Genomic DNA, 120,399 nt, shown 5'->3' with positions numbered 1-120,399 from the left:
TTCTCAGTTAATTATTTGCAAACAAAAAATATAGTTAATGAGTTTGAACATCAGATATCTTGTCTTTGTAGCATATTCAACTGAATATGGGTTGAAAATGATTTGCAAATCATTGTATTCTGTTTTTATTTACATCTAACACAATTTCCCAACTCATATGGAAATAGGGTTTGTATCTTTTGGCAGTTTTGTCCTTTCTGTACATCTTTTCCTCTATCTTGACTTGTCTCTCCGTTTCTGCCGCTGAAAACATCCCTACAGCATGATGCTGCCAACTCCATGCTTCACTTTAGGGATGGTATTGACCTGGTGATGAGCGGTGCCTGGTTTCCTCCAAACATGATGCCTGGCATTCATGCAAAATAGTTCAATCTTTGTCTCATCAGACCAGAGAATTATGTCGAATGGTGTGGGGATAGGTTGATTGGCAACACTAAAGTGTCCTAAGTGTGTGAATGTGAGTGTGAATGTTGTCTATCTATCTCTGTTGGCCCTGTGATGAGGTGGCGACTTGTCCAGGGTGTACACAGCCTCCCGCCCGATTTCGGCTGAGATAGGCTGCAGTACCCCCTGCGACCCCCAACGGGACTAGCGGTAAAAAAAATGGATGGATGGATGGTGTAAGAGTCTTTTCAGGTGCATTTTGGCAAAATTCTTACCAAGAAACTGATTCCGTTTGGTCACTATATCATACAGGCCTGATTGCTGCAGAGATGGTTGTCCTTCTGGAAGGTTATCTTTCCAGAGAGGAATGCTGTAGCTCTGGCAGAGTGACTATCGGGTTTTTGGTCACCTCCCTAAGTAGACTAAAATGAATACAGCAATGTACAGAGACATCCATCCATCCATCCATCTTCTTTCGCTTATCCGAGGTCAGGTCGCGGGGGCAGCAGCCTAAGCAGGGAAGCCTCTACTTCCCTCTCCCCAGCCACTTCGTCCAGCTCTTCCCGGGGAATCCCGAGGCGTTCCCATGCCAGCCGGGAGACATAGTCTTCCCAACGTGTCCTGGGTCTTCCCCGTGGCCTCCTACCGGCCGGACATGCCCGAAACTCCTCCCGAGGGAGGCGTTCGGGTGGCATCCTGACCAGATGCCCGAACCACCTCATCTGGCTTTTCTGGACGTACAGAGACATCCTGGATAAAAACAATGCTTCCTTTCCAATCTGGTGGAGCTTGAGAGGTGATGCAAAGAAAAAGGGGCTGAACTGCCTAAAAGAAAAGTGTGCCAAGCTGGTATTTAACAGAGTATTTAAATACTACAAAGTACATGTGATTTATTTGTTTTTATTTTTAATGCATTTGAAAAAAACTAAAAATATATATTTTTTTTTATGGGGAGTTTACCTGTAGAATTTTTTAAGGTAAAAAATAAATGTATTCCATTTTGGAATAATGTTGTAATATAACAAAATGTGAAGCACTGTGAGTACTTTGCAGATCCACTGAAGGCAGCACACACGCAGTGCACTGAGTGTAGAAAGCAGCAGAATGGCTTTGTAGTGCAATGAAAGGGGTCAATATTTGTTTACACACAGTTGGACTAAATGCCAGAAATCAAAAGTGCATTTTCTGTTTGTCAATTTTGTTTTGTTAGCATCTCATTCGTTTGTACAAGTTTAAAACGATCTCAATGCTAATTTCCGTTAGCCTGTCAATGGGTTCGTCCAATTTTATGTTCGCATTAAGCAAATGGCTAAAAAGATAAACTTTACCCTGTATGGTTGTATTACTTTTTTCCAGTTTATACCAAGCTGTATTGTTGATTTGACTTGAGCACTTCATGCGTATAATAATGTACTTTTCCTGTGTGTCTTTGGTTTTACAGTACCTTCATTGTGGATATCCTCAATAAAACAACCTTAAGTTGAGTGTTTCGTCTCTAATTTAAAGGACTGTTTACCTAGTATATACAGTGGGGCAAAAAAGTATTTAGTCAGCCACCGATTGTGCAAGTTCTCCCACTTAAAATGATGACAGAGGTCTGTAATTTTCATCATAGGTACACTTCAACTGTGAGAGACAGAATGTGAAAAAAAATCCAGGAATTCACATTGTAGGAATTTTAAAGAATTTATTTGTAAATTTTTGGAACATAAGTATTTGTTCAACCATTCAAAGCTCTCACTGATGGAAGGAGGTTTTGGCTCAAAATCTCACGATACATGGCCCCATTCATTCTTTCCTTAACACGGATCAATCGTCCTGTCCCCTTAGCAGAAAAACACCCCCTAGACATTAGGTTTCCACCCCCATGCTTCACAGTAGGTATGGTGTTCTTGGGATGCAACTCAGTATTCTTCTTCCTCCAAACACGACGAGTTGAGTTTATACCAAAAAGTTCTATTTTGGTTTCATCTGACCACATGACATTCTCCCAATCCTCTGCTGTATCATCCATGTATCCATTTTGGTGTAAACTCAACTCGTCGTGTTTGGAGGAAGAAGAATACTGAGTTGCATCCCAAGAACACCAGACCTACTGTGGAGCATGGGGGTGGAAACATCATGCTTTGGGGCTGTTTTTCTGCTAAGGGGACAGGACGATTGATCCGTGTTAAGGAAAGAATGAATTGGACCATGTATCGTGAGATTTTGAGCCAAAACCTCCTTCCATCATTGAGAGATTTGAATGGTTGACCCAACACTTATTTTCCACCCTAATTTACCCAAAAAATATTTTAAATTCCTAAAATGTGAATTCCTGGATTTTTTTTCACATTCTGTCTCTCCCAGTCGAAGTGTACCGATGATGAAAATTACAGACCTCTGTCATCATTTTAAGAGGGAGAACTTGCACAATCGGTGGCTGTCTATATACTTTTTGCCCCACTGTTACAAACTAGATTTCAACATTGAAGGAGAGCAGAATCCCATGTAAATGTACCAGTGATGTTACATTGTAGATTAAAAATGAAGCAACATTTTAAAAATACAGCCAAACAATAATGTAACAAAAAATGATATGCTGATGGTAATAACAAAATAACACATATTTGTCTTTGTCCCCGAGAGGGACATGTTGTAGAAAATGGATTGATGGATGGACACGCATAGTCAAGTATGCAAGTTACACAGTGATGTCAATCTGTGGGAAACACAATTTTTTTAAATTTCTTTGGAACACAATATGATTTTTAAACCCTCAAAGGCATTGTTAGAGGCCTACTGAAATGAGATTTTCTTATTCAAACGGGGATAGCAGTTCCATTCTATATGTCATACTTGATCGTTTCGCGATATTGCCATATTTTTGCTGAAAGGATTTAGTAGAGAACATCCACGATAAAGTTTGCAACTTTTGGTCGCTAATAAAAAAGCCTTGCCTTTACCGGAAGTAGCAGACGATATGCACGTGACGTCACGGGTTGTAGGGCTCCTCACATCCTCAGGTTTTTTATAATCATAGCCACCAGCAGCAAGAGTCATTCGGACCGAGAAAGTGACAGTTTCCCCATTAAGTTGAGCGAGGATGAAAGATTCGTGGATGAGGAAAGTTAGAGTAAAGCACTAGAAAAAAAAGAAAGAAAAAAAGGCGACTGCAATGGAAGTGATTCAGATGTTATTAGACACATTTACTAGGATAATTCTGGAAAATCCCTTATCTGCTTATTGTGTTAATAGTGTTTTAGTGAGATTATAAAGTCAGACCTGAAAGTCGGAGGGCTGAAAGAAGCCAAAGGAAGAGCCAAGATCACAGCTGCCTTTTTGACAGCTGCTGCAGAAGGACGCTAACTCCGCTCAAGTCTCTGGTAAGAAACGACTTAATATCACAATTTTCTCATCCAAAAACTTGCTGGTTGACATGTGGTAGAGAAACATGTTCGCTAAAGCTTCACAACAAACAAAGAAACACCGGCTGTGTTTCGGTTGCTAAAGGCAGCTGCAATCCACCGCTTTCCACCAACAGCATTCTTCTTTATAGTCTCCATTATTAATTAAACAAATTGCAAACAATTCAGCAACACAGATGTCCAGAATACTGTGTAACTATGCGATAAAAACAGACAACTTTTAGCCGTTAGTGGTGCTGGGAGAACATGTTTGCTCCAACCAATAACGTCACAAGCACGCGTCAAGATAAGCGTCATCATTCCGCGACGTTTTCAACAGGATACCTCGCGGGAAATTTAAAATTGCAATTTAGTAAACTAAAAAGGCCGTATTGGCATGTGTTGCAATGTTAATATTTCATCATTGATATATAAACTATCAGACTGCGTGGTCGGTAGTAGTGGTATTTGCTTGTTATTTAAAGGCCTACTGAAATGAGATTTTCTTATTTAAACGGGGATAGCAGGTCCATTCTATGTGTCATACTTGATCATTTCGCGATATTGCCATATTTTTGCTGAAAAGATTTAGTAGAGAACATCCACCATAATGTTCGTAACTGGAGAAAAGCCCTGCTTCTACCGGAAGTCGCAGACGATGATGTCACGTGTGGGGGCTCCACACATATTCACATTGTTCTTAAAGGGAGCCTCCAACAAAAAGTGCTATTCGAACCGAGAAAACGACAATTTCCCCATTAATTTGAGCGAGGATGAAAGATTCGTGTTTGAGGATATTGATAGCGACGGACTAGAAAAAAAAAAAAAAGCGCGATTGCAATCGCGTTGCATTTAGATGGTTTCATATGTTTTTAGAGACATTTACTAGGATAATTCTGGAAAATCACTTATCTTTCTATTGTGTTGTTAGTGTCTTAGTGAGTTTAACAGACCTGATAGACGGAAGTGTACGTCCACAGCCGGGTGTTGACGCACAGTGTCTCGGGGAAGTCGACGGCAGCTGTACGGGAGGCGCAGGCTCAGCTGATATCCGGTAAGTGGCAACTTTTTAACCACAATTTTCTCACCGAAACCTGCTGGTTGTCAAGTGGTCAACCAGCAGGTTGACCACGTATCAACCTGCAAGACATAGATTTCCTATGTCTTCTGTGATCCATAGGAAAGTTTCAACTCTGTGAATTTTAAACAAGGAATCACCGTGTGTTTGTGAGGCTAAAGGCTAAAGCTTCCCAACTCCATCTTTCTACTATGACTTCTCCAATATTAATTGAACAAATTGCAAAAGATTCAGCAACACAGATGTCCAAAATACTGTGTAATTATGCGGTTAAAGCAGACGACTTTTTGCTGTGTGTGTGCGTAGCGCTCATACTTCCTAAAAACCTGTGACGTCTTGCGTACACGTCATCATTACACAACGTTTTCAAAACGAAACTCCCGGGAAATTTAAAATTGCAATTTAGTAAACTAAAAAGGCCGTATTGGCATGTGTTGCAATGTTAATATTTCATATAAACTATCAGACTGCGTGGTCGGTACAGTAGTAGTGGGTTTCAGTAGGCCTTTAAGTCTTTATGAGAAAAGCTGCTGTTGTCCCAATTAGATCCCTTTGTTTAAACTTTGCTCAAATGTTTGTTTGTTTTTTGCAGGTGAGATGAGATTTGAAACATTCAAACATCAGTGCTCTGTACTGTTCCATCTTCATGGGCTGCTGTGGTAACAATGACGTCAGTACTTTGGCCTTAGCTGCGCTTGTCTGTCAATGACTTGTTGACGTCAATGTTGTGTGATCGCGTCCCGCTACAAGTGACGTAAATGTTGTTCTCTTCCAATTTCAGACCATAGCGTTCAGACAGAATATGTGTCTGGGGTTTGGATCCGTTTTGTAAAAATTAGATTTCATGTGATGCTGTTCGGGCTTGATAACATCAAGCTTGATGCAAGCTGGCTGGATGTTCAAAGGTAGTGTGAGCAAGGCTAAGGGTGTCCCATACATTTCCAGTCTAAAGACTGAAAGAACTTTCTCATTTTATTGATAGGCAGGTAGTTTATGGTTATTGTTCCTACTTCCAACCACACCTATGATTTTTGTGATACTTTCCTTAGAACCAGCATCCTGTGCAGTGGTCTTTGGTCAGAGTTACACATTTAGGAAAAAAAAGCCCTGCTATGCAAAACAAACGTCCACTGCAGTGGACACTGGTTCTCAGGAGAATATGCTTCTTGTATTCAGCTTGATTTTAAGAAGCATGAACAGCAAAAATCCTATAAAGCTGTGGTTCTTAACCTTGTTGGAGGTACCGAACCCCGTTTGTTTCATATGCACATTCACCGAACCCTTCTTAGTGAAAAATAAAATGCCTTTTTTTTTTAATTCAAGACGAAGTTATGTGTTTTTGGTGAGACTTTAGTTTGGAGAACATATTCTAATGGACAAAGACTTAATTTAGAGGTTTTTGGACACTAGGGGAACATATTCTAAGTAACAAAGACTTAATTTGGAGTTATTTGGTTATGGTTAGAGGGGTCACGCCGAATAAGGCATTAATAAGTACTTAATAATGACTAGTTAAGAGCCAATATGTTACCAATCTTCATGTTAATAAGCAACTAATTGATGGTGGATATGTTCCCCATACAAAAGTGTTACTATGTTTTTTTATTGGTGCACTAAATGAACCGTGCATGAACATCACCTTGTTCTAAGACACTAAACTCACACTAGACTGCATAAACTCACAACAAATTACACACCTGCAAATCAGCGTGACTTCTGCTGTTGACGTATCCGTAATACGTCGATAGGGAGAAGTTTTTATTGAGAAGATGAGTAGGGTGTGTTTTGACCTCTGCCGAACCCCTGAGGCGGACTAACTAAACCCCTAGTGTTCGATCGAACCCAGGTTAAGAACCACTGCTATAAAGTCAAAGGATCCAAACCTTACAAGGAAGTGGCTTACTTTGCAATTTAAAACAGATTTCCACATACACAGCTTCTATCTTGCTGCGGGACACACACACACACACCTTACAGCAGGGGTGTCCAAAGTGCGGCCCGGGGGCCATTTGCGGCCCGCAGGTAGTTTTTAAACGGCCCCACGGCACATTTTAAAAACACGATTGGAAAAACTTTAAAAAAGTAAAAAGTGATATAAAGGAGCAAACGGGTGAAATGTTACAAGAAAATGTTGCAATGTTTACTCTAATAACACAAAGCTGCCATGCAGGCTGTTTCTTTCTTTGAAAAATAATGAATCAATATCAATGTCATTATGAATTATTGACCTATTCAAGGCTCCAATTACGTCACGTTAAATTTTCCACTTTGAAATATTTTTTGGGGGAAAATGTGGCATATTTTGTTTGCCGTATAAAAAGCGGAGCTGTTTTTTTTTAAAGAAGGGCCTAAAATGAACAAACAAAAAACATAAACAACAATAAAACTTATAATTGACGGATGGATCTGAAGTTGATCTAGAGATTATTGTGTTTAAAGTAAACAGGAAAAACATTTATAATTTATTTTTTAATACTTTAAGGAGTAAGGACCTTTTTGGATCCCCAATAATTTTAGTGTGATTTGTTTTTAAGTGTCATTGCTCAAAAAATAATAATGAATTAAAATCTATGGTGTTATTAGTTATTGACTTTTTTAAGGCTCCACTTATTATATAATCTCAAATATTCCACTTAAGGCCTACTGAAATTAGATTTTCTTATTTGAACGGGGATAGCAGGTCCATTCTATGTGTCATACTTGATCATTTCGCAATATGGCCATATTTTTGCTGAAAGGATTTAGTAGAGAACATCGACGATAAAGTTCACAACTTTTAGTCACTAATAAAAAAGCTTTGCCTGTACCGGAAGTAGCAGACGATGTGCGCGTGACGTCATGGGTTGTAGAGCTCCTCACATCCTCACATTGTTTATAATCATCCAGCAGCAAGAGCTATTTGGACCGAGAAAGCGCCAATTTCCCCATTAATTTGAGCGAGGATGAAAGATTAGTGGATGAGGAAAGTGAGAGTGAAGGACTAGAAAAAAAAAAGGCAAGGGCAGTGGGAGCGATTCAGATGTTGTTAGACACATTTACTAGGATAATTCTGGAAAATCCCTCATCTGCTTATTGTGTTACTAGTGTTTTAGTGAGATGACATGGTACCTGAAAGTCGGAGGGGTGTGGCCAGGGGTTTGGTGACCGCCAGTGTCTCTGAAGGAAGCCACGCAGCTGCAGGAGGACGCAAGCTCCGCTCATAACTACGGTAAGAGACGACTTATTACCACAATTTTCTCACCGAAACCTGCCGGTTGACGTGGTCGGGAACCATGTTCGCTTGACCGCTCTGTTCCTTAGTAAATCTTCACCTTTGGGAGTTGTAAACAAGGAAACACCGGCTGTGTTTGTGTTGTTAAAGGCAGCTGCAATACACCGCTTCCCACCTACATCTTTCTACTTTGACTTCTCCATTATTAATTGAACAAATTGCTAAATTGGCCCTAGTGTGTGAATGTGAGTGTGAATGTTGTCTATCTGTGTTGGCCCTGCGATGAGGCGGCGACTTGTTCGGGGTGTACCCCGCCTTCCGCCCGATTGTAGCTGAGATAGGCGCCAGCGCCCCTAGCAACCCCAAAAGGGAATAAGCGGTAGAAAATGGATGGGGGTAAATTGCAAAAGATTCAGCAACACAGATGTCTAGAATACTGTGTAATTATGCGATTAAAGCAGACTACTTATAGCTTAGATCGGGCTGGAAAAAAATGTCCGCTACAACCGGTGACGTCAAACGCACGCGTCATCATACCACAACCATTTCAACAGGATACTTTGCGCGAAATTTAAAATTGCAATTTAGTAAACTAAAAAGGCCGTATTGGCATGTGTTGCAATGTTAATATTTCATCATTGATATATAAACTATCAGACTGTGTGGTCGGTAGTAGTGGGTTTCAGTAGGCCTTTAAAAAAATATTGGGTGAAAATATTGCTTATTTTGTGATTTTTTTTTCCATCAAAAAACAGGGTTGTCTTTGACAAAAAAGAGCATACAACTTAAATCATATTGAATTATATTGACAGATGGACCTAATTTTGATCTGGAGATTTAAAACTTGAATAATAATAAAACAAAATAATACTGAATAATGACACATAAGCTTGAGTGGAAGCCTAAATGTATATTGGTTATAAATATATTGAATTGGTTTTTAAAAAAAAAAAAAAAAATGGCCCCCGCTTGCTTTGATTTTTCAGTCTGCTTTCCTATGTGGAAAAAGTTTGGACACCCCTGCCTTACAGTCAACATTAAGATGAAGGGTAGGGGTAAAGCTTTTGGTATACTATCAGTGATTTAAAAACAATTTTGATGACAATGTGGAAGACAAAACACCACAAGCAGTTTTATACCTACAGTCTTTTGCATTCTGCTTCGCTAACATCTGCATCACTACAATAGCAACTCATGATGGTACAGTAAAAAAACAAAAGTAGAAAAAAAGACTAATACAGTGGTCCCCTAACTTTTTGATTTGGAGGCCGTATTGGGTTAAAAAAAAATTAGGCCTGGGGACGCGCTGTGTGTGTGTGTGTGTGTGTGTGTGTGTGTGTGTGTCTGTGTGTGTGTGTGTGTGTGTGTGTGTGTGTGTGTGTGTGTGTGTGTATATATATATATATATATATACATATTAGGGCTTTGAATCTTTGGGTGTGCCACGATTCGATTCAATATCGATTCTTGGGGTCACGATTCGATAATATATCGATTGTTTTCGATTCGATTCGATTCTCGATTCAAAAAGGATATTTTTTCGATTCAAAACAATTTTGTATTCATTCAATACATAGGATTTCTGCAGGATCTACCCCAGTCAGCTGACATGCTAGCAGAGTAGTAGATTTAAAAAAAAAAAAAAGCTTTTATAATTGTAAAGGACAATGTTTCATCAACTGATTGCAATAATGTAAATTTGTTTTAACTATTAAACAAACCAAAAATATGACTTATTTTATCTTTGTGAAAATATTGGACACGTTGTGTTGTCAAGCTTATGAGATGCGATGCAAGTGTAAGCCACTGTGACACTTTTTAAAATTGTTATAAATGTCTAATGATAATGTCAATGAGGGATTTTTAATCACTGCTATGCTGATATTATAACTAAGATTGATACTGTTGTTGATAATATTCATTTTTGTTTCACTACTTTTGGTTTGTTCTGTGTCGTGTTTGTGTCTCCTCTCAATTGCTCTGTTTATTGCAGTTCTGAGTGTTGCTGGGTCAGGTTTGGTTTTGGAATTGGATTGCAGTGTTATGGTATTGCTGCGCAGTGGTTTGTTGGATTGATTAAAAAAATAAATAAATCGATTTTTCAAAATTTAAAATCGATTCTGCGTTGCACAACATAAACGATTCGATTCGTATTTGAATCGATTTTTTCCCACACCCCTAATATATATATATATATATATGTATATATATATGTATATACATATGTATATATATATGTATATATATATATATATATATATATACACACACACATCACGTTATTGATGAGAAAATGCATTTTTAGGCAATATGATTTGCCTGAGCGGCTAGGAGACCTCGAGAGTATCAAGTGGTAGAAAATAGATTAGGAAGGACATATAATATAAAAAAAAACATCAGACTTCTCGCCGGCCGGATTTTGGACATTGGCGGGCTGAATTTTGGGGACCGCTGAACTAATTGAATATTTACTTACAAAAGTAAAGGAATTACTTTTTCCAAAATTTCTAGTTAAAAGTGCATCACATTTACAAAAAACAACCAATTCACTAAATTGTAGAGATGGGATTTATGGTTTTTAGAAGGGAACTGGATCTTGAAGAGCCCTTCCTTTCAAAGAGCTGTTCAAAAGACTGATTTCTTATCTAGTTATTTTTTTTATAGTTTTTTTCATGAAGGAATAAAATCACTTAGCAGTTATAAGATGTGCATCATACGGTGGTGTCATATTGCCATGCTTTGACAGTGACACCACTATATTAATTTTCTTTTTTTAACTGTACCGCAAGAGCATTTTAACAACACGGAAACAAACAAATAAGATGTATATATGTGTACATAAAAAGTGTAAATAAATGTAAAATGGCATTTGGGACCTGGTAAAAATGTGAATACAAAAGTGTACTACACTTGGTGTGTGTATGCTTGAACTATTTTACAATTATTTATCAAACAGTAAACATTTGACTAATCACTCACTTAAAAGAGGATTTGTTCTCAAATTTCACATCTATGCCCTATAAACAAAATATATCAAAGGGTCCCTACCCACATTTCCAACTTTACAGACTTGTGTATATGTTGAAAATATATTTTTGTGCTATGGGATTGTGCCATGTCATGAGGTCACCCCTGATTTTATTTTTATGCAACTACTAAATCTCAGAACAGTCTGATACAAGAACATCACAAGATTTACCTGAAATTTCTATAGTAGCAGTGTCAACCATTACTCAGAACAATTTATTATTGTTTTTTTTAATAGGCAGCCAGATTTTTCCGAATTTAGCTGCTGGTGACATATTTTAGTTACATCATCTTCTAAAAATATTATTAATCTACTTGCTACTTTACTTTGATGTGGATCCATATACACTTGTTCGGCTACTTTACACTAGTTTTGGGCGATACTACAAATATATCGATCCATCTGATACAGAATAGTTACAGGGGCTGTATTGATCATACCGTTGTTCATTCTTAAAAATGTTCAGGATCATTACTAAATAACTTCAATAGTGCAAAGACACTGAAAAGAAAAAAAATTAACTTTTATATAAACGTATAAGAATTTTATTTCCAGTATTTCTAAATAATGACAAACGATTCTAATACTATACGTCAGGGGTCACCAACGCGGTGCCCGCGGCACCAGGTAGCCCGTAAGGACCAGATGAGTCGCCCGCTGGCCTGCTCTAAAAATAGCTCAAATAGCAGCACTTACCAGTGAGCTGCCTCTATTTTTTTTTATTTACTAGCAAGCTGGTCTGGCTTTGCTCTACATTTTTTATTCTTAGAGAGACAACACTCAAATAGAATTTGAAAATCCAAGAAAATATTTTAAAAACTTGGTCTTGTTTAAATACATTCATTTATTTATTTTTTTACTTTGCTTCTTATAACTTTCAGAAAGACAATTTTAGACAAAAAATACAACCTTAAAAATGATTTTAGGATTTTTAAACACATATACCTTTTTACATTTTAAATTCCTTACTCTTCTTTCCTGACAATTTAAATCAATGTTCAAGTATTTTTTTTTTTTATTGTAAAGAATAATAGATACATTTTAATTTAATTCCTCATTTTAGCTTCTGTTTTTTCGACAAAGAATATTTGTGAAATATTTCTTCAAACTTATTATGACTAAAATTCAAAAAAAATATTCTGGCAAATCTAGAAAATCTGTTGAATCAAATTTTTATTCTGTAAATCTAGAATAAATAATGATTTGTCTTTGTTAGACATAGCTCGGTCCAATTTGTTATATATTCTAACAAAGTGCCGATTCGATTTTAACCTATTTAAAACATGTCATCAAAGTTCTAAAATTAATTTTAATCAGGAAAAATTACTAATGATGTTCCATAAATTCTTTTTTAAATTTTTTCAAAAAGATTCGAATTAGCTAGTTTTTCTCTTCATATTTTTCGGTTGAATTTTGAATTTTAAAGAGTCCAAATTGAAGATAAACTATGTTTCAAAATTTAATCTTCATTTTTTTCATGTTTTCTCCTCTTTTAAATCGTTCAATTAAGTGTTTTTTTCATATCGGTGACAATAATGACCCAGTGGGACGTCGGTGACAATGATGACTATGAGAACCTTAGAGAGAAGGAAAGCAATGGATGTCGAGCGGGTCTAACATGATACTGTGAAAGTTCAATCCACAATGGATCCAACACAGTCGCGAGAGTCCAGTCCAAAGCGGATCCAACACAGCAGCGAGAGTCCTGTTCACAGCGGAGCCAGCAGGAAACCATCCCAAGCGGAGGCGGATCAGCAGCGCAGAGATGTCCCCAGCCGATACACAGGCAAGCAGTACATGGCCACCGGACCGGACCGGACCCCCTCCACAAGGGAGAGTGGGACATATAAGAAAAAGAAAAGAAACAGCAGTTCAACTGGTCTAAAAAGGGCATTATTGTCACCGACGTCCCACTGGGTCATTATTGTCACCGATGTCCCACTGGGTGTGAGTTTTCCTTGCCCTTATGTGGGCCTACCGAGGATGTCGTGGTGGTTTGTGCAGCCCTTTGAGACACTAGTGATTTAGGGCTATATAAGTAAACATTGATTGATTGATTGATCATTTATTCTCTACAAATTACCTTCCATAAAAGGAAAAAAAATGTACGACGGAATGACGGACAGAAATACCCATTTTTTTTATATATATAGATTTATTTATTATAGGTAAATGTAGCAAATTGGCTATTTCTGGCAATTTATTTAAATGTGTATGAAACTGGTAGCCCTTCGCATTAATCAGTACCCAAGAAGTAGCTCTTGGTTTCAAAAAGGTTGGGGACCACTGCTATACGTGGTATCGATACTATTGGTATTTGTTTGGTTCCACCCACACCTGTTCACATTCAAGAGCTTTAGCTTAGCGATTGGCAAAGCTTTTTGAATCCTCTTTCGGTCTGTAGTGTACCTTGTTTACCTGTTTCTCATTCTCTATTCCTCCAGTTATAATACCGTATTTTTCGGACTATAAGTCACAGTTTTTTCATAGTTTGGCCGGGGGTGCGACTTAACTCAGGAGCGACTTATGTGTAAAATTAACACATTACCGTAAAACATCAAATAATAATATTTAGCTCATTCACGTAAGAGACTAGACGTATAAGATTTCATCGGATTTAGCAATTAAGAGTGAAAGATAGTTTGGTAAAGGTATAGCATGTTCTATATGTTATAGTTATTTGAATGACTCTTACCATAATATGTTAGGTTAACATACCAGACACCTTCTCAGTTGGTTATTTATGCGTCATATAACGTACACTTATTCAGCCTGTTGTTCACTATTCTTTATTTATTTTAAATTGCCTTTCAAATGTCTATTCTTGGTGTTGGGTTTTATCAAATAAATTTCCATAAAAAAGGCTACTTCTACTCCAGTGCGACTTATATGTTTTTTCCCTTCTTTATTATGCATTTTCGGCACGTGCGACTTATACTCCGAAAAATACGGTACCTGTTAGAGACATGTTTTTTGCCACCAGGAGACGAGGATTAGTGATTTAGAAGCTGCCTTGTGAAGGGACAGTAGCCGCTTGCAAGGACGCCACGTTGAATTTTTCGCGTTTTGCTGTCAAATTTGTGGCACGTAGCTATAATGTGTCAAACATGCATTTTTACGAAATAACAATAACGTTGTCCAAATGTACATAATTTAAATTGCGCAGCTAGACTCTTAAACTATTCATTTGTTTATTTTGAGCCATTCGTCGGTGGATTTACTGGAATGTTTTGAATCATTGTCACGTTGCAAGACCCACCTTCACTTTAGCTTAAATTTTTAAAAAGAGGGTCTCATGTTTTTTTCAAGCAACCTCTCAAACACCTAAGAATTCAGAGTGGATTCTCTGATGGCAAGCTGGCCAGGCTCTGCTGCAGCAAAGCAAACTATGACATGTTCATCCCTATGCTTCATTGTTGGTATGAAAATATTTCTTGGGTTTATGCCATGTGTCCACCTCTGTCACTGTGTCCAAATAATTCAATTTGTCCCAAAAGTCCTGGTCTTTGTCAGCATATTTTTGGGGGGATGGTTAGTGGTGGTGTTTTTCATTCCATGTGGCTGCTGTATCCTTTTACCATGGCCAAGTCATCTTCAGGGCTGCGTCGTGTGCATTTTGTGGTTTCTTCTCTATGACGAGGGTGAGTCCATAACACTAAATGGCTGGCTGAATGTTTGTGTGAGTGTGATTTGATTTAATTGAAACAATTTCATTAGTCCCTATTGACCCAATCGGCGAATTAATTGGTCTGTGTGACAAATCAAAATTTATTGGCGGCATGTAAAGCTCTTCAACTCGAACAAATCCATAAATTAGCCGCAGAATTGTAGAAAGCGCAGGGATCAACGTGTGGGGGAAAAAATAGCAGCTTAAAATATACTATTTAAAAATGCTCCTTTATTGGATTGACAAAAGGTGCGAATGTTTAATGCATACAAAAAAAACAGATGAAGCTCTTAAGTATGGCCTGTGTAGTTATCCAAGGGTATGTGACACGTTAAAGGAAAACTGGCTTTGCCCAGCAACTCCACTTTCACACTGCTGTGGAAGCAACATATCTGTAAAAAACACTTTTGAAAATGTGGCCTGTGACAGGTCTCCAGCCGTATTAGTGCGGGTTACATGGACCATCGATGCAAGACGCATTGTAGCAGGTTTGACTCTTTTTAATTGTTTCAATAAACATGCTTTGGTTCCAGCCGATCGCGCCAATTTCTAGCACTACTTCCTTTCCTGCTCGTCTCGGCGCGCCTTTCGGTGGCCGGTGGCTGCGTCTTCCGCGGGGGCTCATCTCTCTCCGGGTCGCTCTCGTCGTCTTCGTCGGCGGTTTTTCCTTCTCCTACTTCTGCCACGATTGCTCCTCCTTCTCCCCTTTTATGCTGCAGCAGAAGATGCTGGGATTGAGAGCAGGTGTGTTGTTTACGCACCTGACTCGGATTGCTGCAGCGTCGCTCCAAGTGCGCCCCCCCTCTCCGCTTTGCTGCATGCTCCGCCTCCTGGCAGCCATCTCGGGTAGGACCGCTGTCTGTCCTATCCTGCTGTCGGCTTGTCTGCTCCGTCTCTCCACATGGCCTTAATAGTTTAATTTAAAACAATGTTTTTGTTTTTTCATTTATTAAAGTTAAAAAAAAATCTACATAACATTAAAATAAATCATGAATGAAAGAAAGCAAAAAGAAGTACAAATGTATATGTGGCCTGTATTCACACAATTGCATTTGTTCAACTCAGGATATGAATAGGCAAATTTTTGTTCTTCATAACATACATATTTCATACCAAACCAAAAAATATGGAAACAAAAATTTACTCCAAATTCTATCTTTTCATCATGAATTTAGACTTTTTTAAACATAGAAGATTTACATTGTTTTGATCCACTGTCAAGATTGTTCATTTAACTAAAACCTGCGCTTGAAATGCTTCTTGCCATTGTCCCTGTTCTATATCTTGATTTAATAAATACCTCAATTCCTTTCAGATTATAATAACTTTCTCTTTTACCACATCTCTTTTGAAGGTTGTTTGATGTAATCGTTGTCTATGCTTTGTTACTTACCATGAATTGATTAACGTGGACCCCGACTTAAACAAGTTGAAAAAATTATTTGTGTGTTACCATTTAGTGGTCAATCGTACGGAATATGTACTATACTGTGCAATCTACGAATAAAAGCTTCAATCAATCAATCAATTGTACATGACATACTTTCATTGTTAAATACAACATAACCAGACCTCCTTTAAACAATGAGAATGATTAACAAAAACATCTTGAGGGAGTTTGAGAACATGACGGACAAAACAAATATTCTGATTCTGAAATATAATTATATTGATATTTAGATGTGGTTGGTACAAACCCCGTTTCCATATGAGTTGGGAAATTGTGTTAGATGTAAATACAAACGCTCCTCTCTGAGCTGCAACCTTATCGTGGTAGAGGAGTTTGTGTGTCCCAATGATCCTAGGAGCTATGTTGTCCGGGGGCATAAAGCCCCCTGGTAGGGTCTCCCAAGGCAAACAGGTTCTAGGTGAGGGATCAGACAAAGAGCAGCTCGAAGACCTTTATGAAGAAGAAACATCATGGACCCAGATTTCCCTCGCCCGGACGCGGGTCACCGGGGCCCCCCTCTGGAGCCAGGCCCGGAGGTGGGGCACGATGGCGAGCGCCTGGTGGCCGGGCCTGTTCCCATGGGGCCCGGCCGGGCACAGCCCGAAGAGGCAACGTGGGTCACCCCTCCAATGGGCTCACCACCCATAGCAGGGGCCATAGAGGTCGGGTGCATTGTGAGCTGGGCGACAGCCGAAGGCAGGGCACTTGGCGGTCCGATCCTCGGCTACAGAAGCTAGCTCTTGGGACGTGGAACGTCACGTCACTGGGGGGGAAAGAGCCTGAGCTAGTGCGCGAAGTCGAGAAATTCCGGCTGGATATAGTCGGACTCACTTCGACGCACAGCAAGGGCTCTGGAACCACTTCTCTCGAGAGGGATTGGACCCTCTTCCACTCTGGCGTTGCCGGCAGTGAGAGGCGACGGGCTGGGGTGGCAATTCTTGTTTCCCCCCGGCTCAAAGCCTGTACGTTGGAGTTCAACCCGGTGGACGAAAGGGTAGCCTCCCTCCGCCTTCGGGTGGGGGGACGGGTCCTGACTGTTGTTTGTGCTTATGCACCAAACAGCAGTTCAGAGTACCAACCCTTTTTGGGAACGCTCGAGGGAGTACTGGAAAGTGCTCCCCCGGGTGATTCCCTTGTCCTACTGGGAGACTTCAACGCTCACGTTGGCAACGACAGTGAAACCTGGAGAGGCGTGATTGGGAAGAATGGCCGCCCGGATCTGAACCCGAGTGGTGTTTTGTTATTGGACTTTTGTGCTCGTCACAGTTTGTCCATAACAAACACCATGTTCAAACATAAGGGTGTCCATATGTGCACTTGGCACCAGGACACCCTAGGCCGCAGTTCCATGATCGACTTTGTAGTTGTGTCATCGGATTTGCGGCCTCATGTTATGGACACTCGGGTGAAGAGAGGGGCGGAGCTTTCTACCGATCACCACCTGGTGGTGAGTTGGCTGCGATGGTGGGGGAGGATGCCGGACAGACCTGGGAGGCCCAAACGCATTGTGAGGGTCTGCTGGGAACGTCTGGCAGAGTCTCCTGTCAGACAAAGTTTCAATTCCCACCTCCGGAAGAACTTTGAACATGTCACGAGGGAGGTGCTGGACATTGAGTCCGAGTGGACCATGTTCCACACCTCTATTGTCGAGGCGGCAGATCGGAGCTGTGGCCGCAAGGTAGTTGGTGCCTGTCGGGGCGGCAATCCTAAAACCCCTTGGTGGACACCAGCGGTGAGGGATGCCGTCAAGCTGAAGAAGGAGTCCTATCGGGTCCTTTTGGCTCATAGGACTCCGGAGGCAGTGGACAGGTACCGACAGGCCAAGCGGTGTCCAGCTTCAGCGGTCGCGGAGGCAAAAACTCGGACATGGGAAGAGTTCGGGGAAGCTATGGAAAACGACTTCCGGACGGCTTCGAAGCGATTCTGGACCACCGTCCGCCGCCTCAGGAAGGGGAAGCAGTGCACTATCAACACCGTGTATGGTGCGGATGGTGTTCTGCTGACCTCGACTGCGGATGTTGTGGACAGGTGGAAGGAATACTTCGAAGACCTCCTCAATCCCACCAACACGTCTTCCTATGAGGAAGCAGTGCCTGGGGAATCTGTGGTGGACTCTCCTATTTCTGGGGCTGAGGTCGCTGAGGTAGTTAAAAAGCTCTTCGGTGGCAAGGCCCCAGGGGTGGACGAGATCCGCCCGGAGTTCCTTAAGGCTCTGGATGCTGTGGGGCTGTCTTGGTTGACAAGACTTTGCAGCATCGCGTGGACATCGGGGGCGGTACCTCTGGATTGGCAGACCGGGGTGGTGGTTCCTCTCTTTAGGAAGGGGGACCGGAGGGTGTGTTCCAACTATCGTGGGATCACACTCCTCAGCCTTCCCGGTAAGGTTTATTCAGGTGTACTGGAGAGGAGGCTACGTTAGATAGTCGAACCTCGGATTCAGGAGGAACAGTGTGGTTTTCGTCCTGGTCGTGGAACTGTGGACCAGCTCTATACTCTCGGCAGGGTTCTTGAGGGTGCATGGGAGTTTGCCCAACCAGTCTACATGTGCTTTGTGGACTTGGAGAAGGCATTCGACCGTGTCCCTCGGGAAGTCCTGTGGGGAGTGCTCAGAGAGTATTGGGTATCGGACTGTCTTATTGTGGCGGTCCGTTCCCTGTACGATCAGTGCCAGAGCTTGGTCCGCATTGTGAGGGTTGGACTCCGCCAAGACTGTCCTTTGTCACCGATTCTGTTCATAACTTTTATGGACAGAATTTCTAGGCGCAGTCAAGGCGTTGAGGGGTTCCGGTTTGGTAACCGCAGGATTAGGTCTCTGCTTTTTGCAGATGATGTGGTGCTGATGGCTTCATCTGACCGGGATCTTCAGCTCTCGCTGGATCGGTTCGCAGCCGAGTGTGAAGCTACCGGAATGAGAATCTGCACCTCCAAGTCCGAGTCCATGGTTCTCGCCCGGAAAAGGGTGGAGTGCCATCTCCGGGTTGGGGAGGAGACCCTGCCCCAAGTGGAGGAGTTCAAGTACCTAGGAGTCTTGTTCACGAGTGAGGGAAGAGTGGATCGTGAAATCAACAGGCGGATCGGTGCGGCGTCTTCAGTAATGCGGACGTTGCACCGGTCCGTTGTGGTGAAGAAGGAGCTGAGCCGGAAGGCAAAGCTCTCAATTTACCGGTCGATCTACGTTCCCATCCTCACCTATGGTCATGAGCTTTGGGTCATGACCGAAAGGATAAGATCACGGGTACAAGCGGCCGAAATGAGTTTCCTCCGCCGTGTGGCGGGGCTCTCCCTTAGAGATAGGGTGAGAAGCTCTGCCATCCGGGAGGAACTCAAAGTAAAGCCGCTGCTCCTTCAAATCGAGAGGAGCCAGAGGAGGTGGTTCGGGCATCTGGTCAGGATGCCACCCGAACGCCTCCCTAGGGAGGTGTTTAGGGCACGTCCAACCGGTAGGAGGCCACGGGGAAGACCCAGGACACGTTGGGAAGACTATGTCTCCCGGCTGGCCTGGGAACGCCTCGGGATCCCCCGGGAAGAGCTAGACGAAGTGGCTGGGGAGAGGGAAGTCTGGGTTTCCCTGCTTAGGCTGTTGCCCCCGCGACCCGACCTCGGATAAGCGGAAGATGATGGATGGATGGATGGTAAATATAAACGGAATACAATGATTTGCAAATCATTTTCAACCCATATTCAGTTTGATGTTCAAACTCATAAACAATTTTTTTTTTTGCAAATAATCATTAACTTTAGTATCTGATGCCAGCAACATTTGACAAAGAAGGTGGGAAAGGTGGCAATAAATACTGATAAAGTTGAGGAATGCTCATCAAACACTTATTTGGAACATCCCACAGGTGTGCAGGCTAATTGGGAACAGGTGGGTGCCATGATTGGGTATAAAAACAGCTTCATAAAAAATGCTCAGTCTTTCACAAGAAAGGATGGGGCAAGGTGCACCCCTTTGTCCACAACTGCGTGAGCAAATAGTCAAATAGTTTAAGAACAACATTTCTCAAAGTGCAATTGCAAAAAATGTAGGGATGTCAACATCCACGGTCCATAACATAATCAAAAGGTTCAGAAAATCTGGAGAAATCACTCCACGTAAGCGGCATGGTCGGAAACCAACATTGAATGACCGTGACTTTCGATCCCTCAGACGGCACTGTATCAAAAATCGACATCAATTTCTAAAGGATATCACCACAAGGGCTCAGGAACACTTCTGAAAACCACTGTCACTAAATACAGTTTGTTACATCTGTAAGTGCAAGTTAAAGCTCTACTAAGCAAAGCGAAAGCCATTTATCAACAAGATTCAGAAATGCCGCAGGCTTCTCTGGGCCCGAGATCATCTAAGATGGACTGATGCAAAGTGGAAAAGTGTTCTGTGGTCTGACGAGTCCACATTTCAAATTGTTTTTGGAAATATTCGACATCGTGTCATCCGGACCAAAGGGGAAGCGAACCATCCAGACTGTTATCGATGCAAAGTTCAAAAGCCAGCATCTGTGATGGCATGGGGGTACATTAGTGCCCAAGGCATGGGTAACTTACACATCTTTGAAGGCACCATTAATGCTGAAAGGTACATACAGCTTTTGGAACAACATATGCTGCCATCTAAGCACCGTCTTTTTCATGGACGCCCCTGCTTATTTCAGCAAGACAATGCCAAGCTACATTCAGCACGTGTTACAACAGCGTGGCTCCGTAAAAAAAAGAGTGTGAGTACTTTCCTGGACCGCCTGCAGTCCAGACCTGTCTCCCATCGAAAATGTGTGGCGCATTATTAAGCGTAAAAAATACGACAGCGGAGACCCCCTGACTGTTGAACGACTGAAGCTCTACATAAAACAAGAATGGGAAAGAATTCCACTTTCAAAGCTTAGTTTCCTCAGTTCCCAAACGTTTATTGAGTGTTGTTAAAAGAAAAGGTGATGTAACACAGTGGTGAACATGCCCTTTCCCAATTACTTTGGCACGTGTTGCAGCCATGAAATTCTAAGTTAATTATTTTTTGCAAAAAAAAAAAAAAAAAGTTTGAATATCAAATATCTCTTCTTTGTAGTGCATTCAATTGAATGTGGGTTGAAAAGGATTTCCAAATCATTGTACTTTGTAATATTTACATCTAACACAATTTCCCAACTCATATGGAAACGGGGTTTGTACACACATTTGGACCCCAGTGTTCTATGTTTGAGAGCAAGGTTAAAATGTCAATGCAAATATCTGCCAATGTATTTACAGTGGTCCAAGTTCCTTTATACAACGGGAGCACTGTAGTGATTTTAGGAATTTGCTGCAAAAATGTTTCTACCAAATTTTGAACTGAACTTGGGTGTCATTCCCTTTGGCCCCTGGGCGGGCAGTTAATTAGCTCTATCTGAGACAGTAAAAAAGTAAATAACCAAGGCAGTTTAAAAAAGGAAGCCATTATGTTGAACTGAATTTAGGCTAAATGATAAATAACAGACAATATTGCAGTCCATATAATAAGCAATGTCACATTTTTAGTAATCGTCTGACTTTTATGCAATATGTAGACAACTTCTTGGACATACAAAACAAGTGTGCTCTGTAAATAATGTAATTGTATAAAATGGTGACCATTAGATAATTAAGTTGTTATTGTGAAACAATGCTGAAGACCTACAGTATCTGTGCAGGCATATTCCGAAACAATGGCAGCTCCTAGCTGATAGATTTATTAGTTCATTTTTATGACGCTTTTCAGTCAGCTGCTGCATCGTTAAATAAAAGGTCAGTAAATTAATAGAAATGGATCATGAAATATATAAAATGGTCACGCAATGAATACATAAAGGAGTTGCTCATGACTTAAGTATGTCATACTTGTCTCTATAGAAATAAGTAATGAATAATCTAATATTTTACTTTTTATCTGTGGTATATTTTTAATTGTGTATTTTGATGCACCCACACACACAAAAATTGATACATAAAATTGAACATGGAAACATGTACAGTATTTTAACACATAAGAACAGGATGGATAAAGTAACTCAATCAGCAGGAGAGCAGCAATGTGTTTTTTCTGTTTTTTTCATAGCTGTTCTGTGACCCTAAACACTGTTTGTTTGTCTAATCAAATCAATCAGTCAATCAACAAAGTTGTGTTGTACTTGGGCAATAACAATACTTACCTACCTACATAATTATGCTGGTAATCACAGTGTCAAAATATCCGCTTTCTACCGCACCTGTTCAAGAAGTCGCATTCATGATAAGAAGTATTTGATTAATTATTGGTTAGCTTCAGAATAACAATGTCATTAAAAAGAATAAGAGACCTACAATACTCTAAAAATGTTGGTCTTACTAAAAAAATGCAGGCATTTAGTTACATTCACTGTTAAAAACTATTATATGGCTCTCACGGAAATACATTTTAAAATATTTGACTTTCATGGCTCTCTCAGCCAAAAAGGTTCCCGACCCCTGGTCTAACCTGTCTTGGTCAACAAACTTAGCAAGCTCTTGTCCACCAAGTCCTAATTGCTAAAAGAAAAAAAATGCCCGCTTTAGTCGGTATAAGTCAACATACGTGGTCAAGCTCTTTTGTCGACAGAAAAGTTGATACCAAAAATGGGTCATTTCTGAATTTCGTTTATGTCAATGTTGTCAGGACTAGGACTATGAGGTGGATTGTTTCTCCGTTGGCACGAGCAAGGTGTGAATGAAGGTACATATTTATTTCTTTACTAACAAACTACAAAAAAAGGCAAACAAAAGGCGCGCACAGTGACGGTACAAAACTAGACTATGAATAAAGACAAAGCACAATGGCAGAACTAAAACAAACCAAATACGTACGTGGCATGGACAGAATGTTTAAACAGCATGGCTTGGCATGAATGGAGTTGAGGTATAAAGTCGCCAGGCTGACTTTGTGGCAACTTCCGGTTTAAATAATAGACATGATAATTGCAAACAGGTGTGAGACATGAGAATAAGGTGAAAACTAATGAGTTGCTAAGGTAATAAAACAAACAAGGAAGTTTAGGAACAAGAACTGAATGTCCAAAAAACAAAACCGAACATGACCAAAACAAAACATGATCCCATAGACGTGACAAATGTGTCGCAGTGTTTTTACAAAAGTAGATTTGCGGTTGTATCATAAATAGTAAACATAACAGATTAATCACTGGACGGCTGTGGATTAATCATGATTAAAAATCAATTTTCAATCAGGATTGTGTTTCATTTGGCACGAGTAAGGAGACTTAGAGAAGAAGTGACTATACAGTGGGTACGGAAAGTATTCAGATCCCTTTAAATTTTTGTCATTGCAGCCATTTGTTTAGATCAGGTGTCGGCAACCCGTGGCTCCGGAGCCGCATGCGGCTCTTTTATCACTAGGATGTGGCTCAGCTGCTAAATTGCCGAACCCAACGGTTATTCCGGGAGGTTTCCGAATTTTAGTGCATCTCTCAGAAATCACCCGGGGATAACATTCTCTAATTTTCACCTGGACTTCAATATTGAGGGTGTGCAGTGATGGCAATGCCTTTGACCCCCTCTACAACATGTCGTTGCGCCCGCTTTTACACCATGCGATCTGCGTGCCGACTGGAGATATTTTATATTCAGCCCCTGTTAATACACGTAAGTGACTGCAACGCATACTTAGTCAACAGCCATACAGGTTACACTGAGGGTTGTAGTATAAACAACTTTAACACTGTTACTAATATGCGCCACACTGTGAACCCACATCAAATAAGAATGACAAACACATTTCGGGAGAACATCGGCATTGTAACACAACAGAACAAATACCCAGATCCCATGCATCCCTAACTCTGCCGGGCTACATTATACACCCATGCTAGCACCAAACCCCGCCCCCACCCCCAACCCCGCCCACCTAAACAGACGCACGAAGGGGGTGGAGTTATTTGGTGCTAGCGGCGGTGTATAATGTAGCCCGGAAGAGTAGGGATGCATGGCATTCTGGGTATTTGTTCTTTTGTGTTTATGTTGTGTTACAGTGCCAATGTTCTCCCGAAATGTGTTTGTCATTCTTGTTTGGTGTGGGTTCACAGTGTGGCGCATATTAGTAACAGTCTTAAAGTTGTTTAAAGGGGCACCCTCAGTGTGACCTGTATGGCTGTTAAACAAGTATGCCTTGCAATCGTTAGAGTGTGTTTGCAGAAGCCTCATACGACATGTGACAGGGCTGACAAGCTAATTGAGCGTGTTGTAGAGGGCGCCAAAGGCAGCGCCTTCATAGCACGCCATTATTGTTGTTCGAGGGAAAGTCAGTAATCATTCGTGAGAATAGTTGATCTGACATTCGGTAGTTTCTCGGAATATTAGGGAGTGTTGGCAAGTGTGATGCTGTCAAGCGGCATTCATATAAAACTTGCGGGCCCCACTATCATTACATTTTCATATTGAGGTGCGGGCCGCGTGTCTGAGACCCCTTGTTTATACACAGCACGAAGTAAAAGAAACTCTGTATGCAGTGTTATTTCATTTGAAATATCTAAATAGTTTTGTGTCTCCCATTGTTTTCTTTATTTTGTGAAACGGGTCAAAATGTCTCTTTGAGTGGTAAAGTTTGCCGAACCCTGGTTTAGATCAACAGTTAATTTTTGTCACATTAATGTACACTCAGCACCCCATCTTGACAGAAAAAAAACAAATGTTTTGCAAATTTGTTGAAGAAAAAAACTGATCACATGGTCAGAAGTATTCAGACCTTTTGCTGTAAAAGTCCTTTAACTCACATGCTGTCCATTTCTGGTCCTCCTTGATGGTTCTGCTCCTTAATTGTAGTCCAGCTGTGTTTAATTAAACTGATTGGACTTGATTAGGAAAGACACACACCTATCTATATAAGACCTTACATAGTAAATGAGAATCATGGGGTCGAAGGAACTGCCCAGGGAGCTCAATGTTCCTAAGAGCAGAATCCTTAACTGAAGGGTTCACACAAAAAGAACAGTACAGTTTTTCCAAACACACGTGTCCTTATTGGTATGCCTTTTTTATTATTGTCCTAATATGCAAAACTACCTTTTCTTATATGTTTTTGTGTATTTGGGATCCCTATATATCCTGAGAATGTGAAATCAAACCATAGAGGCATTGCAAATATATTTATAAAACAATGGAGGCATTGCGGATATATTTACTAAACTATCTTGCCTTCTTTCAGACTTGCTTGAAACTTTTTTCCCTCCATCCTGGAGCGTTTTGTGTTTGTTAATAATTTTGTAAATTTAGTACTCTGGTTACGTCTCTTTCTATAGCCTGTTTTGTTTCTCCCGTTTTTGGATCCCTTCTGTGACGCTTGGAGGGCATAGCGATGCCGCATTTGTTCTTCCAAGGATCCGTTGGGCAAGAACACAGCGTAAGGTAAGCAACAAATAATTTATTTAACTAATAAAACAGACTAGAACAAAAACACTGGTGATAGGCAGAATAGGCAAACAGATGGCGGTAGCATGGGAGCTAGGGAAACGAACAGAAACACTATACTTGGCACAAAGGCACAAAAAGGGAAAAACAAAAACTACTTGCATGAAAGCTAAGGAAAAATATAGCGTAGCGCGAAAGCTAGTGAGAAGAGAAGGGAAAGCAGTCATCTGTTGCGTGAAAGCAGAAGAACGAAAAGGGGCAGGCTTAAATAAGGCAGTGATCAGTAGAAACAGGTGTGTGTTGAAAGCAAGGGGCAGGTGAACTAATAAGCTACCATGGTGACAGAACAAAACAGGAACTAAGGACATCAAACAACAGAGTGTGATACCAAAATGGAACAAAAACAAGAATATGGAATGATCCGGGTATCTGATCATAACACCTTCCCTTGTCTAAATAAAGAACTGCTTTTGATATCCCGCGTCTGTGTTAAGAGTCCAATTCTGGTCGTGACAGTACACTCTGGCACAGGACAGAAGGGGGACGAGACGTTTAAGCCTAGGGGACCAGGTGAAATCAATCAGGACAAACGACGCATGAGGAAGAGCAAGCTGGAACCAGACAAGACTTCACCCAGGTATGACAGCAACTTTCAGCTTTTCATTCTCGCAAGGGTAAAGATTAGTTTTCCAGAAATGTGTTGTCAGAGACCATTCAAGGATTTTGAGTCAGTCTGCTCAAAAAATAGGTTATTTGTGTTGGAAATTTTAATCAAAATATTAATGATGATGGATTAATTTGCGGGCAGCATGGTGTAACAGGGGTTAGTTCATGTGCCTCACAATATGAAGGTCCCGAGTAGTCCTGAGTTCAATCTCAGGCTCGGGATCTTTCTTTCTGTGTGGAGTTTACATGTTCTTCCTGTGACTGCGTGGGTTCCGTCACAGTACTCCGGCTTCCTCCCACTTCCAAAGACATGCACCTGGGGATAAGTTGATTGGTAACACTAAATTGGCCCTAGTGTGTGAATGTCAGTGTTGTCTTTCTGTGTGTTGGCCCTGCGATGAGGTGGCGACTTGTCCAGAGTGTACCCCGCCTTCCGCCCGAATGCAGCTGAGATAGGCTCCAGCACCCCCCGCCACCCCAAAAGCGACAAGCGGTAGGAAATGGATGGATGGATGGATTAATCTGCTTTAAATCTGTCATTTTGACAGCCGTGGTCATCTATCCATCCATCAATTTTTTACCGCTTATTCCCTTTTGGGGTCACGGGGGGCGCTGGCGCCTATCTCAGCTACAATCGGGCGGAAGGCGGGGTACGCCCTGGACAAGTCGCCATCTCATCGCAGGGCCAACACAGATAGACAACATTCACACTCACATTCACACACTAGGGCCAATTTAGTGTTGCCAATCAACCTATCCCCAGGTGCATGTTTTTGGAAGTGGGAGGAAGCCGGAGTACCTGGAGGGAACCCACACATTCACGGGGAGAACATGCAAACTCCACACAGAAATATCCCGAGCCTGGATTTGAACCCAGGACTGCAGGAACTTCGTATTGTGAGGCAGACGCACTAACCCTTCAGCCACCGTGAAGCCCCGTGGTCATCTAATCAAATCAAATCAACTTTATTTCTAGAGCTCACTTAAAATTTACCACAGGGGTAGCCAAAGTGTTGTTTAATGGGCGGGTTAAAAGATAATTCGAGAACCGAGCAAACAACACAAAAAGAACATGATAAAAAATAAATAAAACATAAAAACAGGTTCAGAGCAGGTGTAAAATGTGACGCCAATGCAGGATGGATATCACAGTGTTAAAAGCCAAGGAATAAAAGTATGTTTTTAAGAAGAGATTTAAAAACAGGGAGGGAGGAGGCTTGTCAAACACTCAGATGACAAAATCAGAAACAAAAAGAAACTGCAAAAGAAAAGTCCGAAGCCGTGCTTTTATCCCTCTGTAAATGTTAACAAACAAATCCATAATTATTGCAAATTCTCTGGTAAAAGTAAATTTGCCAGCAATGGCAATATTTTAGTTTTTTTGTGGGATAATTCAGACAAGCTGAGGGATGTGGGCTTAAACCGGTTCCTCTGTAATAGTAATGTACCGTACATACACACACATTTCAACGTCATTTTGTCTGTACTGCTCTCTGTTTGTGTGTGTTTGTGTCAGTGTGTGCACGTGGTTTTGGAGGATGGGCCTGGTCGGACAGACGCACACATAACCTTATTATGGGGAGGGGAGTAATGTCGTTGCAGGCCAATTAGCAGCATGTGTGCTGAATGAAGCAGAGAGATGCAACGGCTGTGATTTGTAGTCACATAAACTGAGGAGGAAGGTTTTTGGGGAAATCGCGTCTGGCAATGGTTTTGTTTGCGTGAATCTATGACGCTTCTCGTTTATGCTTTTGACCCAGAAAGAAGGGGAGGAGTACTGATTAACATTTGTTGCTGTTTTCTGTCATTTTGATATGTATATTTATTTTCTATATAGCTTGTCCTCGTTAAGGTTGTGGGCGAGCTGGAGTTTTTCCCAGCTGACCCTGGCAGCAGAGTGTAGTTTCATCCTGGACTGGTCACCTATCAGTCACCGGGTTTGTATTGACAAACAACCATTCAGCACCTTTTGACCATTTCCAGTTTGGTCAACATAGTTGCCTTTTTCTGGCAACTATGGGGACGGCGTGGGGAGAGTGGCTGTGCCAGCAACCTGAGGGTTCCTGGTTCAATCCCCACCTTCTACCATCCTCGTCACGTCCGTTGTGTCCCTAAGCAAGACACTTCACCCTAGGGCTGGGCGACATGGCCTTTTTTTAATATTTCGATATTTTTAAGCCATATCGCGATACACGATATATATCTCGATATTTTGCCTTAGCCTTGAATGAACACTTGATACATATAATCACAGCAGTATAATGATTCTATGTGTGGTACAGCTCACACTACTGCCAACGCCGCTCATCCGTCTGTGCGCACCTCAGGACACATCCACACATCCACGGACGAGCCGCGCGCGTCTCCGCCCTGCAGCAGCCACCAGCTGCAATCAATCACTGGCAATCTTCACACTGACGGCAATGACGGAGCTGCCTTCATAAGCCTGGACAACCTGGCATGCCGGGCCGGATTATAATGAACTTTACCTTCCCTGTGTGGAACCCTGAGTCAAGCTGTGCGTCTTGTGCTCCCGGATCTTCCCTGTCTCCGCCGCGCTTCTTGTTTTTTTTCGACTGCCTCCCTCGTTCCTCGACTCCTCGCTCGCACCACGACTCAGACGCCTCTCTCTTGCCCCGGATCCCCTGCATGCCCCATGGACTGCCTCGTTCCTTCGCTATTCATTCAACATTTACGGTAACACTTGACAGCTAATCTACACATAGTCACACACGTACACTGTTGGATTGTGTCACTCACCATTCTATTGTTTATTAGTATTGTAAATTATTATCATTAAATATATATATGTTTACTATATATATAATAAATCATTGAACACTACTGCTCTCTGGTGTTCGTTTGCCGTCACTTTCCTTGCAATCCATAACAATGTGTCTACATTAAAACATTCTTGTTCATACTGCATTAATATATGCTCATTTTAAACTTTCATGCAGAGAAGGAAATCACAACTAAGTAAATTGACCAAAACCGTATTTATTAAACAGTTAGTAGCAGGTGACTTTTTAAATGATGCTACATATTAGCAGTAATGCTACTTTTGGTAGCAACGCTTGTGCCCCACACTTGACAAATTAAAGTTGTCTATTCGACATCTTCCAGCTTGAAGCCGAACCACCGCTGCTGTTTTTCTTTCGGAATTAATTCTTCTTTCATTTGTTACCAGATTCGCCCCTTCTTTCTCTCGTATTACCACTCGCACGGCTCCGCTAGCATCACAGCTAACATTACCTATGCTGCTACCTCTCTGCTCCGGAGGGCCTATACGTATGTGACGTATGACGTGACAGTATGTGACATATTTAAGAAGGTGCGCTTGTTTTACGTCTCCGTGAGAATGAGAGACAAGAAAGTGTGAAGAAGAGCCTGTAGTGTAATGACCGCAGCTAAAAGCAACTGCGTGAGAACGTATACTTGAATATCACGATATAGTCATTTTTTTTTCGCGCAGAGACAAACCCGCGATATATCGCGTATATCGATGTATCCCCCACCCCTACTTCATTCTTGCTTCTGATAGGTCCTGTTTAGCGCCTTGCATGGCATCTCCCGCCATCAGTGTGTGAATGTGAATGGGTGAATGTGGAAATAGTGACAAAGCGCTTTGAGTTCCGTAAAAAAAAGGTAGCAAAGCGCTATACAAGTATAACCCATTTACTATTTCTATGATGTGTTTTACAAACCCCGTTTCCATATGAGTTGGGAAATTGTGTTAGATGTAAATATAAATGGAATACAATGATTTGCAAATCCTTTTCAACCCATATTCAATTGAATGCACTACAAAGACAAGATATTTGATGTTCAAACGCATAAACTTATTTTTTTTTGCAAATAATAATTAACTTGTAATTTCATGGCTGCAATGCATGCCAAAGTAGTTGGGAAAGGGCATGTTCACCACTGTGTTACATCACCTTTTCTTTTAACAACACTCAATAAACATTTGGGAACAGAGGAAACTAATTGTTGCAAATGGCGTAGCTTCAGGACAGGTTTTATGTGACTAATGGAGGAGGTTCTAATAATGACCCAGGCAGCGGAGTTTTGAACAAGTTGTAGTTTATGGATGGACTTCTCAGGTCAACCAAAGAGTAGAGCATTATAGTAGTCCAAACGGGATGTGAACAGAGAGGGAACCAGAATTTCAGCGCTGTTGAGGAAAAGAGACGGGCGTAGGCGAGAGATATTGCGAAGATGGAAGTGCACTGACCAAGTGACATTATTGATATGGGACTTGAATGATAAGGTGCTACCCAGGATGACACCCAGACTCTTTGGTTCTTATGATGTTCACCCCATGGTCTTGCATGTTTACTTTGGGTATTTAGGTGTTCTCCAACCAGCATTAAAACCGATGATGAGTTAATTGGAATATAAAAAAAAAATGGATGGCAAGTGTGAGTTTCACACTGTAGATGTATTTCCGTCAGAGCCATATAATATATTTTTAACACTGAATATAACTAAATGCATGCATTTTTAAGTAAGACCAATGTTTTTAGTAGGGATGTCCAATAATATCGGATTGCCGATATCATTGGCCAATAAATGCTTTAAAATGTAATATTGGAAATGATCGGTTTCAAAAAGTAAAATTTATAACTTTTTAAAACACCACTGTGTACACGGACGTAGGGAGAAGTACAGAGCGCTAATAAACCTTAAAGGCACTTCCTTTGCATGCCGGCCCAATCACATAATATTTACGGCTTTTCACACACACAAGTGAATGCAAGCCATAATTGGTCAACAGCCATACAGGTCACAATGAGGGTGGCAGTATAAACAACTTCAACACTGTTACAAATATGCGCCACACTGTGAATCCACACCAAACAAGAATGACAAACACATTTCGGAAGAATGTCCGCACCGTAACACATCATAAACACGACTGAACAAATACCCAGAACCCCTTGCAGCACTAACTCTTCCAGGATGCTACGATATACACCCCTTCTACTCCTAGCCATAGATTCCCTACCCCTGCCATAGAGTTTACAACAGGTTTAATGTTTTTCAACACCACCATCAAATAATCTGCTTTCTTTTTGGACTTTCCATTCTCTCTCCCAACTTCATCCTCTTCGTGCACCCGGCCGCTCACTGTTAAAGACAACAGATGATTAGTTGAACACGTTCCACCTGTGCAATCTAATCATCTGCCCGCTATGTCTCTCCGTCAGCATATGCCACGCCCACATCTGACGGCGCTCTGTTTCAGGACCATGGACAGAGGCGTTGACCTTTATTCCTGCAGCGCGCTGATCACAATCCATTTCCACACACACTATCAGCTGAGCATTGCGACATGGAAAGGTAAATAAAGCTTTTGCATGCTAATTATTCAAATTACAGTGGAACCTTGATTTACAAACGTAATTAGCCCTTGACCAAGGTTTGTAAATACAAATGTCTCGAAGCAAATAAGAAACAATGTAAACATGGATACTTGGTTCCAGCCTGTACAAAAGTCCATATTTTAGTAAAAAGTTTTCACACTATACTCACACAACATAAAGTCATTTACATAAACAAACATAACTGTGACGCTTAGCTGGCTTAATGGTGTGTGTTTGCGTTCTCTCGTGGATGCAAGCGGAATGGAACACAGCGTGATGGTAAGAATGATGATTTATTTATACTAAAGAACATACTACGAACAAAAAAGCTTGCACGAAGGCACTAACAAAAACCAACAGAACTAGCATATGAGCTAGAAGGAACAAAAGGTGCTAGCATGTGAACTAGGGACAATCAAACAAAAGAATACCCACCAATTCTGGGTATTCAACAAATACCCAGAATCCTTTGCATCCATATTTGTTGTGTTGCGTTTATGTTGTGTTACTGTGAGGATGTTCTCCCGAAATGTGTTTGTCATTCTTGTTTGGTGTGGGTTTTACAGTGTGGTGCATATTAGTAAGAGTGTTAAAGTTGTTTATATCACAACCTTCAGTGTAACCTGTATCACCCAGTATGCCTTGCAGTCGTGTACATGTATCTGCGGAAACCACATACAACATGTTGCTGTACTGGCAAGCAGTTTGCACATGTTGTAGGAGGCGTCAAAGGCAATGGTTTCATAGCACGCCCTTATTATTGTTATCTGGGTGACTACCAGCAGATATTCGCAAGAATGGTTGCGGCTCCCATTGTCTTCTTTATTTTGTGAAACGGGTCAAAATGGCTCTTTGAGTGGTAAAGGTTGCCGACCCCTGACGTAGAGAAACATGTTCGCTTGACCGCTCTGTGTTAAAGCTTCACAACAAACAAAGAAACACCGGCTGTGTTTCGGTGCTAAAGGCAGCTGCAATCCACCGCTTTCCACCAACAGCATTCTTATTTATAGTCTCCGTTATTAATTGAACAAATTGCAAAAGATTCAGCAACACAGATGTCCAAATTACTGTGTAATTATGCAATGAAAAGAGACGACTTTTAGCCGTGTGTGGTGCTGGGCTAATATGTCCGCTACAACCGGAGACGTCACAAACACGCGTCATCATTCCGCGATGTTTTCAACAAGAAACTCCGCGGGAAATTTAAAATTGTAATTTAGTAAACTAAACCGGCCGTATTGTAATGTTTTGCAATGTTAAGATTTAATCATCGATATATAAACTATCAGACTGCGTGGTCGGTAGTGGTGGGTTTCAGTAGGCCTTTAAAAGGCGTTATTAGGTCAAGAATGACACATCTGGGGTCCCTTTTCATCAAGTATACAGTGTGTACCTGTTCTCCCTCCTGCATGCATATGTTGTTTGCCAGCAGCATCCAGCTACAGCTGAGCCCCCTTCCTAGGTTAATACGCAATCGCACACCCTGACACTTCCATTAAAGTATATTTACGGCAGGCGCAAATAATCGATATGCAGATATGACGGGCTGTCGGCGTACACTGAATAGTCTTTTGGTTCAGCTGTGTGATGCATCACACTGCAGTGCACGGTCACAGTCGACGCCGTCATTCCAATTCCACCTCCTGCTCTCCAGAACGGTCATAATTATTGTAAGGAATATACCCGACAGAATTCATAGGACAACAATTACAATGCAAGTGCGACAGTGTAGTAATGGTGTTAAATTAACACCTAATGTGATCATTTTGCCCAGCTAAAGTGGTCATGTTTCAGCCCAAGGTTGTTTACACGCTTGTCACAGTCCTGTTGTATATTTGAAGTTTTATAGGCACATGCATTGATTGATTGATTTTTATAGGCACATGCAGCAGGAGAATTATGCAGTATGTATATGAACTACGTATGGATGGGTACTTTTCACATTTGAATCAGTCGTGGGGCGGTGTAGCTCGGTTGGTAGAGTGGCTGTGCCAGCAATTCGAGGGTTCCATGTTCGATCCCCGCTTCGGCCATCCTAGTCACCGCCGTTGTGTCCTTGGGCAAGGCACTTTACCTACTTACCCCCAGTGCCACCCACCCTGGTTTAAATATAATTTAGTTTAGTGGTTCTCAAATGGGGGTACGCATAGCCCTGGGGGTACTTGAAGGTATGCCAAAGGGTACGTGAGATTTTTAAAAAATATTCTAAAAATAGCAACAATTCAAAAATACTTTATAAATATATTTATTCAATCCAATCCAATCCACTTTATTTATATAACACATTTAAACAATAACGTTTCCAAAGTGCTGCACAGCCATGTTAAAAACAATTGTAAAAAAAAAAAATAATAAATAAATAAAATTAAATTAAAAAAAAGTATATATATATTTATATTATGCTCCACCAATGACTGAATAAAAACAAAAAATAAATGAATATAAAACCAATAAAAACAATATAAAAACAAATATGATTAATACTTGTATAATACAAGTATGAATAATACTTCAACAAAATATGAATGTAAGTTCATAAACTGTGAAAAGAAATACAACAATGCAATATTCAGTGTTGACAGCTAGATTTTTTGTGGATATGTTCCATAAATATTGATGTTAAACATTTCTGTTTTTGTGAAGAAATGTTTAGAACTAAGTTCATGAATCTCTATTACAATCCCCAAAGAGGGCACTTTAAGTTGATGATTACTTCTATGTGTAAAAATCTTTATTTATAATTGAATCACTTGTTTATTTTTCAACAAGTTTTTAGTTATTTTTTATGTCTTTTTTTTCCAAATAGTTTAAGAAAGACCACTACAAATGAGCATTTTTTTGCACTGTTATACAATTTAATAAATCAGAAACTGATGACATAGTGCTGTATTTTACTTTTTTGTTTCTTTTTTCAACCTAAAATGCATTGCTCTTATTTGGGGGTACTTAAATAAAAAAAATGTCCACAGGGGGTACATAACTGAAAAATGGTTGAGAACCACTGACTTAAATATTGGGTTTTCACTATGTAAAGCGCTTTGAGTCACTCGAGAAAAGCGCTATATAAATATAATTCACTTCACAATATGGTAACAATTCCTGCTACCTGAGAATTCATCAATCTTCATTACAGACCATAAGATCCATAAACATACAAACACGAGACAAAGCATTAAAAACAAAACATCCGTCCATCCATTACCTACCGCTTGTCCCTTTTTGGGGTCACGGGGGGTCGTTGGAGCCTATCCCAGCTGCATTCGGGCGGAAGGCAGTGTACACCCTGGACAAGTCGCCACCTCATCGCAGAAAAACAAAACAATAAAAAATAAAGCCCAAATGTCAGTTTCTGACATACAAACATGTGTGCCAATGGTTCCTCAGTCCAGATGAGTACCTAACAGAACTGCAGCTAGGGTTCGTTATCACAGTGAAGATGTCATTTTCAGACTCAGATGCCCTACACATAAACTTATACATAAGGTTGCGTAGAGAGTGGGCACTCCAACACTAACAAACATCTGGCTTGCACTGGAGCTTCTTGGAATTCCCATGGGAAGCCTTGTACAATCATTACGCTTTGTGTATTATTCTAATGACCCTTTTTTGAAGTTTAATTATTGGGTGTATGTTTGTTTTATAAACATTTCCCCAAACTTAAACACAGTATGTTAGATATGGAAAAATAAAAGAACATACAGTACAACACATACAGACATTCCTTATTCAGCATGTTTTTTTGTTACTTTATAAAGAATAGCAATGGATTAGGATATTTTTCCCGTTATATATTCAATATGCGTTTCCAACATAATTTATGATCAATTATTATCATACTTGCCAACCCTACCGATTTTTCCGGGAGACTCTCGAATTTCAGTGCCCCTTCCCGAAAATCTCCCGGGGCACCCATTCTCCCGGATGTATCGCAATTTCCACCCGGACAACAATATTGGGGTCGTGCCTTAAAGGCACTGCATTTGGCGTCCTCTACAACTTGTTGTCTCGCCCCCTTCTCCTACCTACAGACATCGTGCCGGCCCAGTTACGTAACATATGCGGCTTTTACACACACACAAGTGAATGCATCGCATACTTGTTCAACAGCCATACAGGTCACACTGAGGGTGGCCGTATAAACAACTTAAACACTGTTACAAATATGCGCCACATTGTGAACCCACACCAAACAAGAATGACAAACACATTTCGGGAGAACATACGCACCGTAACACAACATAAACACAACAGAACGAATACTCAGAACCCCTTGCAGCACTAACTCTTCTGGTACGCTACATTATACACCCCCGCTACCACCAAACCCCGCCTCCCCTAACCCCGCCCACCTCCAACCGCCCTTCACCCACATCTCCGGAATACGGAGGTTTCATGGTTGGCAGGTATGATTATAATTCCCATGGGGCCAAAGAACATTGCGAATACCAGCTATGTTAAACGTAAGTGATGTTCATTTATCCATTTGATTTGTCATTTCTGCATGTAAATCTATAATTATTCTCTATAAAATGTGATTAGTGTCAATATTTGGGTTATTTGGAACAGACTCGTTGGATTTCATTTAGTTCTTATGGGAAACATTATGGGCAGCATGGTGGAACATGGGGTTAGAGCATGTGCCTCACAATACGAAGGTCCTGAGTAGTCCTGGGTTCAATCCCGGGCTCGGGATCTTTCTGTGTGGAGTTTGCATGTTCTCCCCGTGACTGCGTGGGTTCTTTCCGGGTACTCCGGCTTCCTCCCACTTCCAAAGACATGCACCTGGGGATAGGTTAATTGACAACACTAAAAATTGGCCCTAGTGTGTGAATGTGAGTGTCTGTCTATCTGTGTTGGCCCTGCGATGAGGTGGCGACTTGTCCAGGGTGTACCCCGCCTTCCGCCCGGTTGTAGCTGAGCTAGGCTCCAGCGCCCCCCGCAACCCTGAAAGGAATAAGTGGTAGAAAATGGATGGATGGATGGATGGGAAACATTGCACCAGTTTTCGCACGATTCTGCCTTTGTCTCACATTTTGGAACGGCTTACTCACGAAAACCAAGAATCACCGTATGGCAGTGTGCTTATCCATCCATCCGTCCATTTTCTACCGCTTGTCCAGTTTAGTGTAATATTTGTATGTGTGTGTTTACACCACTCTACCTATTCCGTACACAAACAGCCACCCAGTTGTATTGCATTTCATTAGATTATGGCGATATTGCTCATGTTGTGCCTGGCGAGTGTACAGCGTTCAGAGTCATTCAATAGAACGTACTTTTGGTTGATTGCTGTCCCCCCTGGTGCATGACTATATAGGATTCTCGCTCCAAAGGCCGTGCATCATATCAGGCCTGCCCAGGCGTGCAGCTGTTCTTATAGAAAGTGGCAGACACACTGAGCAGCATTGTCCGTGCCTACAGAACCACAGAGGACTATGGAAGCCTCTCAACATGTGTTAAACAGATACATTTTGTAGAATGCCGGGGGCTGTATAGAATTCTCTATGGAGAACTCACAGCCGTCCAGCTTTAGTGCCTGCGGGATTTGGTTTTAGTAATGCCATCAATGCTGTAAACCACTGCAACATCATTAAACTGCAGACCGTCTCAGATATGTCCACAGCCAGAAAGTTTATTTTATCAACATTCACTAGACTCACTGCTTCACTACTCTCACTTTTTCATTTTTATTTTTTTTCCTGAGTAAAATTTTAAGTCTACTGACAGATATAAGTTAGAACATTATTCTATATTTTATTGGAAATGGCAACGGCAAAGGATTTTAGCATCAGAATCAGAAATACTTTAATAATCCCCGAGGGGAAAGAGAAACTAGGCAGTAGTGACCAATTTCTCTTGTTATATTCTTATTTTACTGTTATATTTTTATTCCCATTTTTATTTTTATTCCTTATTGTAATATTTTTCTTTTTTTTTTTTTGCATTTATACCCCCATTGTTTACTTTTTAAATTGATCTCAACTCTATACACTGCTGCTGGAATTTTTTTTTCCTGAAGGACTCAATAAACTATCTATCTATCTATCTATCTATCTATCTATCTATCTATCTATCTATCTATCTATCTATCTATCTATCTATCTATCTATCTATCTATCTATCTATCTATCTATCTATCTATCTATCTATCTATATATCCATCCATCCATCCATCCATCCATCTATTAATGTGCATGTACGAGCCAGTCTGCCCCTCAACAAGAGGATAGAGTAAAAGAAGGAGCTTATTGATTACAACTGAATAAAAATGGCAAATTTGTGGAAGGCTCTTTGGCTTTGGCTTATTTAGAACAAGTTTGGAAGAAGGCAAGATTGTTTGATAAATATCTCCGCCATGCTTCCACGGTTTGAGTTCAAATTTCCTGGACTTACGGGGATCCTAAATACACACAAAAAAAAGCTACCATTAGAGAAGAAAAGTTTTTGCATAACATGAACCCTTTAAGTCACAAGCGTGTGGGACTCTTTGTTTCGGCACTTGATTCCACGGAAGGATACGCGGGGAATAGTTTGTTGCACACAATGTTTAGGTCTTAAATAATCCATAATGCTATCCAAAAACCGGGCAAAAACCTTGGCCAATAAATGTCAAAAGTGGGGCTTATAAAAACTCAGGTACCACTGTGTGACAGTCACTTGCCGTTGTCGTGCGGGTTCCACTGACCACCAAGGAAGGACATTGCTTTTGCAGGTTTGACTCGCTTTATTTTTCAATACGCTTGTCTGCCGGTCGAGTCGCTTTTCAGCTTCCGTCGCGCTCTCGCTGCTCGCTCCCCCGTGTCCTTCAGTTGGCCGCATCGTCGTCTCTCGTGCGCTGCTGGTACTGCGTGTTCTCCGACTCCTTCTGCCCCGATCTCTCCTCCTTCTCCCCTTTTATACATCATGAGGAGAAATGTTAATTGTGTACCGGTGCGCGATCCACGCACCTGAACTTGACTGCGGCGCCGCTCCCGGCACGCCCCTCCTCGCCGCTCGCTCGCATCTTCCGGCTCCTTGCCACCATCTTGGGCCGGGCTCTAGTGTGCCCTCCCGCTCCGTTGGACCGTCGGCTCCGCGTCTCCACACACATTGATTTGAAAAAAAATTATTATCGCAAACGTGAATAATGTACAGTTATCCCTGGTTTATTGCTGTTATTTGGATACATTTTCGCAAAGAAGAAATAAAAAATTATGTATCAAAATTATCCGACTGATTGTGGCGGTCCACACCCTGTATGATCAGTGTCAGACCTTGGTCCGCATTTCCGGCAGTAAGTCCGACACGTTTCCAATGAGGGTTGGACTCCGCAAAGGCTGCCCTCTGACAGAATTTCTAGTCGCAGTCAAGGTTTGGTGGCTGCAGGATTAGGTGTCTGCTTTTTGCAGATGATGTGGTCCTGATGGCTTCAACTGGCCGGGATCTTTAGCTCTCACTGGATCTGTTCGCAACCGAGTGTAAAGCGACTGGGTTGAGAATCAGCACCCCCAAGTCTAAATCCATGGTTCTCGCCCGAAAAAGGTTGGAGTACCATCTCCGGGTTGGGGAGGAGACCCCGCCCCAAGTGGAGGAGTTCAAGTAACTCGGAGTCTTGTTCACGAGTGGGGGAAGAGTGGATCGTGAGATCGACAGGCGGATCGGTGCGGGGTCTTCAGTAATGCGGATGCTGTATTGATCCGTTGTGGTGAAGAAGGAGATGAGCCGGAAGGCAAAGCTCTCAATTTACAGGTCGATCTACGTTCCCATCCTCACCTATGGTCATGAGCTTTGGGTTATGACGGAAAGGACAAGATCACGGGTACAAACGACCAAACTGAGTTTCCTCCGAGATAGGCTGAGAAGCTCTCCCATTCGGCAGGAGCTCAAAGTAAAGCCGCTGCTCCTCCACATCGAGAGGAGCCAGATGAGTTGGTTCGGGAATCTGGTCAGGATGCCACCCGAACGCCTCTCTAGGGAGGTGTTTAGGGCACGTCCGACCGGTAGGAGGCCACGGGGAAGACCCAGGACCCGTTGGGAGACTATGTCTCCCGGGTGGCCTTGGAACGCCTCGGAATCCCCCGGGAAGAGCTGGACGAAGTGGCTGGTGAGAGGAAAGTCTGGGCTTCCCTGCTTAGGCTGCTGCCCCCTCGACCCGACCTTGGATATGTGGAAGAAGATGGATGGATGACAATTTTTCATAGCTTGAGCATAATAAAACTGTTCACAACCTTCTTCATAACTTTTTCAACATTGTGAAAGCCCTCAAGACATTAAATAACACCCTTTAGTCCCTTTTACGCTCTTTTAATCCAATGTAGTAATGCTGCTGGAGGCTGAGCCAATCAGTGGCCACGATGCTGAACCGCATGCTATAATTGGTTAAGTCTCCTCCAGTGGCCAATATTACTGTAGTGTTGATATTTTTCGTTCATTTAGGCATTTTTATTTGGAACATGCTTTTAATGAGATAATCCTGATACCCATTACAATTTTGGGAAATACTATACTTTGACTTTCGCAAAGGGCATAATTTTTTTATTTTTTTTTATACATGCCTCAAAACAACAGCTACAAAAACATTGAAGACACACAGCTTCAGTCCAGAGTGTACTAGAACATACATGCCAACCTTGAGACTTCCGAAATCGGGAGATGGGAGGCGGGGCCGGGCGGGGTTGAGGTAGGTGTGGTTGGGGGGGGGTGGGGTTTGGTGGTAGCAGGGGTGTATATTGTAGCGTCCTGGAAGAGTTAGTGCTGCAATGGGTTCTGGGTATTTGTTCTGTTGTGTTTATGTTGTGTTACGGTGCAGATGTTCTCCCAAAATGTGCTTGTCATCCTTTTTTTGTGTGGGTTCATAGTGTGGCACGTATTTGTAACATTTTTAAAGTTGTTTATACGGCAACCCTCAGTGTGACCTGTGTGGCTGTTGACCAAGTATGCCTTTCATTCACTCATGTGTGTGTAAAAACCGCATATACTATGTGACAGGGCTGGCACGCTGTTAGTTTGAAGAAAAAATGGACGTGACGACAGGTTTTAGAGGACGCTAAAGGCAGTGTCTTTAAGGAACACCCCCAATATTGTTGTCGGGGTGGAAATCGGGACAGATTTTTGGGAGGGGCACTGAAATTTGGGAGTTTCCCAGGAAAATCGAAACCGATAATTTCCGATATTACATTTTAAAACATTTATCGACATCTCTAATTACAAAAGATTAATTTAGGACCAAAAAATGTGGACTCTGCTTTAAAAATGTGCCCCAAAATATCTGAGATGTGGTGAAGTTGCACTATTTGAAGTACGATGTATATAGTACTCATACTGTATCTATACCATCCCTCTCTGTTGTGTCCTTAATCGTCCTTAATTTGTGAGTGTGTTTTAAGGCCCATGTTGTTTAGTCAGCCAGGTCCTCAGGTCGATATGTTGCTTGTAACAGTAAGTAGATGAAAAGAGCAGTGATTGAGAGCAAATCCATTACTGTAGCTCAGCGGTCTGTGTTTAGGACGGGGGTGGGTTTGTCTTACTGTCACATGGATTCTTTGAGTCACCACTCACAGCTCATTGCATCTGCAAAAATGGCTTATACTGTACAGAATAAAAACCCACATGACCATATCGTGTAATTGTGTGTCCTTTAGGCATCCCCGTGAAGCAGATTTGTCCCTAGATGGACGTAGTCTTGGAAAGGGTTTCATATGGCACCATTCGTCACGGTTGGCCTGACACATGAAATGTGACAAATCGGGTATCTAATATCTTAAAGTGTGTTTTATAGCAATTCCAACTTTGACCACAGTGTCAGTTGCTATGTTGAGTGGCACTTTCCATTATTTTCAGCAGAAATGCTTATTTTTTCAGGAAATTCCCATTAAAATGAAGTGTACATTTTTCTAAATTCCCACATTTTTCATCTAAATGAAACAATTCCAACTTCAAAATATTTAGCCTGTTGAGGAATTTTGTGGAAAAAAAAATGTCCGGATTTCCCAGAATTACATTTTTTTTCTAGTCCTTCGCTATCAATATCATCATTCACTAATCTTTTATCCTCGCTCAAATTAATGGGGAAATTGTCGTTTTCTCGGTCCGAATAGCTCTTGCTGCTGGAGGCTCCCATTATAAACAATGTGAGGATGTGAGGAGCCCTCACCCTTGTGACGTCAGCGTCTGCGACTTCCGGTAAAGGCAAGGCTTTTTTATCAGCACCAAAAGTTGCAAACTTTATCCTGGATGTTCTCTACTAAATCCTTTCTGTAAAAATATGGCAATATCACGAAATGATCAAGTATGACACATAGAATGGACCTGCTATCCCTGTTTAAATAAGAAAATCTCATTTCAGTAGGCGTTTAATACAAATTCTTGTTTTATTTGTATGTCACATTTTTATATCTATAAATTTTATTTGTATGTATTTTCAAATCTCAACGATATATTTACAAATACGCGTTTATTTATATAAATTATTTATGTATTTGTATATCACATTTGTATTTGTATATTTAAAGGCCTACTGAAACCCACTACTACCCACCACGTAGTCTGATAGTTTATATATCAATGATGAAATATTAACATTGCAACACATGCCAATACGGCCTTTTTAGTTTACTAAATTGCAATTTTAAAATTCCCGGGAGTTTCTTGTTGAAAACGTCATGTAATGATGATGTGTACGCAAGATGTCACAGGTTTTTAGGAAATATGAGCGCTGCACACACACACAGCTAAAAGTCGTCTGCTTTAACTGCATAATTATACAGTTTTTTGGACATCTGTGTTGCTGAATGTTTTGCAATTTGTTCAATTAATATTGGAGAAGTCACAGAAGAAAGATGGAGTTGGGAAGCTTTAGCCTTTAGCCACACAAACACACGGTGATTCCTTGTTTAAAATTCCTGGAGGTGAAACTTTCCTATGGATCAGAACGCGGTCAAGCCAACATGGATCCCGACCAAATGTCAACCAGCAGGTTTCTGTGAGAATATTGTGGTTAAAAAGTCAGTTCTTACCCGAGAAAAGCTGAGCTTGTGCCGTCCATAGCTGCTGTCGACTCCCCTGAGACACTGTGTGTCAAGACACCCGTGGAGACACCCTTCCGACTATCAGGTACTATTTAACTCACTAAAACACTAGCAACACAATAGAAAGATAAGGCATTTCCCCGAATTAACCTAGTAAATGTGTCTAAAAACATCGGAATCCGTCCCAATGCAACCGCGTTTTTTTTAAATTTAACTTTATTTTTTATTTTTTTTCTAGTCCGTCGCTATCAATATTCTCAAACACAAATCTTTCATCCTCGCTCAAATTAATGGGGAAATTTTCGTTTTCTCTGTCCGAATAGCACTTTTTGTTGGAGGCTCCCATTTAAATCAATGAGAATATGTGAGGAGCCCCCACCCTTGTGACGTCATCGTCTGCGACTTCCAGTAGAGGCAGGGCATTTCTCTTAGCACCGAAAGTTGCGAACTTTATCGTGGATGTTCTCTACTAAATCCTTTGAGCAAAAATATGGCAATATCGCAAAATGATCAAGTATGACACATAGAATGGACCTGCTATCCCCGTTTGAATGAGAAAATCTCATTTTAGTAGGCCTTTAAAGGCCTACTGAAACCCACTACTACCGACCACGCAGTCTGATAGTTTATATATCAATGATGAAATATTAACATTGCTACACATGCCAATACGGCCTTTTTAGTTTACTTAATTGCAATTTTAAATTTCCCGCGCAGTTTCTTGTTGAAAACGTCGCGGTATGATGACGCGCGTTTGACGTCACCGGTTGTAGCGGACATTCTTTTCCAGCCCGATCCAAGCTATAAGTAGTCTGCTTTAATTGCATAATTACACAGTATTCTGGACATCTGTGTTGCTGAATCTTTTGCAATTTGTTCAATTTATTAATGGAGAAGTCAAAGTAGAAAGATGCAGGTGGGAAGCTTTTAGCCTTTAGCCACACAAACACAGCCGGTGTTTCCTTGTTTAAAATTCCCACAGATGAAGCTTTACTATGGATCAGAGCAGTCAAGCGAACATGGATCCCAACTACATGTCAACCGGCAGTTTTCGGTGAGAAAATTGTAGTAATAATTCGCCTCTTACCGGAGACATCAGCGGAGCTTCCGTCCTGCCTCAGCTGTCGTGACTTCCCTCAGAGACTCTGGCGTCAACACACCCGTGGCCACACCCCTCCGACTTTCAGGTACTATTTAATCTCACTAAAACAATAGCAACACAATAGGCAAATAAGGGATTTTCCAGAATTATCCTAGTAAATGTGTCTTAATAACATCTGAATCGCTCCCACTACAATCCTTTTTATTTTCTTTTTTTTTTCCTAGTCCTCCACTCTAAATTTCCTCATCCACAAATCTTTCATCCTCGCCCAAATTAATGTCGAAATTGACGCTTTCTCGGTCCAAATAGCTCTAGCTGCTGGCTATGATTGTAAACAATGTGAGGATGTGAGGAGCTCTACAACCCATGACGTCCCGCGCACATCGTCTGCTACTTCCGGTAAAGGCAAGGCTTTTTTATTAGTGACCAAAAGTTGCGAACTTTATCGTCGATGTTCTCCACTAAATCCTTTCAACAAAAATATGGCAATATCGTGACATGTTTAAGTATGACACATAGAATGGACCTGCTATCCCCGTTTAAAAAAGAAAATCTCATTTCAGTAAGCCTTTAATAATATATGCTTATGTATTAATATCATATTGATATAGGTTGATGTGAGACAATTCTATTTCCATATTTATCAGATTAATAATGATGGTGGATTAATGTGCATTAACGCACTAAATTCGACGGCCCTTTCTTTGAACAACACCACAAAAAGGAACTATGCTTGAAAAATATACACTAGTATCAGTCCGATACTGCTCCCACGGCCCTTGGTATCCATTAGATCGATAGTGGGGTGGACCTACCACCCACCCCTCCCGTAGTCTCTCCACTTCGCCGCCTTCGACGTTGCTTTCATGTTTTTTTTTTTTTCTCCAAGCTTCCTCATCCTCTCGGGAGTCGGGAGAAGTGTGCGTAAAAAGCGAATCCTCGTCTCCTCCTCTTGGTTCTGTCCTCTCTTCAGTGCGCCGTGGCCATGTTTGATTCTTTATTTCCTGCCAGCACTTTCGCGCCCTGACCTTTAGTTCGCTTTTCGGAGCAGATTATATTTGTTTGGCTTGTCTGCAACCTGACTGAGATCCGCGCGTCATGTAACCAACTCAGGTATGTTTGTTCCTCTAAAAGACTACATCGCTTATTTGTTGTGATTACATATGAACATGTGCCTACATTTGTTATGATTCTTACATTTAATAACTGGTGGTTTGCATGTTGTCCCTCTTAAACTGTTCTCTTGCACTAGATTACAATGGGTTGGTGTACCTAATGAAGTGTCTAGTGCAGTGATGCCCAAAGTGGGGCCCGTGGGCCAAATTTGGCTCGGCGTGTCATTTCATTTGGTCCGCCAAAGGGTGGCTACCAATTAGTTTACACATTCATACCGACCTCTTTCAAGCCAAATACTCATTGATGGCATGTTCGCAAGGTTACACTGTTAAGGAAAAGAGTCAGATTTGACTGTAAAACCTGGCAGCTCAGTTGCCAGAAATTTAGCATTAAGTCATCAGTGGTACCTTTTTTCAATTTACAGTTATGGAAACGTAAAAGTGTTAACATGTGCTCAATGTTTCCTTACCATTCATCCATCCATTTTATACTGCTTGTCCCTTTTGGGGTCGCGGGGGGTTACTGGAGCCTATCTCAGCTGCATTCGGGTGGAAGGCGGGGTACACCCTGGACAAGTCGCCACCTCATCGCAGTGTTTCCTTACCATTGTTGCTACGTTGTCTATTACCATTGTTGGAATATTCATTCTTCCTACATTGTTGATACAAATTGTTGATAACATGTAGGGCTGGGCGATATGGCCTTTTTTAAATATCTCAATATTTTTGGGCCATGTCACGTTACACGATATATATCTCGATATTTTGCCTTACCCTTGAATGAACACTTGATGCATATAATCACACCAGTATGACGATTCTATGTGTCTACATTAAAACATTCTTGTTCATACGGCAATAATATATGCTCATATGAGGTGGCGACTTGTCCAGGGTGTACCCCGCTTTCCGCCCGAATGCAGCTGAGATAGGCACCAGCAACCCCAAAAAGGGACAAGCGGTAGTAAATGGATGGATTGATATATGCTCATTTTAAACATTTACGCAGAGGGAAATCACAGCTCAGTCAATTAACCAAAACTGTATTTATTTATGTCATTTCCAAAAGAGAAAGTGCAAGATTGTCAGAGACATTTTAAAACAAGCAATGAGTACACTTTTGTGCTTGATGTCACTAAGATGACATATCAAAACAACACTAAATTGAAGTGCACTTTTTGTACAGAACGCCACTACAATAGTTTAAAACAAATAAAGTGCACTTTTGTGCATGATGTCACACAAGATATTTCATCCATCCATCCATTTTCTACCGCTTATTCCCTTTCGGGGTCGCGGGGGGCGCTGGCGCCTATCTCAGCTACAATCGGGCGGAAGGCAGGGTACACCCTGGACAAGTCGCCACCTCATCGCAGCAACACAGATAGACAGACAACATTCACACACTAGGGCCAATTTAGTGTTGCCAATCAACCTATCCCCAGGTGCATGTCTTTGGAAGTGGGAGGAAGCCGGAGTACCCGGAGGGAACCCACGCATTCACGGGGAGAACATGCAAACTCCACACAGAAAGATCCCGAGCCTGGATTTGAACCCAGGACGCACTAACCCCTCTGCCACCGTGAAGCCCCAAGATATTTCAATAACTGTCAAATAAGAATGAGCTGCTTAATATGAAATCAAATAGTGTATGTCCTTCGCTATGTGGTCGGTTACTGCGAACGTTATCTCCTTCTGTTGTTGACTATTTTTTTCATACGGTGTTGATGTGGAAATAGTTGCTTCGGCATTTTGTTGGTGTGGCACTGAACGGAGATGTTGACATGCAGAGTTTCAAGCACTCTTCATTTTCTATCGGATGACTTTTCAAATGATGCTATAAATTAGCAGTGGTGCTACTTTTTGTAGCAACGCTTTTTCTGCATACTTGTTCGACATCTTCCTGCTTGAAGCTAAACCACCGTCAGATGATGGAGCCAGTGCTGTTTTTGTTGGGAGTTAATTCTTCCTTCATTTGTTACCAGATTCGCACCTTTTCTCGCTCGTATTATCACCCGCACCGCACCGTTAGCATCACAGCTAACGTTACCATGTCGCTACCTCTCTGCCCCGCGAGGGCGTGTGACGTTGCACACGTGACGTATGTAAGAATGTGCGCTTGTTTTAAGTCTCTGTGAGAAGGAGAGACAAGAAAGAGGGAGAAACTCTTGCAGTTTAATGCCCGCAGCTAAAAGCAACTGCGTGAGAACGTGTACTCGAATATCACGATATAGTTATTTTCTATATCGTACAGAGACAAACCCGCGATATATCGAGTATTTCGATATATCGTCCAGCCCTACTCCCATATTATTTTTTGAAGATGTTTTAATGTAATTGTTAACAGAAATGTATTCTCTAAAAGTCCACGCTATTTTTTTAATTATTTTTTAATAATCTCTCAGCTTTACATTATAGAAGTTGATGTTTTAAAAATATGTTGTAGGTTGTACTTTCAAATATGCATGGGAATATCATGTGGAATATCATTTAGGATATCTGAATGTATTTCCTTATTTTGTATTATTTGCAATTAAAGCAGGAAATGAATCACAAGATCTGTAGTTTCAGCACATTATTTTTTAATTTATACAAGTCAAAATAATACTCGACAATAGAATACAATAAGACATGAGTCCACCTATTTAGGTCTAAATATAGAAATAAAGATATTGTTAGGGTCTTGGTCAAAGGGTGGGGGGAATAACCCCAGGATTCAGAGATGGGAGACAAGGTGGAATTACAAAAATGAAAAAATTTAATTTAAACAAAAAGGGATAACTAAGGGCGATGGGGCAGAAGCGCACACCATGTAACCTGGACAAAAGGTTCCTCAGAGGTCGGCACGGGGAAAAAGGCCAGGGCACACTGAGCAGGGCAAGAGTCCAACAAAATAATCCCCTTTACCTGAGGGGGTCAGGAAGCAAACACAGAAGAGGTTAGAGAATTCAGAACTAGGTAGCGACAACGTACCAGGTCTGGTGAGGTGAAGCAGGCGCATGCACGAGCGAGGTTCAGGATTCATTAACCGGCAGGGGCAAGCTGTCAGTGACGAGCCTAAATACTGGCGGGCTAATCGCGAGCAGTCGTGCCTCTGGGTCCGCCCCTAGCTGAGGACAAATCCCTGAATACACAGGTGCAGACATAAAGGAGAAAGCAGGATAAAGATAAATCACAACAGATAGATCAGATGTAAGGCTTTACTTCCAAATGCTGAAAAAAAAACTGTGCATTAAGTTTTGTACACAGCCTGGATATGAGGCTTTCTCTTTAGGAAACAAGAGGAATAACCGCCGGAGGTTGCTCAACATTACGATTGTTGAACTCTTGTATTCTAACACAAATTTAGATCACTCATGTCACACCAAGCTATACATGTATGTTGTTAAATGATTTAAATTAATAAATACAGCGATATTTTTACATTTTAACTTCGCTCTTTTCTCTCCTTGTGGAAATGTAACAAAGTATTGCTACATACGGAGTTTCACCAACATGGTTATATCGAGACAAACACTTAAACTCGATTTAGAGCCCCTTGGCCCTCCGGTCTTCTTCTACGGGGTTTTACCTGCTTCCGTTTAAACTTGTTGTAAGCTCCGCCTACAGGCACCTGCTCCCCCACGTCAAATTACTGCCGTTAGTTTGAAATTGTAAAAAAAATAAAGAAAACCGTAAAAATGAGACGCGAATGTGGAAAAAAAGTTGATCATAAAAACCTTTGAAACACATAAAAACAAAAATGTTGCAAATATATGAATTTGGCATCAAAAACATGTCATAATTCAAGAAAATATCCACCAAATGTATTGTATTTTTTAAAAGTTTGTATTTATTTGTTGCCAAAACTTGTTTTGCGGAAAATGTTTTCGACACCAAATCTTACAGGCAGTGTTTTGGCTCCATTTGCTGGTAACTCAAATTTTTGTTTGCAACTTAAAGCATAATAATTAGCTGAGCGACAACTCTTATCTCAAAACACGCCTAAGTAGGTGTGGTGTTCATGGGATGCAAATCGGTATTCTTCTTCCTCCAAACACGACGAGTTGAGTTTATACCAAAATGGATACATGAATGATACAGCACAGGATTGGGAGAATGTCATGTGGTCGGATGAAACCAAGATAGAACTTTTTGGTATAAACTCAACTCGTCGTGTTTGGAGGAAGAAGAATAGTGAGTTGCATCCCAAGAACACCACACCTACTGTGAAGCATGGGAGTGGAAACATCATGCTTTGGGGCTGTTTTTCTGCTAAGGGGACAGGACGACTGATCCATGTTAAGGAAAGAATGAATGGGGCCATGTATCGTGAGATTTTGAGCCAAAACCTCCTTCTATCAGTGAGAGCTTTGAATGGTTGACCAAATACTTATTTTCCACCATCATTTACAAATAAATTCTTTAAAATTCCTAAAATGTGAATTCCTGGATTTTTTTATTCACATTCTGTCTATCACAGTTAAAGTGTACCTATGATGAAAATTACAGACCTCTGTCATCATTTTAAGTGGGAGAACTTGCACAATAGGTGGCTGACTAAATACTTTTTTGCCCCACTGTATACCGTTGTATAGAATAATCTTGGCTTCCTTTATACTCCCTCCAAACGAGCCGTTTGAAATGCGTTCTGTTGTGTGAAGTATTCTGTCCTATCTTGTCAGCGGATATCTCCATGTATGGTAAAGTTTTACCCAGGGTGCTTAGTGCGAGTTCGCAATTGTAGTCTGCACTGTAGTCCACACTGTAGTCAATAAGTTCCTTGTTTATTTACAAGTTAGAATGAATAAAAAAAAAAATACATCTGTTGTAGGTGACGATAGGCGAAATTTCCCCCAAAATTGCAGTTCCCTTTTAAATTGAGGCACTACTGAAGGTTGCTATAGATTTCTGGATTTGAGCGTCCTTGGGTTGTACAGTATACCAGTACTAATATGTACCTTGTTACTAATGAATTAAAAAAGTACTATACTGCCATTGAAAAACACTGGTATTTTTTTTCATGGACATGATGTTCACATTGCTACTCGTATGAGCTGAGGCACATGTTGCAAATCAACACACGCACCTAGCACCTGCAAGCGGAAACAATGTGGAGACAGAGTAAGAATAAACATATGTTGACTTAAAAAATAACAATAAAACTAAATCTCTAAACATTGAAACGTAAAACATAGCAAGCTAAGAGCTGACGTCCGTCCAGAGTGTTTTTGCTACTTCTAAATCACTAGTCCACGCCTCCATGGCGACGGATAAACTACAGTTCTGACAAATTATCACTGCAGGATGAGAAATAGCTAAATATGCTTCACTACACACCGTAGCTAACCGCTTACAGCAAACTAGCACTCCTGAATGTAAACAGATGGGTGGAGCTAAACAAATAAGGACTGTCGATGGTCGATACTGCAATGATTACATCGATATTTTTTTATCACCAAAAAATACAGTATTTTGTAATTTTTGTTATTGTGTATAAACTACGGGTGTAACGGTACACAAAAATTTCGGTTCGGTACGTACCTCGGTTTGGAGGTCATGGTTCGGTTCATTTTCGGTAGAGTAAGAAAACAACAAAATATACATTTTTTGGTTATTTATTTACCAAATTTGTAAACAATGGCTTTATCCTTTTAACATTGGGAACACTATAATAATTCTGCCCACGTTAATCCACATTAAACTGCCTCAAGTTGTTGCTTTGATTAAATAAAATGACAAAACCTTTCTTCTACGTATAAAAAGTGCAACATTAAACAGTTTCAAGTAAACTCCATCCATTTTCTACCGCTTATTCCCTCTTGGGGTGACGGGGGGCGCTGGCGCCTATCTCAGCTACAATCGGGCGGAAGGCAGGGTACACCCTGGACAAGTCGCCACCTCATCGCAGGGCCAACACAGATAGACAGACAACATTCACACTCACATTCACACACTAGGGCCAATTTAGTGTTCCCAATCAACCTATCCCCAGGTGAATGTCTTTGGAAGTGGGAGGAAGCCGGAGTACCCGGAGGGAACCCACGCATTCACGGGGAGGACATGCAAACTCCACACAGAAAGATTCCGAGCCTGGATTTGAACCCAGGACTGCAGGACCTTCGTATTGTGAGGCAGACGGACTAACCCCTCTTCCACCGTGAAGCCCTTCAAGTCAACTCATCATGCTTAATTTATTACAGCATTTAGGAAGCCTTTAGTTGACTTTTGTTATGTAAATGTTATATTTGTATCAACATGTGATAGCATGGACCCTGCCATTCAAAACTAGGCTGCTACAATACTAATGATTCATCTAACTATAGCTGACAAAATAGTAATATAGCAACACAATGGAGTTCAATGAAATAACAGACAGGGCTTTGCTGCCCCTAACACACACACACACGCGCACACACACACTCACACGCACACACACACATGCACGCACCTACTCGCACACACACACACACACACACACCGCAAAATGAGTTAACGTTACGCTAAAAGCTAATTAGCCTTCACCTCAAGCCAGAACTGCGAGCGAGCTGAGCTGCAGTTTAAGTTTCTAGAAGGTCAACGGGCTCATAGTGATGTTTGTAATAGTTGTGACTGGGAAGTGTTTTTTATGATTTGGGGAGAGTCCGCTGCTCCCCTGCTAAACGAATATCTGATCGATGCTGAAGAATTGACTACAACACACTGAATACGCCCAGCTGATTGCCTGTTACATCGCTCTGAATACGCACTGCTGATTGGCTTTGTATGTAACCAATCAGATGGTTGCGTGGGCGGGACAATGGTTGCTGCTCAGACAGAGGCAGAAAGCAGAGCAACTTGTGAAGACTTATTCTTACAAACTCGTTCGGTATGCCTGCGTGCCGAACCGAAACCCCCGTACCGAAACGGTTCAATACAAATACACGTACCGTTACACTCCTAGTATAAACTCAGAAAATACTGTATGTCTCTGGACACAGGATAACTTTAATTATGACCAATGTATGACCATGTAACTACTTGGTATTGCATCAATACCAAAATTAGTAGTATCACCCAAAACTTACGTAAAATATCCAAACAACAGAAGAATAAGTGCTTATTACATCTTAACAGAAGTGTAGGTAGAAGATGTTAAAACAGAAAAGAACAATATATTAACCGTATATAAACAAGTAGATTAATAATCCAACCATCCATTTTCTACTGCATGTCCCTCATAATTTTGACAGAAATGACAATATGTTACTGCATATGTCAGCAGCCAAATTAGGAGCCATTGTAGCTCTTGTTCTTACTTGCTACTAAAAGAGAAGTTGTCCAGTATATTCAATGTTATGTAATGTTGTTGTTTTTTTGTTTTTTTACAATTATTTACATTTTGACAATTCCACATGAATATATATTTTAATTTTTAATGCAGGTTTATTGATATTTAAATGCACCAGAAAATAAGCCATTTTGTACACTGTTGATTCAATGCCCAGTCGTGAGTAAACGTGTTCCTGTATAGTATTTTTCCAGCAATGGTCATGTGGCGACAACAATTACGGTATTTTGAGATGTAATCATTGAAGTCGGACATCACTGAAGGCCTAGGTGGGAAACGCACAGAGCCCACCACTGGGTTTAATACTTATTAATTTAGCTTTGTTTTTAATAAAGATCCCATTTAACATGCCTAATAAAAGACTTCTTAAAGTCAGGCCAAAGAGACACATTTTTTTTTGTCATTCAATATATTTTACATGTACATGATGTGAATGTTGTCTGTCTATCTGTGTTGGCCCTGTGATGAGGTGGCGACTTGTCCAGGGTGTACCCTGCCTTCCGCCCGATTGTAGCTGAGATAAGCGCCAGCGCCCCCCGCGACCCCGAAAGGGAATAAGCGGTAGAAAATGGATGGATGGATGATAAAATCCTTCACGGTGGCAGAGGGGTTAGTGCGTCTGGCTCACAATACAAAGGTCCTGCAGTCCTGGGTTCAAATCCAGGCTCGGGATCTTTCTGTGTGGAGTTTGCATGTTCTCTCCATGAATGCGTGGGTTCCCTCCGGGTACTCCAGCTTCCTCCCACTTCCAAAGACATGCACCTGGGGATAGGTTGATTGGCAACACTAAATTGGCCCTAGTGTGTGAATGTGAGTGTGAATGTTGTCTGTCTATCTGTGTTGGCCCTGCGATGAGGAGGCGACTTGTCCAGGGTGTACCCCGCCTTCCGCCCGATTGTAGCTGAGATAGGCGCCAGCGCCCCCCGCGACCCAGAAAGGGAATAAGCGGTAGAAATGGATGGATGGATGGATGGATGATAAAATACAAAATGGTCATGGTTTATTATTTCCTTCCTACATTTTTACAGGGCCACCCATCAGTAGAGCTCCATCACAGAACCAATTAACTACTTTACATGCATTTAAAGTCTCCATAAACCCTTCATAGTGTAAAACGTAGGTCATTTCAACATTAGTAAAGGCTTAGTGGCCACTTGCGTGGACAGCATGTTTTAGCTCTTATTTCCAAAATTCTGTACACTACTGAATTGGGGTCTTATGGCCACTTATGTGGACACTTATACTGCCATCTGGTGGTGTCAGAAGAGTATAACTTACAATGGAATTTGGGAAAAAAAAGTGTAAAAATAAGAATTAGCATGTTACTAAATATGAAGTATGGACTAAGTACATCATATCAAAAGGTGATTCTTAGTTTTTATCGTAATTAAGGTCTAATAAGCCCAAATTGTGAAGCTTGGGCCTTAAGAGGTTAATGCCAAAATTGTTCTTTGATCGCAATAAGAAACATGGGTTTAATGTATCATAATTTTCTGTTAAAATAAAGCCAATAATGACATTTTTGTGGTCCCCTTTATTTTTGAAAAGTATCGAAATACATTTTGGAACTGGTACCAAAATATTGGTATTGGGTCAACACTAGAGAGTACACCATTTTTTAGTAGGAAATCCACACAAGTCTTACAACATGGGTTCCCAGGTGTATTTGAGGCCAGTCAATGCGGCGTTACAATGCATGCATACAACCACCTTTGAGACAGAGTTGTAATGGCAAGCTACATTCATAAACAGTACCATCATAATGTGGTACTGTGGACTAGACTCTCACATTATCGTGTATAAATTAATAACTGTACCCACTTGGCTTCCACTTTAGCCGGTCACCCAGAAGGAGGGTGTCCCCACAGCTGTGGCCCCTTCCCAAGATTTCTTCTTTTATCCCATGTTGGGCTTTTTGAGTTTTTCCTTACTTTGATGTGGATTCAGAACAGGGGATGTCATCGTGGTTTGTGCAGCCCTTAGCACTTGTAATTAAGGGCTATACAAATAAACTTTGATTGCTTGATTTATTAATTGAATGTGTTTATGAGCGAGGGCGAACAGACAATTTAAATGTATTTGTTGCAGGTAGGCCTTTTTTTAATATCTCAATATTTTTAGGGTATATCGCGTTACGTAATATATATCTCGATATTTTGCCTTGGCCTTGAATGAACACTTGATACATATAATCACAGCAGTATGACGATTCCATGGACTACATTAAAACATTCTTGTTCATACTGCATTAATATATGCTCATTTTAAACTTTCATGCAAAGAAGGAAGCCTTTGTTGTCTGGTGCCACACGAACGTCTTGCAGCTCAATCCGTCAAAGACCAAGGAGCTGGTCATTGACTTTGGGAGGTCGAGTCCATGGTCACAACCTATTGTGATCGAGGGAGTTGAGGTACAGACCGTGGACTCATTCAAGTACCTCGGGGTTTGGGTGGACAATAAGCTGGACTGGACTGTTAACACGGACCACCAGTACAAGAAAGGACAGAGCAGGCTGTACTTCCTCAGGAGACAGCACTCCTTCAACATTTGTAGAAAACTCCTGTGGATGTACTACCAGTCTGTGGTTGCCAGTGTTCTGTTCTACATGGTAGTGTGCTGGGGGGGCAGTACATCTAAGAAGGACAGCTCCAGACTTGAGAAACTGATCAGGCGGGCCGGTTCTACAATCGGAATGAAACTGGACTCACTGGTGACGGTGGCAGAGAAGAGGACTGTGGACAAACTAGTGAGCATCCTGGATGATGCCAGTCACCCTCTGCATAGCGTTATCAGTAGCCAGAGGAGCCTGTTCAGTGCTAGACTGCTTCATCCCAAGTGCAGGACTAATAGACTCAAAAACTCCTTTGTCCCACACGCCATTAGACTGTGCAACTCCTCTCCGGGACGGGGGGTATTAGGATGACAGGGGATGCAAAACATTAACAGTGCAATACGTTTTCATAACATGGTCACTACTGCCTACTTTGTCTTGTTATATTCTTATTTTACTGTTATATTGTTATTCCCATCGTTTTTATTCTTTTTGTAATATTTCTCTATTTTGTTTCCTTTTAAACACCCATTATTTACTTTTTACTTTTTATTTTTTATTTTTTATTTTTATTTTTTTAATTGATCTCAACTCTGTACACTGCTGCTGGAATTTTAATTTTCCTGAAGGAACTCTCCTGAAGGAATCAATAAAGTACTATCTATCTATCTAACTAAGTCAATTGACCAAAACAGTTTTTATTAAACAGTTATTAAGCAAGGGCACAAACATTTATGTAATTTCCAAAACAGAAAGTGCAAGATTGTCAGAGACATTTTAAGTGTCAAATAAAAATGAGCTGCATAATAGGAAATCAAATAAAGTATGTCCTTCGCTATGTGGTAGGTTGCTACGGACGTTATTAAATTCTGTTGTTGACTATTTTTTTCATACGGTGTTGATCTGGAAATGTTTGCGTCGGCATTTTGATGGTGTGGGCGTGTAGCACCGAACGGAGATGTTGACATGCGGAGTAAGCACTCTTCATTCTCTAGCAGGTGACTTTTGAAATGATGCTACATATTAGCAGTAATGCTACATTTTATAGCAACGCTTTTGCCGCCTACTTGACTTATTTCGATTGTCTGTTCGACATATTCCCCCTCCAAGCCAAACCACCGCCAGACGATGGACCCCCTGCTGTTTTTCTTGGGAATTACTTCTTCCTTCATTCACACTTTCTCTGTATTACCACTCTCACGGCTCTGCTAGGATCACAGCTAACGTTACACATGCTGCTACCTCTCTGCTCCGCGAGGGCGTATACGTAAGTGACGTATGACGTGACAGTAAGTGACGTATGTGTGCTTGCTGTCTGTGAGAAGGAGAGACAGGAAAGAGCGAGAAGAGCCTGTAATGTTCCTCCCACCTCCAAAAACATGCACCTGGGGATAGGTTGATTGGCAACACTAAATTGTCCCTAGTGTGTGAATGTGAGTGTGAATGGTGTCTGTCTATCTGTGTTGGCCCTGTGATGAGTTGGCAACATGTCCAGGGTGTGCACCGCCTTCCGCCCGAATGCAGCTGAGATAGGCTCCAGCACCCCCCGCGACCCCAAAAGGGACGAACGGTAGAAAATGGATTGATGGATAGAGACCATTGTTGTTAGCACGGGTCCTTCTCTCCTTAGTAACGGATGCTTGTGCTTTGTATGCCAAAACAAAACTAAAAAATACACTATATATCAATATCTCAATACGTTAGTCATTTGTTTGCATGGCAGCACTGTCATCGGTCATCAATTCACGCAGATTCAATGTTTGTCATTTGCACGTGTGTGTTTAAAGTTTAGGTGAGCGGGTCTAAAACAAGCTGGAGAAGTGCAACGTAAATTATTGAGGAGCCTTCAGGGTTGCTGGATCTGTGTTTTCTTGCCACACGGCTGCACGTCAACTGCTGTAGTCGCACAATAAATGTGTCATGTCCGAACCACACTGCAGCTGGAGGACAGGAAGGTAAAACTCCAGTGTCTTGCTGTGGCTTCACTCAGACAGCCTCACCTTGATCTTGAATATACAAAGTCAGCTGGGATAGGCTGCAGCTCACTCGTGACCCTGAGCAGTTACACCACAATTCTTGTAGTGTGCAGCCACATGTGTAATACCACTGAACAGTCATAGTGCAGACCAATGTTTCACAACCTTTATTGAGCCAAGGCACACATTTTACATGAGAAAGCAACTTATTATAAAAGGGACAGTCAGTAGAAAATGAATGGATGGATGGAATGACTACCGGTTAATTATGTACCTGCTGCCATCTAGTGGCACTGATCAGCAACGGACGATTTACGGGGGAAAGTGTGTGATCGCCATTGCTGTTTAAAGTCGATCGCAAACGCAGATCCCTTCTTACTGATGCTGTATTTATTTGTAATTTCCTGGCTGACAAGCAAGCAGCTAATTATGTATCTACATACACAGTGTGTAGCTGTTTCCCTAAGTCAATAACAATATCCTCTATTTGGTCAAATAAACTCAATTTCTTTGTGTGTTTAGTTTCATTACCACTGGATTATGAGGCCAAATATGTTAGACAACGAGAGCGAGCCAAGAGTAGGCATGTTAATATCCAAGCGAACTGCTAAGCTCGCTTGAAACAACACCAAAAAGAAGGTGCTTAGTAAAGTTTAAGAAGTGTAGAAGGAAATACGTTACAGCAGAAAGTAAGCAGTTATTAAGGGGAAATAACCAAGTCGATTAATAAGGTTTGGAGAGAAGATAATATGACTGTTGGTGTGTCAGCGTCATCACAGTGCTGTTTTGCGCAAACAATGGTATGTTCAAAAAGAGAATAAGGAACTCATTGAAATATGTTATTATCGTTAAACTGTCAATAACATTTACCATGAATACATTTTAAAATGGGTGGATGATGAGAATTGGTAGCATTGCAGTATAATTGCATTTGCTCTCTATTTTATGCTGCAGCTGTTACATACAGGGTTTTCCACACATTCATTTATTTGTGGCGGCCGCCACGAAAGAATTACGCCCGCCACAAATTAAAAAAAAAAAAAAAAATATATATATATATATATATATATATATTTATTTTATTTTTTTCCGGCTTTTGACTTGCTTGACGCTCATAAAAGCAATAGGACTCTGTCTGTGAATGGAGCTTGTAGTTACATATTATATAAATATGTAAATATTATACAAATATGTATATAAAGTGTTGTAATTATATTCCAACGCCACGTTCTTATTGGTCATCATATAATGAAATAATACTGCATACAGAGTTTTTTTTTTGCTTTGTGCTATGTATAAACCAGGGATCTCAGACACGCGGCCAGCACCTAAATAGGAAAATTTAATGTTAGTGCGGCCCGCAAGTTTTATATGAATGCCGCTTGTCAGCGTCACACCTGCCAACCGTCACAGTTTTCCCGGGAGACTCCTGACTTTTAGAGTAATTAATCTCTCAAATGTACGCTGGTGTTCACCTAATAAACAATAATAAGGGCGTACAATGATGTCACTACCCCCTTCTCCCCCTCCGCGCGTCGGTTGAGGTGGGCGAGGTTGGGGGGGGTTGGATTGGTGGTAGCTGGGTGTATAATGGAGCCCGGAAGAGTCAGGATACATGGGATTATGGGTATTTGTTCTGTCGTGTTTGTGTGTTGTAGTGCGGATGTTCTCCTGAAATGTGTTTGTCATTCTTGTTTGGTGTGGGTTCACAGTGTGGCTCATATTAGTAAGAGTATTAAAGTTGTTTATATCACAACCCTCAGTGGGACCTGTATGGCTGTTGAACAAGTATGCCTTGCAGTTGCGTATGCGTTCAGATAGAGGTCGCATCCAAAATGTGACCGGACGGCCGGCACTCAGATAGCATGGTGAAAATCCTGGCGCGATGACATGTAGAAAGGGAGTTAGAGGCCTTGTCATCACGGCACGCCGTCAAAGTTAATGTCTGGGTGAAAATCGAAAAATGTTTACCCGGGACATTTCTGATAGAGACATTAAAATTGGAAATCTACCGGACTTGTCCGGGCGGTCGGCAAGTATGCAGCTGAGCCACATCTGAGCGGCATGCGGCTCCAGAGCCGCGGGTTGCCGACCCCTGATCTAAGCTAACTGCTAAGCTCACTTGAAACAACACCAAAAAGAAGTTGCTTAGTAAAGTTCAAGAAGTGTAGATGGAACCATGTTACAGCAGAAAGTACTGTAAGCAGTTATTAAGGGGAAATTACCAAGTAGATTAATATGGTTTGGAGAGAAGATAATAGGACTGTTGGTGTGTCAGCGTCGTCACAGTGCTGTTTTGCTCAAACAATGGTATGTTCAAAAAGAGAATAAGGAACTCATTGAAATATGTTGATATTGTTAAACTTTCAATAACATTTACCATATACAATTTAAAATGGGTGGATGATGAGAATTGGTAGCATAAAACTCTGATCAGAACATCTTGACACGAGTGCAAATTGAGTCAGCGCGCATGGATTTTGACCCATATAGAGCTTTGTGTTCCATTTTCCATATATACTTTTTCATAACATGGTCACTACTGCCTAGTTTCTCTTGTTATATTCTTATTTTACTGTTATATTTTTATTCCCATCGTTGCTTTTTATTTTTATTGTTATTGTAATATTTTCAAATTTGTTTCCATTTATACCCCCATTAACTACATTTTACTTTTTAAATTGATCTCAACTTTGTACACTGGTGCTGGAATTTTAATTTTCCTGAAGGAACTCTCCTAATGGAATCAATAAAGTACTATCTATCTATCTATCTATCTATCTATCTATCTATCCATCCATCTATCTATCTATCTATCTATCTATCTATCTATCTATCTATCTATCTATCTATCTATCTATCTATCTATCTATCTATCTATCTATCTATCTATCTATCTATCTATCTATCTATCTATCTGCATTGAGCATCCTCTCATACTAGGGCTGGGCGACATGGCCTTTTATTAATATGTCAATATTTTTGGGCCATGTCACGAAACACGATATATATTGCAATATTTTGCCTTAGCCTTGAATGAACACTTGATGCATATAATCACAGCAGTAAGATGATTCTATGTGTATACATTAAAACATTCTTGTTCATACTGCATTAATATATACTCTTTTTAAACTTTCATGCAGAGAGGGAAATCACATCTAAGTCAATTTAGCAAAACTGTATTTATTAAACAGTTATTAAGCAATGGCACAAACATCCATGTCATTTCCAAAAGAGAAAGTGCAAGATTGTCGGAGACCTTATAAAACAAACTACATTGCACTTTTGTGAACGATGTCATTAAGATGTAATATCAAAACAACACTAAATTAAAAGTGCACTTTTTGTACAGAACACCATTACAATAGTTTAAAACTAATAAAGTGCACTTTTGTGCATGATGTCACACAAGATATTTCAAAAACTGTCAAATAAAATAGGAAATCAAATAGAGTATGTCCTATCGTTCTGTTGTAGGTTCCTGCGGACGTTATCTCCTGTTGATTTTTGATGTGGAAATTGTTGCTTCGGCATTTTGTGGGTGTGGCACTGAACGGAGATATTGAAATGCAGTTTCAAGCACTCTTCATTTGTCTAGCGACTGACTTTTCAAATGATGCTACATATTAGCAGTGCTGCTGCTTTTTGTTGCAACGCTTTTGCCGCATAATTGTTCAGCAAATTTCTGCTTGAAGCCAAACCACTGCCTAGACAATGCACTTGTGCGGTTTTTCTTGGGAAATAATTCTTCCTCCATTTGTTACCAGATTCGCACCTTCTTTTTCTCGTATTACCACTCGCAGCGCTCCGTTTGCATCACAGCTAATGTTACCATGTCGCTACCTCTCTGCTCGGGGAGGGCGTGTGACGTTGCACGTGTGACCGTATGTGATGAATGTACGAAGGTGCGCTTGTTTTAAGTTTCTGTGAGAAGTAGAGACAAGAAAGTGGGAAATGTATGCAGTGTAATGCCCGCAGCTAAAGGCAACTGTATCACGATGTAGTCATTTTCTATATCTCACAGAGACAAACCCGCGATATATCGCCCAGCCCTACTTCATACTCAAGAGTATTATCAGCATTCTGTGGATGTGAGCGTTGATTTGAAGTCCAAGTGAGGGTGAGGATGAGGTCAGTCAGAGAAAGGACTTTTGGCATTGCTGAAGGCCTTTGGAGCTCACATTAAGAAGCTTCAATGCAGCAGGCTTCTGTATTACACTTAGGCGGAATACCAGATCTCCCTCTAAACCAGGGGTCCTCAAGTACAAATCTTGAAGGTCCACAAATGTTATTTTGAAACAGGCTGGGTCCGTTTGTTATCGGTCAAGCTTATATAGGAGCAGGAGGTAGATAGTAGTTTAACATTTTTTTAAAATTAACAAAAATAAAATAAATATCCAATTGCTTTAATAATCCTTGAGGGGAAATTAAGATTTTCAGCACAATGCCATTCAAGAGCAGATAAACATTACAGGGAGACAGAACAGGATCAAACATTACAGGGAGACAGAACAGGATCGCTGACGGGTCGGCCAACTTCTGGCACACCTTACAATAAAGGTGAGAAACAGGTAAACTCTGGAGGGGTTGACAAAAAAAAAACAAAAAAATTACACTTCAGTCTAAGCCTGGGCCCCTGGAGAGGGAGTTCCAGACTGAGGCCAAGGAAAAAAACCTCACACATCAAAGAACGCAAAGGGCTCTAAAGACATTAAAAAGAGCAGAGCTGAGGCAACCAGCCACTTCTACACACAGCTACAAAGGTAAAACAACAAACACACAAAATATGTACACTATGGTGGCCTCTGCAGTATTCCATGCCATTTTGACATATTTACGTCTGTATTTCTAAAACGATCGTTTTTTTGTTTTTTATAATGCCAAAGCAACATAGCATTTTTTTAATTGGCTTTAAATTTGGGGAGGATATTTTTTTTTTAAAACAAAAAGGCTAATTAGCGTTATGTTTTAAAACTGCACATCTGACCTGGGATCAGTTCTTGTGGGCAGGTGCACATCTGACCTGGAATCAGTTATTATGGGCAGGTGCACATCTGACCTGGGATCAGTTCTTGTGGGCAGGTGCACATCTGACCTGGAATCAGTTATTATGGGCAGGTGCACATCTGACCTGGGATCAGTTCTTGTGGCCATGTCCACATCTGACCTGAGATCAGTTATTATGGGCAGGTGCACATCTGACCTGGGATCAATCAGTTCTTGTGGCCCATGTCCACATCTGACTTGGGATCAGTTCTTTTGGGCAGGAGAACATCTGACCTGGGATCAGTTATAATGGTTAGTGCACATCTGACCTGGGATCAGTTAATATGGGCAGGTGCACATCAGACCTGGGATCAGTTAATATCGGAATGTCCACATCTGACCTGGGATCAGTTCTTGTGGCCCATGTCCACATCTGATTTTGGATCCGTTATTTTGGGCAGGAGAACATCTGACCAAGGACCAGATTTTGTGGCTCATGTCCACGTCTGACCTAGAATCAGTTATTATGGGCAGGTGCACATCTGACCTGAAATCAGTTATTATGGGCGGGTGCACGTCTGACCTGAGATCAGTTAATATGGGCAGGTGCACATCTGACCTCGGATCAGTTAATATGGGCAGGTGCACATCTGACCTGGGATCAGTTATTATGGGCAGGTGCACATCTGACCTGGGATCAGTTAATATGGGAATGTCCACACCTGACCTGAGATCAGTTCTTGTGGCCCATGTCCACATCTGACCTGGGATCAGTTATTATGGGCAGGTGCACATCTGACCTGGGATCAGTTATTTTGGGCAGGTGCACATCTGACCTGGAATCAGTTATTATGGGCAGGTGCACATCTGACCTGGGATCAGTTCTTGTGGCCATGTCCACATCTGACCTGAGGTCAGTTATTATGGGCAGGTGCACATCTGACCTGGGATCAATCAGTTCTTGTGGCCCATGTCCACATCTGACTTGGGATCAGTTCTTTTGGGCAGGAGAACATCTGACCTGGGATCAGTTATTACTGGCAGGTGCACATCTGACTTGGGATCAGTTATAATGGTTAGTGCACATCTGACCTGGGATCAGTTAATATGGGCAGGTGCACATCAGACCTGGGATCAGTTAATATCGGAATGTCCACATCTGACCTGGGATCAGTTCTTGTGGCCCATGTCCACATCTGATTTTGGATCCGTTATTTTGGGCCGGAGAACATCTGACCTAGGACCAGATTTGTGGCTCATGTCCACGTCTGACCTAGAATCAGTTATTATGGGCAGTTGCACATCTGACCTGAAATCAGTTATTATGGGCGGGTGCACGTCTGACCTGAGATCAGTTAATATGGGCAGGTGCACATCTGACCTCGGATCAGTTAATATGGGCAGGTGCACATCTGACCTGGGATCAGTTATTATGGGCAGGTGCACATCTGACCTGGGATCAGTTAATATGGGAATGTCCACACCTGACCTGAGATCAGTTCTTGTGGCCCATGTCCACATCTGACCTGGGATCAGTTATTATGGGCAGGTGCACATCTGACCTTGGATCAGTTAATATGGGAGTGTCCACATCTGACCTGGGATCAGTTCTTGTGGCCCATGTCCACATCTGACCTGGGATCAGTTATTATGGGCAGGTGCACATCTGACCTGGGATCAGTTATTTTGGGCAGGTGCACATCTGACCTGGGATCAGTTATTATGGGCAGGCGATGTTTAAAATGACCTTTTCTTCTATGCTCTTCATTCTCAGAAGTGATGACAAACATTTTTTGTAAATTTGCTTGTAATGTTTCACTTTTAGCCTTAAACATAACACGTAATGTATGTAACTTTACTAGCAGTTGAAGTTTCAATAAACCAGAATTAATAAATAATATGTTAGTGTGTTTTAGATCATCTACTTTATGAATAATCCTTATAGCTCTTTTCTGTAGTTGCTACAATGCCTTTATGTTACTCTTATATGTGTTACCCCACACTTCCACACAGTAGCTAATATATATATATATATATATATATATATATATATATATATATATATATATATAAGTGCACAGTACAATATATGCATTGCCATATAATCTAACACATATTTTACTTTATTTAATATAAAAATACTCTTAGACATCTTTTTCCGTACATGTGCATAAATTGTAGTTAAATCCGTTTGTTGCTCGCTTGATATCATATTTTACGTACTAGCTACTGTCGCTTTTGCAAGTATGATGAGCAATTAAAAAATATAATTTCAAGACTTAGCTATATTTATGTGAAGTAGCAAAGGAACTGTGACCTTGGTGACATGGTATTGGTGAGCTCCAACATGATCTGATAGAAAACATCAAGCTTGATACATAGTCCCTCTCCAACATCATTCCAGTGCCAAAGTCTGGAGATCTGTCTCAACCGAAAAAAAACTATTGTGGTTTTAGCCTGACCTGTGTTACAGCGAAGATCAACAACCGCATGATGCTAAACTGAATTCGCGTTGCCTTTGATCCTCATCTGCGGGACAACCGAAACGTCTTCAGAAAGGGAAGTACCACTGTATCCTGTATTGTTGAGGATGCAAAGAACAATCTCGCAGCAGTCTTCTTGTTATGTTGATTTAAAACATTTTTTGACTCAATAAACAGAGGCACAATAGTCGCCCCATAACCGTAGAGGCCACACACAAAAACACGAGAGCCAAGGTGAAGACACCAGTTTGTCATCCAGTTGGTTTTAGTTCTGTACTACGCACTCAGAAAAGTCATTACTAAACAATATTGCAGTCTAAAACAGCATTTGTATCACAAGTGTCAAATAATTACGGTTGAGTATTAATAATAGATACAAAGTCTCCAAGGCAAACACGTATTAATAAGTACAAACCCCGTTTCCATATGAGTTGGGAAATTGTGTTAGATGTAAATTTAAACGAAATACAAGGATTTGCAAATCATTTTCAACCCATATTCAATTGAATATGCTACAAAGACAACATATTTGAAGTTCAAACTGATAAAGTTTTTTTTGTGTGCATATAATCATTAACTTTAGAATTTGATGACAGCAACACGTGACAAAGAAGTTGGGAAAGGTGAAAATAGATACTGATAAAGTTGAGGAATGCTCATCAAACACTACTTTGGAACATCCCACAGGTGTGCAGGCTACTTGGGAACAGGTATGTCATGAGGGCAGTTCTCCTGCTTTTTTATTTCCTCTTGTCTGCAAGTCTCTCCCTGGTCGTCAGTTGCAGGTGTGCTGCCAGCCATCCAAGCCCACCTGCACCCAATCAACGACCTGACTTAAACCCTGGATCTCCACCCAGCCAGTGCCAGTTCGTTCGTTGCCTGTGGTACATTCTAACCTGAACACTATCATTCTGACCTTTGCCCGAAACCTTTTTTGAACCCTGTTTTTGTATTTCCTGAGATGCTGAACAGACTTTTTGACCCCGTCTTCCTGGAGCTGACTTTTGTTACTCTTAAATTATTTTCTCCAGTGATTTTTGGTTATTAAAAATACTTTTTACTGATCCGCAATTGGATTCATTTTTTGAAACCCTAACAGAACGAACTGGCCAGTATGAATCCAGCGGATCTTCCCCTTGATGAGGACACACCTGCGGCAATCAGGGAAGCCGTTTCACATCAAGCCATCCTGCTTGGCCCGCATGAACAGACACTACGCCTTCTTGTTCAAGGAAATCAGGACCTCGTAACACAAATGAGTCAACTCATGAACCAAATATCTGTCTTAACAAAACAACTTTCATCCACAGCCTCTGCCCAGTCACATTTGACCCCTACCTCACCCCACGCCTCTGCCACAACTCCTGAAGTTCCCGTGCCAAACCCTGAGCCTTTTCATGGGGACCTAAGCAGCTGTCGAGGCTTTCTTCTGCAGTGTTCCAACATTTTTCAACTCAGACCAACAACCTTCTCTGCAGATAAGTCAAACATTTTGTTTATGGTTGGGTTACTGCGTGGCAGGGCGTTAGCATGGGCAGAGGCAGAAGATTCCCAGAATCCACTGGCACTCAGGAGATTCAATGACTTTGTTGAGCGTTTCCGGCAAGTTTTTGATCACCCAAACTATGCTGGTAGTGCAGCAAAGCGTCTCCTATTACTACAGCAAGGAAGTCACAGTGCTGCAGATTATTCTGTGGAGTTTCAAACATTGGCAGCTGACTCAGGATGGAATGACCAAGCACTTATGGATATTTTTATTAAGGGTCTTAATGAACAGCTAAAGGATGAATTGGCTTGCAGAGACAAAGAGACATATTTTAGTTCACGCATCTCATTTGTTATTCGGTTAGATAACCGTTTACGTGAGCGCCGCCTCGAGAAGAATGGTCAATCTGAATTTCCTCAAACTGTTCACAGACCAGCAATTAAAGCAGCAGAAATTCCACATCCTACCCCTCCTGTGGCAACAGAAGAACCCATGCAGCTGGGCAGAGCACCCCTGTCTCCTGAAGAACGGCAGCAGCGCATGAGGCTAGGTCAGTGCCTATATTGTGGGGGATCGGGTCATTTAATTTCCACTTGTCCAGTCAGGCCAAAAAGCCCCGACTCACCAGTAGGCCTGGGAGTTTTGGTGAGCTATTCTAAAATAGGGTGTAGTCCCCGATTGTTACTTCCGGCTACCCTTAGGTTGGGTAAATTTTCCTTACCTTTGTCGGCGTTGATCGATTCTGGTGCGGAGGACAACTTTTTAGATTTTGAGTTAGCTAAACAGTGTAACATCCCCCTACAGGCACTTAAAGCTCCCATTACGGCCAATTCTCTTAATAGGAAACTTTTGGCTAATGTTACTCACTGTACTGTCCCGCTAACACTTTGCCTCTCTGGAAACCACCATGAAGAGATTCAATTTAAGATTATCTCTTCTCCTCACACACCACTCGTTTTAGGACATCCTTGATTGAGTTTGCACAACCCCAACATTGACTGGTTAAATAGTACAATTACAGGTAGGAGTGAAAAGTGTCACATTAATTGCCTTCGCTCTGGCCTGGTGTCAGTTAAGGATGGTCCCTCTAATCTTCTGGAAATCTCCGATCTTTCGAACATCCCTACTTGTTATCATGATCTGGCGGAGGTTTTCAGTAAAGACAAAGTCTTATGTCTTCCTCCTCACCGTCCGTATGATTGCGCAATCGAGCTCCTTCCTGGTGCTTCCTTGCCCTCTAGCCGCTTGTTCAATTTGTCACGCCCAGCGAGAGAAGCGATGGAAAAATATCTGAACGAGTCTTTATCAGCAGATTTAATCCGTCAATCTTCTTCCCCTATCGGTTCCGGATTTTTTTTTGTTGAAAAGGAAGACAAATCCTTACGTCCCTGCATAGATTATCGTGGCCTGAATAACATTACTATCAAAAATAAATATCCACTACCTTTGCTCACAGCAGCCTTTGATCTATTACAGGGATCTGTCATTTTCACAAAATTAGATCTGCGCAATGCTTACCACCTCGTACGTATTAGAGAAGGGGATGAGTGGAAGACAGCCTTTAACACCCCCATAGGACATTTTGAATATTTGGTCATGCCTTTCTATCTTACTAACGCCCCAGCTGTTTTTCAAGCACTTGTGAATGATGTTTTGAGAGAGTTTCTAAACCATTTTGTTTTCGTTTATCTCGACGATATTTGAATTTTCTCCCAGTCCCCTGCTGAACATATCAAACATGTCCGTTTAGTTTTACAAAGACTTCTGGAAAACACATTGTATGTCAAAGCGGAGAAATGTGATTTTCACCGTGACTCTGGGTCCTTTTTGGGGTTTATTCTTGATGCTGGACAAGTGAGACCCGATCCCCAAAAAATAAAGGCAGTTTTAGAATGGCCACAGCCAACAAGTCGTCGGAAGCTCCAACAACAGTTCCTGGGTTTTGCAAATTTTGATAGGCGCTTTATCCGCAACTTCAGCTCAATTGCCCAACCCCTTTGCCGTTTAACATCATCATCAACTCCCTTTTCTTGGACTGAGGAAGCTGAGTCGGCATTCAGAAAACTAAGGGACTTATTCACTACCGCACCAGTATTAATGCAATCGGACCAAATTCGTCAGTTCATTGTAGAGGTGGATGCCTCTGACTCTGGAGTCGGGGCAGTGTTATCTCAACGGTATAGCTCTGATGACAAGCTCCACCCCTGCGCTTTCTATTCTCGTCATTTATCTCAGACTGAAAAGAACTACGATGTAGGGAATAGGGAGGTTTTAGCCATCAAATTGGCACTAGAGGAATGGAGACACTGGCTGGAAGGAGATGAAAAGCAATTTATCGTCTGGACTGATCATAAAAATCTTTCTTACATTCAAACTGCCAAAAGACTCAATTCACGCCAAGCCCGGTGGGCACATTGTTTTTCAGCAGATTTGATTTTGTCCTAACTTATCGGCCAGGCTCCAGGAACACCAAGCCAGATGCCCTCTCTCGCCAGTTCACCTGTTCTGACACCCCCTCTGACCCAGTGACCATTCTCCCTTCCACTCGCATTGTTGCAGCCGTTACTTGGGCGATCGAAGCAAAGGTGAAGGAGGCTCAACGCACAGATCCTGATCCAGGTAATGGACCCAATAACCGCCTCTATGTGCCTTACTCTGTCCGTTCTCAAGTGTTGCAATGGATCCACACTGCTCGATTTTCCTGCCAGCCTGGAGTCACTCGCACACTCAACCTGCTCAAACGTAGATTTTGGTGGCCTTCAATGGATGCTGACTCACAGAAGTTTGTCCTTGCCCGCTCTGTCTGCGCTCAAAATAAGTCTTCACACCGTCAACCCTCTGGACTTCTCCAGCCGCTCCCCGTACCTTCTCGGCCGTGGTCTCATATCGCTATGGACTTGGTCACAGGACTGCCACCGTCCCAAGGTAATACAGTAATACTCACTATAATTGACCGTTTTTCCAAGGCCTGTCATTTTGTGGCTCTACCCAAACTGCCGACAGCATTGGAAACTGCAAATCTCCTGGTTAATCATGTCTTCCGTCTACGTGGTCTGCCGTTGGACATTGTTTCGGACCGTGGACCACAATTCACCTCTCAAGTATGGCGGCTGTTTTGTAAGTCAATTGGTGCGACAGTCAGTCTTTCCTCCGGTTTTCACCCCCAATCTAATGGGCAGACAGACCGGGCAAATCAGGAACTGGAAGCCGCATTAAGATGTGTGACAGCAGATAATCCCACGCAGTGGAGTGCCCATCTTTCCTGGGTTGAGTACGCCCACAACTCTCAATTAAGTTCTGCTACTGGTTTAACCCCGTTTGAAGCCTCTCTTGGTTATCAACCGCCTCTATTCCCTGAGCAGGAACAGGAGTTGGCCGTCCCATCAGCCCAACATTATCTGGGTCGATGCCAAAAGGTATGGAAGGACACACGAACTGCTCTCCTGCGTACAGCCGAACACAACAAGGTGGTGGCTGACCGTCGCAGAGTTCCTGCTCCAGCTTATCAACCAGGACAATTGGTATGGTTATCTTCTCGGAACATCCCCCTATGAACTGAGAGTCGTAAACTGTTTCCACGCTTCCTTGGTCCTTTTCCTGTCGACGTAATAGTAAACCCTACAACCGTCCGTCTAAAGCTGCACTCTTCTATGAGGATACATCCTGTTTTTCATGTTTCCTAGCTCAAACCAATGACAGTCAGCCCTTTGTGCCCTCCGGCCAACCCCCCTCCGCCCCCCCCCGGATCATTGATGACGCGCCTGCCTACACTGTTCGCCGACTGCTCGACGTGCGCAGACGTGGTCGGGGTTTGCAGTACCTGGTGGATTGGGAGGGGTATGGCCAGGAGGAACGGTCCTGGGTTCCGCGCTCCGCCATCCTGGACCCTGGGATGGTTCGGGATTTCCATCGTCGCAATCCTGAAAAGCCTGGTGGTCGCCGGGTGGCTCCCATTGGAGGGGGGGTGATGTCATGAGGGCAGTTCTCCTGCTTTTTTTTCCCTCTTGTCTGCAAGTCTCTCCCTGGTCGTCAGTTGCAGGTGTGCTGCCAGCCATCCAAGCCCACCTGCACCTAATCAACGACCTGACTTAAACCCTGGATCTCCACCCAGCCAGTGCCAGTTCGTTCGTTGCCTGTGGTACATTCTAACCTGAACACTATCTGACCTTTGCCCTGAAACCTTTTTTGAACCCTGTTTTTGTATTTCCTTAGATGCTGAACATACTTTTTGACCCCGTCTTCCTGGAGCTGACTTTTGTTACTCTTAAATTATTTTCTCCAGTGATTTTTGGTTATTAAAATGACTTTTTACTGATCCGCAATTGGATTCATTTTTTGAAACCTTAACAAGGTAGGTGCCATGATTGGGTATAAAAACAGCTTACAAAAAAATGCTCAGTCTTTAACAAGAAAGGATGGGGTGAGGTACACCCCTTTGTCCACAACTGCGTGAGTAAATGGTCAAACAGTTTAAGAACAATGTTTCTCTAAGTGCAATTGCAAGAAATTTAGAAATTTCAACATCTACGGTCCATAATATCATCAAAAGGTTAAAAGAATCTGGAGAAATCAGATCTGCCGTTTCTTTTCTTTTTCTTCTATGTCCCACTCTCCCGTGTGGAGGGGGTCCGGTCCGATCCGGTGGCCATGTACTGCTCGCCTGTGTATCGGCTGGGGACATCTCTGCGCTGCTGGTCCGCCTACGCTTGGGATGGTTTCCTGCTGGCTCCGCTGTGAACGGGACTCTCGCTGCTGTGTCTTGGATCCTCTTTGGACTGGACTCTCGCGACTGTGTTGTATCCATTATGGATTGAACTTTCACAGTATCCTGTTAGATCCGCTCGACATCCATTGCTTTCCTCCTCTCTAAGGTTCTCATAGTCATCATTGTCACCGACGTCCCACTGGGTCATTATTGTCACCAATGTCCCACTGGGTGTGAGTTTTCCTTGCCCTTATGGGGGCCTACCGAGGATGTCGTGGTGGTTTGTGCAGCCCTTTGAGACACTAGTGATTTAGGGCTATATAAGTAAACATTGATTGATTGATGATTGAAATCACTCCACGTAAGAGGCATGGCCGGAAACCAACATTGAATGACTGTGACCTTAGATCCCTTAGACGGCACTGTATCAAAAACCGACATCAATCTCTAAAGGATATCACCACATGGGCTCAGGAACTCTTCCGAAAACCGCTGTCACTAAATACAGTTCGTTGCTACATCTGTAAGTGCAAGTTAAATCTCTACTATGCAAAGCGAAAGCTATTCATGAACAACATCCAGAAACGCTGCCGGCTTCTCTGGGCCCGAGACCATCCAAGATGGACTGATACAAAGTGTAAAAATTGTTCTGTGGTCTGACGAGTCCACATTTCAAATTGTTTTTGGAAATATTCGACATTGTGTCATCTGGACAAAAGGGGAAGCGGACCATCCAGACTGTTATCGACGCAAAGTTCAAACACCAGCATCTGTGATGGCATGGGGGTGCATTAGTGCCCAAGGCATGGGTAACTTACACATCTGTGAAGGCACCACTAATGCTGAAAGGTACATACAGGTTTTTAAACAACATATGCTGCCATCTAAGCGTCGTCTTTTTCATGGATGCCCCTCCTTATTTCAGCAAGACAATGTCAAGCCACATTCAGCATGTGTTACAACAGCGTGGCCTCGTAAAAAAAGAGTGCTGGTATTTTCCTCGCCCGCCTGCAGTCCAGACCTGTCTCCCATCGAAAATGTGTGGCGCATTATGAAGTGTAAAATACGACAGCGCAGACCCCGGGCTGTTGAACGACTAAATCTCTACATAAAACAAGAATGGGAAATAATTCCACTTTGAAAAAGCTTTAACAATTAGTTTCCACAGTTCCCAAATGTTTATTGAGTGTTGTTATAAGAAAAGGTGATGTAACACAGTGGTGAACATGCCCTTTCCCAACTACTTTGGCAAGTGTTGCAGCCATGAAATTCTAAGTTAAAAAAAAAAAAGAAAAGTTTATGAGTTTGAACATGGGCAGTGGAACAGGGGTTAGTGTGTCTGCCTCACAATACGAAGGTCCTGAGTAGTCCTGGGTTCAATCCCGGGCTCGGGATCTTTCTGTGTGGAGTTTGCATGTCCTCTTCGCGACTGCGTGGGTTCCCTCCAGGCACTCCGGCTTTCTACCATCTCCAAAGACATGCACCTGGGGATAGGTTGATTGGCAACACAAAATTGGCCCTAGTGTGTGAATGTGAGTGTTGACCCTGCGATGAGGCGACGACTTGTCCAGGGTGTACACCGTCTTCCGCCCGAATGTAGCGTCCCCCACGACCTCAAAGGGGATAAGCGGTAGAAAATGGATGGATGGGATGGAGTTTGAACATCAAATATCTTGTCTTTGTAGTGCATTCAATTGAATACGGGTTGAAAAGGATATGCAAATTATTGTATTCCGTTTATATTTCCATCTAACACAATTTCCCAACTCAAAGGAAACGGGGTTTGTCTTCGGTAACAAACGTGTCTGCATCATTCAATTTACTGCGCCATTATCTTATTTTATTGAATTATCGTGACCAATAGGTGTCGCCAGAAACATTAATGCTCCACTTTAAAAGCATGAAGGTGTTTCTAACATTCCACACTACAAAAAGATCATAGTTTGATGCTTGTTATCGGCCAGTACTCAGGGCTCCAATTTCGTTTTTTTATCACAAGTGAAAAGCACCCGATTAGGGACACCCCTAACGATATATGCCACTATATTAAAATGTGTGTTCAAAGAAAAACACTACAGCTCAGCTTTGTAGTAAATGACAAAAAAAAAAAAAATGGTTAGGAATCTTGTAACGTTCAACTTTTTTCATTGTGTACATAAATCTTTATTTGTAATAATGACTCTGTTGATTAGTATCTTCAGATTACCAGCGGCCAATGGAAAAATGAGCTGCAGGCTTGAAACAGCCCCCAGGCTGCACTTTAGACTCCCCAGTGCTAAGATAATATACATTTTAAAAATGCAAGTAATTCAGGCAAATACGCGCAAACCTCATGGATAAAACAAATGCATCAAATATTTACTCCTCGCCTTTGGGTACAACAAGCCAGACGTTTCCCTTGGAACCTCAGTCACGACACGCACTCGCTGTAATCTGAGCCGCATGGGAATAGAAAGGAAAACACTTTAAAGATTGAATGGATTGATGGTTGAGAGTCTCGTTCCATTTTGTAATACATAAAATATCCTTCCTAACTTCATTATATTTTCCATCGTTAGGAATTCAGCCCTAAACTTGTGATCGCTGTCTTATGCAAGATTTGCTGGAAGCTTATAAACTGTGAGCACATCTTTTGATGCTAATTGGCAACCTCCTCATCAGCCTCCTCGTCGTCATGGGAAACGAGTCACCAAGTGATGAAACCTACTGTATATTTCGACATTAATAAAATATGTTGATCAATGTTGGTGCTGACAAGAGGATGCTCATTTAAAAATGGCTGTGGTATTGGCCGATAGGCATAAAGAGGGTTCCATCCATCCATCCATTTTCTACCGCTTATACCCTTTGGGGTTGCGGGGCGCGCTGGTGCCTATCTCAGCTACAATCAGGCGGAAGGCGGGGTGCACCCTAGACAAGGCGCTACCTCATCGCAGGTAATGAGGGTTGTCCCGATATTTTGGTCCCAATACCAAAATATATTTACATACTTTTCAAAGTAAAGGGGATCATTAAATAATTAAAATTTTGGGTTTTCTAACAAAATTAAAAGGCATTACACACACTGGGCTTTTTTTGTTGTACTTAAATAACAACTTACAATTTTATATATTACATAAAGCCTGCCATAATCTAGGACGGGGGTCGGCAAAGCATGGCTTTCGAGCCACAAGTGGCTCTTAAACGCTGCCCTGGTAGCTCCTTGGAGCTTTTTCAAAAATGTATGAAAATGGAAAAAGATGAGGAAAAAAAAACATTTTTGTTTTAGTATGGTTTCTGTATGTGGACAAACATGACACAAACCTTTCTAATTGTTAAAAATCCCACTGTTTCCAAGAGTGGGTATGGTGTGCGACTATGTGTAGGAATTGATGAGTGTTACCAGGAGTGTTGAGCGAGAGGTGAGAAAGTCCAGGGGGGTAACAAGACAAACTCGGAGGTCCGTGAGCAGGCAGGAAGTCGGGGGCGATAGAGAGGCGTACTGTACAGGACATGTAGCTACGTTCTGGCCCGGAACGCAGGTCTGAACTATCTTAAGAATCCCAGGGAGCTCACTAGCGACAGGTGTGCAGATTGCAGCTGCCTCCTGCAGCCGGAGTGGCGTGCGCAGGTAGCATAATCAGCAGAGCGCACAGATGAGTGCGCGTTGGCACGCGCCTAGGCTGTGACATAACAAGCTTCACTGATGGGTATTTGGTGTGCGGCATTTAATTTAATTTCTGAAGTCCTTGAACGCACCGTAGTTTGTTTACATGTACAACTTCCCTTGATCCTGCCACAGAAAGACACGTTTATGCCACTCCTTGTTTGCGTCTATTTGTCCATCAAACATTTTATGCTGTGCGTGACTCCATAAGGGTGAGCTTTGTTGATGTTATTGACTTGTGTGGAGTGCTAATCAGACATATTCGGTCACTGCACTACTGCAAGCTAATCGGTGCTAACATGCTATTTATGCTAGCTGTATGTACACAATGCATCATTACACCTCGTAACTTTGGTGTATCTGAGGTCATTATGTAGTTTTCGTTTCCTTCAACTTGAGCACAAACATCTTTACCTTTGGCCATTCTAAGCCAGGAATTTCCGGGAGTTATCACACCCTCTGAAAAGCTTCCGTTTTAGTAATGTTTTCCTATGTTGTTCAAATGTGTAGAATAAATATTACATCTTCTCAACATTTCTGTCAATGAAGATATGCATCGGCCTGCGAAACATAGTCATTTTGATAGTAGGCTAACATAGCTAATATAGACACTTACATAATTTTAACACTTATGTAAGGCTTAACACAGACAGATTTTATTTTGATTTTTTTTTGTCGAATATGGCTCTTTCAACATTTTGGGTTGCTGACCTTTGATGTAGGATTAGGTTAGAATACAATAAAAAGCTTTACTGACATTTTATTATATGCTTTATGATCTATGTTTGGAATTGGTTCTTTATAGCGTTGAATAATATGAGTGTATTTGTACACTAGCAGTAGGTGGAGTGGAAGAAGATGCTTGCAGAAAAAGACTTCTTTTCTAACCAAGGTTTCATTTCATGCTACTGTCCGATAAAGGTCCCCTCAATAGTCTGCTTTGCTGCCATCTGCTTCACTGTCACACACCAAACGCCCATGCAAATGTATGCTAATGAAATGATTGCGGTAGTACAATACTCCCTCAAAGAAAGAAGCTGGACCATTTCATTTGCTTTTATGAGGCTATAGTGCTGACCAGCAGAAAGGAAGTACAATAATTGCCAGCGTCACTATTCTGGGTTCAATGATGCTGCGCTGCTGTTTTAGTATGTGTTAAAGAGTTGCGCGGCTGAGACCTCTGCAAACCTCATAAAACCGCGTGACGCACAGCAGTGTGCATGGTTGATGTCACTTCCTCCTGCCAACCATGTCCTCTCTGAATATTTGCTTTGAACTTTTAAGAAATTTACCCAATCACCATGTCCTGTAGTTGGAAGTCTTCGTCAGCCCAATCGCAATCACACAAAGTAACTTTTTGGATTATTTTGGACTCTTGCTATTGGTTTTTATGGTTATTAAATATAATTGTTGAGGAGCAATCGCACTGCAGTCGTCGATGCATGTACATGTTTTTTTTTGTCAGTTTTTGTCAGCCCAGTCGGGCAGCACGGTGGGATAGGGGTTAGTGCATGTGCTTCACAATACAAAGGTCCTGAGTAGTCCTGAGTTCAATCCCGGGTTTGGGATCTTTCTGTGTGGAGTTTGCATGTTCTCCCCGTGACTGCGTGAGTTCCCTCCGGGTACTCCGGCTTCCTCCCACTTCCAAAGACATGCACCTGGGGATAGGTTGATTGGCAACACTAAATTGGCCCTAGTGTGTGAATGTGAGTGTGAATGTTGTCTGTCGATCTGTGTTGGACCTGCGATGAGGTGGCGACTTGTCCAGGGTGTACACCGCCTTCCGCCCGAATGCAGCTGAGATAGGCTCCAGCACTCCCCGCGACCCCAAAAATGATCAAGCGGTAGTAAAATGGATGGATGGATGTCAGCCCTGTAGCGATCACGTTGAAATAAATGACGCATCTTTCAGGCCAGGGTTTCCCCTTAATGTAATTTAATGACAGAACAATTTTATGACCGCCACTCCTTCAAAATAAGTTTTTTTTAAAAATGAAAATGTTTTCACATATTCCTCTGTAAATTCACCAAAATGTTCCTGTGGAGTTAATGGGTCTGTCGAGCTGATTAGAGAACTAGCTTCTGAAGACTTAGACTTAGACTTCCTTTTTATTGTCATTCAAATTTGAACTTTACAGCACAGATAGCAACGAAATGTAGTTACATAAGCTCATGGTAGTGCAGGATAAAAAAAAGCAATAAGGTGCATATATAATCAAATATATATAAATAATATATAAATATATATATAAAAAATAAATAAATATATATAAATATATATAAATAAATAGATTATTGTACGGATAAATACATTGCACCTTTTCACATGTGTCCACCTTTATGGATGTATGTTACATTGTCTTTTTTATTCCAGCGAGTTAATCCATTTTGGAGGGAGTTGAGGGGATAATTTAGTTATGATGCATTCAAGAGTCTTACGGCCTGAAGGAAGATGATGATGACTTCTGTTTTGTTTGATCAGCCATTATACTGCCATGTTATATACACTGTTTGGAAACGATTAAGGTATGTGAATAAACATTTAAAAAATATTTCTGTGTAAATAACTCATTGTGCAACGTATATATCTGCGGCTTATATTCTGGTCCGGCTAATATATGGAACAATATTTTTACCAGAAATTTTATTGGTGAAATTTACAGTAATTGTTGAGAAGAAATAGTACTTAAATTGGCTTTTTTTGGTGTCCATCAGCCAAACCGAGAATGCCTTTGGTGAGTTGAATGTAAGGACTCTGACTTCAACGACGGTTTACAGATCTGGGTGTCTAAATACTTTTGTCTGTATACCAAATCCTACTGTACTATCTGGCGAGCCAGCGTTTTTAAAGTACCAGTAGATTGGATAGACTCGTTGCCTCTCTATTGAAGCTATTATCATATATATATATATATATATATACATATATTAATTTATGACACCAAAGGACATCCAAATATTGCAAATAAATAGATATGATCGAAATAGTATCCATCTCACAGAAATTTCCGAGCCATTTTGAGAGATAATATCAGGTCCAAACACTGATGACACCTATTAAACAGACAAAGAAGCAAGGAATTAAACAGAGACAGAATTCAATTTAGCTCAATTGAGAAGAAACATCTGGGCTGTACTCTTGTACAGTCTCCCACCATGCTCTGACAAAAGATTGTACACCTCTTTTATTTGGACTTTCCATGATTACATGACAACAGCTGTTTCTATAGACACGGGGGTCATAAACCGCCGCTGCCTTTGGTCACAAAACAGTCATCCTTCCACTTCAACTGCGTCTTCTCCCCATCATCCATGTTGTAGATTTTAGTGCTTCCACAGCGAGACTACCGAAAGATATAATTTAGAACTATACACTAGTATGTTTTAGAAATGGCAACAGCAGAGTATGCATGCGCATGTACGAGCCAGTCTCTCCCACAACATGAGGATAGAGGAAAATAAGGAACTTTTGGACTACAACGTTGGACTGCAATAGTGGACACGTGCAAAGATCTTGGCCTAAAAATAAAATGTCAGATATATTCACAAAAAATTGGATATATATATGTATATATATATATATATATATATATATATATATATATATATATATATATATATAATAATGTTTCTCCCTACTTTTAAAAAAAGCAATGAATACAAATGACAGGGATACTTCAGAAGAATATATTTTTTTAATTAATCAAAACTAGTAGATAGATATGGTACTGCTTCTTACTTTTTTTTGATTGATTGATTGAAACTTTTATTAGTAGATTGCACAGTACAGTACATATTCTGTACAACTAACCACTAAATGGTAACACCCGAATAAGTTTTTTAACTTGTTTGAGTCAGGTTCCACGTTAATCAATTCAGCAACATTGTAGTTTGTATAACGTTGTTCTTTATAGACCAGATATAATTTGTACTAATTTTCAAATAATTTAATTAAGAACTTCCCTTGGAAAGCAATACTTCTGTCTTAAAATAACAAAACACTTTTCTTTTCTTTGGGACAAACATCCCACTCACGTTAGTATTAGCCATATTTTGCTATGTGAGCTGCTAAGAATGTCAGGGACGGCGCAAGCTAAGGAAGCCCCTGAGGGACAAAAAGTATGCCGCAGCAAGAGGAGGAAAAATGTATAATTTTTTATTGTCCGCAACAAACAGCTTGAATTTATCGTTAAAATCGATTTATCGCCCAGGCCTAATCTCTACCGTATACGGAGATATCTGCAGATGTCACACTTGGGAAAAACGTCTCAAATTGGGCAAATTCCAAACGCTTCATTTGGAGAAAGTATGAAGGAAGGCAATATTGTTGTATAAATATCTCTGCAATGCCTCCGTGGTTTGATTTGACATTTTCAGGACATATGCAGATCCCAAATACATAAAAACAGGTACCAATAGGTACGAAAAGTTGGTTTTGCATAATCGGTCACCCTAACACGAGTATCCAACTCTATAACATTTATAAGTCAGAAAAGACTAATTCTATCAATTGGACCCCTTAAAGCACAGTGATCTTGAATACAGTGAATTTAAAAGTACACGGCTTCAGACTTTTTAAATTTTTTTTATCATGGGATAGAATAACTGTTGAGCATCGTGTAAATTCATCGGTGTCGGTATCGACTACAAAAATTCTGGTATTGTGACAATCCTACACACCACCGTCGTGAGTCACAAGTACTGTAGTTGGTAAAAGTGCTGAATCAGGAGCTGGCAGTCTGCAAAGCAGCACGATAGCCACTCGGCATCACGGCATGTTGGAGCTCGGATGGAAAAAACAATAAATAATGTCTTCTGTTTCTCTCTCTTTGGCAGACGGAGTTGTTTCGCACCTCTATTGATCATGTGCTTGTCTTTACTGGGCCAAGAGGCTGATTCTGGCAAGTGGGTCTTTTGCATTTACTACATTGTTTTCCCCAAAGAGACTTCCAGAAGAATCAGGTAACTGAACTTGATTGATCTTTACTCAGCAAGAGAAGCAAGCTTGAGGAACGTTTATGCATCTTTGGCTGCCCTTGAATGTGTGTTTTGAAAGTTATGTGTTCATCTGCAGTAGTAGTGAAGAACGCTTCTATGGGAGTAGAATTGTCACACATCTACTTATATGCATCAATATGATATTAATATATATGCACATATTAATCAATCAATCAATCAATGTTTACTTATATAGCCCTAAATCACTAGTGTCTCAAAGGGCTGCACAAACCACCACGACATCCTCGGTAGGAAAACTCACACCCAGTGGGACATTGGTGACAATAATGACCCAGTGGGACGTCGGTGACAATGATGACTATGAGAACCTTAGAGAGGAGGAAAGCAATGGATGTCGAGCGGATCTAACATGATACTGTGAAAGTTCAATCCACAATGGATCCAACACAGTCGCGAGAGTCCAGTCCAAAGAGGATCCAAGACACAGCAGCGAGAGTCCCGTTCACAGCGGAGCCAGCAGGAAACCATCCCAAGCGTAGGCGGACCAGCAGCGCAGAGATGTCCCCAGCCGATACACAGGCGAGCAGTACATGGCCACCGGATCGGACCGGACCCCCTCCACACGGGAGAGTGGGACATGGAAGAAAAAGAAAAGAAACGGCAGATCAACTGGTCTAAAAAGGGAGTCTATTTAAAGGCTAGAGTATACAAATGAGTTTTAAGGTGAGACTTAAATGCTTCTACTGAGGTGGCATCGCGAACTGTTACCGGGAGGGCATTCCAGAGTACTGGAGCCCGAACGGAAAATGCTCTATAGCCCGCAGACTTTTTTTGGGCTTTGGGAATCACTAATAAGCCGGAGTCCTTTGAACGCAGATTTCTTGCCGGGACATATGGTACAATACAATCGGCAAGATAAGATGGAGCTAGACCGTGTAGTATTTTATACGTAAGTAGTAAAACCTTAAAGTCACATCTTAAGTGCACAGGAAGCCAGTGCAGGTGAGCCAGTACAGGCGTAATGTGATCAAACTTTCTTGTTCTTGTCAAAAGTCTAGCAGCCGCATTTTGTACCAACTGTAATCTTTTAATGCTAGACATGGGGAGACCCGAAAATAATACGTTACAGTAGTCGAGGCGAGACGTAACAAACGCATGGATAATGATCTCAGCGTCTTTAGTGGACAGAATGGAGCAAATTTTAGCGATATTACGGAGATGAAAGAAGGCCGTTTTAGTAACGCTTTTAATGTGTGCCTCAAAGGAGAGAGTTGGGTCGAAGATAACACCCAGATTCTTTACCGTGTCGCCTTGTTTAATTGTTTGGTTGTCAAATGTTAGAGTTGTATTATTAAATAGAGTTCGGTGTCTAGCAGGACCGATAATCAGCATTTCCGTTTTTTTGGCGTTGAGTTGCAAAAAGTTAGCGGACATCCATTGTTTAATTTCATTAAGACACGCCTCCAGCTGACTACAATCCGGCGTGTTGGTCAGCTTTAGGGGCATGTAGAGTTGGGTGTCATCAGCATAACAGTGAAAGCTAACACCGTATTTGCGTATGATGTCACCTAGCGGCAGCATGTAGATGCTGAAGAGTGCAGGGCCAAGGACCGAACCCTGGGGAACTCCACACGTTACCTTAACGTAGTCCGAGGTCACATTGTTATGGGAGACACACTGCATCCTATCAGTAAGATAAGAGTTAAACCAAGACAGGGCTAAGTCTGACATACCAATTCGTGTTTTGATACGTTCTAATAAAATATTATGATCGACGGTATCGAAAGCAGCGCTAAGATCGAGGAGCAGCAACATAGATGACGCATCAGAATCCATCGTTAGCAATAGATCATTAGTCATTTTTGCGAGGGCTGTCTCCGTGGAGTGATTTGCCCTGAAACCGGATTGAAAGGTTTCACATAGATTGTTAGACGCTAAGTGTTCATTTAACTGCTCCGCAACAATTTTTTCAAGGATTTTTGAAATAAAGGGAAGGTGAGACACCGGTCGGTAATTTACCATGAGGTCAGGATCGAGGTTAGGTCTTTTAAGAAGAGGATGAATAACCGCTTTTTTGAATGCTAGGGGAACAGTGCCCGAGGAGAGTGATAAGTTTATAATATTTAGCACTGATGGACCTAATAATACAAATAGCTCCTTGATCAGTTTCCCAGGAAGAGGGTCAAGTAAACATGTTGTCTGTTTTATTCCATTTACACGTTGTAACAATTCCTCTAATGTTATTTCCTCAAAACGAGAGAAAGTATTTTGGAGGGCAGTATCCGCCGTATATACAATCGTGTCAGTGTTAATAGAACCCCGTTGTAGCTGGGACGCATTGTCTTTAATGTCCTTTCTAATGACTTCAATTTTCTTACTAAAGAATTGCATAAAGTCATCAGCTGAGTGGGTTGAGCTACTGGAAGGAGTCCCTTGTTGGGTTAGCGATGCTACCGTACTAAACAAAAATTTAGGATCGTTTTTATTACGGTGGATGAGATTTGAGTAATATTTAGCTTTAGCTAAGGTAAGCATGCGTTTATAAGTTATTAAACCATCACTCCATGCTTGATGGTGCACCTCAAGTTTAGTCGTGCGCCATTTGCGTTCCAGCTTTCTACATAATAATTTCTGAGCTCTAGTTTCTTCTGTAAACCACGGGGTGCGCTTTTTTGGAGCCTTTTTTAACTTTAGCGGTGCTATGTTATCAATGGTTTCGCGCAGGGCGTCGTTAAAGTTGTTAGTGAGGTTATCAATAGAGCCCACATACTTTGGGAATGGTGCCATTACCGAGGGCAGTAGGTCAGCAAGAGTTGTCGTTGTGGCTGTATTAATGTTGCGGCTGCTATAGCAGTTATTATTATTATTAGTTTGACGAACATGCGTCTGAACCTCGAATTTTATAAGGTAATGATCAGACAATACTTTAGTATACGGGAGTATCGTAACTTTGGAAACGGTGATGCCCCTGACAAGCACTAGGTCTATCGTATTACCGTTGCGATGCGTGGGTTCATTTATTATTTGTGTGAGACCACAGCTATCAATTACAGTCTGGAGCGCTACGCACGGTGGGTCCGATGGGGTATTCATATGGATATTAAAGTCCCCCATTATGATTATATTATCGGCGTGTGTCACTAGATCAGCAACAAACTCTGAGAATTCATTAATAAAGTCCGAATAGGGCCCTGGGGGGCGGTAGATAACAGCCAGCTGGCGAGCCAGCGTTTTTAAAGTACCAGTAGATTGGATAGACTCGTTGCCTCTCTATTGAAGCTATTATCATATATATATATATATATATATATATATACATATATTAATTTATGACACCAAAGGACATCCAAATATTGCAAATAAATAGATATGATCAAAATAGTATCCATCTCACAGAAATTTCCGAGCCATTTTGAGAGATAATATCAGGTTCAAACACTGATGACACCTATTAAACAGACAAAGAAGCAAGGAATTAAACAGAGACAGAATTCAATTTAGCTCAATTGAGAAGAAACATCTGGGCTGTACTCTTGTACAGTCTCCCACCATGCTCTGACAAAAGATTGTACACCTCTTTTATTTGGACTTTCCATGATTACATGACAACAGCTGTTTCTAAAGACACGGGGGTCATAAACCGCCGCTAACCCTAATAAATATACAAATGTGACATCTGAATATAAATACGCTTGATTTTGTATTTGTATTTGTATTGAATTTGCATATGTGGATCGCTTTTTTGCTTTTGTGTCGATGAGACATTCCTCACACAAACCAGATGCACAGATACATGTGACCTACACACTCCCCTGAACAACCAGCAGAGGGCACTGCAGCCCGAGCGGTCAATACCAATCAATACAAATACAAAATCAAGCATATTTATATTCAAATCTCAAAAATAATTTACAAATACACGTTGATTCATACAAATTATTGATTTAATTGTATGCCGCATTTTTATGTTTATAAAATGTATTTTTATATATTTTCAAATCTCAAAAATACATTTACAAATACGCGTTTATTTATACAAATTATTTATTTATTTGTGTATCACATTTGTATTTGTATATTTATTAATATGTATTAATATCATATTGATATAAATGATTTGACAATTTTAGTTCCATACGCTTCCGGTATTTGCAGCCCACCACAAATAGATTGGTCGCTACCTAAACACATTATGATGGGACTGTCTGTGAATGTAGCGTGTCGTTACAACTCTGTACAGTGAATGACATTGTAACTCTGCTTCCATTAACACACTTCATACGTAACTGGTCTGCCAGAGAATAAGAAGACGTAGCAGGAGGAGTCAGGTCTGCCAACTGAGCAACTTTTTCGCTATACTTAGCAAATAATCAGACCCCTCTGAATTGTGTTTTTCAAAACAGCGATTAATCTAGCGACTTTTTCTGCTCTTATTGGACGCTTTTGGAGACCCTAACCATTCCTGCTGCGCCCAAAGCATTTCAATCTTAAATTACCACATTTTTAATAACAACAAAGGAATAAAAGGTCAACATGGATAAATGTTTGTTTATAAAAACAGACATGAAAATACGAACATTTTAAAGGTGTTTATTAATCACGCTAAGTGTATATATAGTACAATATACATGCTGCATATAGTAAAGTACAATCTTTGGGCACCCCACGATTCGATCAATTCTTAGGGTGACAGTAACATTTTTAATTGATTCCAGATTCAAACCTATTCTCACAATGTAATATTTGTGTAGTAATTATTAGGGCTGTACGATTGTGGCAAAAATATGATTATGTTTTATCAAAAATGAAATCAGGATTAACACAATTACTTATTTATATTTTTTTTTAAATTCCATTTTGTTAACTTTTACACTTATTTTACCGCCATAGTGTGAAGTGAAGTGAATTATATTTTATGTGTGTGCTTTTTGTGTCACAAATCAAATGTATTAAAACTATTTTATTTTAAATCCAATAATCCTCACATTTATTGGCGCAATATATCGTTAGGAAATTTTGACCTGTATTATAAGTCAAAGCATAGAAATTATGTAGATATATCAATAAGTGCTTCAGGTACATTATGCTTGCATTAGGTACTTTTTGAAACCTTTATTTTGTTAGTGCAGTCAGACTGGATGTGAAGCGGGCGAAGTGTGCCGCTGTTCTGAGCTGGGCGTGTGGCGACTATTTGGGGCTTTAGAAAAAAAAAATTCAGCCTCTCAGGTTGTGACTGCTGTCTTGTTTGTACGTTGATTTTACATCGATGATGTCGTTCACAACAACACGAGCAGTGTATGGATTACTTTTACTAGCTTTAAGCTTCATAGTTTAGTTGCTGTTTCCTGTGGCCGGCCATGCCTAAATGTTTAGTTCAAAACTTTTTTGTGTTTCACTAATAGTTTTTTCCAATTATAATATTTTTATGATCAAGATTATCATTCAAAATTTAAACTGAAATTTGAATAATTGTCCAGAACAGGTTACAAAACCTCCTTTCGGTTGCTGACATATACAGTACGCAGAGTGAGTAAGCATCATGTACTGTGTATATAAATACTACCTATGTCAGATTCCAAAAGATGCGGCAGTATGCAGGTAAAATGAGTCTTTGCTTCGGTACTGGTACCAAAGTCATTGTGATACTTTTCTGTACTTTTCAGTACTTTTGTAAATAAAGGGGACCACAAAAAAATGCATTATTGGCTTTATTTTTTTTTTTTTAAATCTTAGGGTACATTAAACATATGTTTACAGTATTATAGCAATTTTTTCCTTAAATAAAATAGTGAACATACAAGACAACTTTTAGTAGTAAGTAAGTAAACAAACAAAGGCTCCTAATTTAGCTGCTGAAATATGCAGTAACATATTGTGTCATTTATCATTCTATTATTTTGTCAACATTATGAGTGACAAACTGTAAAAATAGATTATTAATCTACTTGTTCATTTACTGTTAATATCTGGTTATTTTCTCTTTTAACATGTTATATCTACACTTCTGTTAAAATATAATAATCACTTATTCTTCTGTTGTATGATACTTTACATTAGTTTTGATGATACCTTAATTTGGGCATCAATCTGATACCAAGTCGTTACAGGATCATACATTGGTCATATTCAAAGTCCTCATGTGTCCAGGGATGTATTTCCTGAGTTTACGAACATAATATGCATTTTTTAAAAACCAAACAAGATGCCAAAAAATATTGGCGGAACCATAGTTGTATCGACTAGACAGCGGATGTTAGGTGTAGATCCAATGGTTTTTAAGCCAAAATGCGTCCGTTCTCCTTTTTCTGTCAACACACTGTCTGTTTGTAAGTACTCTCTGCGTGTGCACTGCGGAACATGCTCCTCTGCTCATAAACCAGCAATGACACGACGTGACAACGATGAGGGCATGGGGGGTGGTGTACCGGTACTTTTCAGAGGCGGTATAGTACCGAAAATGATTCATTAGTATCGCGATACTATACTAATACCGGTATACTGTACAACCCTAATCAGTAGTGTGAAACAAACAAGGAAAGCAACAAATATAATAAACAACGGACCAGCAACTAAGACAGGGGGACACCAGAATTGGAAGAAGAATGATTAGGGGCAGAAACAGGTGAGGACGTTAATAAACAAACAGAAAACAGGTGTGGCTATTCAGCCACCTAGCAACCAGAAAATGTTAACAAGGGAGAAAAAGAGCATTGAGAACAGAACAGAACACTAAACAATGGGGAATAATGCTTGAACACAAACACAGAATATAATCTGGTGTGACAAATCATAAAAACCTAATTGCAATATCAAAAATGTGAAGCGCGATTCCAAACTTCATATACAAATATGCCTATACAACTACCACTAACAGCTATTGTCAACTCACATTACCGAAAATGTCATTAGCCATCTTCCCACCCTCACATTGGTCCCATAATTTCATTTTCCTCTGCTGTTTGGATTAAGTTTCCTGGCACAGCGTCACCTCATTATGTCCATTTGACTTCTGCATGCTTGATAAGATCTGTCACTGAACTGCTGAAAGCCGCCAATTAAATTCACTTCAAATACAATACTGCCACTCAGATCCTTTGTTTATAATGTATTCACATGGTGTAGATAGTAATTAATACATCAAAGGGATCAATGTAATGTAATCTTTTAGTCAGGCTATTGACATTCTGTCTTTATTTGTCATATATTGTACAAAGCTGTCAGTAAAAAAAAAAGTCATTATCATTGTTTCATCCATCCAATATACCATTACCCTACCATCTTATCCTTTGTTTATTATATATTCATATATATATTATATATATATTTGTTTAGTATGTATAGTAATTAATAACATCAAAAGGATCAATGTAATGCAATCCTTTAGTCAGGCTATTGACATTCTGTCTTTATTTGTCATATATTGTACAAAGCTGTCAGTGGAAAAAGAAATTCATTATCATTGTTTCATCCATCCAATATACCATTACCCTACCATCTTATCCTTTGTTTATTATATATTCCCTTAGTTATTAAGCATCTCTAGGGGTATTAAATATGCAATAATACCTTGATTTCCGTTACTAATCTGAGATAAAAAAACATTTTTAAAACATTCCAAAAAACAATGTTGTAAAAAACCCTTCAGATTGGTCAATGACTGAAGGCCAAGAACCCACAGAAAACAGTACATCAGATGGAGAAAGAGGAGGGATGTTCTCATTACTGTGATATCTTAAAAAATATATATTTATAGAAAAACTGCAGTACGCTCAAGAGGGACATAAAACAATAACCGAAATGGTACCAATTCCCGGAAGGTGGAAATCGATACCGGTACTCAACAGCAGTGGTCCCCAACCACCGGGCCACCGCAGAATAATTTTTATTAATTTTTTTTTTTTTTTTTATTTAAAAAGATTATCGTATTTTTAATTTTTTTTTATTAAATCAACATAAAAAACACAATTTACACTTACAATTAGTGCACCAACCACAAAAACCTCCCTTTTTCATGACAAAAACGTCCCTTTTCCATGACTAAAAAAAAAAAATGGATTACCCCCACAAAACTCACCTTTGTGATTTCGTTGACTTTATAGTTGCAAATGCATCTGCAGGTTATCCATACATCTCTGTGTCATGTCTGCTTTAGCACCGGCGGTAAATAGCATGTTAGCATCGATTAGCGTAGCATGTTAGCATTGATTAGCTGGCAATCACGCCACGACCAAATATGTCTGATTAGCACATAAGTCAACAACATCAACAAAACTCACCTTTGTGATTTAGTTGACTTTATCGTTGCAAATGCATCTGCAGGTTATCCATACATCTCGGTGCCATGTCTGTCATCGCCGGTAAAATGTCTACTTTCGCATCTTCGGGCCAATGGTGCAACTTGAATCCCTCCCTGTTAGTGTTGTTACACCCTCCGACAACACAGCGACGAGGCATGATGTCTCCAAGGTTCCAAAAAATAGTCGAAAAAACGGAAAATAACAGCGCTGAGACCCGGTGTTTGTAATGTGTTGAAAATGAAAATGGCGGCTGTATTACCTCGGTGACGTCACGTTCTGACGTCATCGCAAAAAGAGCGATAAACAGAAAGGCGTTTAATTCGCCAAAATTTACCCATTTAGAGTTCGGAAATCGGTTAAAAAAATATATGGTCTTTTTTCTGCAACATCAAGGTATATGTTGACGCTTACATAGGTCTGGTGATAATGTTCCCCTTTAAGCGTTGACCGGTCCGCGGATACAAAAAGGTTGGGGACCACTGCTCAACAGAATCAATTTCTGGTTCTTTTGTATGTGTTCCTGTGGTAATAAATGTTAATTGCTTAACCCTGTAGGGCATAGGTGTCAAACTCAAGGCCGGAGGACCAGCTCTGACAAGCCACATATAATTTATATTATATATTATAATCCGCACCCAAAAATATATATTTTCATATGTTAGCTGCACCAAACTATAAACCGAAGATATATACGTTGTAAAATGACTATTTTACACTGAAAGATTTTTGTAGATGTTTATATATATACCTTCATCAAGTGCAAAATGGTGCAGATGGCTTCTTTGGTGTTCCTAAAAATAATTCATTGAGCATGCTTATTTAGGTTTGAATGTTTGTCGTAATAACAAAAGAGAAGATTTTTAGTTAAAAAGTTACAGTACCATTGATTGTCACAGACACACTAGGTGTGGCAAAATTATTTTCTGCATTGGACCCATCACCCTTGATCACCCCCAGGGAGGTGAAGGGAGCAGTGGGCAGCAGCAGTGGCCGCGCCCAGGAATCATTTTGGTGATTAACCCCCAATTCCAACCCTTGATGCTGAGTGCCAAGCAGGGAGGTAATGAGTCCCATTTTTATAGTCTTTGGTATGACTCGGCCAGGGCGGACATTCTAACCACTAGGCCAGTGGTTCTCAAATGGGGGTGCGCGTACCCCTGGGGGTACTTGAAGGTATGCCAAGGGGTACGTGAGTTTTTTTTTAATTATTCTAAAAATAGCAACAATTCAAAAATCCTTTATACATATATTTATTAAATAATACTTCAACAAAATATGAATATAAGTTCATAACCTGTGAAAAGAAATGCAACATTGCAATATTCAGTGTTGACAGCTAGATTTTTGTGGACATGTTCCATAAATATTGAAGTTAAAGATTTCTTTTTTGTGAAGAAATGTTTAGAATTAAGTTGATGAATCCAGATGGATCTCTATTACAATCCCCAAGAGTGCACTTTAAGTTGATGATTACTTCTATGTGTAGAAATTTTTATTTATAATTGAATCACTTGTTTATTTTTCAACAAGTTTTTAGTTATTTTTATATCTTTTTTTCCAAATAGTTCCAGAAAGACCACTACAAATGTTCAATATTTTGCACTGTTATACAATTTAATAAATCAGAAACTAATGACATAGTGCTGTATTTTACTTCTTCATCGCTTTTTTTCAACCAAAAGTGCTTTGCTCTGAGTAGGGGGTACTTGAACTAAAAAAATGTTCACAGGGGATATTTCACTGAAAAAAGATTGAGAACCACTGCACTAGGCCACTGAGTGATTATGAAGGTAAGGACAAGAGATGACAAATGCACATACATTATGTGAAATTACCTAGAAAAAAAAACACCTCGCTTTTCGTAATCCAATGAAAGTTAAAAATAGGTTTGTTTAAGGAAAACACTGTCTCGTATAAATAAATAACGTGTACACTGCTTATGCAATGACCAGGAGCAAAGCACAAGAAGAAAAGCTATCTGTTTGCTTGATTAGTCTACTTTTTAAGCAAATATCAACCAATCAATCAATCAATCAATGTTTATTTATATAGCCCTAAATCACAAGTGTCTCAAAGGGCTGCACAAGCCACAACAACATCCGCGGTACAGAGCCCACATAAGGGCAAGGAAAAACTCACCCCAGTGGGACGTTGATGTGAATGACTATGAGAAAATTTGGAGAGGACCGCACATGTGGGCAACACCCCCATCTAGGGGAGACCGAAAGCAATGGACATCGAGAGGGTCTAACATAACATTGTGAAATAGTGGATCTAACATAATAGCGAGAGTCCAGTCCATAGTGGAAAAATATGCATGTTTAGTTAGTTAGTTAGTTAATATTTATGAAATGCGCTGCAAAGTGCTAATGATGTCTGTTTAAATGGGTTTTTTAGACGGTCCTCATTTAACATGAGTGCATGTTTTAGATATGTAAGAGTAATGTGTCACAGTCTTAACAGCTTGTGGACAATACAGAGCAGTGGTTCTCAACCATTTTTAAGTGATGTACGCCCTGTAAACATTTTTAAAATTGAAGTACTCCCTAATCAGAGCAAAGTATTTTTAGTTGAAAAAAAGAGATAATGGATTAAAACACAGCACTATGTCATCAGTTTCTGATTTCTTAAATTGTATAATAGTGCAAAATATTGCTCATTTGTTGTGGTCTCTCTTGAACTGTTTGGAAAAAAAATATATAACCAAAAACTTTTAGAAAAATAAACAAGTGATTCAATTATAAATAAAGATTTCTACACATAGAAGTAATCATCAACTTATAGTGCCCTCTTTGGGGATTGTAATGGAGATCCATCTGGATTCATGAACTTAATTCTCAAAAAATTTTCACAAAAAAAGAAAATGTCTAGCTGTCAACACTGAATTTTGCATTGTTGTATTTTTTTCACAGTTTATAAACTTACATTCATATTTTGTTGAAGTATTATTCAATAGATATATTTATAAAGGATTTTTGAACTGTTGCTATTTTTAGAATATTTGTTTAAGATCTCACGTACCCCTTGACATACCTTCAAGTACCCCCAGGGGTACGCGCACCCCCATTTGAGAACCATTGATATAGAGGATTGAGGGGCTGCTCTAATCAGGACCCAGCGGTGACTGATCCAATTGTTCTTTAGGAGTCAATATCAAAACAAGTGATCAAATTTATAGGTGCCAAAGTAGGTTAAAAAATGCATCCGTTGATTTAGAAAAACGCAATTGGCGCTCTGGCTCCTGAGATTGTACAACAAATGTTTGAAGGAAAACTTGCTATCTGCCAGAAACGTGAAGTGTTCTGGTGGTGCAGATTCATTCCCTGTGGAAGCTGCCTTTTTTCTCCTGAGTTTGTAATTTCATAACCAGTTTATTCATGAGAGGGAGATGTCTCAAAACCTACTGTGTATTTTATTGTATTTCCCCAGTTATGCTTGCACCGCTATACTTGAACGGAATTTCACTAGAGGATTAGACAAGCGTCCTAAAAACCACAGCACTTAAAGTTCATTATCTGGCATTAAATTAAATAAGTTGAACATTAAATGGGGGGGAATATTTCCTAAGTATGTGCTGAGCAAGAGTAAGATCGGTCGATAACAATCAATCAATATGATGAGTGCAATTGCCAGTTTATTAATATCAACACAATACTTAAATTCTATTATATTAAAATTTTATTTATTTTTATTATTATTGTATTTTATTATTATTTATTATTTTATTATTATTTTATTTTATTATTATTTTATTTTATTTTTATTATTTTATTAATTAATTTATTTATTTATTTTATTTTATTACATACAATTGTTTAACCGAAACAAAGTCAATAGTACACCGTGGAGGTTTCTCTCCTCGAGGTTCCTCGGACCACCAAGCACTGACATGACAGTTCAGTTTCCGGGTTACAACACTGTTTTATTTCGCAATAAAGTATTTCTGTTGTGCTTTTCAGCAAGTGTTTGTTCAGGGCTGTCTCTCTCTCTCGCTCCAGATAACCCCTCTCTCCTCCCCGGCTGCTGTCTTTTAACAGAGCGACAGGTGATTAGATAACCAGGCCCATGTCGGCCATCTACGCACCTGTCGTTGATCTCGAAGCCGGTCCTGGCACACCCCGCTTTGCTGCAGGTCCGCAGTCCACGCCCCCCTCCACATACACAATAACTAAACAAAAAACTATACCATCATTTAAATATTTTGGTAGTTGCCGCTCAAGTCCTCCTGTGTCCAATGAATTATTCCTTGAGTTTGTAAAGATGAACAAAGACGACAAAACAATTGTTTTGAAAAAATAAAAATATCGACCTAATCATTCCAATATTGATCATATACTGATACTACCTCTGGCCTCGACACTATCAATTTATGGGACAAACTGACCTCACCTAACTTGTCGTGTACTGACTGTGACAATGCTGACACCAACAGTTGTTATTGTCATGATCTGTGGTCAGGATTATGTTTTTGTTGTTTTCTGTTAGTTTTGATATTCCATTAGTTCCTGTTTTTGTGTACCCTTGTTTGTGTTAGTTTCCATGGCGACTTATGTTTTTCACCTGCCTCTGGTGTTTGGACCGCGCACCTGTTTCTAATCAGCAGACTATTTAAACGGCGTTTGCCAGTCAGTCAGCTGGCGTCATTACTCGTAGTTCCATGCAATACCATAGTTCATGCTGTTTGTTCGCTTCATGCCTTGCCAAGTACGTCTTAGTTATTTCATGCCACAGTTTCATGAGGTTCATGTCTATAGTTTCATGTCCTAAGTTTTTTGCCTGAGCTTCCGCGTGAGATATGCACGCTTGCCTTCGGGTTGTTTTCCGTTTTTGTACCTTTTTGTACGTAGTTAGATTAATAAATATGTTCCTACCTGCTACCCTTGTCCGGAGAAGTCCTTTTGCATCCCGGAAGAACAATCTTGGCAGTAAGCTGCGACCCCTCCGTCATGACAGAATGACGCCAGCCGACTGAGTGGCAAAGGCGGTTTAAACAGTCTCTTGATTAGAAACAGGTGCGTGGTCCGAACACCAGAGGCATGTGAAAATCATAAGTCGCCATGGAAACTAAAACAAACAAGGGTACACAAAAACAGGAACTAATGGAATCTTAAAACTAAAAGAAAATAACAAAAACATAATCCAGACCACAGATCATGACAGTTATATTATCTTCTCTCTGGAGTCTTATTACTCTACTTGTTCATTTCCTGTTAATATCTGCGTAAGTCTGGGAAATACTTTTGCTTAACATAGCTTGCGTAAGAGACGACATCCTGCTCCTCCCCTGCGTATCCTCCCGCAGTCCCTGACGTGCACTTCCCAAAAATCCTAGCTTGGCCTCGGCAGCGACGCGGATCGCAAAGTTGTGATTGTTCAGCTTTTATCGGGGAGGGTCCCTGGTTCCTGAACACGGTATAGCAGACGTGTTTGAAATGCACAAATTATTGTGTGAAATAAAGCAACAGTGATTAATAATTTGCATGCAAACTGATTTTGTGTACTTAACATCTCAATTTGCTCTAAAATAATTACTAAATGTGTCATTTTTCAGCTTGTTTTGTTGTTTCATCGAGAAGAAGTCACCAAGTATGATGCTGTTTTTAACTTTTATTGCCAATCTTGTACTAACAACAGGTTCAATTTCGACACATATTCTTTCTTGCATACAAAATTCCTCATTCTCCGTCAATCATCTTTCAGGCATGGTGTGTTCCCAAAAATAAACAACAACACATTAACATAAACATAACACCAACAGGTTGTTACAGTAGTTACTGAACAGTTACCATGAATTGATTAACGTGGACCCCGACTTAAACAAGTTGAAAAACTTATTCGGGTGTTACCATTTAGTGGTCAATTGTACGGAATATGTACTGTACTGTGCAATCTACTAATAAAAGTATCAATCAATCAATCAAAGCTGTTTGTTTTCATTTAAGTAGCTCTCTCTTGTGCCCTGTCCCCAACTGCCAAATACCGTTGTAAAATAAAGCCAATAATGCTATTTTTTTCTGGTCCCCTTTATTTAGAAAAGAATCAAAGTACCAAAAAGTATCAAAATAATATTGGTATCAGGACATTAGTCACTAAAATATCATGCAAAAGCGCAGATTCCAACCATTGAAATATGTTGTATAGTTCAAGACTTGTGGTAATTTAAAAACATCACTGCATATCATAATGGCAGCTACACTTTCCATCTTAAAGATCTAAAAAAAATATTTGGGAATGACCGTCGGGCCAGATTGAAAAGCTTAAAGGGCTGCATGTGGCCCCTGGCCTTAATTTGCCCAGGTCTGGTTTATAGTATAAAATACAACCTGCCTGAACTCTTCTCATGGTACATACCACAGTATTTACTTAAAACTGGAATATTGAGCAGTGTATTTATCTTGTGTGCGCATTTGTACAATTATATAATAACATTACTGTGAGAACTTTCATTTTCATTCTGTATCATGCATCATTTGTTTTCTTGTTCCGCATCTCTTCGTTTTTTTGTTCTGTTTGGTTTCTGACATGCTTGGCAGCTTTTAGTGCATGAGTGCTGTCTCTCACTGCTACCTGGTGGAGGTTTAACTGCTTGTATCAGGGGTGTCCAAAGTTTTTGCACCGTTTAGATATTCAATTAAGTTGATTTGAGGGCCACATTTGCAGAAAGCTGAGGACCGGAGGGTCTAGATTTCTACCTTGCCTATTAGTCAAATTTTTTATAAAGATTGTATTCACCTGACATCACGTCCGGCTCGTTAATTATGCGAGGCTCGAAGTGGTGGGCCAGCGAGCGTCTGTTGTCATTGCATTCTGGGCGGCATTTTGCCTTTCTCGAAGAAAAATGCCCTATGCTTGCGTCGGTTTAGTCTGTTGGAACCGTTCAAATCGTGAAAAGGCTAAAAAAAATGTCAGAGTTCTTCAAGAGAGTTGGGCAAAAGATGTCAAGATTTTACAAAACACAACAAAAAAGCTGGTACGCACTCCAGTCGAAGAACGCACAAGTTTGCAGCACAAACAGAACGTTGACATCTGTAGTTATAAGAGATTTCCCATAGCGGCTCTTTTGCCGATATCAGATATTACGATATTGTCCAACTCTCAATTACTAATACGGATATCAACCGTTAAGATATATACAGTCATGGAATTAACAGATTATTATGCCTAATTTTGTTGTGATGTCCCGCTGGATGCATTAAACAATGTAACAAGGTTTTCCAAAATAAATCAACTCAAGTTGTGGAAAAAAATGCCAACATTGCACTGCCATACTTATTATTAAAGTCACAAAGTGCATTATTTTTTTTACATGCCTCAAAACACCAGCTTGGAATTTGGGACATTCTCTCCCTGGGAGAGCATGAGGAGGTTGAGGTGGGCGGGGTTGGTGGGGGGCATTGTTCAGGTGTGGGAGGGGTAGGGAGTAGCGGGGGGTGTATATTGTAGCATCCCTGAAGAGTTAATGCCGCAAAGGGTTCTGGGTATTTGTTCTGATGTGTTTATGTTGTGTTACGGTGCAGATGTTCTCCCGAAATGTGTTTGTCATTCTTGTTTGGTGTGGGTTCACAGTGTTGAGGATATTAGTAACAGCGTTAAAGTTGTTTATACAGCCACCCTCAGTGTGACTTGTATTGTTGACCAAGTTCATTCAAGTGCATTCACTTGTGTGTGTGAAAAGCTGTAAGTAGTATGTGACTGGGCCAGCACGCAAAGACAGTGCCTTTAAGGTTTATTGGCGCTCTGTACTTCTTCCTACGCCTGTGTACACAGCGGTGTTATAAAAATCCATAAATTTTACTTTTTGACACCGATACCGATCATTTTGAAACCGATACCGATAATTTCCGATATTACATTTTAAAGCATTTATGAGCCGATAATATCGGCAGTCCGATATTATCGGACATCTCTAATAGTTATATTTTGATAAAGACGGGGGGAAACACGCATTGTATGGCACCGAATGGAGATGTTGACATGCAGAGTTTCAAGCACTCTTTATTCTCGAGCGGGTGACTTTTCAAATGATGCTACAAATTAGCAGTTGGTGCTACTTTTTGTAGCAACGCTTTTGCCGCATACTTGTTCAACATCTTCCCGCTTGAAGCCAAACAACCCCCAGACGATGGACTCCCTGCTGTTTTTCTTGGGAATGAATTCTTCCTTCATTAGTTACCAGATTCGCACCTTCTTTCTCTTGTATTACCACTCGCATAGCTCCGGTAGCACTACAGCTAACGTTACCATGCTGCTACCTCTCTGCTCGGCGAGGGCATATGACGTTGCACGCGCGACAGTATGTGACATATGTAAGAAGTTGCGTTTGTTTTATGTCTCTGTGAGAAGGAGAGACAAGAAAGACTGAGAAGAGTTGAAGTGTAATGTCCGCTATTAGCAACTGCGTGAGAATGAATAACGTATTTTTTGGATTATAAATCGCTTCGGAGTATACGTCGCACCGTCCGAAAATGCATAATAAAGAAGGAAAAAAAAAACATATATACGTCGCACTGGAGTATAAGTCGCGTTTTTAGGGGAAATTTATTTGATAAAATCCAACACCAAGAATAGACATTTGAAAGGCAATTTGAAATAAATAAAGAATAGTAAACAACAGGCTGAATAAGTGTACGTTATATGACGCATAAATAACCAACTGAGAAGGTGCCTGGTATGTTAACGTAACATATTATGGTAAGAGTCATTCAAATAACTATAACATATAGAACATGCTACACTCCTAATCGATAAATACCATGAAATCTTCTTCCTCGATGTCGCTTCTAAACAACTCTGCCAACTCCAAAGGTATGCGCCGCTTCCTCTTGTTGTTTTCTGCTGCATATTTCACTACGTCCAGTTTGTAATCTGCAGTACATGATCTCCTTTTCGGAGCCATTTTTGTTCAGCCCTTCTCAGTTTTTCTAAGTTACCGCCAACGTTGAAATGATCCATTTTAACAACATATAGCAGTTAGCATCCCATGACCCACAATGCAACTTCTGTCATGACCCTCCCCTGCCGAATTCTTATTGGTCGACGTGTATGTGACGATTGCTGACATTTTCTTCGTCTCTTCCGCGAATGAGATAAATAATATTATTTGATATTGTGTAATCTGCACTACATGATTACCTTTTCGGTGCCATTTTTGTTTAGCCCTTCTCAGTTTTTATAAGTTACCGCCAACGATGAAATGATCCATTTTAATAGCTACGGCAGTAACATATAGCAGTTAGCATTCCATGACCCACAATGTACTTCTTCCATGACCAATTTTTATTGGTTGACATGTGTGTGACGATTGCTGACATTTTCTTCGTCTGTTCCGCAAATGAGATAAATAATATTATTTGATATTCTATGGTAATGTGTTAATAATTTCACACATAAATCGCTCCGGAGTATATGTCGCACCCCCGGCCAAACTATGAAAAAAACCTCTAACTTATAGTCCGAAATATGCGGAACTCAAATATTACGATATAGTAATTTTTTATATCCCACAGAGACAACCCGCGATATATTGAGTATATTCTATATATTGTCCAGCCCTAGTTTGGACCCCAGTGTTTTATGTTTCTTAAGGTTAAAATGTCAATGCAAGGATCTGCCAATGCCTTTACAGTGAGAACAAATGAAGAACAAACAACGGATCACTCTCTGTAACTGAAATATAATAAATATCCTAAAGGAAATGAGATTTAAATAAAAACAAGTTAAACAAATGCTGTCATTAACAACTAAACAGAAAAAACAAGATTCCGATACGGTAAGGAAAAGCAATCATAGTTAATGGATTACTGGATGAAAGTCCTATTCAGTGGTGAATGGAAAATCTGCATTTGGCAAGGTGATGATGCTGGAACTTTTGGCTGTTCCAGTTCTTTGAGTACGTGCCTCAGAGACGGCAAACTGTTTTAAAAGATAAAGGTGGCGCAACATAGAACTATTGCTTTGTTGTAGTGTTTTTCTTTTTCATGATTACATAATTTTTTTAATTCAGCTTGATGTAAAAATGAAACTGATCTAGACTACCACAATTTATTTTCTTGATTTCTTGGTGTTTTTTAAAGACAAAAGTTGCCATTTAAAATGACTATGGTTTTGTGTCATGTCTGTCATCTGCATTTTTCTACAAAATCAAACAACTGAATGAATATCCTCCAAGCCCAGTGATTCCATCATCTTTGCTGGGGTTGTATGGGCTGCTACTCACAAATGGCCTCACTTTGGACACAGCTGGTTTAAGTGAATACAAAGTACAATATTTATTACTGAAAACATGTCATTTATTTTTATTTTCTTCCAGGTGTTAAGCCGCTTTGCTAAAAGTGAGTATAACATCATTAACCATGGCTCTTTTCATATAAACTTTTATATACAGTTAGGGATGGGAATTGATAAGATTTTTTGGGTTCCGATTACACTTATGATTCTGCATAACGATTCGGCTCTTTATCGATTCTCTTATCGATTTTTATTTGGAAAAACAAAACACAACTGATTGATTAGCATCAGTTATGTTTAGTTTAGAGCGAACATGACCTTACAAAGCCAGCAGTGAGGTCTTAAGAGGCACATAGCATAGAAAAAAAACACTTTTGAAAATAAATTAAACAAAAATATTCTATAGAATTGAACAAATTCAAACATGTTGAAATTACACAAGAATGTAACAATCTTAAAATTCAAGAATCTTTGTCATCCACCTAGGAAATATACAATGCAAAGGTTTGTTTAGATTTACAAGGTGAAACTAATATAATAACTGAGGCTTATAATATGCAACACAAGATATTTCGAACCTTCTTTTAAAACAATGTTGATGTTTTAAGATTAAGATAAGTTTATTTCAAAAAGGAAAATGCAATTTCATAAAACACATGGTTAAAAAAACCTGAATTAGCCAGAAGGCAAGTTTTAATCTGTTGCACCCTGGCCATGATGTAAAAAAGCCAGTAAAACTAAAATTTCAAAGAAAAAGAAAAGGAAAAGGGAGAACAGGAAAAAAAGCACACAATACATTTATGGTATAGTAAAAAAATTAAATACAACATCACAACATATCATTTATCATAGCATCAAAACAGGCTCATCTTTTATTATGGCAGCTGTAGGCGTTGATAAGCCAAATTTTTATTGTCTAGAGCAGTGGTTCTGAACATACCTTCAGTGATGTCCCCCCTGTGAACATTTTTTTAATTCAAGTACCCCCTAATCATAGCAAAGCATTTTTGGTTGAAAAAAAGATCAAGAAGTAAAATACAGCACTATGTCATCAGTTTCTAATTTATTAAATTGTAAAACAGTGCAAAATATTGCTCATTTGTAGTGGTCTTTCTGGAAATATTTGGAAAAAAAGATATAAAGATAACTAAAAACTTTTTGAGAAATAAACAAATGATTTAATCATAGAGAAAGAGTTTTCTACACATAGAAGTAATCATCAACTTAAAGTGCCCTCTTTGGGGATTGTAATAGAGATCCATCTGGATTCATGAACTTAATTCTAAGCATTTCTTCACAAAATAATAAATATTTAACATCAATATTTGTGGAACATGTCCACAAAAAATCTATCTGTCAACACTGAATATTGCATTGTTGCATTTCTTTTCACAGTTTATAAAATTACATTGAAGTTGAAGTATTGATTGATTGATTGAAACTTTTATTAGTAGATTACACAGTTCAGTACATATTCCGTACAATTGACCACTAAATGGTAACACCCGAATAAGGTTTTCAACTTGTTTAAGTGGGGGTCCACGTTAATCAATTCATGGTACAAATATATACTATCAGCATAAAACAGTGACAGTCATCACACAGGTTAGTCATCATTGTATATACATTGAATTATTTACATTATTTACAATCCGGGGGGTGGGATGAGGAGCTTTGGTTGATATCAGTACTTCAGTCATCAAGAATTGCATCAACAGAGAAATGGACATTGAAACAGTGTAGGTCTTACTTGGTAGGATATGTACAGCCAGCAGAGAACATGGTGCGTTCAGATAGCATAAGAACAAGTATATATTCAATGAATATATTTATAAAGGATTTTTAAATTGTTGGTATATTTAGAATATTTAAAGAAAAACCTCACTTACCCCTTGGCATACCCCCATTTGAGAACCACTGGCCTAGAGCTTAAGAAAACCTTAAATTGAAAATCTCAGATTTTCATGGCTTTTGGTTTTTTAAACCGAAAGCCATGATCATCATGGTAGTATTAAATTATTGAATAGAGGCTTGACTAACATACTTGCCAACCTTCCCAGATTTTCCGGGAGACTCCCGAAATTCCGCGCCGTATGTTCAAATGTTTCAGTATATTTCGCTTATGTCCTCCTCTGAAGAAATAGCAACCTTGGAACTGTTGCAATCTTTTTTGGGAAAGTGGCAGGAAAATTTGGTGTGCTTTTTCCACCCGGGCACCACTTTGTTGCTGACGTCACTAAGCACGTTGCGTTATGACGTCATCCCCAACCGGAAGAACCGTTAAGTGAACAAACAGCTAGACAAACTAGCAAGCGATTCCAAGGAATTGATACACTGGGAACCTCTTGTTTCGATTCCCATCCCTATATACAGGGCATCTGGAAAGTATTCACTGCAGTTCACTTTTTCCACATTTTATTAAGTTACAGCCTTATTACAAAATGTAATACATTAATTTTTTTCCTTGAAATTCTACACACATTACCCCATATTGACAAGTTATTTTTTGTGCAAATTTATGAAAAATAAAATAAGAAATTACATGCAAATCCATATTCACAGCCTTTGCTATAAGGTCAATCAATCAATCAATGTTTATTTATATATCAAAGGGCTGCACAAGCCACAACGACATCTTCGGTTCAGATCCCACATTGGGGCAAGGAAAAACTCAACCCAGTGGAATGACAATGAGAAACCTTGGAGTGGACCATAGATGTGGGTGACACCCCTCCCCCCCCCCCCACCCCCACTCCTAGGGCGACCGGTGCAATGGACGAGGGAAATGGGGGGCCGAACAGAAAAGGGAGGAAACGGCAGATCAACTGGTCTAAAAGGGGGGTCTATATAAAGGCTACAGTATACAAATGAGTTTCAAGATGGGACTTAAATGCTTCTACTGAAGTAGCATCTCTAACTGTTGCCGGTAGGGCATTCCAGAGTACTGGAGACCGAATAGAAAATGGTCTATAGCCCGCAGACATTTTTTGGCCTCTGGGAATCACTAATAAGCCGGAGTTCTTTGAACGCAGATTTCTTGCCCAAATTTCTAAAAACAAAAAACAAAACAAAAATGTTTCACATTCTCACAACGGGGTATTGTGTATAGAGCTTTAAGGACAAAAATGTATTCCATTTTGTAATAAGGATGTAACATAAAATGTGGAAAAACTAAAGAGGTGTGAATATTACCCGGATGCAATGTATTTATATTATGGAAAGATTATGATATGAAATGGATGACATGTTTTTAAACGTGTGATGTGACTCCCTCCATTGAATATTGTCCTTTCTTGTACCGCTTTCAGAGTTTGATGGAGAGCTGGTCGGATGACAGCTGGAACTGTTGTTATTACTGGAGGAATACTGGCCACAGTGATACTTCTGTGTATCATAGCTGTGCTCTGTTACTGTCGACTCCAGGTACAGTATGTTTCTTTAGCTTTGGGTGCAAGTGTGGATCCAGTGTTCTTTTTCTCTAATCAAATCCAACGCTGCTGGCAGGGGAATGAAAGAAATACACTCACGTGGCATGACACAATCTAATGAGAAGCAGTGTAAGAGTTGCATTAAAAAAATGTATAATTTGGTGTCTGAAATATTTTTGACCCCCTTATGTGGTCGAATATAAAAGACATAGCTCGGTACCATGCAGTGCACTTCTACAACCACAATAATACTCTTATTGTTACGGGTGGTCCTCAGGTTAAGGAACACGTTTATTTCCATTTTGGCAGCCATCTTTTTTTTTTATCTTAGTATTTTGTAAGAAAATGCTTATTTGTTGTAATCACAATTTAATAATTTCTACATTAGAGCTGCAGCTAAACCATACTTGCCATCCTTGACACCTCCGAATTTGAGAGGGGGGTAACGTAGTATTTCTTATATATATATATATATATATATATATCCATCCATCCATCCATCCATTTTGTACCGCTTATTCCCTTTTGGTGTCGCGGGGGGCGCTGGCGCCTATCTCAGCTACAAGCGGACAAGTCGCCACCTCATCGCAGTGCCAACACAGATAGACAGACAGACAACATTCACACTCACATTCACACACTAGGTCCAATTTAGTGTTGCCAATCAACCTATATATATATATATATATATATATATATATATATATATATACATATATATATATATATATATATATATATATATATATATGGGCTTCACAGTGGCAGAGGGGTCAGTGCGTCTGCCTCACAATACGAAGTTCCTGCAGTCCTCTGCTCGGGATCTTTCTGTGTGGAGTTTGCATGTTCTCCCCTTGACTGCGTGGGTTCCCTCCGGGTACTCCGGCTTCCTCGCACTTCCAAAGACATGCACCTGGGGATAGGTTGATTGGCAACACTAAATTGGCCCTAGTGTGTGAATGTGAGTGTGAATGTTGTCTGCCTATCTGTGTTGGCCCTGCGATGAGTTGGCGACTTGTCCAGGGTGTACCCTGCCTTCCGCCCGATTGTAGCTGAGATAGGCGCCAGCGCCCCCCGCGACCCCGAAAGGGAATAAGCGGTAGAAAATGGGTGGATGTATATATATATATATATATATATATATATATATATATATACATAGGCAGCACGTTGATACAGGGGTTCGTGCATCTGCCTCACAATACGAAGGTCCTGAGTTATCCTGGGTTCAATCGCGGGCTCGGGATCTTTCTGTGTGGAGTTTGCATGTTCTCCCTGTGAATGCGTGGGTTCCCTCCGGGTACTCCGGCTTCCTCCCACCGCAAAAAATACGCACCTGGGAATAGGTTGATTGGCAACACTAAATTGGCCCTAGTGTGTGAATGTGAGTGTGAATGTTGTCTGCCTATCTGTGTTTGCCCTGCGATGAGGTGGCGATATGTCCAGGGTGTACGCCTTCCGCCCGACAAGTTTCAGCTACCTTGCTTCTGCAGCCTTCATCCATGAGGATGAAGGCTGCAGAAGCAAGGTAGCCGAAACTTGTCAGGTACAACACTTTACCTTACTAGCCTATATAAATCAACCATTTATAAATACACGTCAGTAGGCTATATGAATCTCTTCATTATGTTGATGATTATTTGCAACAAAAAAAAATGTTTATCAGTTTGAACATCAAATATGTTGTCTTTGTAGCATATTCAACTGAATATGGGTTGAAAAGGATTTGCAAATCATTGTATTCAGTTTATATTTACATGTAACACAATTTCCAAACTCATATGGAGACGGGGTTTGTAGTCATTTTGATAGTTGGCTAATATAGCTAATATAGACACTTACATCATGCCTCAGTCTTCGATCCATATTTTTAGTTGACGAAAATTAAAGTTTTTAGTCTGAAAAAATAATTCTTATTGATAAAAGTACGTCAATAAGTATTGTTAATTGGTATAAAGGTTGAAACGTTGTATCAAATGATGATTGATTAAAAACAAAAATTAGTTAACAATACCTCGATCTTTTGCCAAATAACATTTTTGTCCAGTCAAATCTCATCACCCCTCGTCATCAAAGACCCATGTTTATTAGGTTTTCATCGTCAAGTTATGGTCGTGAATACAGAATCATTTTGTCATTGTTGACAAAAACAAAAGTGGTTCCTACACCGCATTGTCAGTCAAAACGTATACCTAAATTAACGCGTAGTGTACGGTATTACACTCTACACATTAAGGACATAAAGTACAGTCCAAAAAACACTCAAATGCAAGAATTAAGTTCAACAGTAATAGAACAAATTGAAAACAATTATTCATTTTATAATCTCGGCTAACACATCAGGAAACTCAGTCGTTGCTTTATCATTTGCACCAGCAGATTGGCAGTGATACTTAAGGTTATGAGATATCATTTCCTGTGAAAAGTTAACAAATGAGCGACATTATTCCCTCTGTATTGTAGTGGAAAAAGGGCGTGTTTCCACCCTCAATCGAACCACAGGGACGACTGTATTCTGTGTTACTGTATAACACACAGTGCTCAAAAATCTACCAAAATGTTTTAGTACGACTTGGGTAAGCTATGAAGCTGCACCACTTGATGGATTGTATTGTGCTTCAACATACGAGTATTATCCGGTGCGCCTTTTGTATGAAAATAGACCTGACAAGACCAGCTCATCAGCAAATGCGGCGATGAGCTCTATGGTCCAGAAAATACTGTACTTTATTTACAACAAATACATTAATTCACAAAACTGGGCATTTAAAAGTCTTCTGTTTGTCAGGCTGTAGATATAGATTCAAGTTACAGTAAGTAAATAATCAGCATTTAAAAAAATAAATTATGCGATGGGAGTCAGTGGCGAGTGAAAGTGGTTGAAATAAAAAAAATAAAAAAAACTTCCAGATTTTTTAATCTACTCTTTGTTCATGTTTATATTTGTGTCCCATTTTACTGCTGGGTAAGCTATTGCTCATACAAATAAATTAAATGAACAAAACATTAAAACATCTCAGAACATGACGTCACAACGCTCCATTGTAAAAAAGAAGTTGCAAGTCCAGGAAGTGACGCAGTCTTCACGTGTGCCTATCCTCCCGTATAAATCGTGTAGTGACATAAATAGATAGTTATTAGGTTAGTATTACCTTTTTTATTGACATTTAAAAACAAAAATCGTGATTCATGGACAAAATGAAAACAGAGAGACATTAACGTTTTCCCCCTTCACAAAACAACTTACCCCAATCTAAACTTATACAAACACTGCTGTCTGAACAACTAGGCCAGTGGTTCACAAACTTGTTTCACTAAGTACAACCTCAGAAAACACTTGGCTCTCCAAGCACCACATAATTACCAACATTAAAATGCTTTAGCATAATAGGCCTAAGTAGTAGTAAAAACAAGGTTGATGTTTTCTTAAACAAGAATATTTAATTTGTTAGTCACTGTAACATTACACAAAGTTTGAACAGTAATACTGTTTGAATATAGAAAAATAAAACATGGAACTTTAATCAAGTGATTCTTAGGCGAACCACTAGATGGAGCCCTTGTACCAGTTTGAGAATCATTTAACCAGACTATTTAATTGTACACACTGAAACTACAAGCTGTACTCTCTTAGAACTCTCCTTTTCGAACATGTTGAATGGAGAAACTGGAAATCGTGATGTATCGTGTTGTATGCATCCATGTTCCAAATAAACACAAACTCAACTCAACTCAACTCAAAATCACACTTTTTGAATATTGATTTGTCGCAGTAAATTACTTATTTAAATAACTGAATAAAAAGAACAATATTTTCCCACATTACATTTTATTGTTATAATGTTATACACAATATATTCTTTTTATGTTTTGCTTAAATGCAAGTTACGTGACTAATCTACGTTTATACAAGATGAATGCAACCTTTTTTATGTGATTAATAGCATTCTGAAAAACATTATCCTTGACAGCCCTAATTTATATATATATATATATATGTACATACAGTGGGGCAAAAAAGTATTTAGTCAGCCACCGATTGTGCAAGTTCTCCCACTTAAAATGATGACAGAGGTCTGTAATTTTCATCATAGGTACACTTCAACGGTGAGAGACAGAATGTGAAAAAAAAATCCAGGAATTGACATTGTAGGAATTCTAAAGAATTTATTTGTAAATTATGGTGGAAAATAAGTATTTGGTCAACCATTCTGAGCTCTCACTGATGCAAGGATGTTTTGGCTCAAAATCTCACTATACATGGCCCCATTCATTCTTTCCTTAACACGGATCAATCGTCCTGTCCCCTTAGCAGAAAAACAGCCCCAGAGCATGATGTTTCCACCCCCATGCTTCACAGTAGTTATGGTGTTCTTGGTATGCAACTCTGTATTCTTATTCCTCTAAAAACAACAAGTTGAGTTTACACCAAAAAGTTATATTTTGGTTTCATCTGACCACTTGACATTCTCCCAATCCTCTGCTGTATCATGCATGTATCTATTTTGGTATAAACTCAACTTCTTGGAGGAAGAAGAATATGTGATGAGTGGCGACTTGTCCAGGGTGTACACCGCCTTCTGCCCGATTGTAGCTGAGATAGGCACCAGCACCCCCCGCAACCCCAAAGGGGAATAAGCGGTAGAAAATGTATATATATATATATATATATATATATATATATATATATATATATATATATATATATATATATATATATATATATATATATATATATATATATATATATATATATATATATGTGTGTGTGTGTGTGGAATAAGCGGTAAAAAATGGATGGATGTAGATATATATATCTCCTGGGATCGGTATCCTTTACCATTCAAAAAGCCATTTAGGACCCGTGTCACAAAGCGAAGAAGATAATAGGAGACGTAAACATTCTTCTAGAATGACTGCCGGTAGTCACCCAGTTAATAAGTATTAGGGCGTGCTATAAAGCCATTGGCTTTGACGCCTTCTACAGCATGTACGATCTGCTTGTCAGTCCAGCAACATGTTGTATGTGGCTTCCGCAGTAACACGCACACGGCTGCAAGGCATACTGGGTGACACAGAGTACACCAATGGTTGTGATATAAACAATTTTAACACTCTTACTAATATGCGCCACGCTGTGAAGCCACACCAAACAAGAATGACAAACACATTTCGGGAGAACATCCTCACAGTAACACAACACAAACGCAAAACAACAAATACCCAGAATCCTTTGCATCCATGACACTTCCGGCTATTTTATACACCCCGCTAGCAGCAACCCCCCCCGTGCGTCGGTAAGGTGGGCGGGGTTGGGGGCAGCAGGGGTGTAAAATATATTCAGGAAGCATCACGGATGCAAAGGATTCTGGGTATTTGTTGTGTTGCGTTTATGTTGTGTTACTGTGAGGATGTTCTCCCGAAATGTGTTTGTCATTCTTGTTTGGTGTGGCTTCACAGCGTGGCGCATATTAGTAAGAGTGTTAAAATTGTTTATATCACAACCATTAGTGTACTCTGTATCACCCAGTATGCCTTTCAATCTTGTACGTGTGATTGCGGAAGCTGCTTACAATATGTTGCTGGACTAACAATCGGTTTGTACATGTTGTTGAAGGTGTCAAAGGCAATGGCTTTACAGCACGCCCTTATTCTTGTCATCAGGATGAACACCTTTGGATATTTGCGAGAACGTTAGCGGCTCCCGTTGTCATCTTTACTCTGGGAAACGGGTTTAAATAGCTCTTTGAGTGGTAAAGGTGGCTGACCTCTGATGTATTTCAACGGGCGGTTGGCGAGCGGCGGGCGGTTCTGATAAAATGTTGATTCGGGTGGACGGCGGGTGGATGACGACATTGGTGATGCGGTTGCGGATGATATAATTGCCTATCCGCGCATCTCTAATGTGTATGTATATATTTATGTGTATGTATATATATGTATGTGTGTATATATATATATATATATATATATATATACATATATATATGAATGTATATATGTATGTGTATATATATATATATATATATATATATATATATATATATATATATATATATATATATACATGTTGGCCCTGTGATGAGTGCCGACTTGTCCAGGGTGTACGCCGCCTTCTGCCCGATTGTAGCTGAGATAGGCACCAGCGCCACCCGCAACCCCAGAGGGGAATAAGCAGTAGAAAATGGATGGATGGATGTTTTTCGCTCACTTTGTGTCCCTCCCATAGAGTGAATAAACATTCTATGCACATTCCTAATAACCAAATTGTATCTTTTTATGTTGTTATGTTGCTTATTTGTTTACAGTACTACTGCTGTAAGAAGAATGGGTCTGACAGTAGCTCCAACTCCCTGCACCACTTTGAATGCAACGCATGCGGCGTCTCTGGCCTGGACGGCCCCATCGACACCCCGCTGTCGCTTTCCCCGCCAGATCCGCCTGCCACCTCCAAAGCCGGGAAAGCGGCGGCGGGGCGTAGCCGCTACTGCCCCACCTGCTCCCCCTACGGCTCCCCCTTTTTCCTCCGCACCAGCGATGAGATGCGGAATGGTGGCGAGCGCATTACCTACATGCCCACGCACTACGAGAACCAGGCTCTGGTCATGCCGCTGCCAACAGGCCGAGGCTCCCTGCTGAGAGAGGCCCGGCGGAGCAGAACACCTGATTTCTACTCTAACACTGGAGCCATCAGCACACAGGTGTGACACTGCAGCTGACAAGCCCAAGCAGTTTTAGCATCCAATTACTATGCGTGAGTTGGAATTCTCAAATGTGTTTGATGTTTTTGTCAAATTGTACACGTAAAATACACAATATATCGACTGTTATTTACAGACTGAGGGCTATTTTACCTAAATCCCGGTTTACATACTGTCTGCCAAATACTGTACATGTTGAAGGAGGCGTTAAAGAATGAAGGGATGCAATTATACAGGCCCTGTGATTGGCTGGCAACCGGTCCAGGGTGTACCCAGCCTTTGGATGCTGGGATGCAGTCAGGTCTAAGATTTTGTCATCTGACCTATTCTGGGTGTTTTCAATGCATGCGTTTGTCGTCCCCCCCCAACCCCGCCCCCTTTTTCTGTCATTATGATCTGTCTCTATGCAATATGTTTGACTGCTGATTTTAGACTTCTTTCAGCAGATATGATCTGATAAGCTTATGGGTAAAACACCAATTTAAAAGCATAACACCCTGGAAAAAGAATGGTTCAATAAACCGATAAAAACGCCAATATGTGATATTTATACCTACTGCAAAAAAAAAAAAATAGTTTACAGAATGTAGCGGAATCTGATACTAAAAAGTAGTGAAATGATCTGTCCATGCAGCTAGTTATTTTACTTGGCAAGGCATCCTAAATTAAGATTTGTATATCTAGAAATTAGCAAGACGTTTAAAAAGTGAAACTGCACTTTTTATTTTTATTTTGCCTATATATATCACAATCATTATGAAAGACTTGACGACGAATGGATATTTTAAAATGTATTTACATTTTTGAATACACGTAAACTATAGTTTGCTTACAGTGGAGCCAACGGGAGCTCCACTATTCCGCCCATAAAATCTAATAACTGTCAGAAAAGGTCCAACACTACTCCCATTTACATTTGGTTTTGAATATTACCACTTACCTACTCATATAATGTAGAATATTACCTACTCAGTGGCCCAGTGGTTAGAGGTTGTGAGTTCAAACCCCGGCCGAGTCATACCAAAGACTATAAAAATGGGACCCATTACCTCCCTACTTGGCACTCAGCATCAAGGGTTGGAATTGGAGATTAAATCACCCAAAATGATTCCCGGGCGTGGCACCGCTGCTGCTCACTGCTCCCTTCACCTCCCAGGGGGTGAACAAGGGGATGGGTCAAATGCAGACAACACATTTCTCCACACCTAGTGTGTGTGTGAGACAATCATTGCTAATTTAACTTTAATCAACAGTGATATTGTTATTATAAGCACTAACACTGACTAACTATTTATGGCAATGCAGTAATCACAAGCTTGTGTACAATTTCGACATGATTGACTGCCGAGATGTTTCCTTGCTTCCTGTAAGTTTATTCTAGATCATGCTTGGATTCACTGACCCCCTTTTTTTTGTGAGGATTATGGGTCATTCTTCGTCTAAATGGCAATATATGAACATCCCGGCAGTCGGCATCCTAATGACTGCAGACCTCGTACAGTAAGTGATGTTTTATTATGTTTGTTGGCTCTCATAATGTCTGTAGTTAGTAATAATCAGTGATGCTGTTAAAAATAAGCGAACGTTGTGATGCGTTTTTTAAATTAAGTCATATGCTTAAAATAATCCAAATATGTAAATATCAAGCCTCCATTATTAACAGACTTTTGATCGTATTTGCTTAATATTTAGAATGCACAATAAAACAATACATTCATTGTCATGTCTTTCATAATGATTGTGAACGATAGGCAAAATTCCCAAGAAAGTGCAGCTAGAGATACGTATTTAATTTTGAAAACCAGCATTATTCAATCTGCAATTAAATTAAGCATCCTGGGGATGTTGCAGAATCTTTAAAGAAGATTGTCTATGTATAGAAAACCAAAATATCTTATTTGAATAGTGTTATTTTCTCAATTTTAACATTTTTAAACTTGAATAGACAAAATCTACTGTATTTTCCGGGCTATAGAGCACACCGGTATTTAAAGGTGCCATATGTAATAATGTGGCCAAAAATCATACTGCAGTCACGGTCAAAATTCTGTAGTCTCCTTCCTCTCTCCATGACTGAGGTTGCCAGATACACAGTTGAATTCGAATCCTCCTCCAAGGAACTTCAAATGGCAAACGACAAGTCCTAGGCTGTAGGTTTCTCTTGTTTATGCTTCTTGCAAGATGGTTTACTAAGTAATTATGCCACTTTTTACTGATGTCAACCAGCCAAATGTATTTGTAAAGTAAAGCAGCAATATTTTCATCGAGAGTCGGGACAAATTGTTGGCATTACCCTGCTAAAATGTCGAGTTCGACCACACGGACCACCATCGAAATAATTATACATAATAATATCATCGGCGGTCACTCGAACAAGTATGACGATCCTCCTGGTAGGGGTGTATCCTTTTATGGAGGATGCCTGTGTGTGACTTTGTTTAACGTGAGGAAAGTGGTGCTCAGATAGTCACCACACAATCCTTGACAGAATCGAGTCAGGGTCCAGTGGCATGGATTCCAAGACGGTGTACCCCGCCTTCCGCCCGATTGTAGCTGAGATAGGCACCAGCGCCCCCCGCGACCCTAAAGGGAATAAGTGGTATTAAATGGATGGATGGATGGATGGATGAAAATGTGACCAAATCTGCTGGGTCTAAAGTATACATACAGCAATGTTAATATTTGGTTACATGTCCCTTGGCAAGTTTCATAAGCAATAAGGCGCTTTTGGTAGCCATCCACAAGCTTCTGGTTGAGTTTTTGACCACTACAAAATTGGTGCAATTCAGCTAAATTTGTTGGTTTTCTGACATGGACTTCTTTCTTCAGCATTGTCCACTTGTTTAAGTCAGGTCTTTTGGGAAGGCCTTTCTAAAACCTTAATTCTACCCAGATTTAGCCATTCCTTTACCACTTTTGACGTGTGTTGGGGGTCATTGTCCTATTGGAACACACAACTGCCCAAGACCCAACCTCTGGGCTGATGATTTTAGGTTGTCCTGAAGAATTTGGATGTAATCCGCCTTTGTATTTGTCCTGCAGTATTTGCTCTCGGTAAAGTACCAGTTCCATTGGCAGCAAACCAAGCCCAGAGCATAATACTACCACCACCATGCTTGACGGTAGGGTGGTGTTCCTGGGATTAAAGGCCTCACCTTTCCTCCTCCAATTATATTGCTGGGTATTGTGGCCAAACAGCTTCATTTTTGTTTCATCTGACATCACATGGACAAATAGAAGACCTTCTTCGGGAAAGTTATGTGGTCTTTACAGAGAGTAAATGGGACAATTACAAAGGAGATTTACCTCCAAATTCTTCAGGACAACCTAAAATCATCAGCCCGGAGGTCGGGTCTTGGGCGCAGTTGGGTGTTCCAACAGGACAATGACCCCCCAAACACACGTCAAAAGTGGTAAAGGAATGGCTAAATCAGGCTAGAATTAAGGTTAAACGTGTGGACAATGTTGAAGAAACTAGTCCATGATAGAAAACCCACAAATGTAGCTGAACTGCACCAATTTTGTCAAGAGGAGTGGTCAAAAACTCAACCAGAAGCTTGTGGATGGCTACCAAAAGCGCCTTATTGCAGTGAAACTTGCCAAGGGACATGTAACCACATATTAACATTGCTGTATGTATACTTTTGACCCAGCAGATTTGGTCACATTTTCAGTAAACCCATAATAAATTAATAAAAGAACAAAACTTCATGAATGTTTTTATGACTAGCAAGTATGTGCTCCAATAACTCTATCACAAAAAAATAAGTTTTGTAGATATTATTGGAAACTCAAGACAGCCATGACATTACGTTCTTTACATGTGCATGTAAACTTTTCATCCCGACTGTACTAGCTTTTTTAGACAAGATTATAGACTGTATTGGACAATATAGTTTACATACGAAATGTCCATTTCTATTTATTACAAATAATAAGAAAACGTAACTGCCTAACTGACCTATCAAGGAGGAAATCCGCAAGTTTGGAGTCAGATGAAAAATTTTTCTCCGCCTTCAATCGTCTTCATCTTTCAAAGGCATCCCAGATACAAATCTTCGTTTTGTTCTTAAGTTTTGTGTTGAATAAGTTGAGGATCATGATGACACCTTTTAGATTTACTAAGGTCTGACATGTTTAGTAACTTCACCAGTGGCAGTAGCTAGTCGAAGAGGGCTGTGCGTAACTGGCAAACTGGGTGTGACACACTCACTGATTTTCTAATTGGTCAAATGGTAGAGGGCGGGACATCGAAATAAAAAGGATAACAAGATTTCAGGGCTGTAAATCTAATTTGGAAGTGAGCATATCCCAGCTGAACTACCGTTATCAGTTATAAAGGTATTCGAAAGAACATGATTTATTAATGCCTTTTGACATATCAGGACCATTTAATGATGACTTGGCATGAAATTATTACATATGGTACCTTTAAGCCGCAACCGTTATTTTTAGAAGAAAAAAATATTTTTACAAATATGAACCATATTTTGTAAATGTTTATTTACATACCTTTATTGTTTCCAAACCGTGTCTGTAACACAGCAGTAAAATAACTGATCAACCAAAACAAAATTCATCATCATGATCCCACGAGCTTCGGTAGCTAGCTCTCCAATCAGCTAAACAGACTCAATAACTCCACGGGGACGTTTAGGTGAATTTACCAAACTGAAACAATACCAAAAAAATGCCATTGTAAGTTAATAATACTAACAGACACTTGTAAATGTGTTAGCATATTTGCTAATGCTTGATCACATTACGATAGCCCATAAAAATATGCATGAAAACACTCCTACAGAGTTTAGTAAGTATGAATTGTTTTGGTTATATTGTAAAACTTGCCAACATTGATTGGAGTGATAAAATAATCCTTTCAAGTAGTAACGCTATGGACTGTTATTCTTCCGGTACATAGTCAACCTGCAGCAACTGCGGTGAGCCAATTCGTCCAAAAGATGGCACCATAGCACAAACAATAACTGACCTTTTCAGTGTCTGTCGGTGTAAAATAGAAACGATTTGGTAAACACAAAACACTATGGCCGTTAGCGAAGAAAAATCTATAAATTAGCTGCACTGTTTTATATGCCGCAGGGTTCAACGCATTGGAAAAAAGTAGTGGCTTATGGTCCGGAAAATACGGTAATCATCCATGCTAATGTTAGAATTATGATGTTAAGTCAATGACTAAAAATACATTAATACCTCTTTAAACTAGGGAAATTTATATGAATTAAATGTTAAATCTTGTGAATTGCAGTAACGATACGATGAGTGTGAAAGGGTCTTTAGTCTTTACTGACCGTGATGCAAAAAGTTTTACTATCTTAAGACTCATTGCTTGTGTGCTTCGGATGGAATATTATGTGAACATGTTATTTTTATGATGTGCTTTGATGGGGCGACTCATTCACTATTTGTACTCCTATCACGTTCATGTTGAGTCTTCCCAATAAAAACAGCTTTTTGGAGGTGATTTATCATTGTTTGTGATCTGCGACATAGTGTACAGCAGCATCCCTCTTCAGGACTTGTCTTACACAAATGTTGGCGATTTGGGCTCATTCACACATTTTTCATCGTTTTCTCAACAAAAAATGACATATGTAATTATCAATGTTTAGTTTTTTTCATCAATTCCTTTCTCATGCTTCAAAACATGTTTTATTTTTTGATAACAAAGAGTGAATAACTTTATAGGACACTGGGATAAAGCTGTTAATTTGATTGAGAATTTTATTATACAGTAGTACCTCAACCTACGAGTCTAATTGGATCTGTGACTGAGCTCCTAACGTTAAACCAGTGGTGTCAAACGTACGGCCCGGCCCGCGAACAGGTTTTATCCGGCCCGCGGGATGAGTTTGCTGAGTATAAAAATGAGCCGAAATTTTTAAATGAAAGAAACTGCTGTTCTAAATGTGTCCACTAGATGTCTCAATAGCTATTCTTTGTATCTTTGTACATGATGCTACGTATGTAAAAAAATTTAAAAAAATAAACCACATGTTAGTACACCAGTCGAGGAAAATTATCAAACTACATAAATAACATTTTGTAATAGATTATTGTCAGGCTTGGTCCAAAAATAGGACTTAGATGCAGAGTAGGGATTAATACGGTAGGCTTTTAATTTGAAAGCGTCCTTTCACCTCCAGCGTCAGGACAATTCAATATAGACTATGACTAAACTAGTCGGCAAAAAAAGTTCCCCAAAAAAAAAAAAAAAGGAACAACCGAAAATCATTCCAAAAGGAGAAAAACACAAAAACAATAACCAACTATACTTGGCGCCTTATATTCTATAAAATGTGAAGTGAAGTGAATTATATTTATATAGCGCTTTTCTCAAAGTGACTCAAAGCGCTTTACACAGTGAAACCCAATATCTAAGTTACATTTTTAAACAAGTGTGGGTGGCACTGGGAGCAGGTGGGTAAAGTGTCTTGCTCAAGGACACAACGGCAGTGACTAGGATGGCAGAAGCGGGGATCGAACCTGCAACCCTCAAGTTGCTGGCACGGCCGCTCTACCAACCGAGCTATACCGCCCGTATTCATAAACAAAAACGCTACAATGGGAGAAAAAAACAATGGCTATGAAACTTCTACACTGTCTCTAATCTAATAAAGGTTAACAAAAAATGTCACTCAAAAAATTGAGGAAAAGGAAAAACTGAAAACTCACCACTTCAGCTGCAAAACTAAATAACACAAAATCACTCTGCTGAGGAGGAGAAAAAGAAAACTCAAAATATCAACGAAGGAATTCAGGATCAAGGTATTCAAACACGAGAGGAGGCAAGCCATGGGCAGGAGAATAGAGAGTCACGAATAAACGAGACAATCTGGCACAGAACAAAGGGAGGTGTGGGCTTATAAAACACATAAGGGTAATGGGGAACAGGTGGAAACAATCAGGGGTCAGGGATGACGTCAGACTGATGACACAAAAGGAAGGGCAAGTGACCTGAAAGGAGAGGAGTTACTTTTCAAACTAAAACATGCAGAAGAAACCAAGACAAGACATCCCTCACTATGGTGTGACAATTTAGATATTATTTTTTGATCTTAATACATTGAAAATTAACACCAATGAGTCGACTGATGAACATTATCACATAATTTATTTAAAAAGTATGAATAACAACAAATAAAGATAGAATACTATTAATCGCAACGTGTAAGTGGAAAAAAGAACAATGACATTATGATTTGTACATTTCCAGAATGTGCTTGTTCTATTTTTAAACGAAGAAAACAATCAGAAGTTGTCTTTATTTTTAAGTTACCGTACTGTGATTTTACCAGTCTGGCCCACTTGGGAGTAGACTTTTCTCCATGTGGCCCCCCATCTAAAATGAGTTTGACACCCCTGCTCTAAACACTTGTATTTCAAATCAACATGTATAATCTAAACAACCGGTAATTGTAATCAATTGGTGCTTGGACCCCCCCCCCAAACAATACAATGTTACATGTAACATGCCCTTTTAAAATTAAGATTGATATTAAATATTTCATAAAAGCTACAATAGAATGTAGTACTAACAACTACAGTACTGTAATAAAAATATATAGCACTTACCTTGGAGAGTCAACCTCTACAGTATTTTCTTCCACCTGCTTTTCTCTGAAATACATTATCAACCACTTCTTCACATTTTCATGGATAAATGTCTTCCGTGTGGATATTGTTTTAATTATTATCATTCTGCTAGCTGCGATACACTCAAATTGTTTCACCCAGTTGGCAACATGTTTGGTCAAGTTTATTTTTTTCGGTTTTTTATTTTAATTTAATCACCATAGTCCAGGGGTCAGCAACCCAAAATGTTGAAAGAGCCATATTGGACTGAAAATACAAAAAACAAATCTGTCTGGAGCCGCAAAAAATTAAAATCCGGTTTTAATGAACGCAACACATATGATGTAAGTGTCTATAATAGCCTACTATCAAAATGACTTTAAAAGCCTTATACAAGTGTTATAGTAAAGACAACACATGATGTAAGTGTCTATATTAGCTATATTTACCAACTATCAAAGGCTAATGCAAATCTTTGTTGAGAGAAATGTTGTATTTTAATTTTTATTCTACACATTTTTGCAACATTGGAAATTATTAATAAAATGGAGGCTTCTCATAGGATGAGATAACTTCTGGAAATTACTGGCTGAGAATGGCCAAAGCTATGGAGGTGTGTCCAAGTTTGAGGAAAGGGCAGGCTGTCTTCATCTAATGGATTTATTACAATTTTTGCCAACTGGGTAACGTTTGCTGTGGTCTGGAACAACATGACACACAAAAAATTATGACAAATGCAGCTTCATCACATACAGATACTCTTTCATGACATGCAAATATAAATTAAACACACAGATGACATACGTAAAGGAAATTAAATGAGCTCAAATATACCTACAAATGAGGCATAATGATGCAATATGTACATACAGCTAGCCTATTTAGCATGTTAGCACCGATTAGCTTGCAGTCATGGATTGACCAAATATGCCTGATAAACAGTCCAACAAGTCAATAACACCAACAAAGCTCACTTTTGTGCATTCACGTACAGCAGGGGTCGGCAACCCAAAATGTTGAAAGAGCCATATTGGACCAAAAATACAAAACAAATCTGTCTGGAGCCGCAAAAAAATTTAAAGCCATATTACATACTGATAGTGTGTCATGAGATATAAATTGAATTATGAGGACTTAAAGGAAACTAAATGAGCTCAAATATAGCTACAAATGAGGCATAATGATGCAATATGTACATACAGCTAGCCTAAATAGCATGTTAGCATCGATTAGCTTGCAGTCATGCAGTGACCAAATATGTTTGATTAGCACTCTCCACATAAGTCAATAACATCAACAAAACTCACCTTTGTGCATTCATGCACAGCGTTAAAAGTTTGGTTGACAAAATGAGACAGAAAAAGAAGTGGCATAAATCACGTCGGAGAAAGTTATACATGAATACATTATACCATGAATTGATTAACGTGGACCCCGACTTAAACAAGTTGAAAAACTTATTCGGGTGTTACCATTTAGTGGTCAATTGTACGGAATATGTACTGAACTGTGCAATCTACTTATAAAAGTATCAATCAATCAATCAAAGATGTAAACAAACTAGGGCGAGTTCAAGGACCGCCAAAATTAGTAGGACAAATCGGCGCACACCAAATACTCGAATGAGTGAAGCATGTTTAATATAAACAGTGTGCTTTATAACAATTAGGGAGGTTTGTGTCATGTGTGTCCTCCTACAGAAACCAAATTAAAACAAAAAATATGTTTTTTCCCACTCATCATTTCCATTTTTCATATATTTTTGAAAAAGCTCCAGAAAGCCACTAGGGCGGCGCTAAAGAGCCGCATGCGGCTCTAGAGCCGTGGGATGCCGACCCCTGACGTACAGCATAAAAAGTTTGCTGTACAAAATGAGACAAAGAAGGAGTGGCATAATAAAACACGTCTTTCTGTGGCAACATCGGAGAAAGTTGTACATGTAAACAAACTATGGTGCGTTCAAGGATTGCTGAAATTAGTGCCCGCCATATACTCTCATCAGTTAAGCATGTATTACATAAACATTGGGATTTGTAACAATTAGGAAGGTTTGTGTCATGTTTGTCCTCCTACAGAAAATATATTAAAACAACAAATATTTTTTCCATTTTTATACATCTTAGAAAGAGGTCCAGGGAGGCACTTTGGCGGCGCTAAAGAGCTGCAGGTTGCTGACCCCCGCCCTAGTCCTTCACTCTCCTATCTTCCATGTTTGGAAAAACAAAGTTATGTCGATTTGTAGCCATAAGATAAGTCGAGTGAGTAAGGTCTCATGCGGCTCTTTAGTGCCGCCATAGTGGCTCCCTGGACCTCTTTCTGAGATCTGTGAAAATGGAAAAAATATTTTTTGTTTTAATATATTATCTGTAGGAGGACAAACATGACACAAACCTTCCTAATTGTTAGAAATCCCACTGTTTGTTGTACATGCTTCACTGATTAGAGTATTTGGCAAGCACCGCTTTGTCCTACTAATTTCAGTGTTTCTTGAACGCACCGTAGTTTGTTTACATGTACAACTTTCTCCGATGCTGCCACAGAAAGACGTGTTTTATGCCTCTCCTTCTTTGTCTCACTTTGTCCAACAAACTTTTTATGCTGTACGGGAATGCTCAAAGGTACATGCGGCTCTAGAGCTGTGGGTTGCTGACCCCCGCCCTAGTCCTTTACTCTCTTAACTTCCATGCTTGGAAAAACAAAGTTATGTCGATTTCTTTAGCCATAAGCTAATGCGAGCGAGTAAGCTCTCATGGGAGTTAATGTGACATGTGGCACACCAACTTATGGCGGGGATGCTCACAGCTCGGTTTTTGCTTGCAACTTAAAGCATAACAAATTGTCAAGAGTCAGCTCTTATCTCAAAACACTCTTAAGTTGAGGTACCACTGTACTGTGTTCATAAAAGTCAGCACTAAAGTGTTGTCACAGAGAATGCATCTTTCATTTGTTCACCTTGGTATTGTATTACTAAATACATTATTTTACGAGCGACTCAATCTGTCGACAGAATGTGAGGACAATTTGACACAACAACATGGATGTGATCACTGACCTTTGACAAAGACACATTTTGACAAATAAAAGTTTGTAATTGCTTGACATGTTGACATATTTGTGTGATTATTCTTAAAGTGACATTCAGTATGTTCATCAAGCACATCTTCATCGACTGAACACCGCTCGGTGACGTCATACGCACATACGGTGTTAGCTTTCACTGTTATGCTGATGACTGACACTTTCAAATACTACAATGAGTAGAGGAGTGTTATGTGTGTGTATATGTATAAATAAATGAACACTGAAATTTAAGTATTTCTCTTACATAGATAGATAGTACTTTATTGATTCCTTCAGGAGAGTTCCTTCAGGAAAATTAACATTCCAGCAGCAGTGTACAGAGTTGAGATCAATTTAAATAAAAGTAAAAAGTAAATAATGGGGGTTTAAATGGAAACAAAAAAGAGAAATATTACAATGAGAATAAAAACTAAAACGCAACAATGGGAATAAAAATATAACAGTAAAATAAGAATATAACAAGACAAAGTAGGCAGTAGTGACCATGTTATGAAAACGTATTGCACTGTTATTGTTTTGCATCCCCTGTCATCCGAGTACATATAATATAGTATGTATATTATATATATATATATATATATATATATATATATATATATATATATATATATATATATATATATATATATATATATTTATATATATATATATATATATAAGAAATACTTGAATTTCAGTGAATTTTAAATAAAAATATACTCCTCCTCCTCCCCGGGCTCCAGTACTCTGAAAACAGTTAGAGATGCTACCTCATTAGAAGCTTTTAAGTCCCATCTTAAAACTCATTTATACACCCTAGCCTTTAAATAGGCCTCTTTTCGCCAAGTTGATCTGCCGTCTCTTTTTTCTGCTCTGCCCCCCTCTCCTGCGTGGAGAGGTTATGGGATGACTATGGATCTGTTCAAAGTCAGGACCCGGGGTGGACAACTCCTCTTTGCATCAGTTGGTGACGTCTCTGCGCTGCTGACTTGTCTCCACTCAAGATGTTCCCCTGCTGGTCTTCCAATGGACTGGACTTTCACATGAAGTCGGTACCCGGGGTGGACCACTCCTCATCATCAGTCGGCCCTTTGTCTGCTTCACCCATTTATTTTGTTCCACCCTAAATGTATGTACAAAAAGAACAAAAGTACATGTCAAATAGTGCTCAATGGCATTCCACTTTCACCAAAGGAAAATCAAAGTATGTTAGAACACTTGACAGCACACTTCTCTGCCTGAGCCTGCAGCGTCCTCTGGTGTGCCAACAAGGTATGACAAGCACATTTTGCTTCTATTCGAAATGGGTACACAGTAAAACATGCTAAGACAGAAATAGCAACATATTGTTATTCAAATTAAAAATACCACATCACATTATAACATATGTTTAATGAAAGGATTGATTATGTAAAGAACATTTATTGGGATCGCTCTTTGTTGGGATAATAGAATAGAATAGAAAGTAGATTATTGATCCCTGGGGGAAATTCAGCGCCACAGTTTGCTCACAATAAACACTTAGGTATGTTTTACATGCGAATAATATAAATACAGTATTATACAGCTTTATTCACATGTGAATAATATAAATACAGTCTATTATACACTACGATGAGGTTGCGACTTGTCCAGGGTGTACCGCGCCTTCCGCCCGATGGCAGCTGAAATAGGCTCCTGCAACCCCCCGCGACCCTGAACGGGACAAGCGGTAGGAGATGGATGGATGGATGAACAGTCTATTATATAGCATTATTCACATGTGATTAGTGTAAATACAGTCTATTATACAGCATTATTCACTTGTTAATAATATAAATACAGTCTATTATACGGCATTATTCACATGTGAATAATATTAATACAGTCTATTATACAGCATTATTCACATGTGAATGATATAAATACAGTCTATAATACAGCATTATTCACATGTGAATAATATAAATACAGTCTATTATACATCATTATTCACATGTGAATAAAATAAATTCAGTCTATTAAACGGCATTATTCATATGTGAATAATATAAATACAGTCTATTATACAGCATTATTCACATGCGAATAATATAAATGCAGTCTATTATAAACCATTATTCACATGTGAATAATATAAATACAGTCTATTAAACAGCA

At 40.1% G+C, this 120,399-nt stretch overlaps 1 protein-coding gene across 1 annotated transcript; it reads left to right on the top strand.

Annotated features, from left to right (window-relative positions):
- Positions 1–44,651: 44,651 nt before the first annotated feature.
- Positions 44,652–110,240, top strand: LOC133540944 (protein FAM163A-like). The gene is made up of 5 exons (XM_061884027.1): positions 44,652–44,847; positions 78,832–78,957; positions 97,561–97,582; positions 100,787–100,901; positions 107,215–110,240. The coding sequence occupies exons 4-5, from the start codon at positions 100,809–100,811 to the stop codon at positions 107,611–107,613; spliced, it is 492 nt and encodes a 163-aa protein (XP_061740011.1). The 5' UTR covers positions 44,652–44,847; positions 78,832–78,957; positions 97,561–97,582; positions 100,787–100,808; the 3' UTR covers positions 107,614–110,240.
- The last annotated feature ends 10,159 nt before the right edge of the window (positions 110,241–120,399 follow it).

This window comes from Nerophis ophidion, linkage group LG22 (assembly GCF_033978795.1).
Source record: "Nerophis ophidion isolate RoL-2023_Sa linkage group LG22, RoL_Noph_v1.0, whole genome shotgun sequence".
Classification (NCBI taxonomy): domain Eukaryota; kingdom Metazoa; phylum Chordata; class Actinopteri; order Syngnathiformes; family Syngnathidae; genus Nerophis; species Nerophis ophidion.
This window is presented reverse-complemented; position numbering and strand designations above follow the sequence as displayed.

Excerpts from the sequence above, each read along its gene's own strand:
- LOC133540944 (XM_061884027.1), top strand. The coding sequence starts at position 100,809 with ATGACAGCTGGAACTGTTGTTATTACTGGAGGAATACTGGCCACAGTG. Across the intron at positions 100,902-107,214 it reads TCTGTTACTGTCGACTCCAG|TACTACTGCTGTAAGAAGAA; the intron begins GTACAGTATGTT and ends ATTTGTTTACAG.